The sequence below is a fragment of the Epinephelus lanceolatus genome, chromosome 3, assembly GCF_041903045.1.
Source record: "Epinephelus lanceolatus isolate andai-2023 chromosome 3, ASM4190304v1, whole genome shotgun sequence".
NCBI lineage: Eukaryota > Metazoa > Chordata > Actinopteri > Perciformes > Serranidae > Epinephelus > Epinephelus lanceolatus.
The window spans coordinates 29,889,263-30,033,441 of NC_135736.1; the positions used below are offsets into that span (position 1 = coordinate 29,889,263).

The following is a 144,179-nucleotide window of genomic DNA, read 5'->3' on the forward strand; positions in this document are numbered from 1 at the left end:
GTGAGGGAACACATATGCACATGGACAGGCATGCAGTGGGCACACATGTGGAATTCACGCTTATATGCACAAGTGGATTCATGCATGCACAAGAACACAGAGATACTCAGTGTTCAGCCTGCCTGACATAGAAATATGATGTAACTTATATTATGTAGCATAGTATCCAGTGATAACTCCCTAAAATTTCTCTAAAATTGAACTTTAAAGGTTCAGTGTGTAGGATTTTGCTCTTACATATTATGGGATCTTGTTCCAGATCTTGGATCTTGTAAGCTCTGTTTTATAGTTTTGCTATTGATTCAATGGTTTCCTTTGTGATGAGGGACCAAATGGGGACACAGTGGGATATTGTTGAGAGCATGATTTATTTTAGAGAGGAAGAGACCTCTGCAGATAATTTGTTTCCCACTAAAAACCTCTGATTTGAAGTTATCAGAGAAAAAAGGTGAGCATGTGGTGGGCCAGCTTCCTGCGTCCGAAATGCCAAACGGCATTGGAAAAAGACTGGTTTGTAAAGTGAAACTGCTTTATTCAATTCTTATGCTGGTTATAATCATTTGGTCCATTTATTTTAGAGAGGAAGAGACCTCTGCGGGTAATTCAGCTCCTGCTAAAAACCTCATGAGAAATGAACGTTGGATAAATTGTAACCAGGAGACATTTCAGCTGGTTGCAGTCTGCAGTCTTCCCCACTATATGCCACTAAATCCCTCTAAATCTTACACACTGTTTTTTTAAAGTTTTCACTGACACAAAATATAAACTATGTTGAGCTGAATTTTGGGAAATGTGTGTAAAATGATACAAAAAGACATCCAGAGCAGTGGTTCAGTCCAAAAGTCCATTCTGAATGGGCTGCAAGTGACTCACGAACATGTCAAGTTTGTCAAAAACACACTTTATTTTGAAGCACATTGAATTTCTGGCACAGAGCTTTTATTTTGAAGTGCTGTTTCTTGCTGCAAAGTGTGTAACTAACAGACAGCTACTTGAAAGAGACAGGAAACTAGCTTGACGACATGGTCAAACGCAAATATGATGCTAAACGTATAACTGTCAATTTCAATTTTATTTATAAAGCCCAATATCACAAATCACAATTTGCCTCACAGGGCTTTACAGCATACGACATCCCTCTGTCCTTAAGACCCTCACAGCGGATAAGGAAAAACTCCCCCAAAAAAAACCCTTTAACGGGGAAAAAAAAACGGTAGAAACCTCAGGAAGAGCAACTGAGGAGGGATCCCTCTTCCAGGACGGACAGACGTGCAATAGATGTCGTACAGAACAGATCAGCATAATAAATTAACAGTAATCCATATGACACAATGAGACAGAGAGAGAGAGAGAGAGAGAGAGAGAGAGAGAGAGAGAGAGAGATGCAGGTAATGACAGTAGCTTACAACAACATTAATGAAAGTAATAATATTATAGTTATAGTTCCGGCTACTGTGGTACAATATGTTGAAAGTATGTATTAATATCTGACAGTATACTTGTGTGACAATAGTCATATGTGTATAATAACAGTAGAAGTATGACTAATGACTAATGATGGCAGCAGCAGCAGGAGGCATCTGGCAGGACCACGGCAGCAGCACAACCACACACGTCACACTGTCCAGGCACCGCTGCGGTATGAGTTATTCTGAGAGACAGTGGAGCACAAAGGCTCCGGAGAAGAAGCCGAGTTAGTGACATCCAGAATGGCCGAGTTAGCAAGATGCAGTAATAGGATGAGAGTGAGAGAGAGAGAGAGAGAGAGAGAGAGAGGGAGCCCGGTGTATTATAGGGGGTCCTCCGGCAGACTAGGCCTAAGTCAGCCTAACTAGGGGCTGGTACAGGGCAAGCCTGAGCCAGCCCTAACTATAAGCTTTATCAAAGAGGAAAGTCTTAAGTCTAGTCTTAAATGTGGAGACGGTGTCTGCCTCCCGGACCGTAACAGGAAGATGATTCCACAGGAGAGGAGCCTGATAGCTGAAGGCTCTGGCTCCTGATCTGCTTTTGGAGACTTTAGGGACCACGAGTAACCCTGCGTTCTCAGAGCGCAGTGTTCTGGTGGGATAATATGGCACTATGAGCTCTCTAAGATATGACGGAGCTTGACCATTTAGAGCTTTATAAGTTAACAGTAGGATTTTAAATTCAATTCTGGATTTTACAGGGAGCCAGTGCAGAGAAGCTAAAACAGGAGAAATATGATCTCGTTTCTTAGTTCCTGTTAGTACACGAGCTGCTGCATTCTGAATTAGCTGGAGAGTTTTTAAGGACTTACTAGAGCTACCTGATAATAGAGAGTTACAGTAATCCAGCCTTGAGGTAACAAAAGCGTGGACCAATTTTTCTGCATCTTTTCGGGTCAGGATAGGCCTAATTTTCGCAATATTACGCAGATGAAAAAATGCAGTCCGTGAGGTTTGCTTTAAATGAGAATTAAAAGACAAATCTTGATCAAATATTACTCCGAGGTTTCTTACGGTAGTGCTAGAGGCCAGAGCAATGCCATCTGGAGAAACTATGTCATCAGATAAAGAGTCTCTGAGTTGTTTGGGGCCAAGAACAATAACTTCAGTTTTGTCTGAATTTAACATCAGGAAATTGGTGCTCATCCAATTTTTTATGTCTTTAAGGCAGTTATGGAGTTTAGTTAATTGATTACTTTCTTCTGGCTTCATCGATAAATACAACTGTGTATCATCCGCATAACAATGGAAATTTATAGAGTGATTTCTAATGATGTTACCTAAAGGAAGCATATATAGAGTAAATAGGATTGGTCCGAGCACAGAACCTTGCGGAACTCCAAAACAAACTTTGGTACGTAAGGATGATTCATTATGAACGTCAACAAATTGAAAACGATCAGATAAATAAGATTTAAACCAGCTTAGTGCTGAACCTTTTAGGCCAATTAAGTGATCCAGTCTCTGCAGTAGAATTTGATGGTCAATTGTGTCAAACGCCGCACTAAGATCTAATAAAACAAGAACAGAGACGAGTCCTTTGTCTGAAGCAATCAGAAGGTCATTTGTAATTTTAACTAGAGCTGTCTCAGTGCTATGATGCACTCTAAATCCTGACTGAAATTCCTCAAATAAATTATTATCCTGGAGAAAATCACACAGCTGGTCTGCGACTACTTTCTCAAGGATCTTTGACATAAAGGGAAGATTAGATATTAGATTAGATTAGATATTGGTCTATAACTGTGTGGACCTTGAGCTAATGACAAAGGAGAAATCTGGACCCTGTGGCTGGACCAGTTGGGAACCACTAATCTAGAATATTTCCACTTGACAGAACGGTGCAGCTCTCTAAAAACATGGACACTTGAGTTTGAATATTTCACTCCGCAAAACCATCATACAGCTTCAGTGCAGAGTTGTAACAGGCTGATTATGTAGACTATAAGATACTGTCAGGCAGCAACTAAGATGATTGTAACTTCCCTAAAGCTACTCAAGTGGAAATAAAAGCCACTGCTATCACCCATCACTACATTATCAAATATATCTTCAGCCATCGTGAGGTGAACCAATAAAATGTCCACCAAAGCGGGCTGAATTTAACAAGGAGTGACCATTTCCGTTGGTCCAGTTCTCTGCTCTGTGCTCTGGAGCAGCCGCTGTCAGAGAATGATTATAGTTTAAGTAGGTCACGTCTGGAAAAGCAGTTACAGAGAGAAGGTATGGACACAGAGGAGGGATTTTATTTTTATTAACCCTTGCTACATCTGTGCTTTCTACATAAACTCAGGTCCATCAGTTCAGTCAAACCTTGTGATAAATCTTCTTAATGGAGGTTCACACCCCCTAACCCTGACACCTTTACAGACGCAGTTTCAGAATCCTAAAAACTGGAGGTATTCTTGCCTCTCCTACGTTTACTGACTTCCTTTCATCATCACCTTCCTTGAGTTTTCTTTCAGCCTTTAAAAAATCTTCATCATGCTTTCTGTGTATGCTGACTAGACTTACCGAGCCTTTAAGTTGCTGTCTCCAGGATGTGTTTTCAATAGCTGACCATGCTGCAGGCTCAGCCCACTCTTATCAGTCTTTGTGGTGTTATTCAGCCCTGACTGTCATACTGTAGATTGATGAGTACCAGAGTCATGGTCAGCATCATGTGAAGGCCACTCACTGGGCTCTGAGCTCTAATCTTTATTGTCTTCATCATCTCGTTGAGGGAGTTTCTATCACCTGACCGCCATAACAACAACATGTCCACTAATGCCTCAAGCGCTCTGCAGCTGTTATACAGTCACCCTACTTGATAACAGTTATTTTTATATTAATCTTTTAAAATGTTTTGATTAGTACTTATTTCATTTTTAAAGGTCCAGTGTGTAGGATTTATGGGGATTACCTTAGAAATGAGCTGTTATATCCACATAGGGAGCGGGTCCCTTTACACGGAGTCAGCCATTTTGTTCTACAGTAGCCCAGAATGGTCAAACACCGACTGTAGATAGGGACATTCCCATTTTTGCGTTTTCTCGTCACCCGCCATAATTCTCCTACATCATGCATGTCCAAAGTCTGGCCCACAGACCAATTTTAATCGGCCCTCGGCTTGACTTTCAAAATATACAATATGTGGTCCTTTACACAATAATGGTTAATCGAGTAAGATCACTTCGCATTCTTACCCTTCACCTTACAATGATAGCACTATCATACACTACATTGTAGACAGGCACGATACGAACGATAAAAATGTTTGCCTTTGTCTCACTTTAAAATGAAAAAAAAAAAAAAACATTTAGATGCGAGAATCAGTTGGCCCTCAGGTATTTTCACGTTGTTTTATCTGGCCCCCATTCAGAAAAGTTTGAACACCCCTGTCCTACATGCTTGGCACACAGGAGAAGTTTCAGTACTGCAAACGCACCACTAGGTGGCACTAAATCCTGCACACTAGACCTTTAAAACCTCAGAGAATAATGAAAGATAGAAGAATTGCTTCCCTTGTCTGACCAGCAGCCCAAAATACGCAGTTTACTGTCACAGAAGACAAAAAACCCAGATAATATAATATATAATATTCACATTTAGGAACCTGAGGCCTGTGAAATTATGTGAAACTAATTTTCTGATAATCATCTAACCCACAATCTAAGTGTGTCAGTATTATACCAACAAGATACAATCCAACCCCACAATGAATTATGTCATAATTACGTTTCATTATCAAGGGTTATACAATCATAAACAAAGACTTTGTTTTCAACTAATGCCCCACTTTACTAAACAATACATTAAGCGCTTACAGCTAAGCCACTTGATCTGCATGCAGTAAATCAAGGATTATGTTTTTTTAAGTCCAATGCATTAACCAAAAGGAGTTGTGTGTAGGATTTAGGGGCATCTAGCATTGAAGTTGCAGATTGCAACCAACTGAATACCCCTTCGCTCATCCTTCCCTTTGCGAGCGTGGAAGAGAACCTATGGTGGCCTCCAGGTAACGTATGAATGTGAAATGCCTTCTCTAAGCCCAGTTTTTGGTTTGTCCATTCTTGGCTACTGTAGAAACATGCAACATGGTGGGCTCTGCAGAAGAGGACCTGCTCTGTAGATATGAAGGACTCATTCTGATGATTATACACTAATGAAAATATGATTATAATATTCCATGTCTGCCAATAGATCCCCCGAAATCCTACACACTGGTCCTTTAAGGTAAACACAGGCCAGATTGATACTGTTAATGTTTTGACTTGAATTATGTTAATACATTACAGATGTTACTTTCTAGGTAATGGTTTGTTATCACCTCTGATGTGTCTGGCAATCTGGTGTTTACATCAACACATCACAGCCATCATGTCGCATCTTATTAGCGAAGCAACAAGTCTACTTTTTCCTTCTTCTCCTAATAAGGTGCTGCTCTCATAGCTGCTGGGAGCATTTCTTCCTAATGTGCAGTAATTTGTGCTGCCTGTGGTGTTTCTCCATCATGCTGCAGTTCACCGTTTGAAACAACCAACTACTGACCTGACCTCCCCGATCTGAGCTCAACTGGTTTCTTTCTCACACTTCTCTGCTTTCTCTACCTCCTTCCTCATTCTCCTTCCTCCTGACTCCCCTGCTTTAGGTGTACGAGCTGACTCAAGAGTTCTTCCAGAATGGGAAGCCAGTTTGCGCCGAGAGCCAGAACAGCGTCGGCGTCTTCACGCGGGACGTGGTGCGCAAGAAGATTATGTTGGATCCTGATGATTCTGAGAGCACCAAGAAGCTCAAACTGTCTATGCTTCAACAGTACCTCAAGGTGTGTGTGTGTGCACAATGTGTGTGTCATGTCAGAAATGTGGAAACTAAGTGTGAAAACGTAGTGTGTTTTCAAACCTACATCTCCTTAGGAACAAGATAGCAGATATGGGTCAAATCTGTATGCCTGCTGGCACTAATAACAAGGGTTATCTGTTCTCAGCATTCACCTTGAAATGGAAAAAGGGGCTGATGTGGGTCTAGAGGAGCTGAGGGAGTTGGAGGGTTTTAGATGCTTTGACTATTTGCCTCTATGTAATCCAGTGATTTCTTGATATGCCATGATTCTGTTTTTTTATTGTTCATAACTGTTATATAATGTATGTCTGCCACTCTGCCTGTCTTAGCCAGGACACTCTTGTAAACAAGATTGTAATTCTCAATGAGGCTTTAGCTGGTTAAATAAATAATGAGCTTTTATACACTTCCCCCTAACCTATAATCCACTTAGATATCTAATGACAACAGTATGATTGGGGGTTTGTCATTCCAAGTCGAGCTCTTTATTTCCTGCCACAGAGTTGAGACTTTACTCAGATATCTTTTCTTTTATAACTGCTTTTACTCCGAGAACCTGAATACAATATAAAAACTATAAGAGCTTGCAATGGCAGAAAAAACAGGCTGGCTTGATGCAGTTTTAGAAAGGAGACATCTTGATAAGCACTCAGTGATGATAGGGACGCAGCTAATCATGATTTACATGATCAGTTTCTTTATTAATCATTTTAAAATGTCATCACTGGTTTGTTCAACCACCAGAGATAAACTAAAACAGAGAAAAGAAAGAAAATCATCACATTAAGAAGATGTGATTAGGTAATCTTTGACATGTTTGCTTGATAAACAACTGATAATATCAAGTAATAGAAAGCTACAGCCAGAAGCCTATGAGATTAGCTTATCTTAGCACAAAGGCTGGAGCCGGGGAAACAGCAAGTCTGCCTTTCAGCCTCATTTAGTAGCTGTTATTTCTAGTTTATTTAATCTGAACAAAAAGAATTGGAAAAACAACTATTTGCCATTTTTAGTTAGGTTTATATGTCAGACTATTTCTTGGGCAGGAGGGGTTATTTCCTGGAGTCTTTGCTGATTACCTGGCAACTGCTCAGAGCCTGAAAGCGAATAATTGTAATTCCCAAAGTGTCAAAGTAGAACTTTTAATGATTAATCATCCAATCGATGTGGCACTAAATGATAAACTCGCTGCATGCAAGGGAAGTGAAGCATTTTTTTTTCTTTCTGGCGGATGTCATAAAAACATTTGAGAGCCCCTCATGATTATTGTCTGCATGAATAGACCTTAATTGAAACTTTGTCTCCATTAATATAATCATCTGAGCGCTCTCTACATGCTCCCGCCCACACACAAAGACATAGGAAACAGAGCATGTTGTATACTGCAGCAGAGAGGAGACCACTGCCATGCTAGCTCACTATTCAATGATTCAGAAGCAGTGATGTAATTTTGCCTTTTAACAACACACCACCTGTATGTGTCCTCTGAATAAAACATGTGTTCCCAGTGTGTTAAAACCAGTTTAATGATGCTGATTTGTTCAGCCGCAATACGAATTCAACAGGTGTAGAGGTTCAAAATGCCAGTAGTGTGTTTGTAAAGTGATCAAGATGTTGTCCTTGGGTGTAACAGTTAATTTGAGGTTTTTTGCAGCAGTAATGTGGTGGAAATATAACTGATTCGATCCTCTGTGTTCTCCTGTTCCAGGTGGAGAGTTGTGAAAGCAGCTCTCCCAGTATGGATGAAGTGTCTCTGAGTGAGTTCGGCGAGTGGACAGAGATCCCTGGTGCACATTATGTCATTCCTGAAGGTTTCATGAAGGTCGTGGAGCTCCTGGCCCAGGACATCCCTTCCAGCACTGTCTGCCTTAGCAAACCAGTCCGCTGCATCCACTGGAACTACTCAGCCCAGCATCGGGAGGTGATCGGCAAGAACAGCGACGCCCATCAGGACAACAACCACAACGAAAACAACCACGGCTGCCAGTCTCGAATGGACCCTCAGCTCCTGGGTCACCCCATTTACGTGGAGTGTGAGGACGAGGAGTGGATCGCAGCCGACCACATAATCGTGACAGCCTCTCTGGGCGTCCTGAAGCAGAACCACGAGGTCATGTTCTCCCCCTCTCTGCCCGAGGACAAAGTGTTTGCCATCGAGAAACTGGGCATCAGCACCACTGATAAGATATTCTTAGAGTTTGAAGAGCCCTTCTGGAGCCCCGAGTGCAACAGCATCCAGTTTGTGTGGGAGGATGAGGCTCAGCTAGAACAGCTGGCCTACCCCGAGGAGCTGTGGTACAAGAAGATCTGCAGCTTCGACGTCCTCTACCCGCCCGAGCGCTACGGCTACATGCTGAGCGGCTGGATCTGCGGGCAGGAGGCGCTGTACATGGAGCGTTGCGATGATGAAACAGTGGCCGAGACCTGCACTGAGCTGCTGAGGCGCTTCACAGGTCAGGACACACACACAGGAAACAGAGCTGTGTATTGTGGGCAGATGTTACCCATCATGCATCCTGTTTACATCACAGAAGCTTCTGTGGGTTTTCTAGGTTGATATTCACACAAGAATCATTTCTTTGTGTCTCAGTTCCCACACTGTCTCTTTTAGTTAATCAAAATCTGTGTGTTTTCTTTAGCCTATAATCACCTGAAAATAAAAATAGTTTTGTTTTTGTCACCTTAGAATGAGACATTTATATCTACATAGGGAGTAAGCGCTCATCTATGGGGATCCAGTAGTGCAAAACAGACAAACCAAACACTAGCTCTAGAGAGGGCCATTCCCTTTTCACATCGGCCTCTAAAGTTAGCAGCAACTCTGGTGCATGAGCGTCAGATAACAGTGATTTTATAACTTAAAACTGCTTTATTTAGTATGTAAATTAAAGTGACAGTTTGTTTTGGAGAGGAGGAGACCTCTGCGGATAATTTGGCTCCAGGTTAAAACCTCCTGAATGTCCTTCTGTATCTAAAGTTATCAGAGAAAAAAGGTGAGCACACATTAGCCAGTGCTGGGCTAGTTGCTTGTCTCCTACATGCCAAACATCGTCAGAGAAACACTGATTTGTGACGACAAAGTGCTTTATTTAATGTTATTACCAGTAAAACCCTCCTGAACAATGAACACTGAAGGAATTCTAACCGGGAGTTTCAGCTGGTTGCAATCCGCAATCCTCACCACTAGATGCCACTAAATCTCCCTAAATCTAACACAATGAACCTTTAAAGACAAAATATTCTTCATTAAAGATACAGCTGCTTTAAATACATCTGATTTGTGTAGCTTTTTATGACGGGAAACAGGTCAACTTCTGTCTACCAGCTGTAGTGTAGTAAAGCTTTCACTAAGAATCAGTGATCTACAGCTAACACAATTGCACTGGCAGGGTGAAGTTCAGCTCGGTGACTCACACCAACAATAACTCAGTTGTGTCATTGAGTCCCGCATAAAGGAAATGATATAAGCCTCAGCTGTGACGTGCGTATGTTTTTTTCATGATAATAGGTGTAGAGATAACACAGCTGAATGACTCAGGTGTCTGTTTTTGTGTGGAGCGAACAGCAGCTAACTGGTCTGGTGTCACCACCACAAAAGCAACACTGAGCAGAAGGACTGATCATATGTTGAGATAGGGTGAAGAGGAGGCCCTGACATTTGATCAGTCCTTCCTTTTTGTGACACAGATACATACAAATGTCATGGGTGTTATATGTTGTCTAAGGCTTATCCAGTGTTGCAACCACTAGTAACCTAAACGCATCATCATCTTGTGCAACTGATTTTTCTTTTTCTTAGAACAAGGAGGCACAGCGGGTGCAAAGTGATTGCAGCAAGAAATGTAAATGTTTCACTGTATGACTATAGGCTGACTCACAGTTTTGGAATAGATTAGGAATGTGCACTTGCTTCACTGTAGGAATGACTCAGATTAAAGTGACTGCCTCAGAAATAGGTCACAGTGTAAGTGCAGAAACAGCCACTGTCACTTTATGGGGAGGTCAGTGGACTTCCTATAGATTGCCGACTGTAAATCACATGCACGCATTCCTCATCGAGGTCAGTGTGGTGTAATCCCCTCAGCTGTTGCTTAATTACATATAGACTCGCTGGTGCCGTTCTGCTCACAGAGGGTCACCAGTTGATTAGAGCTGGCAGATTGGACGTCCCAGTAAACTCACAGCCGCCACGTTCTTAGTTTGAACTGGTTTGTGTGGCCACCAGACTGTCCATGATCGCCATTAACTCCCTCTCTTCTGTCTGTCTGTCTGTCTGCAGGGAACCCCGACATTCCTAAACCCTTTCGTGTGCTGCGCTCCTCGTGGGGCAGCAACCCCTTCATCCGAGGCTCCTACTCCTTCACCAGGGTGGGATCCAGCGGTGGGGACTGTGAGAGGCTGGCCATGCCGCTGCCTTACGCCAACAGCACCAAGGCTCCGGTAAGACAACCACAAGACAACACAGGGGGCGGACAATATAAAAAAAACACTGCTACCATTTAATGTATTTCAAAATGGTAGCCTGTGTTAAGTTTATAATAAAGTGTGTGTACGTAGTTTGTGACGCTATATTTTACAGTCCTGTAATTTCCTAATAATTTGACAAGGAGGTTTTCTGGAAAGAAATACATCATTTGTTACTAATTTTAGGGGAAATGAAAGCAAAGGTCTGAGAAAGTTTAGCCAGTTCTGGTGAGTGTATGTCTTAACTATTCTCAGAGGAATATCCTTGGATGAAGTTCTCTGTTAAAACTAGGGCCGCCCATGAGGGGGTTAAAAGGGGAAAGCTCTTGGGGCCCAGCCACTGGGGTGGGGGTGGGGTTGGGGTGGGGGGGGGGGTGGGGGTGGGGGTGGGGGTGGGGGGGGGGGGCACATGGAGGCCTGCAATAATCATGTTCATCTAAAATATAAGCAGTGATAACCAAAGTTAATTTTGAACCAAATTATTCACCATTAAGAATTAAAACAACAAAACATCATATTTATTGTTACTTTTGTTAAATGTACCCTGTTTCATAATGTTGCAGCTAATTCTGTGGAGGGCAGATTATGACGTAATTCACCCCTGGGCGCAGACATGCAAAAGGCCCCACAACCTCTCATACACAGTTGCAAGACAAACTAAGTGGCAGTTTTGCATCTCTTTGTAGGCATATTTTGTGGTTTTGTGTTTCACTGTAATTATTTTTTGTCTCTTTGAGGTCATTATTTTTGTCTCTGAGGTCATTTTGTGTCTTTCTGAGGTAATTTTTTTTGTCCTGTTGTGTGTCTTTGTGGTTGTTTTGTGTCTCATCACAGTCATTATGTGTCTCATTTTTGTATTATTTATTTCAGGTAGGGCTGTCCCAATAAAGTACATTAAAGTTAATAATTCAATCAAATGTACATACTTGACAATTGACAAGCTCTGCAATGCATTAAGAAAAAATAAAATAAATAAATAAATAAATAAATAGGTAATTTAAAAAAAACATCCCTTTAATCTTTTAGGCCTTGTGGCTGTCTCTGTCCCTTTAAGAAAGTAGTCTCCAGTGTTTGTTGCTTCGGTGCAGCCTTTACATAAGTTAGCTGAATGAACAGCATTTTATTTAATTTCTATTTTTGTCGTCTGTGCATCATTTGTGCAGATTAGGCTTCATTAATATACCACTTTTATTGCACTGTGCAGTGACATGATGAGGGCCGATGTCATCAGTTCTGCTGTCTGTCTCTCCTCCGCCTGTGGATCAACACCATGCGCCATAAACGCACTGGACATTGACACTGAGCTGAAATTAAACGGCCGCTCCTAATTTTTGTAAGAACAAAAATAAACAGTCTCATACTGCATTTTTGCTTTCGTTTATGGCGTGTTGTGTTTCGGGCTCAGCCCCTGCTGTCACACACACACAGGAAGGAGAGTGGAGAGTTGGAAATGGCTGCACTCCACATGTTTCTCCAAAAACATGTGTGTGACAGCTGATTATAAACAAAGGATCAGATCCTTTATGTAGCTCAAAATAGCCGATCCTGATTAGTTAAAAAAAACCTGCCTCAATCGGCCCTGATCCCGATCTTTGTGACTGGATCGAAACATCCCTATTCCCATTCCTATTCTCAGGTAGTTTTGTGTTGTCTTTGGTCATTTTGTGTCTCTTTGCCATTCCTGTGTGTCTCTTATTTTGTGTCTCTTCGTGGTCAGTGCGTGGTTATTTCGAGTTACATTTTGCAGGCGAAGGGGCCCAGGGTGCCCCTGACACTTTGGGCCCTGGGCCTTTGCCCAATAGGCCAGTTCAGTAATCCATCCATGGTGGGCCGGCCTGATTTAATCCCATTTAAAGCTGATTTATTATAGGGAAACCTCATTACTCCCACATTTTGAATTGTTCGCTTGTTGTATGTTCAGCTGACCTGCTATGCACTGATTAAGAGTCTGTATGCTACAGTTAAATGGAATTAAACAAATGGAAATTGAGTCCCTATAATCAACACCAAATTACAGAGATTGTCGTGGAAAACTTCCCTTGAATTTACAGTTACATATCAGGGCCTTTGCAGGAAATTTTAGGAAACTAAGGGGCCTGTAAAATAGTGTATATTTATTAAGCTAATTCCTAATTTCCCCACTCTGACTGTTGTAGAGACATCGAGCTGTAACAACCTTTACAGCAGTGTTTTCACTGTTGTTTACACTCCCTGCACGCCCTCTGAGAGCATCTGGCTAATGCGGCGGTGTCATCACTACCATGTCACATCGCAGCACATGCAGAGCAAATACAGCTGGTGTCGGGGGGTCAGAAGGCTGTTTCCTGGCCAGCAGTCTAGACCATGAAACCTGATGCGTTCTGGGTGAAGGGGAGAAGGGGAGAAGGGGGCTGGAGGCGGGGGGTTTGTGTGTTCACTTGACACCGTTGAAGGAATAGCATGACCCCTCCACTGAAGTCCTTCAACCCTGTCAAACTGAAATCTTAAGCCCTAAAGGAAAGTTACTGCAGCCTCCTACATGTGGAGCGCTAAGAGGGGAATCAGAGATGGAAATAGAAAAAGCTGCTGCGCGAGAGGCCAAAAATATGTCAACATGACATTGAAGGCTGTTGTTTTGAATCTGGTTTTCTTCTCTCAAAATCTTTTTCTCCTTTCCCTCCCCTCCTCCTTCCTTAGCCTCTACAGGTCCTGTTCGCTGGAGAGGCCACCCACAGAAAATACTATTCCACTACCCATGGTGCTTTGCTGTCAGGACAGAGAGAGGCCACACGGCTAATAGAGATGTACCAGGACTTGCACAGAGCGGAAACCACAAAGCCTAATATGTAAAATAAAACAAACCTCTGACTAGTGAAAAAAAAAACCTGTTGAATTTTAAGCTTTTTATCTCGATGCTTAAGTTATACTTAAAAGCATAGCTCGGGCATTATTACATTGATAACAAATGAGTATTGTTTCTGTTGTACTGTAGATTCGAATCATGCTAAATTTTATTTGAGATGTACTGTTAAAAATTTGCCAATGGTGCTGTCATTTCTCGTCTTTATCATTCTGTCGTTATGTTTTTTTTAATCATTTATTAATATAATGTTGATAATAACAGCATCTGTAATTTAACTTGTTTTTGTAAGTGCCTTCTGTACGTATTGTTATGTTATTTCAAAAATAATGAAAATGATGCATAAAAATTGAGAAAGTTTTAACAAAATAAAAGTTCTATCATCATCTAACACGACCAGTCTTCTTAATTTATGTAAATATTAAACGCACTAGTGTAGCCGTCGGGTATCTGCTCTCCCTTCACCTCCTGTCCTCATGAATATTTTCCAGGAAAGTACAACCACAGGCAGGAGCTGTTTCCATACTATCACCCTTTTAAATCTATGAGAGCGAGGCAGAGAGTGAGTGCACATGGAAAGAAAAAGAAAAGGCGCCAAAGCCATAATGCTGAGCCAAAGGGACAGATGGTGTTAGAACAGACCTCAACCCAGTCTTCACTTCTGTTGGACAACAGTGTTAATCCTCTTCTTCGGTGACACGATCAGAGGCTGAGAAGAGCCGGGAAAGTTTTATTTGGCAACAGAAAACAGAAAAATTAGTTTTAAAATGCTCTATTTCATTTCTACTTATTAGCAAGAGGCATGACAAATCACTTCATGTCATGAGACTGATGACAGAGGCACTCGAGCGTTTTGTAATAGCACTCCCATCAAGATGGAAAAACATAAAATAAAATCTTATCTTAAATGAATATATTTGTAGTTTTTAACCACTTCATTGAAGCTAATAGAGATGCCATTCTTTGTAGACTTGGATGAACAAAGGCTCTGTTTAGATCTAGTATTAACATGCATTTTGGTCGATCCAATCACAAGTGGACAGCGCCAAATAACAACCACCAAGCTGCATTGTGATCCCATCACTCAAACCATTTGCCAAGGTGGTCTGGGACACATTTGACTACATATCTTTGGTAATGTAAATACTAACGCATCCTGATGTGTCCCCGCCAAAGACTACGACATCAATGCAGGACGTGGTGATTGTTGGTGACAGCGGGCTGATGCTCTCTAGCATACCCATTTTATGTCAAGTTGGGTGAAATGTTGCGAAACCGTCGTTCGTTTTGCCCTATGGAGGGAGACGTGTTGAATTCTGCTAACAGCAACATCTCCAGCTGTACTGACCGTCTGCTAACGTGACGAGTGGGCATACTGCAGAGCAGCTAGCAGAAGTGTGGACTTGATAACTGTGCACCAGGCAGTAACATAATCTGAGCACAAGCGGTCAGCTTGAGACACGTGATAGGTACAGGTGTGAACAATGATGTGTCTTGGCTGTCTACTTGTGATCACCCAAACGTATGTTAATACCATGTCTGAAGAGGGCCACAGCTACAGAAATCGAGCTCTGTGACACACTATGTGCCAAGGACAGAGCTAATACATTTCCTGGACGTCAACTTGTTGCCAGCCATAAATATCAAGGAGCATCAGATGGTAACTTGGTGGAAGAGAAGGAACAGAAAGACCAAAGTTCCAGTGTGAGAACATGACAGACATCCAAAAATTTAACAAGCCAATATTTAGAGATGGTGCCAACACAGTTTGTCTACTGATAAACAGCCACCCAGAGCTTTGAAACTGGCTCTCCGATTTGTATATATATACACACACACACACACACACACACACAGGTGTTTTCACTTTCTGGCCTGATTAGACCTCTCCTGTCAGGACTGTGTGGGTGTGTGCAAACTGTGCCTGATTGAGATCTCTGTCGTTCTCCTGTTACTAATTGCGGCTGTTAGAATTAAAGGCAATCTAATGTGCAGCCACATCAGTCAAACAGAAAGAGTCGCGCACTCAGCACAGACAAAAGATCACTCGCTGTGTCAGAAATCTTTACTGCGCACTGTTATAAGCAGGTGTTGAGTATGCAGTGTGTTCACAGTAGAAAGGTCACAAAATGGAGTATACTCAAACCGCACAGCGTGCATACTAAGTGAGGTCGATTTCTGAGTGGGCTGTCGATTCATGCTATTCTCCCATAATGCAATGCACAAATTACATGAAGGAGCTGCTCACAGCTGGAAAACAAACGTCTTTAATTGTAGGAAAAAAAGATTTTGCTGTGTATTTTAGACGTTTAATTGGCAGCTCAGTAACAAAGACCTCACCAATAAGGTAGGGATTTGAATGGTTTATTGCATATGGTGGATTAAGTATGAAGGGATGAGGATGAAGGGATTAGAGAATGAAAAAATAAGGATGAAGGGATGAGGGTCGAGGAATAAGTGGATAAGGGTCAGAGATACAGGACAAAGGGATAAGAGTCAATGGATGAAGGGCGCAGGACAAAAGGATGAAGGTGGAGGGATGAGAGGGTGAAGGGTGAAGGATGAATGGATGAGGGTCGATGGTTGAATGGATGAGGGATGAAGGGATGAGAGTTGAAGGGTTGAGGGATGAAGTGATGTAGGTCGAAGGGTTGCGGGATGAAGGTTGAGGGACAAATTGATGAAGGGCTGGGGATGACAGGTTGAGGATGAAGGAATGAAGGGTGATGAATGAAGGGTTGAAGGGAGGAGGGATGGAGGGATGAGGGTCAAGTAGATGAGGGATGAATGAAGGGTCAAATGGATGAGGGATGAAGGGTCAAGGAATAAGGGGATAAGGGTTGGAGATGAAGGACAAAGGGATAAGGGTCAAGGGATGAAGGGTGCAGGATGAAAGGATGAGGATGGGGAGATGAGGCGGTGAAGGATGAATGGATGAGGGTCAAGGGTCAAATGGATGAGGGATGAAGAGATGAGGGTCAAAGGTTGAGAGATGAAGAGATGAGGATCAATGGGTTGAGAGTCAAACAAATGAGGGATGAAGAGACAAGGGTCGAAGGGTTAAGGGATGAAGGGATGAGGGTCAAAGGGATGAGGAATGAAGGGATGAGAGTCCCAGGTTGAGAGATGAAGTGATGAGGGGATAAGGGTCGATGGACAAATGGTTGGGGATGACACGCTGAGGATCAAGGAATGAAGAGTGATGAATGAAGGGTCGAAGGGAGGAGGGATGAAGGGATGGGAGTCAAATGGATAAGGGATGAAGAGATGAGGGTTGTAGGGTGAGGGATGAAGAGATGAGGGTCAAATGGATGAGGGATTAAGGGATGAAGGGATTAGGGTAGAAGGTTGAGGGTTGAGGGATAAAGAGATGAGGGTTGAAGGGAGAAGGGATGAAGGGATGAGGGTCAGATGAATGAGGGATGAGGGTCGAAGGGATAAAGGGTTGAGGGTCAAATGGATGAGGGGTGAAGGGATAAGGGTCTAAGATTGAGGGATGAAGGGATGAAGGGATGGGGGTTGAATGGTTGAGGGATGAGGAGATGTGCGTCACAACATATACCTAATATATTGCAGATTCAGTATAGACAATAATGTTATCTAATACTGCTGAGTTAGGACTTGCACTTCTAGATATACTTTGGCCTACGTGACTAAGAAGCCTCACAGACAGAGGTTAAATTAAAATAATAATAATAATTTAAACTGACAAATAAATTAATCAATATGGTTATTAAAAAGACTTTAGTTCTCCCTTTATTTAAGGGCTCTCAGGGGCCTTGTTGTTGCAAAACTTTAGTAATCCACTGTAAGATGTAATAAGAGCTTCATCTTCTTCTGACACCTCAAGGGCACAGACATGGTTGAGCCGGCCAACACTTTCACCTCACAGCCAATCAGAGCTCATGTTACATTTCATGGCAGAGCTTAGCCACAGCATGGTCATGCAGAGTTTGATTTAGGAAAATGTTCTTCTGGTGAAATAAACTTCAGGAAAAACACACAGAGCTGATACATTACTTCCTCATAAAGTTGTTATGGTTAACATATAAACATACAATCATTCATGAGTATTGATTCTGGGTCATGTTTTAATCTCCACATGACGAATGTACATCCAAAAATATCTGGGTCCTATAGTTTGTCTTCTTTCCCAGGTAGCTGCCTAACTTGGTCTTCCATTTGGTGTTGGTTGGCATGATCAGCAGAGTATTGCCACAACTTTAAATGCGTTAAGAATGTCTGCAGAAAAAGGCTTTGTGTAGTATGTGTGTGCTATGAAACCAAAACAAGCTACATGAGGTTAAAATCCACACAGAGCTGCAGCCTTTCTGTCATATCATTTTCAAATCACACCTCAACCTTTGAGTCATTGCTGATCTACTGATTTATTAGTAGAGCTGTAGAAAAAAAACACCTCCTATCTCTGAGAAACGTTATAAAATCAGCTGGTGTGGGTTTGCACTGATGTTGTGCACTGTGATTGTGTGAAGGCTTTAAAAGTGAAACCTTGTTTTCTGTGGGAAGTGTACTCCCCCTCCTCCTTCATTCAGGCAGTTGGAAAGCAAGAGAGGGAAACACGGGGACAAAGTTCTGGCAGGAGTCCCGGGTCCAGCAGTGGAACACGTGAGGCCGCAGAGAACTTAACCATTCAATCGCCGGAGGGTAAACTTATCTCGGGTTTTGGTGAAACAGATCAATTAAGTATACAGGAATAGTTGTTTTAAGGGCTTAATGGAGCTTTGTGGTGCTCAAAATACACACAGACATTAATGACAAGTGGTGTGCTGGATAATCCACAGACCTCACTTTGATCTTGTGTCAGTGAAAAGTAGCTCAAGAAATTAATTTGCAGCCGTGATAGTAGTCCGGTGTCATGACGGTGCAGTGGTTAGGATTGTGGCCTCACAGCAATAGGGGTCATGGTTCAAACCCAGGGTGGGGGAGCCCCTCTGTGTGGAGTTTGCATGTTCTCCCCATGTCAGCGTGGGCCTTCAATGGGTACTCCGGCTTCCTCCCACAGTCCTCTAAATTACTCTAAATTACCTGTAGGTGTGAATGTGAGTGTGAATTGTTTCTATGTGTCTCTATGTGTCAGCCCTATGATAGCCTGGCGACCTGTCCAGGGTGGTCCAGCGCCCCCACGATCCCCAACACGATAAGCAGCCACAGAAAATGAATGTATAGTAATCTACAATTCCTTCAGACATTAATTCATAAAGCAGCTCAGAGCGTGACCAAATACAATTTAAAGCAATTTTATTGATGACAACAAATGAGTGAAAATGAGTAGTAAAACATTTCCATCTATTGCAGTCATCGCAGAAGGCTGATCATCTTTTGGGAAAGTTTATTTAAGCGACAGAATCCATTTTGTTTGTCGTAGCAACATGGATGAAGTTCATGGGTCGTACCTGTCGATGGCAGTCAAAACTGACACAAAAGAAAAAAAAATTACAAAGACAAACTGCACACTTAATTGCCCAGATAAGTGTTGAGGTAATGTGTAAAATACTATTCAGATGAACGGGCAGAGTACAATCATTCATACATAAAATATGTACAGAGAGGTACATGGACACTCAGACACTGTTTGTTTTTAAATGCACAGAGAGAAGGAATAAATCTTTTAAATATGAAATAAACATGAGAATGAGGAAGCACCTTGGTTCATAAGTGATGCTTCAGTTTCTGAATCAGAAATAAATAAATTAGACATGATTCTGCTTTATATTTGGAGAGGCAGAGAGTGGAGATGTAAGCCAAAAAAGGATTCTGGCCGTACTTGGCACCTCTAATCTGCAGTTTCAGAGCACACAAGCTCTGTTACATCTTCAGCAGGTCCATTTTCACAATAAAGCAAATGGTAAGTATCAGTATGAGCGTGAGATCTACAGTACAATGCAAAACTAAATTAAAAGACAGGAACAAAGACGAAGGAGAGCATAAGGTCATATTGGCAATGAACCTAAAAAGCACTTGAATGTCGTTCAATCGGTTTCAATCTTCAACTTCCCAACTGATGAGACATGAGAGATGGTGTAAGAGAAAAGAGGCTAACTGTACGTGTGTTCAGTCACACAAGTTCATATGTAATCGCTGTATTTCCAGAATCTTCCTCCCATGAAACCAAACGTGTAAGTGGACATTCAGTTTCACACCACGACTAAAAACGCCGCCGAGTATCCCGCTGACAGAAACCATCGTCGTTTTTTGACTAAACCAACGACCAACGGGCCGATAAAAGTGTTCAGGAAAAAAAGTGCATCATATTTTGTCAAATACTGAGAAATAGCTGAACATTAAAAACAACACTCTTATAATAAACATCTGAAATATCTTTTTTTTTTTTTTCTCACTAGTGCAACAACAGACTGGATCAAATAAAGAGAAACGTTATTAACCTGCAGGCAATCAAAGCTCTTTAAACATCTAATAATTTTTCTCGTCACAGTAGCAGAACAGTTAAGAAGGCAACTTAATGATTGATGCTCGAACACAAACATGCTAACATTATACACATTACTCGTTTTTTTATAGAAATAAATAGCTGAATTATCATCTTTATCCTCTTCTTAAATAATTTCCATCTCTATATGACTCTGATGCACATTTAATATAAAGTATCTAATACACAACTGCAATTTCAACACTACTGTTATACATAATATAATTCTCTATGTTTATCTTTCATTCAACTTTGGAGAGAAAATGCTTACAGAATGAAGACCTGTAAACTTCAACTTTTTCCACTCATAAGTATGACCTTAATATTATATAACATCAAATACTGGTCCTTTTTTTTCTTGTTTTTTGTTGTTTTTCTTTTGTTTTTTACAAACACTATGTACAGAGTAGCTGATAGCGAAGGCAGGATTGTCTAAAACTTAAAATCGACAAGTGCTTTGTGTTTTCTCTATTGTGTCAGCAAAGTTTTACACCTTCCCCACGAACCGACTTCCCTCAAATGAATCAGTACCAGTGTAGGATAATAATATGCAGCACTGGAAGAACATGAATAACTGGACACCCACAACTGTTCTCACACACTCACCTGGAATACCATCACTACGATATGCAGCTACACAAGTCCTCATAAACACGATTTTGACAATAAAGCAGAGACCCCCCCGGAAAAACATCCTCATCAGTGACTTTTTGAGATTTCAGAGCACCCGTGACGTGCCCCAACACTTGCTTGGCCCTCCTGCTCTGTTGCACACTCCGCCCACGAACGTGTGTTGTGGAGACAAACAAGATGTGCAATGTAAAATGAACAACTTGTTAAGCAAGGGGGGGCGTGATGTTCTGCCTGATGTGTGAATCACTTTTTCAACCTGTTTCAAACCTGTGTGCAAGATTTTTTTTAAAGCAAAGTGATTTTAAGTGTCAAATAGGAACGGCAGTCATTTACTATTGCACTTTCATTATGTTCAAGGACTCCCAAGAGACTGAATTAAAAAAAAAAAAAAATCAATGCAGCAAAGGCAGAAAAATCCTGACTTTTGGTCCCTAGTATGGGTCAAGCCACATTTTTTCAAACGACATGCCCTCCAGCTTGTAATGCAGCTTTCTGTGCTATTAATTTGTACTTTCCAAGCCAATATAACACTGCAAGGGTTATTTTCTCAGACTTGGCAACATTGTCGGCGTTATACAACTTTTTCCAAAGGCCGAGTTTTAATTCTTGTGAATAATAAACCAGTGGATGTGCAAAATTGTTGGAACCCCCCTTACATTATCTGCACAGAGGAGCATTCACCCACAGTAAGTATTGCTACTCATACTTCTTGAGAATCTCTGCAACATAGGCTAAACTCAATTGTAGCCGCGAATTGCGCCTCATTTGAAGGTGATACCGATGACCTGATTCCTTGGTTCTGACTGCTGCAAAACAGTAACGGTGATACTTGTTCCTTGCTGCAAAGAGTACAAAGTGTCACATAACACCAGCTGTCCGATGGCTGTGTAATTGCCTGGAAACAACCAGCAGATGGAGCCAGAGGACGTCAGCTGAAAAATACAACCAAGGATTGATCAGGGCCTCAGCCATGACGAGCACTATTAATAGGAATGGCACTGTTTAGTATGGTAAAGTATGAAAGTCACATGATATATAAACACTGTAACACTTGTATACACCTGGAGACCATGTTCCGTATGAAACACAACACCCTTATGCTCAGTGAGAGCTGCTTACACTCAAATCAATCTGCTATAAGTGATGATTTGACGAGATTAAACACCTGCTTTACTGTACATGGTCCCTCTTCCCTCATTAATGGCACATTGGAGAAAACGCTCACTGGAATGAGGACAGACACTGTTACAAATGGCACCAGTTTTTGAGAGAAATGCATTATGGATCATCCTTCCGGCCTGAGCAGCATCAGATACTGCGTCCTGTTCTCTCACAGATACTACAACTGTCCAAAAACACTTGAGTCCAGGTTAGTGACACGACGCCGTTCACATGGGGAAGCAGAGAGGATGGTAGAAGAGGGTAAATGCATCGCTGCCATGCAATTGGCTAAGAAGACTGTCAAGATTTGTGTTTTACAAGGGAGGCTGTCCTTGCTCTCTCCACTGTGCCTGGAGCTGGTGCAGCCTGTCTCTCTCCCGGGTGGAAGCAGTACGTGTTGAAAGTTGTTCAACACACAGCAGAGTGTAGGGCGGGCAGGATGGGAAAAACCACTTATTCAATCCTCGGATCACGCGCGCAAACATAAAGCTCCCGTCTCGAGACTCTTTACTTTGATAGCTCAAGATCTCTCGAGGGAATCAATTTCTCTATAATTTCTTACTCCTGCCACCATTTTATGTACTTCTGCGGAAAGTATGCACGCTTCATTATGTGCTCCTGCCTGCAAGCTGTTGGTGTTGAAGGTAGTTTATGTCAAGCATTGCGTAGATGCAGACAGTTAAATACAGCGCTTTTTTTCCCACCATTTTCACGGTGAACGCAGAAGACAACTGAGAACAAGAAATCTGACAGTTTTGTTGTGTTATTTGAGTCTGTAAGGTTTAAGACAGGCCCTTTATGTGATATATGGTGCCACTGCTTGTCCAAATAAGTCTCCTGACTGTTTGTTCAGTCATAACCAACATGAAGGAGATATTGATTTCCCCGTACCGGAGTGGTGAATGAGTTTTGTTTTTTTTTTTTTCTGTTTGAAGTTTGTACTTGTGGAGTATGCACATTGAGCCTCGGTCCTGGTTCATCATGGCGGTCTTCTGTTGTTTCTGTCGGTGCTGCAGACGTATTCAACCCTGTGGAGGGGGCTCAAAACAGCTGGGTCTTTTTGATCGACTGGAGCCAAGATGGCACCTCTCCAAGACTTGAAGAATCTGCACAAAAGATGTTAGCAGAGACTGTCTGCTTTCACGTGGAGGATTTTGGAGAAGCCCGGTCTCTTCTTCAGAGCCTGGATGAAAAAGGGAGAAAGTGATATCAGAATTTCATTTTCTCAAAAGAAACTGTCCGTGATTTATTTTTTTCTAAATATCCGACGGTCAACAGTGCTTCATTTCAAACCCAATTGTCAGGAAAAAAATGTTGGCATTGTACGTGTCTGCAAACCCCTGATACAAAACATTTACATATTCTGTATTGGATACGCAGGAACTTCATGTTTCAACAAAGTGGGGTGAGGTTTAGTCACAGTTAACACTTGTTTATGGCTAGAAAAAGAAGGGCACAACAGGTAGCTGTGGCTCAGGAGGTAGAGTGGGTCGTCCACTTATCAAGAGATCAGCTGTTCAATCCGAGTATCCTTGGACAAGATACTGAATGTATGAATGTTTACTGTAACTGAGTAGCAGGTGGCACCTTGTATGGTAGCCTTGGCCACCAGTGTATAAATGTGTGTATGAATGTGACAAGAAGTGTTAAAGCGCTTTAAGAGGTCAGAAGACTAGAAGGGCACTACAAAAGTGCAAGTCTATTTACCATCCCTTTCGTACAATCCCGGCTGGGAAAGCTAGCCTGGAAATCCAGACCCAAATCTAGAAAGATTTAGGGTCTGGCTATGAGTAATGAAAATGGCCCAACTCGAGGGGCGGCACCAAGCATGCATTTGTAAATATCACTGCATGCAATTGGATAACACTACGACCAATCAGAACTATACACGGGGTGACGTATACACTTAGCTACCAGCAGAGCTAACTGGTAGATTAGACTCTTGCCGTATCCGGTCAGCAAAACAGCAAAAACGTCCTTCTTGCAAAGGAAAGATTCAAGCGCCGTCTTCTGTTCCTCTTTTAGAGAAAAAACCAAGTCTAACTCGTTCATTGTAGTTACCAAAGCTGTTTCAAACAACTGGTGTTCATCCGTAGCCATCTTGCAATGTTTACTGACTGATTCCGGACTTTGTTGTCGCAGCGCTGTCGTCATCTGTTTAGCTCGCCTCTGGCCCGCCTATATCAGATACACCGATGTGATTGGTGTAGCTCGGTTTCATGGGCATAGGTAATGAGCATCATTACTGATTGCCAAAGTGACTCGCTGAGCAAACTCAAATTGTGCTCTCGCGAGAACTCTGGATTTCCAGGGTATGGGAAAGCGGCAATGTCTCTGTGAAAAAAAACTTGCTCTTGTGCCACTATCTCTGCTGATAGCTTGCTAAAAAAAAACCACCCATGTTTGAAGCCCAAAAATCCGATAAAAACAAAGCAATGACTTGTAAAACAGAACTGCTTTTGCTGTTTGTTGGTCTCGAAAAGTGGTCTACAGCTTGGCAGGTGTCTCGCCTGAGTGTCATGCCATCTACCTTCCCCTCCGCCTCCCTGTGTCAAAGTCAGTATAGAAATGTTGATGTGATATGTAATGTATTTGTGGTTTGCGACATTTTCTTCTCAGGACTCAGCTGCCGTTTCCCTCTGTTCTCTTCATACCTTTATGTTTTTTTCCGTTAGCAGGAAGTGTGTACAGTAGCTGGTGTATGACAGAAAGCTATAAAAAACTGTAAAGCACTGAGGTGCAGCGGGTTAAGGATGACGGCGTTGCTTCATAAGCTTCACCTCTCCAGAACTCCTTTCAAAAAAAAAAACAGCATGATTAAACACGAGAGGAGAACTTTGTCTCCCTCTTCACAGCAAACTTAAAGAGGGAGGGATAAAAATAAATCACAGCCATTTGGAGAGGTTACCTAACTGCTGTGAGCAACCCCACCATCTTGAGTGTGATATCTGAGAGGAACACACTGTAAAACTGAGTCATAAAAACAAAGCATAAATAAAACCAGGGATTTCACAGCTTTTATATCTCTGTTTGTGTGTGGTCAGCTATAAGGGTGACCCGAGCCTCTCACAGTGAGCCTCTGCTCGAGTGAGTTAGCAGCCGCACATCCACAACCAACCATCACTGGGACTTCAAGGATTGAGTCATGGTTTAAACTGTGTGTGTAGTTGTGATAAATATAGATGCATCTTATCCTCTAAAGAAGTACGGGCCAAGCTGTTAGTCATGTGCATACAGTGGTGCAAAACTCCAAGTACCTCCCTGTTAGCCATTACCCTGACAAAGTCAACACCACATTGATGGAGAGAGTAGTTACACAGTAATTGAATAAGTGTGTGGGAAAACCCAAAACATTGCTTCTTTCTGTTGGAAGCTTTAATCAGCACATAAAATATTATTTATGTGCTTACTTACGGAAACTTCAGCCAGATTATGTCGTTAGAGGAAAGGTCATGAGTTTCAACAGATTTCTTGAACATGGAGACTTGTATGTGCTCATGTATGAGTGGTGGCTGATGGCGTGTGTTCCCTGTCCTGTGATGTGTGACACAGAGGTGCTGTTACCTGCAGCTTGTTAACCATCTCATCAAACAACTTCCTGGCTTCAGGGCTGTTGGGGTCCTCAAAGTAGTCTTCTATACCAATCTGGACCACGATGGACTTCAGGTTACGGCACACACCTACGTGAGTGGAGGGAGGATTTGAGCAGCATTTGTTATTTGGTGGATTATTATTCTTATTATTATCTTTTAACCATAAAGCTGGGTTAGGCAGTTTAATCTTGACATTATTGGGCAAAGATCCCATAATAAACTTTAGTCAATCACAGGTCATATCAGAGAGAGGGTGCTCCTATGGGCTGTTCTACAAATACAAATTCAATGGCCAAGAATCCTGCAGAGAGAGTTGCTATTCAAGCACTGGCAACGACTCCCCACACTGCAAAGCAACCCCAAAAAAAGAGAGACGGACTTATCAAAAAGAGAGTCTAAAAGAGTGTCTGACAAAGTGTTTCAAAGACGGAGAGAAAATGTTGCTAACAGTTTCGCCTTCTGCTAACCGGAGGTAAAGACTCATGACTGCAGCTTCAAGTTCACGTTTATGTAACTAATGCTAGCTAAAGCCTTGAATCACAGTGTGTCCTCCGCCTTACTCACCGCCGCTACAGACTACCTCACCAAAAGGAGAGTGGGCAGCAGCTCCGGAGATGAACCCCTAGTCAGCGGCTGCAGCAACCCAAATCTAGTCAATGCAAGACAGCCTTGACTCCCTGCCAGATCAGCCAACTTTCTGTGGCTGCTGTTACAGAGGTTAGCACACCAGCCCACTGTGACACCCAGCACTCAGGGGTTTGTGCTGGCCGAATTTGAGCTGCTACATCCGCTGACAGAAGCTTGGTCTCCAGAGTTAGTGGCCACTTGTCTCCCGGGAAGCAGTCCGCAGAGGCGGGGAGCAAGGCGGAGGGACTGTGGGGTGAGCCAATAACTAGCTAGCTAATTCTCGACAGATCACTGATCTGATAAACAAAGAAAGAGAGCAGGGGTGAGCGAATCTGCAGTATGGAACCATACACTGAAATAAGATTAAATAAATCAGTGTATGGGAAACACTGGGTTGCTAGATGAAGTGTGCGCATATGTTGTCTGTTGGGGGCGGGTTAGGACAGAGAGGGGGAGCTGCAGGAGGAGGGTGTGTTGTCAAATTCTGCCATTTTTGTTTGTTTTGCATTTTTAGATTTCTGCCTGCTCCAGCTTTAAACAGTACCCAAAATATTTTTGGTTCCTGATGTTAACAATTTCTTTGTATCACAGAAATACTGCATGAGATAACACTGTTCAGTACATTATTAAAGGCCCATTTGCAGCTCAGTGTTGTGTAAAAAGTATTAAGTGCTAAAATCAGAGTTAACTGATAAATGTTGTCTATTCACGAGGCAGGATTTTTAGACAATTAATCAGTGCAGCAGTTTTCATACTCACTGTTGAAATGAAGCAGAGCCTTGGGGGTGACTGGTGTAGACGTGAGCACCAGCATTTCCAGACCTTTCAAGCCCTCTCTGCAAACCTCTGCTGCCACCTCCTGGTTGATCTCACTCACATGATCCAGCTCCAGCACCTGCAGACGCATGCAGTTCCTCGCTGAGGGTGAATGGAGGCAAGGGAATGCAGAGATGGGGAAGATAAGGAGGAGAGTGTCAAGATAAGAACAGTGGGTTACACTAGTACATAAAGGCCTGTGTAAGGTCACAACCAGTAGTGCTTTTTTAAAATTAAGATACTGATTACATGCAGTATCTGTGCTGTCCTAGTTTGTCCTGATATGACAGTGATATTGTTTAAAGGGAACATATGATGCTTTTTCGAGTACTGTGTCTTCTATATACTGTTACAATGAAGGACGCTCATATCAAACGTTGCCAACGTTTCAGATAATGAGGTAAGGGTATGTAAAAGTAACCCCTGTGAGCAAAATACTCAATGTTTTAACTGTTTTTGTCTACTCTGGCTACACTATGACATCAAATATGGTGTGCTGGATTTCTTTGTATGGTCATCTGCTCCAGGCACGCTACTGTGGAATGAAGCTACATGCTATAGTCAGGGAAACATGTAAACTTGGTTGCCAATATTGTAAATTTCTCCCTGATTTTGGATCATATTCCTGCTGGAGCATGTGCAGCGGTGTTAAGAAGCTATTACTGGTGATTTTTCATGGTAGAAAGGGCTGCTTCTCCATCACAGTCATCCCCAGGATGCAATGATGGTGCAGAGATGCCATGATATGGAAAAGCTGGAAACGCTGACCAATCAGAGCAGAATGGGCTCATTTGGGAAGAGACGGGTGCTGAACGGAGCCTCTCAGACAAAGGGTGAATACAGGAGTCCCAGCAGAGACAGGATGAGGAGAATAAAATGGGGTTTTTTTTCCATTTAAGCATGTAAACATGTTTAAGTATACACCTTAAATACAAGTATGGACATGAAAATGAGCATAGTAGGTTCCCTTTAATCATCTAACCACAAATGTTACCTCTGTCCTCTCCTTTATTCTGCACATGTGATTTGAATACTTCATAAATAAAAAATGTATTTTACATTTTGTAGCTAAGGGTGCTTTCACACCTGCCATTTGGTTCGGTTCAATCGAACTCAAGTTCATTTGCCTCCTAAGTGCGGTTTGTTTGGGCAGGTGTGAACACAGCAATTGCACTCGGGTGAGCACCAAAACAACCAGACCGAGACCTTCTTTAAGAGGTGGTCTCGGTTCAGATACAAACGAACTCTGGTGCGATTTGTTTGTGGTGACTTCGATCTACAACAACGTTAATTTTTCCCGCATGGAAATTCTGTCCAATCAAGAGCAGCTTTCTTGTGCAAGGCATTTGATCTGGTCCGCTTATAAATGCTGCCATGAGAACGTGAACCAACTCTAGGCAATTATGCAACTTTGCAATAAAATTAGTCCCTGATTCAGACCAAAGCAAGACAACTCTAGGTCTGAAAGCCCCCTTAGATCACTGAAAGGATTTAAACAAAAAATTGAATAGTTGTATTACAAGCCACATTTACCTAGAGAGGCCAGCCCCTGAATGCCACATCCAGCCCCTCCCACACCAAGAGCGCGGAGGTGTGGCCAACATCTTCCAATCGTCTGCAAGCATCGGTTACTGAAACGAGCAGGTTGTTGGCTACAAGACACAAAATACACTTAATGTTAATTCATTTTATTACAACTGGTATCATAACAGATTAAGTGTTCATCAAAAGTACAGAGTGTATTCCTCTGTCTGTTACCATGGATGTAGTGGCGCCACCTGTAGAGAGATGATGTCTCTACAACCTGCTCCGAGGGCCCAGATCACCTCCTGGCCGACTGGATCTGTGGCACTTCTGGTAACAAGTGTAAACAATTTGTGTTTATACTGCACACATGTGACACTGTACATGTACAGCACAAAACTGATTGCAGTCTTACAGACACATGAAAGCAAAGTCACCGGGGTGAAACTGTAATATGTGTGCAGATAGAGATGGGACCTCTGTGAACTGGTCTACCTGTAGGTTACAGCCTGCAGAGCTCTGCAGTAGCAGCTGGCCAGCCAGAGGGAGCGATCGGTCAGCAGGTTGGGGCAGTGTGAAATCTTCAGTATCAGCAGGTTACTTCCTGTGGCCTTTAACAACGCCTCCAGACCTTCCTCCAGACAGCCACTTAGATGGAAAGGTAAGGGAAGGTCAACAGAAAAAGACAGACAGAGACAGAGCAGAGGAAGTAATTGTCCTGTCCTTCAAAACAGCACTTCTTCCAGTTATAACACATAACAAAATGTTCCTCCGGTGTCTGCAGCGATATATGCAGGAAGCAGCGCGTCTATGCATTGTTAGAGCAGATTCGAGCTGTCTCGTTTACACAAAACATTTAGACGCAAACAACTTCACTTTTTCCTTTCACATAAATCTCTGACTTTTCTTCTTTCGGGAAAGGGCGACTGATAATTTACATGCTGATCTTACTCAAACAGCGCAAAAGCATCAGCATTCAATTACTCATGTTCCTCCTGTTGTCTTCCTCTCACCAATCACTGAAGAGTCATTTAGAACCTCACCACGTTCAATAGTTTGTAAAGCAATGTGCTATTCAATGCCAGAATAAAACACAGTGCAGTAAATAAAAGAATAGGTATTTTTTTGGTTAACTGTGTGCAGATGTATTGTGCAGCTGTATATCTGTCTCACCGTGTGCTTTTAAGGTATTCCTCCTTGGTTTCCTTCTTGCCCCGCTGTCTTGGTTTGAGGTTTTGCAGGATGAGTGAGTGCGTCTGAGTGCACCATTGAGACAATGTGCTCAGGAACTAAGAGAAAGACATGGAGATCTGTTATAAATCTTCAAGGCACACAGAAAAGATGATATAGCTAAATGCGCAACATGCTACAGCTTTGATAATGCCACTGGCTTTTAAAGCGCATATGGTGTCTAAATGTTCGCTATGCACCTTGGAAGAAATGCGGGCGTTCTCCAGCAGCACTCTGGTCCACACAGCTGGGTGACGAGCCACAAACTTCCAGTCACGGCAGACCTCAGCAGTTCTCAGCAGGGTTTTAGTATCCAGGTAGGTGAAGATACAGAAGAGAGCCGCGCGCATCTTCAGGATCTCTGGACTGATCACCTCGTTGGATTTGGATGGGCTCTTTTCGTGGCGGCATGGCTTGTTGTAGACCCCATCAGATCGACCTGTGGGGAGAAAATCGGATACTTCTGTACTTATACTTGCTATTTTGAGCGCAGAACGTTGGACACTTCTCACCCTCAATAGTTGCCATGTTGACTACGTAGCGAAAAGGGGCAGGGCCACAAACACATTTAAAAACATGTGAAATGTCAACTGTGGACACCAAGTACCTTTCATGACCACTGCCCTGTTATCAGGTATAAGCCATCAGTTTATTTACTGGGTAAATTCTATACTAATTTTGGTACCACAAACAATACCATAATTGCTAAAGTAAGCTTGCTAGCTCACCAACAGCAGCACATTTTATCATCAGACACTGACATCATGTGGCGTAAGCTATACGATCTTTGACGTTACATTTAGTGTTTATGCATGTTATCACCTTCACTGTGGAAGATTTAAGTGTTCGGTTTGTGATGAGATGCTTAACAAGTTGGAAATATTTGCAAAACGTGGCAGCTATCATTGACTTGGTAGTTTAGCTGGTGACTGAGCCAGCCAGTATCAGCCACAGACATTCATTGCGTTAATTTGTAACACAATAAATAAGTAAGTAAATACAGAAAAAGTTAGCGAGCAAACAAGCAGATATAGCAAGCAAATATTTTGGCGAACGATATTAGTTTGTCAAATGTTGACGATAAACACACAGTTGCAATTTGCCGAGCAGAACAAGAACAGCTGCAAGATCTTGCGATCATCATTTCCGGTAAGTGCAAAATGGCCGTGTTTGATTCGAGACAACAGTACCCTGTTGAAATTCGCACACTGTCCAAGTAAGTACATAGTGTACACAGTGTACGACATGTAAGCGTAGACACAGCACGAGTCTTTCAACCATTCACTCATTCATTTATTTTCCGTAAAAATATAGAGTCACCAATTAACCTGCATGTCTTTGGACTGTGGGAGGAAGCCGGAGTACCCGGAGAAAACCCACGTTGATATGGGGACAACAAGTAAACTTGCTGTGAGATGGCAATTCTAACCACTGCACCACCAGTCTTTCAACCCCTTTAACATAATGTGAGGGAGTTCTGTCCAATGTAAAACAAAGCAAGTATTTTGGATCATTAGACCGCTCCAATGAATTTGGACTTTAAAGTTTCCAAGGACTTACAATTTCAGAATACTGTCCTTCCTCAATCATGAATTTCACGTTAGCAAAGTCATCATCAGTTTTCCAGATGCCAGATCCATCACACACGCTTTCATTTCATCACCTTTGGACTCCTGCAACAGTCAATTCAATGAAATAAATCCGAAAACTATTTGCACGGCTCTAAATTGTGCAGAATGCAGCAGCTCCTCAGACTCTTGATGAAACTAAAAGAGAACATACTGCATTACTTCTCTTTAAATAACTCAACGCTGGATGCCAGAATGTTTTAGAATTCATTACTGTTAGCACTTCATGGCCTGACCTCAGATTACTTCTCTCTGCTGCTTTCTATTTATCAGCCTGCATGCTGTCCAATGTTCTCAGACAGGGACTTGTTGGCGCTTTCCACAGCTAGTTGTAGATAGATAGATAGATAGATAGATAGATCCCAAGTTGGGAAATTCTTACATTTAAAAAGAGATGAAATTAATTTACCTCTATAGAGAGATGCTCTTGTGGACCTAAAGAACTATTACGAGTAAGTGCCACATAAACAATGTTTAAGAGATATGCTGTCACATGGTGGCGCCAACCTTCAACGAGACACCAAATGAGATTACATAATTTTTTTTTTCCTCCTTCCATCTTTTCATTCTCTCTATTGCTATCTATTGGCTGATACCGTGTGTCCAATCCAAGCTCGTCTTATTCCTCCCAGCCAGATTGCTCCTAGATGACTCATTTCATCTTTGGCCTTGGAAGGCGTCTGCTCGAAACCATCAGGGCTATGAACCATTACTTACACTCTCGCTCTCTCTTCCTCTTTCTCTCTTTCTTTCTCTCTCTCTCACACACACACCACCTACGCTCTAAACTGCCAAATGCACTAAAAAAGCCGAGCTGTGTGTTACATGCTGAGAAAAAACTGTGCTTGTAGATACATACCATCTGATAAAACCTGGCAGGGACTCTCCCAATAAGGAGATCTACGTCAGAGCCGAGGAATGCCAGTAACATGTTGAGTGTTACGTGAGAAAAACCTTTGAGTTCACAGGGCAGTTCGTACCAATTTGTTAAGGGGCTGTGGCCCAGTTTCCCAGACTGCCTCAGTCCACCTGGTATTTAGAAGAAACCCGACAGCAGGTGAAGAAAAATGGAGGGCAGCAGCAGTGAGTTTAAGGATTCTGGCAGCGCAGGAAGTTAACAGAGAGATGCCCAATCTGTGGTGGATCTGAAGAAATGTGCGGGCATGATTGGCAGTCTGACTTGGCTCGCTCGAAGAGGCAAAGCTTAGTATGAGAGGAGGAACAGCATTCTGGCAAATACAAATATGTTCTACCAAAGACACACAAAGAAAGTGTATCAACAACAGCAATGTATGACTTGGTTTACTCATCGTCTATAACAGACATGCTGGTGGTAAACAAAATAGTGTAAACAACTTGTGGAAAAAGGACTTGGGCTGGTAAAATCACGCTGTAAGCTCTGAAACCAAGATGGATCATATTCGGTTGCATGCCAGTTAGCAGGATTTATGCACCCTGAGCTAGGACTTGACAGCGTTAAAAACTTACCATACCAGTAGCAATACCAGTACCCTTAAAGTGATGCCAACACTAATAGAGTACTTCACTGGATACCATCATATGAATAGAGTGGCGTGTAGCATAGCCCATACTTCTGAAAGTTTTGGTGGCACCTTGGTACGCTTAACTGCCATCTCTGTCAATACGCTGCGCTTGATCTCACCACACCACAAACTGTGTGGGTGTGGGTCAATCAGGAAGACTTTCTCTGTGCCACACCACAGTGCTGTTGTTGCGGGTGTGAGCTCTGCATCTGGGACAGAGTCCACCAACACACACACAGTGACAGGGCTAACTGTTAGCAACGCATGGCTATCTAATAATAGCAGCCCCGATGCACAGACAGCAGGAGGAGAGGCTGCTGCAGCACAATAATAACTTAAACCAAATCATAAACAAGTAGGCTAACAGTTACAGATAACAGAACTGGTAACGTCGGAGCTTCTCAATACTACGGTTGTTAATAACATAGCGCTGTGGCTCGTTTACTATTGGCGAGATTAGCAGGGTTAAAGTTTCACACAGCCGTGGGAAAAAGATGGATCTCGGATTTCACGAATCAATACCGGTCATTCAAATGAAGATCGGCTATTTTAACCCAGCCTAAGGACAGGGTTGGGTATTGTTTGGGTTTTTGTCGATACTGGTGCTACAATGATACTTTTATAATGGCATACGTGCTTTAACTGTGCCTTAACGATCATTTAAAAAAATAAAGCACAAACACAACAGTCAGTGACGTTACAGAACAGCTTTTTTATACTGCAAAGGCAGATTTGAACTTAAACTTGAACAATATAGTATTAACTTTAAACAGTTTAAGTATACTTTAATATTTTAATATTATTAAATACAAAACACTGTTAACAAATCCACATAGCTACAATAATTTAACACTAAATTACAGTTACAGTACTAGTAACACCAACATAAATTTTGAATTGGGATCAATTACTGTCTTCCCAACTCAGGAGCAGCCAGGCATTTCTCTATTATTTGTTTAGGAGCGACTGAGACCCATATACCGAGGGAGGCCCTGGTGAAGTTTTAGAGTGCTCACATCCCTTGCAGAGATCGGCGGGCGGAGCGGATAGCACACCTAATGGCAGATGGCGCCCCAGACTAACGTCCATTAACACAAAATTGAATCCACAAAGTATCTCCATACTGCTCATCCGTAGTGATCCAAGTGTGCTGCAGCCCCGACATAAAAAGTTGTTTCGAAAAACGTCATATGAACTCTGTTTTTAGCCTCACTGTAGCCTGTAGCTGTTTCTCTGTGCTCCGCATTCACGTGTGTGCGCCTGCGCGAGACCAGCAAAAGCATGAGCTTTGCTCACCCGTGTTTACATCATGTGACACAGGCACCGCAGGGAGAGACAACGGTAGCCACAGTCGCTAAAAGATAATTTGCACTACGGTCTTTTAGCAAAGGACAGCCCAACATGTCTGAAGACTTTGAAACTGAGGAGGAACAGCATTTCTTTGTTGAGCCGTATTTGTTTGAGCCTGAGTATACGGACGGAACTCAGGCTACTGGACGAAGCAGCCGCCGCAGCTCATGAGCCTCAGCCAGCCGCAGAATACCGGAGTCAAGCACTGGAAACCTGATGGTGTAGTTGTTTCAAATGCAAAGCAATGCCAACGGATGAGGAAAGTCTTTGCTGCTCAGACTGGGAATTGGCGATGCCTGCACTTGAGAATCTGGACATCAGTACTGACGAGACTGCTGCTCTTCAGAGACCGTGCATCACCGATCACCCTGAGCACGCACATGTGAGCGCAGAGCACAGAGAAGCAGTCAGAGCTACAGGCTACGGTGAGGCTAAAAACAGAGTTCATATGACGTTTTTCGAAACAACTTTTTATGTCGCGGCTGCAGCACACTTGGATCACTACAGATCAACAGTATGGAGATACTTTGTGGATTCAATTTTGTGTTCTTGGACGTTAGTCTGGGGCGCCATCAGCCATTAGGTGTGCTGCCCGTTCCCCCCGTCGATCTCCGCAAGGGATGTGAGGACTCTAAAACTTCACCAGAGCCTCTGTCGGCATATAGGTGAGTAGATAATTGCTGAATTTTCATTTTTGGGTGCACTATCCCTTTAACTTTTTTTCAGGTTATTGACTGTTGCATCTGCAATTTGTAGACATGCAGTATCAATTTGGTGATCTGTGTCATGATAATTTAAGAATCACAAAAATACAGAAATGACTGAAATGCCGCTAAGTGGCATTTTAAGTTCATTTATAAAGACCAACATCATAAGGCTGTAAAGCATACTGCACTCTCTATCCTTTGGCTCGTAACTTAGATAAGAAAAACCTCCCAAGAACATTTGTGGCAGTGTTTAAGTCATTTTTCATCAAGTGTTTACATTGTTGTGTCCACACGCTTCAGCAGATACGAGGCCCCTTTCCTCCATGTTTACCATATATGCTCATGGCTAATCCACACTCAGTTTGTAGAACGAGCTTTGGTCAGTGACACAGCTCCAGCAGCATTACAGCGACTGCAACTCCACCTGACCTAGATCCACATCAGTGACTGCTCCTATGGGAGTCATTTTAAAGGCCTTTATTCTGTGAATCCTGGCTCCCATGTGTGCGGATGTTAGATTGGAGAGAGTGTGTGACTGTGTGCACCTTTCTAAGAATAACAGGTCTGAAGAACTTCCCAGAGAGCTGTTACCTGTGTTAGGGCGATATCCTGCCCGGCTGTGGTGAGGATAGGGAGGGGCAGACTGCTGGACTTCAGCCACAGCTCTCCTCTCTTGTTCCCACATCTCCACCTCAGACTCAGTTGTCCGGGAGCCCACGTCTGACACGTCTCCTTCCTCGCCTTCGGTGCTGTTCCTGTAAGGTCGCCGCTGCCAGTTCTGGATAGCCTGTTTACGAAGACCCCAATTCCTCGACCCGCCGCCGCCGCATCCAGGGGAGCGCTCGTAACCCCCCTCACCCAGCCGGCACTGCATGTGATAATACTGAGCCTCAGGACAGTCCTCCATCGGGTGCATCTCCACGCTGTCACTGTCGTAACCTCCAGAGCCCTGTGAGACGGATTTGATCCGCCCTGATGCTCTGCAGCCAAAGAGAAGGAAATGAACTATTAATAATGATTGAATTATGAGGATACTCAAACACACAGATTGTCCATCCCACATCCAATAACACCCCATACTGTATTCTGAATAATCACAATAATGAGAATCAATAAGTCCAGAAGTTAGCGTCGCCCTGGTTCCCTCGATAGAAAGTTAATGCGCTCTTTCCACTGGATTTTGAATTGCTGTAGAAAATTAAATAAAAGTTTATAATTCTTTGTACAGCAAGACAATCTCCACAAATAAACATCACTTTCATGACTTTTGAAGCTTAAATGCAATCGCCAGGAGTAAAAGTTAACATTAGACTATAAATGCAAAGCAGAGTTTTGTGTGATGATGTTCAGTCTCATTTAACCACTTGTTAGCAACCACCTTTTTTAAGACGCTGAGAAGCTTCAGAATTCAAGAGTGTGGTTTTCACTGACGTATTTTATGGTGTAGAACCTAAAACATGGAAGTCTCTCAGGCTCCGTGTCCACCAAAGCATTTTTTCTGGCTAAAAACGGCAAGCACTCCTTAGAAAACCCACAGCTGGAAGCATTTGAGAGCGATTTGGAGGTGCAGTGTTTTTCAGGTTATCAGACAGTTAAGTTGAATACTTTTTAAGACCCTTTCAGATCACCTTTTAACCAAATTTATGACAGATTTTTGGACAAGTCATGTCTTACTAATCTAAGCATCGCAGGTAAATATTGCAGGTAGTAGTGTATATATGGTCTTGTGCAGAGGTAGGTGTCGTGAAGGAATACGGTTATTAGAGTGAGTTAATTTATTCCACATTTTGCCAACAGGTAAATGTAAGCATGAAATAAAATGATAGTATTATAGTTTTTTAAAGATTGGTAACATTAGAAATGTGGACTTTTGCATAGAAAGGCTTGACTCATCTTCACAAAAAGAAATTAAAAGATGTATAAATTATATTAGATAAAATGTATATAGTAGTTAAGACCTCACAAGTTCAAGTTTATGTCTATCTAATGACTTCTAAGGCCTTATAGTTGCTGAGATGATTTGCGTAAACATGTAGTAAACATGTCGGCACAAGCTGAGTACTTGCTTTGGATGAGGAGAAGGGTGAAGCATGCAGGGAGAGAGGACGGACCCGCTGGCCTGTGTGGATTCATGAGATGAAACACAACATATATGCAGTATATCAACCGATTTTTCCTCAATTGTTGTTGTTCAGCACTTGTACATGTGAGATGTGACGGGCTGTCTTAGTGGTACATGTCCTTCCTCCACTGTTACTGAGGAGCTGGAGTGACAGTGACGAAAGTTGAACCAAAAGTTGAACATTTTTAAACACCTGGCGCTCAGAAATTCTTGTCCACAACTTACTGTTGGCAAGAAAGCAAATATGTGTGTCTCACAAAATGTTGAAGCATTCCTTTAATCCGTTCACGATGCACAATCAGCTCTGCTTTTTATAAACAAATATCATAATCAAGCCAAAAGGTGGGTGTTTGAAAAGAGGTCTATTAGGACAAATTTTAATTTAGAAAAAGCAAACAAATCACAAATATCAAAAAGGCAGGCAATAGACCTGCTCTAAATCCTTTGGTGACCTGTTCATTTCTGTAGAGACTTCACTCCCCTCGGCACAGTAACATTCTTAAAGGGTCCACTGAGGAAAACAACAGTATTGGTATTTCATTTGACTGATGCACTTCTGAAACCAAAATGAACCACAAGTTGATAGAGCATGACTGAAAAGGAACAGCTGTATTTCAGGGGATTTATAGTAGAACGAGGGCAGCTCTTGCACGTAAGTACTGCTGCTACAGTACTTAAAATAACCTCCGAATACAAGTAATGAGCAGTTACAAATATCAGCCTCTCGAAAAGTAGGCCATTTTTCTTTCTTTGCTTCATTTCTGTCGTCTCAGTGCTCCCTCCTTTTTCTCTCAGCATAATAAGAAGCTTCTGCATGCATCATTTTAGGAATAAAAATGAAAGAGAACCGCAGATGATACTGCAGGTAGCACTTATCAGCACTTACATGGGAAAAGGAGGCACAGAAGATGAGATGCATGTCATGCCACAAGTATAAATTTAGATTATGTAAAAGCAAAACACAGCAGTATGTTTATGGTTTTAACAATCGGAACTGGGTCAATGACAAAACTGTGATTCATTACAGTCTAATGAGCTTGTTGTGAAGCGGTAACCTGATGAAAACTGTCTGAATGTTTTGTCAACATTGAATCAAAAGCATGATGTAATGATCTGGATTGATCCCAATCACGGGAAGCTGGTGATTAGCAGTTGCTAATTAATGATTTCAAAGTGTGTATCCAGAATGCAAAGTAGTATCAGAGTAAATTAAAAAACAACTCAATAATCAGTGGAAGAAATAAACTTCCCCTGTGTCACCTCTTGTTTAATATACAAATCAAAATAAGCTTTACACTTAAATAAATAGTAAAATTTAATGTCCTGATTCTGATGGAGATGAATTACATTTAAATTAGAAGCTCTGAGACAAAACTCTGCTGCCTTGAATGAAGCACAGGAGCCTAAAAAAAACTGATTTAGACATTTTAAGAGGGAGATCCTATCATATATTTTAATGAGATCCACACATATTAAAACTGTTTCTATTACTATAATTACTATACACTCATTAGCCACTTTATTAGGTACACCTGTTCACCTGCGCGTTAACACAAGTAGCTCATCAGCCAATCACGGGGCAGCAACTCGATACATTTAGGCATGTAGACATGATCAAGACAACCTGCTGAAGTTCAAACTGAGCATCGGAACGGGGAAAAGAAGGTGATTTAAGTGACTTTGAATGTGGCATGGTTGTTTGTACCAGACGGGCTGGTGTGAGTATTTCAGAAACTGCTGATCTACTGGGATTTTCACACACAACCATCTCTAGGGTTTACAAAGGATGGTCCGAAAAAGAGACAGTGAGCGCCAGTTCTCTGGGCGAAAACACCTTGTTGATGCCAGAGGTCTGGTACAAGATGATAGAAAGGCAACAGTAACTCAAATACCCACTCATTACAACCAAGATATACACGTCAAACCTTGAAGCAGATGGGCTACAGCAGCAGAAGACCACACCAGGTGCCACTCCTGTCAGCTAAGAGCAGGAAACTGAGGCTACAGTTCACACAGGCTCACCAAAATATGATGACAGAAGATTGGAAAAATGTTGCCTGGTCTCATGAGTCTGGATTTCTGCTGCCACATTCAGATGGTAGGGTCAGAATTTGGTGTAAACAACATGAAAGCATGGATCCATCCTGCCTTGTATCAACGGTTCAGGCTGGTGGTGGTGTAATGGTGTGGGGGATATTTTCTTGGCACACTTTGAGCCCCTTAGTACCAACTGAGCATCATTTAAACACCACAACCTACCTGAGTATTGTTGCTGACAAATCTGCAGGAACTGTGTGATGCTATCATGTCAATATGGACCAAAATCTCTGAGAAATGTTTCCAGCACCTTGTTGAATCCATGCCGCAAAGAACTCAAGCAGTTCTGAAGGCAAAAGGGGGTCAAACCCGGTACAAGCAAGGTGTACTTAATAAAGTGGCGAGTGAGTGTATATGAAATATATAATACAGAAATTAGTCTCAGGGGTCCATGGCTCTCTGCCATCAAACAATGGATCACCCACTCTGATGTTGGGAGTGAACTTCTCAAAAGCGAAACAATTTAAGTATCTAGGGGTCTTGTTCACGAGTGAGGGTAAAATGGAGCCTGACATGGACAGGCTGTTTTGAGCAGCATCAGCAGTGATGCAGGCGTTGGGCTAGTGAAGAGGGAGTGAAGTTTGAAGGTGGTGGTGGAGCTGGTAAATGTTTCTAAGGGAAGGGATGTCTGGCAATGCCTGTTGCCCCCACGACACAGCCCCAAATAAGTAGATGAAAATGGACAGATGGACGGACGGATGGATGGATAATATAAAAAATTTTGGGTCATTAAAGAAACACAAACTGTAAAAAGAGCAAACTCTCTGAGGTACTTTGGTGTTGACACACACAGACTCATGACTGCATGATCATCTGGTGAGGTCAGTATCGATAAATCACTAAAACCATTGCACACTTGAGATTCTGACCTTCATCCCTGATGAAGACCTATTAATAACCAAAAGACAGAAGGCTTCGGGAGTTGTTATTGTGCCACCGTGTGTGCGTCGCGCCATCAATGATTCAATGGGGAAAGCCAGACAGGTTCTGCGTGACGTCACGTTAGGAAACACATTTACGTACCAACCGGGAGTGACAGTTGTGTTAGTCAGAGTGCTATGGCGCAGCCATGTGTCTGAAATCTCCAGCAGGAACACAGAAATACTTCAGTCACACCTCATGCAGAGAGACGTCCAACCTGCACCCCACTGCTCTGCCGCATGAGAGTCCGACTAAAAATGGGATCTACTCCATGTCAGAGAGTTCAATATGAGCGGAAACCTACGGAGCTGAAAAATGAAGGCAACGTGGAAGTGCCAAAACTGCAGTTCCTTGTGCCGGAAGCGAGTCGATCCCCACTGAACCTCCATATTAAAATGCCCAACTTTATAGCAGAAATAAACATGTTCACAGCTTGGTACAAAAAACAGTTTTAGTCTCTATAGCTAATTCACCACTTCATGACTGTATGGGGGTGAACATTTAAATAACTCACCCATTTACTTTTTATTAAGGCTTAAAGTTACACATATTTAAGGGTGGGGAAGCTTTAGTGTCATGCTGTGGAGTCCACTCCTCACTTCTCCACAGCTCCACCCTCTCATCCATATACAGTCACCTCTGGCTCCAAAAAATTCAAGATGGTGACTGTCTAAATGCCAAACTTGAGTCCATGAACCAGTGGATGACAACACGGTAGCTACATCCATTATTTTACACAGTATATGCTTCTATACAAAAGTACAATATGTTAATGTCAATGTCTGAGTGTGAAACAACAAGCAAGAGGATGATACACTTCATTTTCAGTATTAAACAAACTGCATGCAGTAAATCTGTTATGGTGTAAGTATCGCAGGGCTACAACTAACGATTATTTTCACGTCAATGAATCTAAAATTATCACAAAATGCCCATCACAAGTCCTCAGAGCCCAAGGCAACACCTTCAGTTTGTTTGTTTTGTCCACTCTATAACCAAAAATAATTCAATTTACAATGATAAAAAAACAAATTCTTAAATTTGAGAGGCTGGAACCAGCAATATCTAGCTTCTTTCTGGATCAATAACTTAAGCAACTATCATCAATAAGTTTTGAAAATAGACTATTTTTCTGTCAATCCAAATATAGATTCATCTAGAAATCTAATTATTATTTTAGCATAAAGAACTATAGTGTGAACCTGCCTTTCAAGCATACTCACTAGTGTATGACTGTTACAGAAACCTAATCTTGTATTTTATGTACATTATTATGTTTTATTTTTAATTTCAACAGATGTGTGAAAGACAAAATGATATAATATAAAGTTAAACAGGCTGTAACCACTTGTAAGTACTTCCACTGTTTTCATTGTTTTTCTGACTTACTCTAACCACAGCTGCCGTGCTTGCAAACATCTATACACAGGACTGACAAGTTGTACCCCAAAGGCCAGAGGCAGCGAGCACAGTAGATGGTGGTTAAAAGCTCTGCGGCTCCAGGGGTTCTGTTATATTTCCACACAACTGACAAACTGTGTTTCAGCAACATCAGCTCTCACGAAGCAGTAAAGAGGAGGTGCACCAAACGCAATTGTGAGCCAAGAGCCACAAAATCTCCAGCTGGACCAAAAAAAAACAAAAAAAACAAAACAAAACAAAAAAACAGAGAACCGGCCTTCTTTCCAAATAAATAAACAGACAGATGGACAGACAGACAGAACGCCTTCCTGAGAAACAAAATTATTCCTAACTAAAGCACATGCACAGTGGCAGTTATGAGCTCATCCTCTCTTTACTTCTGGGTGGGTAAGTGTACCAGTAAGTGAGGGTCTACGTGGTGGTGGTCTGAACGCAGTATATTTCAGAGGTGTGAAATCATGTGTAAAAGTGGAATGTGAGCAGTGTACCGACTTACCCTGTGCTGGGGGACGAACGTCGGTCTGACACTTGGTACATGCCTCTTGTGCTCCCAGAGAGGCTGGAGTTTCTCTGGAGAGACACAAACATGCAGAAATAAAAGTGTTAGTAGTGCAACTACTTAGTCCCCCTAAACTTCCGCTTCTATAAGCATCCTCTGGGCTAAAATATTATTTGGTTGTGTGAGGTTTCAGTATTACTTAATACTCTGGCTGTACCTTTAATTTGTTCAACAATCTGCATGAGACTTTCAGAAATGATCTATGTTCAGTATAAACCTGAAGGAGATGATGAATTTTTAGTCTAGTGTGTGTGAGTACTTGAATATGTGTGTGTGTGTGTGCGTGTGTGTATCTGTCTGGCCGCAGCTAATCTCACAAACTACTGGACCAATTAGCCTAATATTTTGTGTGCACATTCATGACGATGCTCAAGGATCTCTTGTGGCTGCAGTGATTCATAATTGTTGAAAAATGGGTTTTATTGACTGTTTTACATCGTCACTGACTGTTGACTCCTCACTCCTCTCAACTGGGTGGTAGGGGCCACATGTTTTCCAAGTTTCCAGGCCTTCGTTGTGGCTCAAAAATGGAAAAGTTTGGTCTTATTTTGAACAGGAGCATCTGCAGATTAATTCCACACCCATAATCTACTAAAGTTAGGAACAATATGAGATGAATTAGTCTCTGTTTTAATTATCTCTGCTGCCATCTTGGAAGCTGGAAGGGACAATTCCAACAGGCGCAGCTGCGACCCGGCTTTGTTGCATCTGCTACACGGTGTCATACCATAACAGGAGTGTTGCCTTATATTGTAGACTTGCAGATTTTGTTCATTTGATCATATTTCCTTGACATTTTTGTGCTTCTACCATGAGTAAATAAGCAGTCTATGTGGTTAAATGGTTTCCTGTTTTGTCTGTTTTAGTTGTGTTTATTGTTATTTCCTGCCTTGTTATGGATCAGAGGTTTCTGGCTGTGTTTTAGTCATTAAAAATACATTCATCCTCATAATTACATTTTATTTATATTTAATATACAGTGCCTGTTAGCAGGAAAACTTGATCTGCTCTGTGCAACGCGATGCAGCTTTGTTGAAAATAGTCGAGGTGTGTGTTTTCATTAGCTTCTGGGACACTTCTGAAACGTGCTGCAGCATGTCTGCTGAAATTATCAGAATTGCCAGGAGTGGCCAAGGTCAACTTGGACAGTCGCCTGGCAGAGATCTGCACTCTACTGAGGCACTTTTCTAGTTGTGATTGTGAACACATACATCCCCTAAAACATTATGAAAACAATATACTCAAGACTAAAGCACGAGCCATGCATCATATAATTTAAAAGCAGTTAGTGCGGCTATAAAAATTTAAATGGGTACAGAGGGCTGCTTAATAAATTCCCACTGAAAAGACAATAACAGTAAATCAAAAGGTAACCTATATTGCTGCTGTCATGGGAGGCTTCTCTGTGTGTGTTTCCCAAAAAGCTGTGACGGCTCATATGTTCGTCAAATAATCCAAACTGAAATGAACAACTCAAGCGATCTTCAAATTAAAGTGTTTCTGTGTGGTTTGATCTCACATGTACATTATGACTGGTGACAGCATCAGGCATAAATCAAGGACATCAATGGAGAAATTCCTTCCCAACACAATAGGAATAAAAGATGATCAGTCCCATATGACAAGTTGAGCAAGATGAAGCTTGTGAGGATTAATGTGATCATTTTCCCCCTGAGGGTGGCACAAAATAAAAGTGGGAGCGTTAAAGCTGTACTTAGTAACGTTAATGAAAATAACTTTGTCATATTTGCTGAAACCGTCACTATTTCCCTGCAGCAGTACATGAGACAGATAGTCTGTTCCTCCTGGTAGTGCTTCTAATGGCATTTGCTAGAATCAAACTGTGGCTGTTGGAAAACACAGCTGCCAATCATGTCAATCATGGCTGGTAAACTTTGGTAAAACTGTCAAACTAAGCTGCGCTGCTCAAATATGAATCAAGATTCTGTTACTGCATTGCCTTTCTCACCTCAAATGTTTTCAGAAACATATTTTAGTGTACGGTTTAGCTGTGAGAATGAGAAATGTTTGCTCCGGCCAATAGGCAGTGTTTCGTTTAGGCTCGACTGGTTCCAACATGGTGGCCGTGTTACAAATTTTCTCATTTTACAGCTAAACAGTAAACTAAAATATGTTTCTGAAAACATTTTTATGGTGAGAAATAGGCAGTAACAGAATCTTGATTCATACTTGATCAGTGATGCCTAGTTTAACAACAGTTTACGAGCAGTGATTCACATGATTGACAGCTGCGTTAGAGAATCCTCAGCTCTGACAGGTTGTTCACTCACATGTAGTGGATTCTTGCAAATGCCTTTAGAAGAACTAAGAGGAGGCAGAGGAACATGATTTTGATGATCCACATAACCACATTTTACTGTGTGGATATAGTGACAGTTATTCTTATAAATGTTACTACAGCTTTAATGTACTGAGAAAATGTCACCTCCATTTCACTGTATATTTTTTGTATTAAAACAATAAAACTCTTGATACTACAAGAAAGAACATTTCATATTAGTTCAGTGACTGTTGTTTAACATTCCATAAACTACAATGTTGTTCAACAGTGACATTTTGATCTGGTGCAGGACTGATATCATTATAAATCATAATCTGTGGCCATGAATAGCCAGAACAAATTTCATTTAAATCCTGTCATTGTACATAAATATCTTGTGTCCAAAACTGATGATTTGTCCTGAGGGTGGCAGTACAGAAAGGGCTGTGGACGGTCTCAAATGTAAAAGGGTTCACCCTCTGTGGAGTAAGAATATGCTCAATAAAAGTTCTGTACCCAACTCAGAATTATGTCAATCAAATCAAATTTGGCTGCTCAATACTAACTGTATGGTCCATTTTTGCCATATAAAGTTTGAGCCTGAACATTAAGGGTGACAGTGCTGTTCACATAATATAGTAAACATGCTTAATTAGCCCTCCATGCTAATGCATGCTAACTACGCTAAAGAAAGATTGTTAGCAACAACATGTTTTGTCGACACCAGAGATAAAACAAAAGAGGTAAAGTTATCTCAGAGCAAAGCCTCTCTTCCTCTGGGCAGTTGTCTCCATCTCACTCAGACTCACCCTGGGTCTGGGTCTGCAGCTGCCTTAATTGGAGATCAATGTGAAAGTGAGGAGCGCTCACTCTGCTGCTACAACTGTGGACTGAAACGTCCACAAAAGTACACAGACCGACAAAAAAACAACAGCAAAAGACTGACTGCTCGAATAAAAGAATGGCAGTCGACTGAGAGGACTGCAACTGATGATTGTAATCTTCGACTTTCAGGGGACACATGTACTTTATACAAGTGAAAGCTTTTCCCTAATAGTGATGCTACAGGAGGCCACCAAAGTCATTAGTAATAATCCATTGGGGATCATGAATATCCGTGACTAACTTCCTGCCAATCTGGTCAGCAGTAGTCCAGATATCTTGCGCCTTTAGCATCTTTCCTACAACCTAAAATATTTGGTTGTAGCTGTGAAAACACGTGAGAATTCTCTAAGTGTATTTGATGGTGGGTGTGCAGCTTGACTCTTACCTTCTCTACTTGCCTGAGAGCGAAATCCTCCTAGTCACTCTTTCATACACCTCTCAAAGCTGCCCGTGCATTGAAGTATGCTGTGTGTAGTGTTTGTACGTGTGTGTATCTACGCGCGTGTGAAGTAGTGCCAGGTGGAACTCAGTGTACCAGACTGGCGACGTGCCACAGAGGGAAAATGTGCACAAACACAGACACTGTCAGTCCCTCCCTCTCTCCCTCTCTTTCCTTTTCTCTGCTTCTACTCACACAGCTTGTTTCTGGCCTAGTGCCAGTGAAAATGGACCATGGAGGAAACAGGCGAACACCATCCATGGCTCTCATTCCTGGCCAGCCTGCAGTGAAGGCAGAACAGGGACAAATCTCCTAGAAATGGATGGAACAAAACGCCTTCAGCAGAGGGGAAAACTCCAATCTGGTGACTGAAGTTTGGTTTTAAACTCGAGTTTTTCCCTCTTCTCATCCCTCCATTAAAAGGCCAAAAGTTTATGGCACACTCCACTTGAATTTAAGTTACATTCACCTTGCACTTCCTGTGAAGAAAGGCATTAGATTCAGTCTGAGTTGAACTAGAAAGTCAGCAGGAAACAAGCCATCCATCCCTTCTCTTGCTGCCAGTCCTAAAATACCTCTGTGGCTCTTAAACCTGTCTCCTAGGAGATAAGGGCGACCTCGCTGATGTCGTGACAGAGAGACGGAGAGTGAGGTTGTGAGGGTGTGGGGTCGTTTGGGTGACATCTCCGGGCTTTCCTTGACAGTGTAACAAGGTGCCAACCAGTCTGTGACTCCACACTTGTACTTGTCATGTTGATTATTCACAGTCCTACGTGAAACTGACTGATGTTGAAATCTAAAGAGAGGATGTCTAAATTTAGGCGGCAGTGTTTTGGGTCAATCACAGGTCAACAAAAAAATTCATTTCAAATGTATTTGACTAACACAAAAAATATGCCGTTGAACAATTTCAGATGTCTTTGCAACAGTTTAATTACAGCATAACAAAGAGGTATCACTTACATAACTCACTGTACTGCATGACTTTATTAAGTGACGTCGATAATATCTCTGCACTCAAGGATAGTGATCTGAGGAGAGGATTTTTTTTTACTGAGATTCTCTCAAATAATGAGCCAAAAATGAAAGAGCTTGTTCCTCTCAGGCAGATCTGTACCACATTACATCTGATTCAAAATCACGCTGGAACCTCGAGCAAGAGCAATCGCTGGTTTCCATGGCAGCACGCGGATTTGTGCAATGAAACAGGTCACCCCTCTTTTGAGAGGTGTTGGATGATAATTTGAATAAGTGACATTTTTAAGGACAGAAATTGTCTGCTTTTAGAGTGTTATCATCGTGTAATAAGGCAAAAGAAGAGGAGGGGGGGATGCCACAATGGAAGCTGTGGAAAGCCTGGAGGCAAAGGGCCCATCTCCAGCTTCCGGAGCATGAGGAAGCTTTTTGTGCCAGTATGCTCTCTGGTCAGGATGTTGTCTGCTGCAGAGCTTCACTATTCATGCTGAATGCAAAGCAGACAGGCTTCGAGCCTCTACTGTAGTTTCACTTTATGATTCTGTTGCAGATGAGCATCACATACAATAGAAAATGCTGTAGATACAAACATATACTATATGGCAAAAAATCTGTAGACATCCATGTCTACATATTTTTTATGTAATTTTGGTCCACGGCTGTTTTTATGGTTTGAGTTCAGCACCTTAGTTCAAGTTAAAGACGGATTTCACTGCTGGGATGATGGTCTCTTCATAAAACTGTCCTGTCTATGCAATAGAAAGACATGAATGCTTTTGAAATTGGTTCTACATGACCATAGAAATCAGTGAAAATGGGATGTGTCATTCACTTTTGCTCAAGAGGTAGAAAACCTACAACTACCAGAATGCACTGCACCACACCACACCAATACACGCTCCAGCTGGCAGGTGGCATGATGCCAGCTTGGCCGTTTTTTCATCAGAAAACCATACGGCAGCCGGCTGGTGACAACCAATCTCAAATTACAGCTAAACAGTACACTAAAATACGTTTCTGAAAACATTTGCAAGAAATAGACAACGCAGAAACAGAAGCCCCTTTTACACCGCCAGATTTTCTGCAAATGTTGGGCCGTTTTGGCGGCAAGCTGCGAGCGTTTAGACACACAGAGCCGGATTGGCAAGTTGATCCGAGGTGCCCAATTTTCCGCCTCATAGGGTAGTCATATTGGCGGAAACTTTTTGGTTTAAACAGAACGAGGCGGCCTTCCGCCATGGGAGGGGCTGTTGAAGCCTTGTGGGAGGAGCTGTTGATGATGCCGCATGTGCGAGCCACTGGCGGTGGATTAACAGGAAACAGCTGATAGCAGGAATGAGCAGCCAGTAGCAAGAGGGAAACGCAAACCTGACAGACACTGTAAAGATGAGCAATTGGGGAGACAAGGAATTTCGTGCCCTCCTTGCCCTCGCAAATGAAGAGGCCATTAACCGTCCAATAACAGGAACGGTGAAGGACGGGCCAACTTACGAGAGAATTGCCGAAGGACTGACCAGCTGCAGCTTCCCTCCCACGTCACTGTTTACGTCACACGCTGTGCTACACATTTTGTTTCTTGCTCACGCCCCCCATTGCCCCAAAAAAGGCGCATTCTATATAAACAAAAGTAGGTAGGCGGCATTTTGCTGCATTCCCCGATTTTGTTTTTATACTGCCAATGCTGAAAAAGACTGATTGGGCTGCACAGTTCCTGTTTAAAAAGGGCTATAATCTTGGTTCTTATTTGATCAGCACCTAGCTCTATCATTTGACCTGAGTTTGGTCTGGCTTTAAGAGAGAAGGGCACTTCTGTCTCTCTATTTGCTCTCTACTCTTTGTGTCTGTGCTGGCGGACAAAATTTAGTTTAGTTTTTCTTTTATTTAACCGGTATTTAACCCCACAGTCCCTTGATATAGAAATCTCTTTCTCAAGGTCAGAACTGGCCAAGACAGCACACCAGCTACAGCTGAAATAGAATGGGAATAAAAAGACAGACAGCAGACAGGAAAATAGAATCATCAAACACTCACAGAAAAGACTAAAACCAGCTTGAAAAGAGCAGCTGCATTTCTCAGTTACCTGGACTTTTAACATGCTTTTAAATTCTTCTAAGGGAACCAAAATATCATGATGTAATTTGCAGGTAACTCAGAGTTTAGGGAGCAAAGTAGAAGGCTTTTTCCCCAGCTCAGTGCAAATACTGATAAAATAAATACCTGGTTAAAAAAAAGCTAACTAGTGAGAATGCTTGGTGCTGTTGGAGGTCTGCATCAGGAGATTACACATATATGGGGAAAGTTTACCTATCAAGGCCTTGTTTACAAAGATATACAAACGAAGCTGTCTACAAAAACCTAATGACGGCCAGTCTACAAAGCATAATAGTGATGGCTGGATTGTGTTTAAGTGAGCCGAGTTCATATGCTCAACGCCAGGTCCATAAAGAGATGGAGTCCACATTTTGGGTAACTTGACTGACCTGCACAGAGCACTGACTTTAACCCTATCCACAACTTTGGGATGAAACGGAAACAGCAAGCCAGATCTCATCAAACAACATCAACGCACCAACCTCACTGAGGTCTTGTGACTGAATGGGAGCAAACTCCTGCCATCAGGTGTCAAAATCTGTGAGCAGAGGCTGTTTGAGCATTGTATTAATGTCCATGTTTTTGCAAAGAGATGTTTAACATCACATATAAAAACGTCGTGTTTTGGTGTCCACATTCTTTTGGCCAGGTTGTGTATTAAGCCAACTTGTAATTGGGACATTGAAAATCTGATGGACTAAAGAAAAGAAACCAAGATCATCTGTCAGGGTAAGTCACACAAAACCTAAATGTTTTAGAAAAATAAAATCCCATGTACAACTAGAGCACTTGGAAACTCAGAGAGATTTTATTATTTTATCCACTTCGCTTCAACCGATCACCACCAAAATTTTATCATCTGTTCCTTGTCCAATTAAACCCTTCCTGAAAATTTCATCAAAATCTGTTCCAAACTTTTCGAGTTATTTTGCAGACAAACAGACAAACAGACCAACGCCGGCGAAAACACAACCTCCTTGGCGGAGGTAATAATTTAAAGGGTAACTTTTTTTAACGTGGACCCTTGACTAAAAGCAAAGAACAGTTTTTGAAATTAGTCCGATATTGAGTGACAGCGCTACACCCCACCCTGCAGCAGTGAAAAAGGTTGCAATGTAATGTGAAAGGGCAATTGTGCACCATTAATTCACATCCACTAAAATGCCACTGACATGTTTAGACTGATTTTCTTTTCATTCTTTTTTTTAAAGATACTTTTTCGGGATTTTTGCCTTTCATTGACAGCACAGTATTAGCGTGAAACAGGGAGAGAGAGGGGGGATGATATGCAGCGCAGGGCTGTGGGTTGGAATCAAACCCCTGGCTGCTGTGGCAAGACAGAGCCTTTGTACATGGGGCGCCTGTTCTACCAGATGAGCTACTGGGTACCCCTAGATTGATTTTCTAAGTGTTTGACAACAGGATCCCTACAGAGATAAACCTGTTTGTCAGAGTAAGAATATTTTAGTTTATCCAGAAACAGCCCAGAAATTGCTACTGTATAACCAACCAGACTCCATTCAAATAAACATTAACTTTAGCACTGTAAAACAAACTTCATTCAAAGTTAAGAGAAACAAAATAAAACCAACAAAAGCCATCTTCGTCCTTCCACTGTTTCAACAATCATTGCCTGTGCTTTGCTTGAAAGAAACCCTTAATTCACCCAGTTAGATGTGAAAATATGATAGCTCTATATACGTTAAAATTAATGTTTACTGAATGGAGTCTGGTGGGTTTATCAATAGCAATTTTGGGGTTATTTTGGGTTTAAAAAAAAGGATCTTACTCTTTGACAAAAATGTCTGTCTCTGTAGGGATCCTTTCCATAATGTTGTCATACTTTCAGAATAATAATCTGAACATAACAGTGGCAAAACAAACGCTTTTACTGGATGTACACTGCTGGTGCGATGCAAGCATGACCCGAGTGGTTACACTGCAGCCTGTTTCTCACTAAATACTGGACCAGTTTTGAATACTGTTGTCTCCATTCGTCTCTTGGGCCTAAAAGCAGGCAAAGTATGGTTGAAATAAGGTTGAAAAATACCACATGTACCCTTTAAGCACCCATTTCATATCCATACCTTGTGATTTTAGGTCATTTGTTATTTCAGGTAACAAAAATCATCTGTGCAAGGTTTAACTTAAGTCAAGCTAATGTAGTCAACAGAAAGCTAATGACTGACTGATTCCTGGAACAGAAGAAACAACTAATGAGCTAAATGACTCAAAAGACCTCACGCACACGTTCAGACCACATTTACATCCACACAGTCACGATCTTCTGTTCTACTAACAAACACCGAGCCTGTAGGTTGAATTTAGCACAGTATCATCTTGTCTTGCATGTGTGCAGATTTTGCGGTGAATCTCATTTACTGGATTTCACCTGCTGGTGTGTGAAAACACGGGAATGTTCTGGACAGTTACCGCACTTCGGCTCTATAAAGAAGAGCAGACTTGTTGTCTCGGGCATCTTCAAGTCTATTATGGGCTCGACATTACTCAATAAAATCAATGCTTATGCACTATTCAAAAGCAAAAAGCTGCTCTGTCAAGGACTGTCGGAAAGCTGGAAGCAGCATACTGAGGAGTGATGGATGGTGAAACAAGAATTCATAGTTTATTATAACATTTAAAATATGTCACAAAATCAGACCTGAGACATTTTTTTTATACTGCTGTCTGTATTATGATGCAGTTAAATGTGATCAGTGTTAATTTGTGTATTATATTTTGTATATTTGTATATTATTTTGTTGCACAGAACAGGAAATGTCAAGATAGTCAAGATATCCTCACCTGGCGTCCGTTGCCCTTTGAGGCCTGGAGGCTGCAGCGACCCAGGCTGCCATTTGGCGTGGTGCCACAGCTGCTGATGATCTGCAGCTGTTTTTCAGCGCGGTCCGCACGGTCCAGCAGCTCCTCGATGAACTGCTGCAGCCGCACCTTGGCATTGGCTTCACGTGCTGCCGTCTCCTGAAGGAACTGGTCAATCTGGGCGACTTCCCTGAGGGCAGAGAGGGGAACGGAGATATTTATAGGACTTTCTTTAGGCTCAGCTGTGAGCTCTATTAAAACCTTTTTTGTCAATCTGTTTCATTTGGGGGCAAATTACAGATCTGCTGAACCTCGCTTGTGGCAAAAATGTACTTTGCTGCAGTACATTTTTTTTTACAATCTCTCACATTCACATTCGCTGCCGTCCTGCCCGTTTTGTATGGGGACTACGTACACTGAGGTTGGTGACAGAGATAAATACACAATACCAACACAAAGGGAGGGAGAGGGAGAAGAGGAATAGAGGGTGAGAGAGCAGCTGGGTATTTATACCGCCGCAGGCACAGAAGGGCCAAGTTCCCGTCATTTTAAGGGACAGTGTGTTACACATACAGAGGCAAACAAACCAGGAACTCAGACCGCATTTGTAGTTGTCTGCAGCCTGAACAGCACACTGTATAATTCTGGCATTCCCTGCGGTGATTTTGTTCAATGTCACCTGAAAAAAATCTGTGTATGGTTTGGTGTTAAGCATTCCTACATGTTCAGATGTGATTAGTTACATCATATTAACTCGGTAAGTTAAAGTTCTGATTATGAATAATATAAGCAGTCCTTAATGTCCTGATGATGAGCAGCTTAGTCACATAGAACAAGTTTAAACAAAAACTGTCAATCATAAATGGTATTCTTGGTAACCTTTGTAACTGTAATCATTTTTTTGGCCACTTGGAGGCAGCAGAAACAAGTCGTGAAAACAACATTGTCATGTAATCACCTTTTACGTTAACGTGTCAGCAAACAGTTGCTTATTTACACACTCAGCAGTGATCTAGGACCATTATCATTTATGTAGAGTTGTGTTTGTGTTCACCTGTTACATAAGTCCCACAACCACTCTCTTTTTGCTTTGTTTTTGGTCTCTACCAACTCCTAAGGGAAATATCTGACTCTTTAGCTACTAAATGCTCCACTATGTTCACTAGCTAGTTGCTAACTGTGTCTGTTTGCTGTTTGGTGCTGAACAGGTAGTGTGCAGGGGTTCACTGGAGCTGAAACTCACACCATCAGAGCAGTCAGAGTGAAGTCGGACAAACAATGAGCTAAAACTCGCTATAAAGCTCCATAAAGCTGAGGAGAGCTGCAGATTTGGGTGACAATGTAACACGTAAATAACAATAGTGATAAAAATTTAATTTCAGGGATTGATAAAGTATGTCTTCTTCTTGATAATTCTCTATAGGTTCTCTGTGTGACTGATTATCACTTTGTTTTCACATTTGATACATTATTATAACAAAAAAAAAAGACTGTGTTTTTTTATTATTATGTTTTGAGGTACTCTGCTTTTCATGAGGGCTGAAACCAGTAATTTAGTCAAGACCATTTAAACTGAGAACAAGTCATTACTAGGGCTGAATCATCAGTCGGAGACCCCTCAGTCGACTGAGATTGCTTCAAGTCCAGCAGTCTTTTTGTTTTGTTTTTGCTAGTCAGTGTGCTGTGCAATGTACCTCTGGGGACATTTTGGTCACCAGATTTTGCTGCAGAGTGAGCTACTCTTCGGTACAGACAGCTGCAGACGTGATGCAGCAGCATGGAGGAGGAGAAACTTTCCACCGTAATCCACCAAGATATCATTATATTCTCTCTTCTGCTTGGAAGTGATGGATTTACAGCTAACTGATACTTAATACAACACAGTCTCCGGCTTTCGCTTGATATGTAGTGTCGGCAAAAAATGATGCACATTTCTGATTCATCGTTAGCATCGCTAGCTTGTTTACTATATTACATAAATGCTGCCATCACTCTGAAGGAGTCGTTGAATATTTGTATTACACATCTAAATTTGATTAGACTGACACAATTCTGAATCAGGTACAGCCCTCATCATGACCAAGGCCAGACCAGTGCGAGTCCCACACTGCATGACACATTTACGATAAAATGAAGAACACAAAAACAATAAGTGCTTCTCAAATTGATCTGAGAGACGCATTTATGATTCCTCTCCAGTGACCGCTTTAATGACATATGAGTGACCCATAAGAAATGTCTTGATAATATAATCAACAGGTAATCATGTGTGGGACTGTTCCTTTGTTCTTTTTATGAGCAAACAAATAGGAACACTAAGGAGCTGAAATAAAACTTCACCACCTATATTCAGCACTCCTTTTTGCACAGGCAATTTAATGATATCCCCACAGTAATGGTCTTGAAATAAAATCCCAAGTCCTCTTTGCCTGAGACGGAGACAAGACCGAATAAAACTGCTGTCAAGTCCAAGACGAGACCAAGAACCTTCAAAAAGCATTCTTGAGACCAAGACTGATCCGGACTCTAAGCTGAAACTGATTATAATTTTCATCATGGATGAGTTTTTTTGTTTTGGATTAATCCATGAATTATTTAGTCAGTTAAATGTCCTTGAAAAATGCCCATCACTATCTTGGAGCCCAAGATGATGTCTTCAGTTGCTTGTCCAGTCTGTCCGAAACCCAAAGACATTTTATCAAGATGATATACAACAAGAGAAAGCACCCAATCCTTACATCTGAGAAGCTGGAACAAGCTTGATACAGACAAGTAATCGATTACCATAATTATTGTTTATCATTGTCTGTATGTCTACCAATAACAATTGTTCCAGCACTACTTTCCACATCCAGACAAACCTTCTCATATCTGAATATCACCCAACCCAACATCCTACATCCCACTTCTACCGAACGTCCCTGTGTCTTTTCATGCATCCTAATGTGGAACTGCCTCGATATGGGACTTCTACAATTCCCAGTGGCTTTCTTTATGTATTTCCCTTTGTGTCCTTATAAACAGCCTAAGCCTTTAAAGCAATGCAGTCAGAGATCTTAACAGGACAATCCAGACATCTGACCTTGACAACGCTGAAGGAGCCATTAAAAAAATTGCACACGAGGAATGGGGACATAAAAATCTGTGTCCCTTCAGTTCAAATAGCTTCATGCCCATAAATAAGTCAAGACGCTCATCAGGATGGATGCTTTTACATCCAACTACACTACTACTAACCATTATATAACCCAGGATCCAACCACACAACAGTTGCGGCACTCACAGTGAATTTTCTTGAAATGGGGGCACTCTGCGATAAAAATAGTTTGCCATCTGGCACAGTTAACTTTTCTTATCCTCAGGCAAAGATTATAAAAATATGACTCCAAAATTAGTTGAGGTGTTTGACTGCAGGTGGTAAAGACAGCACATGTGCTATCCAATTTGTGAGTAAACAATCGGTACATCAGTACATGATATCAAAATTAAGTGGCCATAGCTTCTCTTTCTCTCCTCTACAATCGATCCTGTTTAGAGTTCGTCTCTTGGTAATTGCTCTTAATATGAGATAACATGATTTTTATCTACTCTGGGCTCACTGGGCTCTTTGTAACTGGGTGTGAAGTGATAGAAAGAGGCCATTTACTGTATGCTGGAGATGATACTATACAGGGAAAAGAATGAAGAATGCCAGTGTTTGTGTGTGAGACATAGAGTGTCTCAACTCCAAGCTCTCCCAATCATCTCATCCTCGTCGAACTATAAACTATCCTCTCTAATTCTGGAAAAGCAAAGGGGGATTTCCACATCCAGCCAAAACATGAGAAACGTCCTATCAACAGGGATCTCAGGGATGAACTGAAGATATAGACAGAAGGCATGGTCTGGTTTCAGCCACATGAAGAGATGACAGGCTTTATCAGTTGAGGGTTTTAAAGCTACAACAAACTTTTCTCAGTTTTACTCCAGCCTTGGCCTAAATCCTGGTTAATAATGGTTTGTTCCCTACTCACTGTGACTGATTGAGACATTACCACCATATTAAGTTAATATGACAAACTTGTATTATACTATTTGTATAGCACATTTCATACACAAGGGCATTTCAAAGTGCTTTACAGAGCAATAAAATATAAAACATAAATTTCAAGGCAAAGGGTTCTGACGAATATGTTTGGTGTTTTGATATCTGCTTGCAAGAAAGCCCTCACAAGGTGCTGGTTGCTTCCTGAACCCCAACATTAGGGCAGTGGATAGATATTGTAAATGATATTTATGTTATGGAAAACATTACTTTCTCTCTTCATTTTCAGAAAAATGTGTTCATTAACTTCTGGGTGAAGTGGGTGAAATACACAAGACCCTTATGACCCGATGTTTAGTCAAGCAAACTTCATTGACTGCTTTTATTTTGTCTCTTTAATCTCTCCCAAAATGTTCTACAAAGTTTTTAAACTGGAAAAAATTTGAACAGCAGGAGAAATTACTTTGTTCATCATATTTTATGTTTTGCTTTGTAAACTGCTGTCGAAAAAATAAAAATAATAAAAAAAATATATAAAACATAATAAAGGATACAGAAAAGAATAAAGATAAATAAGATATAAAAGGTAAAATTAATTTCGAAATGATGTACAATAAAAAAAACACCATTAAAATAGCAAAAGTGCAGACAAGAGGTGCAAAAATATATTTAAAATGATTTAAAATTGAGTTTAAAAATAAGTTTGCAGTCATTACAGGGTGGAGTAGGCAGTGTAAAAAATTACATTTTTAACTTTGACTTAAAAGTGATCAGAGTCAGGGCTTGTCTAACATCATCTGGGAGGTTAGTCCTTGTTTGTGCTGCATGATAACAAAACGCTGCTTCACCATGTTTTGTTCTGACTCTTGAGACAGTCAGTAGTCCGGCCCCAGACGTCCTCAGGGTCCTGAAGGTTCATATGTCACAAACATGTCAGAGATATATTTCGACACTTGGCCACAGTGCAAATTAAACACAAGCAGCAAGATTCTGAAATCAATTCTCTGAGTGACAGGTAGCCAATGTAAGGATGTTAGGACTGCAGTAATGTGGTCACATTTCCTAGTTTTAGTCAGGACTCCAGCAGCAGCATGCTGAATAAGCTGAGGTTGGCGAGCAGCTTGTTTTTTTAGTCCTACAAACAGACCACTGCAGTGATCTAATCTACTGGAAATGAAGGTGTGGATGAGCCTTTCAAGGTCTTGTTCTGACGTTATTCCTCCAACTCTAGCAATGTTTTTTAAATGGTGAAACGCAGATGACTTTACGGATTTGATGTGGCTGAGGAAATCTGAGTGCAGGATAACACCAATGCTTCTTGCTTGACTCTTAACTAGGTCCAATATTCACTTTCCTTTATGCTCCACTATTTTCACCAGCCACAGACATATTTCCTGCTGCACCTCAATGGCAGCTCTGCCTTAATGTTGTTGCTATGCTGTTGCTTTGTCGCTCGTAGTGTGAACACAGCATGGGCTAACATTATGTGGGTAATTACAGCGTCAGATGTATGCTAGTATGTTGCCACAACAACGCAGTGAGGAGTCAGGTGATGATTCTCTGTGGGTTCATCACTGTGAGCACTCCCTTTCACGTTACACAGTCATTCAATCCATTGTTAATAAAATGGCAATGTATGAGTGCAGCTGTAAGCACTTGACATTATCTGCTTTACACTTTCATCTGCACCTCCCTGCATCTGTCTTGTATATTTGATAAGTTTTCTATCCTTGCAATTTGTGTTTTAGTGTTTATGTGCTGTATTTCTTGTTTATTTCTCGTGCAATATGTGAAGCACTTTGAATTTCCTTTGTGTAAGAAATGTGCTAAACAAATAATCGTGCCTAGCCTAGAGGAAAGGAAAGAATGAAGGATGGTTAAACTGGGCACTGATAAGAATATTATATGCTTTGTGCAATATAGACACAAGATTAGCTCTCATAAATAATCAGATCCACCTGGAGAAGTCGCTCGCAACTCAAAATCACTATCAAAACTGACGGGATTGCAGAGATTTAAAATATGAACCTCCCACTATCTAATCACGCAACAATTTTTTGGCACTTATAAGTCAATTGCTGTAGTGATGATGATGATGATGATGATGGGGCTTGTAAGAGTGTTATGCACATCAAAAAAAACACACTGAATATGACGGAAGGCAGACGCTGGGAGTAGAAGTGCTCATGTCAAAATAACATGCATTAGCAGACTGTCTCAGCAGATTATATCATTGATTCATTCGACTGTATATGATGCATCTCATCATGGCGCACACAATTAATGAGTCCAAGTATCATTTATTTTAATTCAATGATTGCAGCTGTACCTAATGTGGTGCATGATTAAGCAGCCTGAAGCAAAAAGTTGTGCTCTCATTACTGAAGTTAATAAACGGACGGCAACAATGACTGAGCACTGTTTTTAGTTCAGCCTCCAGTATAATGACATATAGTTATCTCACAACTGCTATTAATAGAGTAGCTGTGGTCGGTCTGTATGCACCGTAGATTGTGTTTTGGCATCCAAAATTGTAATGCATTTGTAATTAGTCTTCGTTAATTATTCAACAGTATCAGATTTCTGCTGTTGCTGGAGACAGATGCACCGATCCCATGAGGAGGAACGTGTTGGAGGCAGCACAGTAAAGCCGTTCCCTCTCATTTTTCCGTGTGAGGAAGAAATGCACGGATGCACTACACCGCCTGGCAGCTTAACCACTCAGCTGAAGGAACCACACTCAGCGAGGAAATCCTTATGGAGAAGAGGCGAGAGATTCAGGAATGTGATCGAAGACAGAGAGAGAGATGTTGGAGGGTGGGGGGGGGGGGGGGTGGGGGGGGCGGGGGGAGAAGGAAAAAAAACACATCTCTGCTGGATCCCAGAAGACGTGCAAGAAGAAAGGGGGTAAGACCAGAAATAAAGAGGAGAGGAAAAACAGAGCTGATAAAAACCCAATGAAGAAGGGGGAATGGGCACAAAGGCTGTGAGGGAAAAAACACTGCAGAGGCTAAAGTAACAGACAGCAAACAGAAATCTGCAGTCATGTGGAAGCTGAAAGCACGGGAGGGTTGACAGAGGAGGGGAGAGAAATGGGATGTGGCTGCTTCCTGTTGTCAATCCTAATTTCAACACACACACTCAGACGTACACGCGCGAGCACACCTCGCCCTAACAAGCATGACTCACTCCAGCACCTCGGAAAGAAAGCCTCAAGGTGACAAACATGCACGCGTGTTTACCCGGACGCTGGGGGACCTGGAAAGGAAGGCCGCCATCTTTTCCGGGCGATGAACATGCAGGTTGTTAAGTCTGGGGCGTGATTCAGAGACAATGACTCGGCAGTGGCTTCACACGTCCTCATAACACCGATTCACTCGTGGGTGAGGGGTAACCGCATATTTGTGACCCTGGCGTTCACAGTTTGCTGACGGTGCCGCAGAGTTTTGTCTCCTCTCTATCTTTGTTTCCATCTCACCCACACACCCACACACACAGCATCCAGCTACTGACTTTATGACACGCTCTTTGCTGGGATGTTGTTCAGAACACCACACAGAGTTAGATGAAAAGACCACTCTCATAATTGTGTGGTAAATGTGTAAGTGGAGTGAGCAGCTAATTAGCTTAGCATAATGACTGGAAACAGGGGGAAACAGCTAGCAGGTAACCAAATCCACCTACCAACATCTCCAAAGTAATTAAAAGGCTGCATCTCATTTGTTTAATCCAGTGGTTCCCAACTGGTGGGTCGTGGTCCAAAAGTGGGTCGCAGGTCCATCCTGAATGGACCACAAGTGACTCACAAATGTGTCGAGTTTATAAAAAACACACTTTATTCTGAAGTACACTGAATTTTCTTTGAAGTACAGTGCCATTTCCTGTTGTAGAGTGAGTGAATAACAGACAGCTCCTTGACAGAGACAGCAAACTAGCTCTACCACATGGCCAAACTCAAGTATGACACTGAATATATTAAACTTTGTGGACCTTAAACTAAAGAACTAAAGAGAAATCTGGACCCTGTGGCTGGACCAGTTGTGAACCACTGGTTTGATCTGTACAATTAAGTGTTAAATGAAAATTCACAGATTAATGCTGAGCTGTGTGGTGCACAGAATAAACTACAGAGGAATAATTAATATGGCATTATTAATTAATATGGAAGCATAATGCTGCCAAGCCAGAAAAAGACAAGTACCATGCTGTAAAGTGAAAAGTTTAGTTATAACCAAAGATATATTTTCATATTTTCAGAACATACAAACTTATCACATAATAACAAGAAACTTTTCGTGTTATAACAATATACCATCTATCTTATTATAACATAAAAAAAAATTACGCTATAATGTGATAACTTTATAACAAATTTTTACAATGTAAAAGTCATGTTTGAATGAGGAAACAATAATGATAAATAGTATACTGTTGTAACAAGAAAAGTTTCTTATATAACATGACAACATGATAAGTTTGTATGTCACAATGTGAAAAACATCTTGTCACAACAATAAACTTTTCACATTATAACGTGATACACTCATTGTTTATCTTTATAACAGGATATGGCAGGTCATCAAATATTAATGTCATATAGTTCTATTTACAGTATAATAAAAATTGATCCTTCAAGTCCTGCCCCCGGACGCAGACTGGCCAATCATAATCAGGCCAGCTCAGACCAGGGTCCAACAACAACTCAGCTGTGCTCCATTGACTCTAATGCAGTTGTTTCAGATTTCCTTCATTTTCAGGCTGGTTTTGTGGATTTGGAGCTAAATGTTGTGCCTGGGGCACGTCGTGTATTAATGATACTCGTTACCTGGAGAGGTTGGAAAAAGATATACGTTTCTTCCCTGTTCCAAAACCAAAATCAGACCCTGGAAAGTGTAGGGTTAGCTAGCTAGCTACTGAAGATATAGCCTACTGAATGTACACATATGCTGCTTTTGCTTTTTAATGATTATAACAATGAAAAAAAGACCGACCCTGCTGTACAGGAACCAGTGAAGGGAAGCAGGGAAACTTTGCTGATTTGAACCAGCTGTGTGTCATCGCATTGTGCACAGATGAACACTGTTTGACTTCCCCCAGAGGTCCCTGCCCAGCTGCAGAGGTCTGAGCACTGGCAGCTGCATGGAGGGGAAGCCAAACACCGTTCATCTGCACACACTGTGATGCCACACAGCTGGTTCAATATCAGCAGAGTTTTCCTTTATATTCATTGTCTTGTGTGGCGATCAGCAGTGATGTGGTGGTTCACTTTTACACTGTGATCTGTAGCCTATAGTTCGTCTTTAGCTTCTAACTATCTTTGTCTTTTTAACCTGTTGTTGCTGCTGAGTCAGTTTGACATCCTGGATATATCCTTCAAACACAGACTGTAGACCCCTCTGTCTGCTTCTCTCTGGAATCACTGTTTCAGTTTTCCAAAAATATGATAATATTAATTCAGGGAGTGCAGTTAGTTAGAGTATGGGCTCCATGCCTACTCTAACAGCTTGCCGGACCATCACAAAGGGGTGGGGCTTAGTGAAAGGCTAATTGCACCACTGATCTTACCACATGCCTCCTTGTATTACGATTAAGGGGTCAAATAAATTTAATTGTGCAAAGAAAACTCATGAGATCAAGACCAAATATGTCATAGTGAGTTTCTTCAAACTTTACAGGCCATAGTTTCATATTTTACTGGCTAGAAACTGCATATCTGTTATGTACAGTACATACAGTAATCAAATGCTGCACAACCCATCATCACTGTACCTCTGAGATGTGCAGAAGTTTCAATCATCTACCTGCTGGCTTTACTCCACCACGCGTTTATACTCTGGGGGATCCTGTCCTATCTCCTACCTTCATACTGTTACACACTTCCGATTGATCTGTCCGTATTGAATTAAACATTATATACAACAGCTAAGCTCCGCTGCAAACAATGTGCCTCACTAAATCCTAACAGGAACACTAACGCACAGCGGTTGAGATACAATCAATACCACTGATTAGAAAGTATAAGGTCATAGTGCTACATTTTAGTTTTACCGCACATTCCCCCTCAGCGCCCAGACAACAAACACTGGTTTTGCTCTCTGCTGCTTTTCCTCCCCCGAGACCAGAGTAAGCGGCTTGTTTGCCTCATATTCATTCAAACTCTGATGCCTCCTTGTCCCTTTAAGCTCTTGGAAATAGAAAAAGCTCCAGTCTTGTTAAATTTAGGCCTTGAGAGCCTGCTAACAAAACTCCAAGCTACAGTTTTTTATCAAACGAATGAAAATAGGCTTTGAAGACCTCAAATGTCCTTTTGCTACTGCATATGCTCAGGGAAATAATGAATAGCTAGGCCAACAATGTTTCATTTCCCTGCCACTTAAAAGCCATAACAAATATAGTCTGGTATAGCAGAGACATCCAGCTGTAACAGGCATGATTAATAAGGCATGATCTTCTGAAGGATTCTGTTTAAATGTTAATTATAATCACTGGTCAGCCTCCTTTCACAGTTGTCATCATCTCTGGCCATTAATTCAAAATTATGCCTCATTAATATTAAAGCGCGGAGATGATTGACTGAAAGGCCCGCATGAGGAAGACGTGGCTGTAGCATGAATACGAGCTTTCTCCGCTCCAACAAAGGACAGCTGCTCGTGTGTCGTTCTGTTTTGACACTTGGATCGAATGGTGAGGTTTTTTTTGGGGGGTGAGACAGATTCAGTGGGCTACATTGTGTTATCATGTCATAATGTCACACATTTGTATGCATTACACACAAACACACAAAGAGAAAGGCAGCGCGAGGAGATGTGTGGAGAGTATGGCTACACGAGAAGGAGATGTGGAACGGACGAGGATGAAAGGGTGAGAGAAAAGGGATGATGAAAGAGAAAATGCACTGTTTTAAAAGTCTCTCAGGGGGAAAAAAAAATACACGACTGGTTTCCCAAGAAACCACTAATCCAGTTCTGAGCCCCGATCAATCAGGGGAGAGTAAATATTTTATTGTGGCTGGAGCAGTCCTCGCAAAAACTAGATTCCTGTTACAAACCACACGACTGAGTCACCCAGAGACACAACGGCAAGGTGATGATGTGGAGCATTTCATCATGCATGATAGAAATTGATTCATTATGGAGGAAAAGGCCACCTGATATTCAGCTGTCAGACTCTGAAACAGAGAATGAATCTGTCCTTGAATGCTTACTTGCAATGATGACAGTGACGATACTTGTCGATGCAATCGTCATCTGAAAAACAGAGGTGCAGCTGGAACAAAACGGGGTAAAAATAACAGATTTATTGCGTATGGAAATGTGCAGAGTAGGGCTGCACATTTAGGATATCTCAGCTGACATTGGGCGAGAGGCAGGGTACACCCTGGACACACTGCCAGACTATCACAGGACTAACACATAGAGACAGACAACCATTCACACTCACATTCACACCTACGGGCAATTTTAGAGTCACCAATTAACCTGCATGTCTTTGGACTGTGGGAGGAAGCTGGAGTACCTGGAGAAAACCCACGCTGACACGGGGACAACATGCAAACTCCGCACAGAAGGACTCCCCCAACCCAGGAACCCTCTTGCTGTGAGGTGACAATGCTAACCACTGCACCACCTAAGCAAGTTAATAAATGTACTGTTATAATAAAGTTAAATAAAGTGCTATCGTAATAAGGTTAAATTGAGTAGAAATATAATGAAAATAAGTAAAGTACTGTGATAATAAAGTTAAAGTGTTGTTATCACTAGCAGCACTGCTATAAGAAAGTTAAATTATGTATTGTTCTAATAAGGTTAAATTAAGTACTGTTATAATACAGTGACATAAATTACTGTTATAATAAAGTTAAATACAGTACTGTCATATTAAAACTAAATTAAGTATTGTTATAAAAAGGTTAAATTCAGTACAGTTATAATAAAATGACAAATTACTGTTATAATAAAGTTAAATAAAGCACAGTCACATTCAAGTAAAATTAAGTATTGTTATACTGATATAATAAAGTTTAAGTGCTGTTATCATAAAGTTAAAGTACTGCTATAATAAAGCTAAATAAAACATTGTTATAATAAGGTTAAATTAGGAACTGTTTTAATAAAAAATAAATACAGTGCTGATATAATAAAGTTCAGTTGAGTATTGTTATAATTGGGTTAAATTATGAACAGTTACATTAAAGTTTAATAAAGTACTGTTATAGTAAGGTTAAATAAAGTACTGGTAAAATAAAATGCGTTTATGCTGAAGCACCTGGCTCGCCTCGGGCCGGATGTGTCGATGTTTTTGCGGTAAACTTGAAGCATCTGGTCAACAGTCCGCTGTTACAGTAGCAGTAGAAAGTTAAACCGTTACAGGGGCGCTGTTAAACACGAGGATTTATTCACTGTGAGAGGGAAACAAACTAACTGCTCTCCAGGCATATATTAATAATGTTTGCAAATCCCACCGGTGCTCCATGGTTGCAAAATGCCTGCTTATACTGTATACGACTGGCCTGGAGAGAGTGGACAGGATGGGCAGTGGGGTGCGTGTGACATATCATGACACATTATCTTTTCTCTTTTTGTGTCTGTGAGAGGGAGAGATGATGAGCCGAAACGGATAAGTGAGTTTTAAGGTGGTGGCTTAAAAAAAACAAAAAGACGTAACAATTTTTATTTTATTTTTATTCAATGGTTTGAAATACGTCATTTTATAAAACCCATGTGGAACGAGATGTAATACATTGAATATAATCGATACGTTACCCACCCCTGATTGGATGCAGGTCATGTTTGGCATTTTGTTTAAAAAATGTCTTAAATCATTCATCAATTTATATAATTTATTTTTTCACCATCAACTGATAGATGCATCAGCTAAATGTATCAGCTCGAGTGTAGACTTCTGCAAATCATACAAGCATTTTAATCTATACACACCAGCAGCACTCTGATCTATGACAGCCTGACAGCTCAAAAGACAGAGAAAAAAATCATGACAGCATTGTCTTAATATCAACTTTCCATTGAGGAACCACACACATACTGACACTGAACCCCAGTACATCCTCCAAGCATCTTACAGTCCATCTGCGAACAGTGTAACAAGCACTGGTTACTTCAACCTTTCATGTCAGTCTTAACTAAATGAGAAAGAAGACAGACGTGTCCACTGAAAGACTCGTTACACCATCCTTCCTGTTTCCTGTTTCCTTCATGTTCAAAGCCTTTCATCCAGCCTTAAGGACACACACGTCAGTTTCTTCCATCTAATGACAGACATGAATAGCCCTCCGCTCATAAATCCTGCTCTATCTGAGGGCTAACATTCACTGGATCATTCAATTTGGGTTATCTAATACCATGCAGAAGCCTTTTATTGTTAAACACCACTTCATATAACTGCCGGAAAACCGAATGCAGTGTCTACATGCGTACCTTTGGTTTGCACAGAGCATAATTCTGTCTGTACAATAAAGTCTTAAAATATCCAACTGCAGACATCAACTGAGCTTTGTGAGTATAACAATGAAGAAAGTACATGTCAAGTACTAATTATATAGAGTTACAGCATATTTCAAGTTAATGAAGTATTTCACTGCTGGGAAGATTGTCTTTTCATAAAACTGGGCTGTCAATGCAGTAGAAAGGTGCAAATATTTGGTGCTGAAATTGGTGGTACATGACCAGAGAGGAACAGAGGAAAAGGGCAGCGGGCATTCGCTTTTGCTCAAGAGGCGGAAACCTTAAAACAAACAGCTCAATCAACTGATGGAGCAGCTGATTGATGGAAGGGAGTCAGCTGATAGATAACATGATTCCCTCTATGCAACCAAATGTCATTCAGGGCACCGTATTTTAACTGCTCTGGTCTGCCTACTGTTGCTGCTTCCTCTGCAAGCTGCTCTGCAACCTGCCTCTACCCCAGCTCCTCCTTTTTATGTTGTGTCTGACTTATCAATGTCATTTCTGTTTTCACTGATGCTGCTCTGTTCCGTTCCCGGGGGGTCTTTGCTGCTGCTCTCCCTGCCTCAGGCTTTCCATATGGGCACATATAAGGGCAGAGAGGTTTGCTCTCTCTGCCTCAGGCTTTCCTCATTTGCGAGTGGAAGGGCAGAAAGGTGTGCTCTCTCTGCCTTAGGCTTCCATGTAGGTGCATGGAAGGGCAGGGAGGGGTGCTCTCTCAGCTTTAGGCTTTCCATGTAGGTGCGTGGAAGAGGCTTGCTGGGTAGGCCCGAGGAAAAGCAGAGAGGCCCCAGAACAGCGCCATACCACCAAATATAATACTGCAAATGGAAATAAAGTATTCTGTGGCTACAGTGGTCCTGACCAACTAGAATATGTTTCTGAAAACATATTAGGCAAGAAATAGGCAATAGAGCAACAGAGCCTTGGTATACACTTGATCAGCACTGTCGAGTTTTACCATTTGAGTTGAGTTTAATCTGAGTTTGAGAGAGAGCTGGATCTCTTTCTCAATCCGCTTCTATACTCTTGTCAGTGGAAGCCACGGGCAAACAAAAAGAGGAAATACGATCTGTTGTTCAAGCAGCAGCCCTAGAGCCAGCAAAAATCTGCTGAATGATGCAAATGAGATCTGGGTGCTGGTAAGATAGAAGTGAGTTTACTACAGTTCATTTACACATACTACCCTCATCATTATACACAAGGCTGGTTGAAAATGGATGAAGTATTCCTTTAATAAACATCTTCAACATAAAAAATGATGTACAACCATTCTGTGCATGCATTTTGTGTTTGGTGTCAGCGCTGCAGTGTTTTTCTGTAATCCAAACAATTTACTGGTTTACACAGCATCTGTTCCTGCAGGGTTCGAACAAATACTACTCCACTGTCTTGTGCTCTGACATATTTTAAAACACACTGAACTTCAACATCTGTATTAAAACAAAGACCCTTGATTACATTTATCTCTATGTGAGGTGTCAAACTAAGTGCAAACCCTCCACATTCTTAGCTGTGCTGCAGATCACGTTCTTACACTGATTGCTTTTCATTAGAGAGCCTTCAGAAGTTTTGCCTTGCTAATACTGCACGCTCCTCTCCTTCAGACACTGCCGTTAATGAGGCAAGTTCTCTCTCCCTGCCCTGACAGCTTCACTTTGCATTCCAGATTGTTGCTCGAGCTTGTGTTTTGAGACACGGTGACAGCAAATAGCCAGACTCCTCCATGTTCTGTGGAGCTTCATAGAGCCTTCGGCTTTCTTCTGCTGCACAGGGCGCACTTGCTTTATCATTGCTGGTTGTAGGAATAAATCACGCCTCAGGGTTGAGGCCTACTGCAGCAACTCTGTGTGTGTGTGTGTGTGTGTGTGTGTGTGTGTGTGTGTGTGTGTGTGTGATGAATATGATATGAAAACCTGACAGGAGTTTTCTGTGTACTGCTCTCCTCCCTCTTCAGTACAGAGATCATGAACACCTGCACAATCCCATACAAACAACTGCAACACTGCAACATTTAGTCCGTCCCTTGTTTTTTTTTACCACATGAGGTGGCACAACACAAATCATTCAACACAATTTGAGACAACAATTCCAAAACGTACATCTACAAAAATTACCATAATAATAACCTTTCAAACACAAAGGAACGCTATTAGCTTCACAAAGCAAGTATTTGTTGTTGGGCTGCAACTAGCAATTATTTATATTGTCTATTACTTTGCCAATTATATTCTGACTTAATTAGTCTGGTTTGGTCCAGCTGCTTTCTTTTCTTTTGTTGCTCTGCACATTTCTAAATGATCTCAATGACTTTGTAATTTTAATCTTCTTTCTTTTCTTTTTCTCGGGCAATGTAACATCTGCCCAGGGACAACAGATGAAAAATAGCCGCTTGTCAAACAGTGGCATATTTACAGCCATGTTCTTTAATGTGCATTGGTCCTGTTAAAGGAGCAGTGTGGATGATGGGGGATTTAGTGGCATCTAGTGGTGAGGATTGTAGATTGCAACCAGCTGAAACTTGCCCCCTGTTAGAAACCCTTTAGTGTTGATTGTTTAGGAGGTTTTCACTGGGTTCTTGTAAAGATAAAAGTTATTCACAAAGCATCCTAGACCTTACAAGAGCTCCTAAGGTGAAAAACCTTTAACGTTTTAGCCTTTTAAGAGGCTTAAGAGTTTCTTACGCAGAGGAGAAAACAGTGGAAACACAAAGAGGTCGGAGAATTATTCTCGAAACGCTGGATGAGAGTGAGTAAATGAAATGCCACAGATTAGATCTTGTGGGGATGATATGTGTGGTTACTGTCATTAGGGATACACACATATTTCTCACTTAACGCTATAATGCCAGAAATTAAATGATCAAAACACTAAGATATTTGGAAAACTGGAAACATGCAACAGTGATGACTTGGGTCTGCAGTTCATTTCATTTCCACTGGGTGTCCACACCTTGCAGGCTCACAAAGAGGTGTGTCTGTGACAACCAATCACATCTGTTTCAGATGTTTCACAGACACACAAGTTTCTGTCCCTTCCTTGCTCACAGTTGCTCTGAGAACTTTCCTAAATAACTCCTAAGCTAGGACTCCTAACTACACATTTTTAGGCTAAGTCAGGAGCTCACTGAGAGTGTTCTCAGAATGTTTGTTAATACGGCCCCTGGTGCTCAGGGGGCTTTTACTGGGAGCAGAATTATCCACAGAGGTCTCCTCCTCTCCAAAACAAATGGACCTGCTCATTTAAACCGGTAAAAATACTGAGTAAATTAGTTTCATGTTAATTTTTTGTTTGTTTGTTTTTAAATCAGTGTTTTTGTGATGCTACTCATTGTGGAGTGGCCGCTAATTACAGTGGCTGATGCAGAAACATGAAAACATAAATGGCCCTGTGCAGAGCCAGTGTTTGGTTTGTCCGTTTTGGGTTACTGTAGAAACATGGCAGGGCAACATGATTCTTATTTTCAGGTGATTATACACTAAAGAAAAGATACTTACTATATCACAATCCACTCCTCTTTAAAGATGGTTTCAATGTGCTTGATTTCTCTGACTGAGTCCAAAACTACAAAGACATTGAGTTTATTATCAAACAGAAAGAATAGCAGCAATCCATCACAAGTGAGAAGCTGGAACACAGGGACATTTGAAAAACGACTTAAACAATTAATAATTAAAATGGTTGCAGCATATATATTTTTGTCGATTGACTAATTGTTAAATCTACAAATCGCTTCAGCTCTGACTCACTCCAGAGCTGCAGTATTGGATTGCAAACTCTGCACAGGTCTAAATGATGCCTGTCATACAAACTTTTCCCACGAGAAGAGAAACAATTAAGTATTAAAAGCAGAGCGGCTGATAATCCTGCAGCCACTGGAGCATACAGTATTATGTCTTCCTGCAGGAGGACTCAGTGAGGCCAGCCATCACTTTCATGTACGCAACGGATCACAAACTGAGGATCAAGATCAAAGTTAATTAGAAAAAGCTCTTTAAAATTATCTGCTGGAATAATAATGAGACAATTGGCACATCAGCGACTGTAATAATTTCATAGCAACTAAATAAACCTCATCGTTTGTCATCGAGCAATCGTTAATGTCTGGAAAGATTACAACAGTCTTCCGCATATTTCTGTGACAGACACAAAATGAGGCAGTTTTTCCACTTTGAGCGAGTCTGTAGCACGCTGAAATGATGGAGATAACCGTCCCACCATTTTTCATTTCTCCTCCGGCTCCAGTTTCTGCTGATTACAGCTGTTCTCATTTATTCCAGCTGCTATCAAACCACTTAACAGCCGTGCTCGAGGGGCTCTGTTATTCATTCAGTTATGACTGCTTCAGCGTAGCATGTTTATCATTATGTGTTTTCAGTGACTGCTACAGTACGAGCATGCAGTGTGTTTTTGTGTGTTTTTGTTGTTTATGAATGAATTTTGCTGCAAACTAACTGCACACAGAGATTATAATAAGACCAAGCTGAATCGAACCGCTGCACCTGAGGCATTTTGTATGCTTTTCATTATTATTTACAGTGTTTGTGAGTGCAGAATAATTTATTAGGCCGTGTCATACTTTTATGCATGGCACTGCCAAGCAGCAGTTCGTGGGAGTTTCCTCTGGTTGCATAGCAACTCGCAGTAAGGTGAGTCACACTTTAGCATTTGACACCACTGATGTACAACACGATGCATATTTCCTTGAAGGAGTTCCACAGACTCTCCGAAGTCACTGGAGAACATTAGAGGGTTTTAAAAGGATCAGCTGTGTGGATGAGGCTGTTGGGCGGCCATGTTTGAGCCAATAAGCTGCTCTGTGTCTGTCGACTTCTGCTTAGTCATCAACTCTGCCGAACATTCACCGACTGTGATGCTCTTTTTCCACCTCAGACCTACTCTGTATTTTAGAGGCTGAATGAGCTTTCTGTTTCACTGCCAGCTTCTCCTCAGAGAGACAGAGACAGAAAAGTGTGTGTGCGTGCGTGTGTGAGAGAAAGAGAGCAATGGAGACAGAGACTGGGCTGCTGGCATAACTATGAGGCAGTCACACAGCCCAGGCAGGGATTTTAAGAGTATGACCTTCCCGGTCTGTTGCTGCCAGGTTTGGGATGCATGACCACAGCTACTGTAACCTTTACAACAGTAAGGCGGGGCTAAAAAAGAAGAAAAGCACGATTGTCTTCGGCTCATTCAACCCGATGAAGCGCTGTTTTGTATCTTATTATCACAAGATCAGCCATGTCAACTTCTCTTAAGAGTTTAACTGCCTCTGTCATGAGACTGTGGGGCAGGAAAAACATGATAATGTTGTTATGTTGACACAAAGACACAGTTGTGTGAGTTAGCTGTGACCTGCAGGGACCAAGATGATGTGCTGCATGTGTGTATTTATTGCATTGCTAAATTCAGATCATAACAAGAGCTCTAAAACACAATAGGCGACTCTGTGCTTAAACGATTTCGATACTCTTCAAGACATTTATATGAACATTTTTACTCCATAAAAGCTGTTTTCTTTTTCTCTGTTCTGAGATTCTTTTCGTAGGTCCCAAGCCTTTGTGGTACCAGATTCACGTTTTGTTGACTCTGTCAGTTAAACCTTGTGAGCATGCCAAGTCTTTGCCTTTGATTTCAGATGCTGATCTCAACTTCCAGAAGTGCAAATCTAATATCTCCGAGGCTGCATTTTATCATCTAAGACGTGTATCTGAGGCTTGATGCTTCTTGTCACAATCAGATACTGAAGAGCTGGTTCATGAATTTATTTCCAGTAGACCGAATTACTGTAATGCACTTTTTGCTGCACTGACAAAGTTAAATAAACTCCAGCTTGTTGAGAATGCTGCAGCCAGAGTATCAGCTCAAACCAAAGGCAAACAACTGATTGGAAAAATATTTCTAATTTATGAAAACCTATAAATGGTTTAGTTCCTTCCTATATGTTTGAGATGCTCACTGAATACACACAGATAGATTATCGGGTGATTGTCTACTCACTAAACCAACAACAAATTCTAAATCAGCTGATGGTGCCTTCAGTCATAACAATACTACTCTCTGGAATTTTCTGCCACAAGGTCTGCTACAAAACTGTTTTCTTTTAAAAGCAGACTAAAGGTGTCTTTTTTGTCACTCTTTAGTTAGGTTTACAGTGCATGGTAAAAGGACTAGTGTGTAGAATTTAGTGGCATCTAGCAGTGAGGTTGCATAACTGAAACTTCTCCTGTGTGCCAAGTGTGTAGGAGAACTACGATGGCCAACACGAAAACACAATTCATGCTATCTAGAGCTGGTGTTGGTGTTGGGGCTGGTGTGAAACAATATGGTGGACTCTGTGGAGGAGGACCTGTTTGTTATGTAGATATAAAAGGCTCATTTAAGGTGACAAAAACACAGCGATTCTTATTTTCTGTTAGGGTTTCGGCTTTGTCTCTCCCTCGTGTTTCCTGTCTCTGTGTGTGTTGCTGGGCATGGCCTCCTGGTTCCCTCCTCCCGAGTTTGCTGAACCTTCACACCTGAACCTCATCAACAATCAAGTATAAAAGCTGGGCTCAGAAGTCCAGACTCTGCCAGATTGTTCAGTCTCCTCTGCGGTTCAGAGGTCAACGCCAACTTCTAAGTTTTGTGGTGAGGTTCACCACACCAGCTTCAACAATACTCAGCCACGTCCAGCCTTGTTCTCATCTTCTGCCTCCGGATTTGAACTGCTCTGTCTTTAGCCCCTCAGCCTGCTCTGCTTCGCCATTCCCAGCCCACCTCAGCCATCATTACACTCAAGCCTTCAGCCACCCACCATCTTCTAACTACAATAAACTGCCTTTAACCATTCCTAGTTTATATATACTATTTCTGCCAATTTGTCTCCCTAAATCCTACACATGCTCCCCAGCAGAGTGAAAGTAAAAGCCAACCCCAGATTCACTTGTTTGGCGTTTCACCTCACTATCTTTGTTTTTTCGGCATATCTTGGACGCCTGCTGCTTACACTCTGGCACCTGGTTGCTACCTTTATATAAGGTCCAGACCGCACCTGAGCGCTGTGGAGGTACACACCCATAAACGTCACTAACATGAAAAATAATAAGTAAATACAGGCAGAGGGCAGAGTCTCTGCACATAAATACATTGTCATACACTTCTAATGGGTCATAAGTTCTGATCGAGAGGGATTACTTTTGTATGAGTCTATACATTGTATTTTAAGGAAATCCTGCATAGTATAAGCCTCTCTGTGGTTAATGAGTAAAACTTTTATTATTATTCCCTTTTTAATATTAAGCAGAAGGAGGAGAAAGTATTCTCATCTTATTACATTTTCATTTTGTTATCTTGTGTTTCTTATATGTTTCATACTGTATATGTAATGCTACCTTCCTTTATGTTCTGATCTTGTTTTTTTTCCCCCCAAGTTTGATCTTTGCCAGTTTTTTCCCTATTGTATTTTGAAGCACATTGACCTAATGCCTGTCGTATGAAATGTGCTTTTTAAATTAACTTGACTCTTTCCTCTTTCTCCTCTTTTTTTATGTAATTGGAAATTGAAAAACTAAGGTTGTAGAGTTTTGATCAGACAGAACAAGCACTTTATGGTAAGGAACACCACATCTGTGAGGCAACAAGGAGCCCAGACAAGAGACTAAATGAACACTGGACACAGACAGCATGAACTTTCTGTGAGCACCAGACCAGAACCAAACCCCAGCTGAGAAAGATTCAAAGCCATCGTCCTGACGTCAGCGTACAAAGATGGAAGAGGACATTCACATCAACTGCCAAGGACATTCTTGAACAGACACAGGGGTTACGATCTTCCCCTATATACCATACGACCACTTGTTTTCACATGACTGAAGCTCCATACTCACATCACATGGCAACAACTAAACCATCTGCTTGACATCTGAGCAACTTCATCCACTGATGAAGGCCGTGACATAGGGCTGATGAGAATTTTTTTATTTAGGTTTCCGGAAATTATGATTGGTATTTTTATCATTATCTGACATTTTGAAGATGAAACTATTAATTGAAAATAATCAGCAGATGTCCGTGACACATAACAATTACTCACAAAGGCCTTTAAATTGATATGTACATTACCTTTGTGCCATTCTGACTCATTTTACAAAGAATCAGAGAACGGCACATTCACACACATGCATACATATGTAAATACGGTGCAGTGACATGTCCTGTTGTGTGTTTGCTATGAGATAAGATGCCTTGGAAAGCGCCTTTCTGTCTCTGACCTACTGTTGACATTCAGACCAGATAAAAAAACCGAGGAAGTGATAAAAACCCAGAGGAAGATAGAGGGACGAGGCTGGCTGTCCTGTCAGATAAAGACGCAGCGCAGATACCAGACGACATTAATATGAGCCTTGAACGACACTTGTCAATACTTGTTGATCAATTTAACAAAGAAAACAGGTACGAACAAGAAAACTACTTTTTAAAAAACCTATTTTAAAACCTTAAGATATCACATTTCAGTTTTTCCAGAGCCTTCTTTTCCCATCAGGTTGTTATTGTGCCTCCTGACTCCCTTTTGTACACACTTGCCATTAATAATAAATAAGAAACTGAATGAGATTTTGACGTTGGTACAATATTATGGAAATTCAATGTCATGCATCTTTAAAAACTTAATTAGTGAGAGTGGAAAACATTTTGTAAAGTATAATAGAGGATTCATTATTTTCATTTATTACCTTCCATTTTAACATAGGCTTAGTGAACACAATATATTTTACGCATTGCTTCTAGCCTGTCAAACTAAAAATAGCATCAATGTTTGGAGTGCACAATAAATTACTGCGGGATTAATTTCCTGCAGTAATTTATTATTGATTTAAAAGCTCGGAAAATCAGGAAAAAATAAAGCCCGGTCCTACTCACTCTTTGTGCCATGCTGTGGGAGAGCTCCAAGTCATGTTCATCAGATTCAGAGCCAGCAACAACTTGCCTCACCACACTGTGATTTATATCCAAGAGCTCCTTCTATTTACAGCAGCCGTACTTTTAACTAGTTCACCAAGCAGCGTGGCAGCTTTATGGAGAGACTGGCCTGAGAGAGAGGTAGGCGGGGGGACATCTCTGCCGCCGACCCAGCTGCTCCTGTCCAACTCTCCATTCAGCATGAGCAGCTACCCAGCCCTGGAGGGCACAGGGGTATGGAGACAGCGGCGGGACAGATGCTGGCCACATCTGGCGGGTGGATGCGACTGAGAATTACAGCATCAACAGTGAGGTAGAGGTGAAGGACAGGAGGGGAGTGTGCGTGACGGTTTGTATGTATGACGATGTGTTTTATAAAAGGACGAGCGAGGAGTAGTGAAGAGCCATCTGTATTGAGGTCAAGGGTGGAGGTATTAGTATGCAAGGGTGTTCACGTTTTACTTATTTCCTGCTACTACGTTTCATTCCACCACAGACCATGTGGACTTTTACAACCCAGACTCACTCCTGACTTATAATACAGACACTTGGTGAGTGGCTCTTGGCATCAGATTGCAATGTGATAAGGTGCCCTTTTTTAGTGGTATGAGACACAGTGGGCAGTGGCATTTTTTGATGTGCTGAACAACTGCCACAGTACGAGGGGCATGGATCAAAGAAAGTCTGGACTTTTGTGTTCATTTCCTGTATAATGTTACATTATGTTAGTAACAAAAGTCTTTATTCTACGCCAAACCATGATGTTTTTTCGGAACCACATGCATTTGTTGTCTAAGCCTAAGGAAATAAAGCTAAAAAATGTTTTTTACCTACGTTCTAAGTTTATTTTGAGAAGAGACTGTATGCATTTAACAACCAGGAAATTTATTTTGACATGGCAAAAATGCATGTCCATCCATCTGTCTCTTTTCTACCACTTATCCAAAGGCGGGTCGTGGGGGCAGCACCACCCAGGAGGTGTCCTGATCAGATGCCCAACCACCTCAACTGATCCCTTTTCGACACAAAGAAGCAGCGGCTCTGCTCCGAGCTCCCTCTAGATGTCCGAGCTCCTTTCCCTATCTTTAAGGCTGAGCCTAGCCACCTTTCCGAGGAAACTAATTTCGGCCGTGAGAGTGTGTCATTGGACACACAATGAAAATTAGGGCTGTAACAAAGAATAACTGTCATCATTGATTAAGGTCACACGTTCAAATATCTTGAATTGTCCAACCATTATTGGACAAAACCCTTAAGTATTCCATATAGCGTTACAGCAGACAAACAAAAACCAGCAATTAATCTCATTTTAGAAGCCACAACCAGTGAACTGAACGACTTAAAGGGACAGATCACCCCAAAATCAAAAATACATGTTTTTCCACTTCCTTGAAGTGCTATTTATTAGTCTAGACTGTTTTAGTGTGAGTCACCAAGTGCTGGAGACAAAGAGATGTCTGCCTTCTCTCAAGTATGATGGGACTAGATGGCACTCAGCTTATGGTGCTTAAAGTGCCAAAAAAATTTAATTTGAAAAAGTCGACAGCAATGTCTCTTTCCAGAAATCATGCTCCAGTGTCTCAAGATGATCCACAGATCTTGTTAAGAGCAGTTTCAGGAAGGACCGAACTATACCCCCCAACTGTATCACGGCACAGAAGGAGTGTGCATCTATTCATGGACAAGAGGCTTGTGCTTTTGGCACCAGCGATATGGTTGACAGGTGTAGTTCCTACATTTAACTGCTCACAACAAGGTCTGTGGATTATCTTGAGTAACCAGGTCATGATTTATGGAAAGACACATTGCTGTTGAGGTTTTCAAATATATTTTTTTGGCACTTCAAGCACCACAAGCCGAGTGCCATCTAGTTCCATTATATTCAAGAAAAGGCAAACCATCTCTATGGTCGAGATCTCCAACACCCTGCAACTCACACAAAAACAATTAAGTTTGATAAATATCACTACAGATATGAGAGAAAATATGCATTTTAGATTTGGGTGATAACTGCCCCTTTAAACAATTATATGTCAATTATTGATTTCAGCTCATTTCTTGATTGACGGCACGCCATCAGGGCCGGCTGCAGCTCTAAGCCTACACTGAGTCTAAAGAATGGAAACATCACTTACTGTTGTTTGTGACTGAGCTCCTGCTCCTTGTTCACCAGGTCCTGTTTGAGGTTGGCTAGCATTTCCACAGAGACGTCCACCTGCCGAGAGAGCTCAGAGGCCTTGTCCTCCAGGTCCTGTTTCTCCTGGCTCAGCCGATCGCTCTCCTGCTTGGCCCGCTCCAGCTCAGAGCTCTTCCTCTCCAGCTCCGCCTGAAGACGACCTACGCGGGCCGCTATTTTCTGCTCCACCTACAAGACAAGAGGCACTTGAGCTGCCTAATGTCCCGCCATAATCACCACATTGTGTGAAACAGAACTGGTGATGCAAATATGGTCATTAGCTAAGCAATTAACACGTTCATTAACAAAGATTTCCGTCAGCAAAAAGTGTTCAAATATCCACATTCAGCCTACACATCTTGCAGCGTTATTAATTTAAAGAAAATTATTTTTCCTAAATTAGATGCAGAATTAGATAGAAGAGTTCTCACAGCCCTGATGAAATTATCATAATGAAAACTTAATTGAACTTCTTGAGTTCTCTATTGTCTACTGCCGACAGTCACACAAGGACAGACACAATTATGACATCATACTGACTGGAAAAAAATTTGCAAATGAATTCAGCCAAATCGGAAATTGTTATGCTGTCCTTGACCTGTACTAAAAGTGCTTGAATAAAATAGCTTTTTTTAAGTCCAAAAATGTGACTCAGTGACTTCTGTGTATGAGAATCTTCTTTGACAAATGTTTGAGTGTGAAAAAGCATGATGAATCAGTGACACATGCCACTTCTCACCAACAGAAACTGTAAAGATTAAGGTTTCCTTTCAGCTAAAAACATGGACACTGTTAATTAAATCTTAACTTCTTGATTCCTTGATTAATGTTATATATTATAATTTGGTCCGTAACGATCTTCCTGATTACAATTAAGCAGCTTGTTACAGGCAACATGCTATTCCATAAGATCGTTAATTTTCTTTCTGCTGCTGAGCTCAAGGTTCCCAAAGCAAAGTGAGCACTGAAACTAGTTTAGCGTAAAGACAGAGTATTTTGAAATGTGAAAATCTGAGGCATTGCAGGTGATTTCCATAGTTCATCATGAGCTTTACATCTACGTTACATTACGCTGCAATACAGCCTCCAGCCATTGGTGGCAGGACTGAGCACTATGCTGCTCAACAGCACAGCGAGAAAGAAATGATGTAACATTTTGTATTTTCAATCCCCAGGGGTCTCATTTATAAAACATTGAGTAGGATCCATACTAAAAATGTGCATACATACAAAAGCCAAAAATGATGTGCGCCAAAAAATATTCGACAGTTTCCAAAGTCAGACTTCCACCTCACCATCTGCATCGCCAATTTCCAAAATGTTCGTAAGCATGGGTCAAAGTTTCTCCCATCAAGTCTGTTTTTATAGATCACAACTTTTGCATGGGAAGTGGCATACGCCTTTTTTTAGGCCTTGATTTGTGTGTACGCAATGCTTATAATTGAGAGCCCTGTGCTTTACTGGAGTAAGGAATGCACTTGAACTGTTTCTCCTACGTCAAGGAATTTGTATTTTCTACATTCTTCTCTTCAAGGTCCAGAGTGTAGGATTTAGGGGCATCTATTGGCAATAATGGAATAAAATACTCTTAACTATGTTTTCTTTCATTTATAATCACCTTGAACTAAGAAGTGTTGTGTTTTTGTTACCTCACAATGAGCCGTTTGTATCTATGGGTCCTCATTCACAGAGTTCGCCATTTTGTTTCTACAGTAGCCTAGAACGTATGAATCAAACAATGACTCTAGAAACACGTTTTAGTGTCGGCCACCGTAGTTATTGGCAACCGGGAGAAGTGTCAGCTCACTAACTTCACCACTACATGCCACTAAATCCTACACACTAGACCCTTAAAGCAACCATGTGTGTATTTTGATGTGATTACAGCATTTTTCAAATCCATCTTAAGAATTGGCATGTACTGTTTGATACAACCACTAGGGGGGACTAAAGCGAGAAACGTTCTAATTCCACACAACAAGGTGAAGCTTTCTCCAGTAAAATTATTTTCAACGTAACAATCTGACCACTAACTACACAGTTTGCGTCCAGCTCTTGGCTGTACATGATAGCTATATGTTTAAGTTTGCTTATGTTTGTTTAGCCTGTTAGCTTTATTTAGCATCTGTGTCTGTATCATGCAATTTTGTTCCCATTGCAAGTATTTTGAGAGCTGCTGAGAACCAGAGTGATTTGAATGTGTCATCACACTTGGCTATTAAAGTTATTCTGAAAATGATAATGACCTCTTCAGACAGCTTCTCCAGCCTTTCATCCAGCTCCAGCCGTTCAAACGCCCGAGCCTTCAGCCTGGCCAGGCCCTCCTCATAGGCCGCTTCCACTGCGCTAGCTGCTACATTAGCTGCCACTGCTACAGCTGTGCTGGGGTTCCCATGGGGACCAGGGTCTGCGGATGTCATGGCTTTCTTCATGAATATCTCCCCCAGAGGAAACTCCACATTGGGAATATACCGAGCTGCTGTGTTGGAGTTAGCTGGGGTCAAACTAAGGTCGTCTGCACAGGGAAGCTCACGACAAGGGAAGCGCCGCTCCTTTAAAGCTGAAGGCCGCAGCGGCTCAAAAGGGTCGTTGTTGTTGGCAGGCGCGAGGAGAGCTCCCTCAGCTACTAGCGGCAGCAGAGCAGCAGCGTCACACACACTGTTGGATTTGGACAGTACGTAGAGGGTCTCGTACGTGTGGTTGTACTCCAGATGGGCACGTAAGGACGACAGGCTTCGGAAGCGCTTGTGCTCCCCGCAGCGAGGACAGCGGTATGGCAGGTCCAGAGAGGCCATTCCGTGCAGTAACTGCCGGAGGAGAGAAGGCGCTCACGCGGCACAACAGTCGTGCCAGTATGAGGGCACAGAGGTCAAGCACCCGACAGATTCTCTCATGGTGAAAACAGGGCAACAGAGCAACAACGGCGAGTCAGTCAGATGAAGAAAGATCCCATGTGCTATGCAGGAGCCCAGCTCAGTCACATGACCACACATAGTGGCAACATTCAACTGGTCTTTTCACTTCATCTGTCATGGTTCCCCTTCCTGAGGTCCTAGAAACAGAGCAAGAAAATACAAACAAGTTTAAGTGCTTTATACTGAGAATTTTGGACCAACATCAGATCAGAGAAAAGAATCAACAGGAACACATGGAACACAATCAGGTTAAATAAATATCTGTCAGAAAGTTGATGACAAAGGCTGATCCTAGCCAACAATCTCCCTTGGAATAAATAAAGTTTTATCTTATCTAAGTGCAACGTCAAAACAACATACTGGGGAAAACTTGTGTGCTCCAGAGCCTTTTGTGACAAATGTATCCTGCATTTTCCTGCAACAATCGCAGGTTAATGCTGTTACTTTAACTCCTATGGACTCCCACAGCTGTTAATTAAAACGTTTTGCTTTTCTTCTTTCATTTGAGCAGAAAAAGTAAAAGGTTGACATACAGTGAAGCATTAGCTAGCTGTAAATAGAGTTGTTCTAATACTGATACCAGTACGGGAAATGCCTCCGACACTGTTGGCAGTGCTGGAACAGGTATCAGCAAGTACGCAAGTCTGTGCAGCAGTCAGACACTATGTAATTTATGTAACTTAAAGTAGTTTCACAGTCACATAAAATGTCAGTTTTTCACCCATCCATCCATCCATTTTCATCTGCTTATCCAGGGCTGGATCATGGGGCCAGCAGGCCAAGCAAAGCACCCCAGACATCTCTCTCCCCAGCAACACTTTCCAGCTCCTCCTGGGGGACTCAAGGCAGTCCCAGGCCAGATGGGATATACAGTCCCTCCAGCATGTTCTGGCTCTGCCCTGGGGCCTCCTACCAGTGGGATGTGTCCGGAACACCTCTAGCAGGAGGCTCCCAGTAGCCATCCTGATCAGATGCCCGATCCACCCCAACTGACCCGTATCGACGCAAAGAAGCAGTGGCTCTACTCTACATCCATTCGGATGTCCGAGCTCCTTACCCTATCTCTAATACTGACCCCAGCCACCACATTCAAGAAGACCTTGATGAAATTGCGAAATCGGACCTTGAGGACCTCGTCTGGTATGTGGACAATGCCACCCCCACAAAGGGTTTGACTTGAACCATGCCATACAACAACGATAGCAATGGTATCGGAACAGTAATCGGTTTCGGACATTATGCAAGTTCAGGTATAGGGATCAGTATCAAAACAGGAAAAAATGGTACCAGAACATCTCAGGAATTAATGGGAACAGAATGAGAGTGATGAGCTCCTCTCTGTATGAGTCCATCTCTCCATATTTACCACTCCACCAGCCTGCTGTGTCTGAACTCTCCAAGTAGAAACATTGATCGATAAGATTAGTGGTCGAGAAACATGAAACCTGTATTTCACTGAAGGGTTAAAAAGCAAACTCCTGCACTTGTACCCTGAAATACTTAAAGGAAGACTGAGGGAAGAGTGGGGAAGAGTAAATGGCTCCATTAGTGAGAGTGCTTGTTAGCGCCAACATCATCTTCTGGTCAGAAGTCTACGAGGTCAGCAGGACAATACTCTAAGTCCTTTATGAGGGGAACCAGTAACTCACACTATCCAGCCTGTGTCTCTGCAGCTCCTTGTCAGCCTTACATGCTGCTTCATATTTTCAATATATACCCCAGCAGACAGTGAAGAAAACACAAGTCAATTAAGTGCACACTTAAAATATTCAACTTTCTACTTGGACTAATTTCTGAATTACAATGCACCTTTCATTTATGACCGGAGTCAGGCAAAAATATTCTTAAAAACTTTTAATCACTTAAATCATCATGTTATTATCATTTCCATCTGCTCCTTAGATGCTCAGCAGAGTTGAGCCGCTTCAAGAACATTGTATCACGGTGTTTATCCAATTACTCAGCACTTGATGCACCTGTTTCAAATGGTGCAGTGGTTAGCGTTTCCGCCTCACAGCAAGAGGGTTCCCGGTTCAAACCTGGGGTGGGGGGGGCCCTTCAGTGTGGAGTTTGCATGTGTCAGCGTGGGTTTTTCTCTGTTACTCCAGCTTCCTCCCTAAAGACATGCAGGTTAATAGGTGACTCTAAATTGGCCATACATAGGTGTGAATGTGAGTGTGAATGGTTGTCTGTCTCTAAGATAGCCTGGCTTCCTGTCCATGTTTCTTTTCCTAAACCTAACCTACGTAGGTTTACTTTCCCAAAACTAACTTACATAACTTTATGTTTAGTGCGTAACGTGATGACAACCAACCATGATTCTTTTCCTGAACTTAACTGCAATAACTTTACTACCTTTCCATGAACCTAAGCTACGTAACTGTTCATTAAAGACATCATTTTGATCTAATGTGATGACATCCAACCACATTTTTCTCCTTAACCACCCAGTAGGGGTGCTAATTCGTGGGATGGGTATTCCTTAGATATCATAGTCATTCATTAGTTGTATAAGGATTCATTGCAATGCAATATTTTTTATCACATTATATTGGGCTGTAGCGTAGCATTCTATTCAAATTTAAAATTATCATCATTATTATTAAGATAAGAACAATTTTGAATGGGCTGCTGTAATGTGATATAATGTAAAAAGCAATATCATGTCATGTTGACCATTTCTAGCATTAACAGTTTGTCCATAGAACCTTAAAGCTCTGCTGAACTCCTACTTCCTGTTTAGTACTCAGCCCAATAAAACCAAGATCCTGAACATCAAGTACCGCTGAATACTGAACATACCTCATCCAAGAACTTAAATCATTACTGTAATTTGTCTTTTTTTTTTTTTTTTAAATCAAATTAAATTAAAAACAGCAACCCAGTGGGTGCTGGTTCGACAACCAAGAATATTGAAGCCCTGAACTTGGAATGGCGTACATTTCTGTTTCAGCCAAACAATCTAAGTCCACATGGTCTGCATATCAAGTACAGCGGATGTCGCAGAGTGGGCACAGTCTGTATTTCAACGTGCACCATTTGGACAGCTGAGTAAAATCGAAGTTGTACACCAATCCAAGACTCACAACTTTCTACAGCAGCTATTACTCAGAGAGGCAGTAGGCACAGACATTGGCGGTGTAATCACAAATCACAGATGCAGACTGTTCCTTAGCAGAGGGCTTATAGACTGGAAATCCCCAGAAGTCACTGAGACTGTTATTAGAAGTCTGGTGAGGCTGGGACGGGGAGTGTACTGGCAAGCCGTGCCCACTTATTAAAGGAGGAGGATTTCACAGATGCAGTCACTACACTGCAGACAGCAGGCATTCCCATCTGCTTAAAATTATAAAGCGAGGTATTTAACCAGGCAGGAAATGGAAGGAAGTGAGGCTGTTTGGTAGCCACATGTCACATCCTGCCAATGGAGCTCAGCTGAGACGTCCCAGAGAGGACTGCATTTAATTCTGTATTGTGATTATTGAATGGTGACCGTGACACATTTGACACATGAATAGCCACGGCATTCAGCTTCCCTCGTTTCTACCAGCACCAAAGATCGACAGCAGATTTCATGCACAAACACACAGGATGTAAAGTATCTACAACGTCTGCTGCATCTACAGTATTAACAATTCATCATTTTGGAGTTCATATTTTCTGTATTTATTGTGAATATTTTCAAAGATCCACGTTACAAAAATTTTCGGTGTAACCACTGGTAACTGGTTTTACACTGACAGATGTGTTTTTCCCATATCGTCTGTTTACTTTCTATTATAGGAAACATATTCTGTGTGGTCCTCACCATCAAACGACCCAGTAAACTGCAGTAGACTGCGTTCTCCTGTAGCAAGAAACAACAGTTCTTTGATGCATATTAGGAACACACAAGGAGATATCCTGGGATTAGTCCAATGTGACATCTTCAAATGTCTTGTTTTGTCCAACCAAACAACCAAAAGTTAAAGAGAGGCAGCAAATCCTTCCAGTCGAGAAGCTGGAACCTGAGAGTGTGGGAAAATTGCCCACTTAATTTTTCAGCTTGAACAATAACTCAAACATCATTATCATTTTTCTGTCCAACGACTGATCGATCAATCAATTTGCTATGAACCAACAAGATTGTTATGCTTGAGTGGTAGGCTGCAATAACCAATCAAAAGGTAAGGAAATGCAAACATCTGAGATAATTACAGCATCAACAATAAAAAAAAAAAATCCATGAAATATGACAAACCATATGTATAAATGTTAGAAGACAAATCAGGGCTCAACAATAAGGATTGCCTGATTGCCCGGGGCAAGTAAAACTCACGGTCGGGCATGTAAACTAACAACTCACTTGCCCAATCGGGCAAGTTGCTAAAAATAGTAAAAGTTAATAACTAATTGATAAAATAAATGTATTTTAAAACGTGCTCTTCAGCTCTGATGCAGCGGTCTCTCTGCCTGAAGTCACAGGCACAGCTGTGTAACAATGTCCTGCCCACAGCCCCCATTGATATTATTTTGCACGACGGACGCTTCATATAATAACATAACAATATACTATTTATGGTGTTATGCCATCGTGTCATTTCTGGCTCTACATGGTCACACGTTAACAATTCTCCTCTGCTCTCTGTATCGCGCACGGCGGAGTTCCGCCACACACACAGGTGATCACGCTAGAGCGGCTCGGGCCGTATTTTCCTGACCAAACCTGACCCCGAGCCCGGTGCAGTTTGTCAGCTGACAAAGTTATTGAAATGGACAGTGTGTAAATAACCATCAACAGACTGCTGTTATGCACAGACAAACAGCAGCTCAACATGGCACTCATGCTGAGCTTGTGTTGCATTCAGGCGTTGTCACGTAAATAACAACTTCCAACACTTAAATAGGTCATAGCACAAAACAGCAGCATGTCAAGTGACTTTTTATTTTATTATATTCAATAAAATCGTATGTTCCTAAATCTTGAGACACCTCATATGTAAGCTAGACAGACATTTCACCTGCTCATTACTGTGCACACATGTACTGTATGTACTTAGTCCTAAAGAGCCCTTCTGGTGCCAGTAGATACATAGAAACATCCCAGCAGGCTGTGCTTTGCAAGCATACAAAAAGTTTCACGCATGTGAAAATTATTTTTCATGCGTGTGCTTCACCTCCGTTGCTACAACTCCATCCTAGGGGAAACACTGCTATGTGCGTTTTGTGCAACAGGTGGATGTGGTAGTCTACCGGTAGAGTAGAGAGAGAGCTAAGTAGCGCTGAAGTACAGTAGAGCAGGGCAGAGAGATGGAAGCAAAATATATTAAACCCGGTGTTAATACAGCAGAACTGGAGAGAGGGGTGAAAAATAAATAGAGGTGGGCATGGCTCAAGTAGGGCGCAAAATTATAGACGGAGAACGATTGACAAATTTTTCACTTTAAGCCCTGACACTGTCATTTTTGTGTAGGAATTAAGCTACAATACATGACATATGTTGTTTTAATTAATAAATACAGTGTGAATAAAGATTACATAACATAAAAATAACTGCAGTCTTTGTTAATTGATAGCCGCTTAAATTAAACAATTTTTATAGGGCAAGTAAAAACTGACTTCGGGCAAGTAGATCTCTGACCAACTTGCCCGACCGGGCAAGTGAAAAAAAACCTTAGCGTTGAACCCTGCAAATATTAGACAATACTTGGTTTGATATGTGGGGACAAAAAATGTGACTGACACTTTTTCGAACTAGTGTTGGGCCAGATATCGACATTGCAACGATTTTGTAGGGTTGACTATTGAAGCTTTCACAAAAAATTTACAAAATTAGATTGTTGATGAATAATCATCAGTAGTATGGATACAGAGACTAAGCGGGTTAAGGTAAAAATAGAATAGCTAGAACACTCTGGTAAGTAGGGCTGCATGACTAAGGCCAATATGATAATCATGATTATTTTAAACGACCTCAAGATCACAATTATTTATTCAGATAAGTGAGCTACTGGGTGCCTAAATTTCCCTTGGGATTAATAAAGTATCTATCTATCTATCTATCTATCTATCTATCTATCTATCTATCCAACTACCTACTACCTACCTACCTACAGTAAGAACTTCAATTAGTAGCCTGGGACATCAGGCCTATATTTGGGACAGGCACCTATATAGGGCAGGTCTTTAATTCCTTTCACACAAAAGTGTTGCTCAGCAAAGATCGGGAAAATACAATCAAATTATTTATTTAAACCAGTATGAATATTACTTGTATAATATGAGGCTCAATTATGAATCATTTATTTGATCTAGCTCTGACAGCCAGGGCATCCAAAGAATTTCTACCAAAAAAAATGAACTGCTCGGCCATGAGACCAGGTGTCTAATTGAGACAGGTGTTTATTTGTCAAAATGTGTAGCCACATCAGGCCAGTAAAAGGGACTGGGGGTTTAACTGGGGCTTGGCTTTCAACTGAAGTTTAAGGGTATCTATCTAATGCAGCCTTTTAAATTAGGAAAAGACAGCACTCACTTTATTATAACATCCAAAATCTAGGATGATATTTTGTCTCACATCATGACAGATAGAATACTACTGTATTGCCCAGCCCCATTTCAAACCAATCTACTATTCTTTGTATAAAAAAAAAATCTGTAACAACCGAACACCATCAGTCGTACCAAACCAGCTGTCCCATCTGCATCCAAAATAAAGTGGTCTCTACCTTCCAACTGCCAACGGACAAGCTGTGTGATCAGATATACAAGAGGTCCTTTTAGTAAAGGCAGTGGGGTTTGAAACAGGAAACTCTCAGTGCTTCTTTGTCGCTCATGCACTGATCAGACGCACATCTGCCACAATCCCAAGGCCACATTTTGTGTTGTGGCACTATTTTGGGATACAAACATGCACAGAACGGCTCTGTAATGATGATTGTACAGAGCAGCCACCTGGTGCTATGGTAAAATATGACAGAGAGTGGCACTAAGAAGCATTAAGAAGCATAGCATTCAACTTTTAAAAACACAAGCATTAAGAAAATACTGTAGTGCTGCTATCTTTCTTTCTAACTTGTATGCACTGTTAGGCACTTTAAATGTTCACTGTCTGTGTTTAGTTGTCTCTGGCTTATGTCTGAGGGGAATGAAGTCATTTAGTAAAGATCTGGATACTGTTACTGCTACAGACCATATTCTTGACTGATATGACAGGCCATCAAAAACATCACCCTAATTGTTTGTTTGATTTCTGTTTGAGTCTTGAGTAACCCTAATGTACAGACTTTTAATGGAAAGCTACTTTTTAAAAGCTGTTTGCTGGGAAACAGTAACAATCTCATTATCAATGTCTGTCAATGCAAGCTTTCAGACGGTCAAACAAGCCATTAAAGTCGGTCTAATCAAAGCATAAATAGACCAACAAGAATCAGAGCATGGGCTTCAATTTGACCATGGTTCTTTACAACAAGGTCATGACTAAAAGGTTCTTTATATATTGCTGTTTACATCTGGGCAGCCGAGGGGTGTTTAAAAATGGAGGCCGAACCACAAAGGTTGCAAACTCCCACGGTCCATTTCTGAAGGTAAAGCCGGGAGGGAGTCACAGGTGGATCTTCTCAAATAGACAGAGAGAATAAAGATATAGAAAGGTGATGACAAAGAGCGAGAAAGGAGCAGAGGTGTGGGCGAGAGGAAGCTGCAAGAATGAGACAGACAGAGACTGTGAAAGTGTTTCACAGTGATGGGGAGAGGCACAGATACTGCAAGAGCTTTAGAAATTGTAAAGAAGTAATCGATTGCTGAGAGAAGATAGCCACTGTAAAATAAGTTTGAAATTGTGTGAGCTGACCAGCTGTTCAAGAGTAGGACTGGGCAATAATACGATGCTATTACTTTAGTGGAGGTACCCTGTGGAGTTTTCCACCACTAGAAGTACTGTGGAGCAATGGTTTTATAAATGGGTCTCAGTTTTGTTAGTATCTTGTGCATGTGCACGAGGCTGCACATGGTGTCACACTTTTCCATTCTTCCTCAGTTGGTGAAATTCGCTGCGCCTGCCTAAATAATTACGCTAGCAACCTATGATAAAATATATGGACATAATCTTAATCCTTTTGCGGACTGTCTTAGTAATTGTGGCTCAGAGGTAGAGTAGGTCATCCACTAATTGGAAGATCTGTGGTTCAATCCTCGGCTCTTCCGGTCCACATGTCAAAGTATCCCTGGGCATGATACTGAACCCCGCATTGCTCCCGATGGCTGTTCCATCGGTGTGTGAGAGCGTGTGAATGGTTACTGAGTAGCAGGTGGCACCATGTATGGCAGCTTCAGCCACCACTGTGTGCGCAAAAGCACTTTGAGTGGTTGGACGACTAGAAAAAGCGCTATACAAGTGAAGTCCATTTACCATTTACCCATTGTGTTCACATACACAAGACAATGTCATCAACATTTTAGTTAACACGATGCCAAAATAAACAGCAGGGTTTTCCCGACCATCCAACAAATCCACCGTCCAAAGAGTACAGCAGCCGAATAACTGCGAGTAACAGCGGTGTTCCCAGAGTTAACTTGTCTATTAGTTGCAAGAGGCATCACTTGGTTTTGTTGACCAAATTTTTTATTAAGTCTCAAACTGAGTAATTTTGGGCTACTCCTATAAAGGCACTAACATTTTATATGTACTTCTTTTATATAGTAGCAGGTGATCGTTGCTTTTGTTTTGGCCAGTTTGAACTCTTGAGCTCTGGGTGGCGCTATAGAGTCCCTCTGGCAACCAAGAACGTATTTAAGAAGTCCTTCAGCCAGAGTGCCATCAGTATCCTGAACTCAACCAAGTGATTAATGAGTTTTAAACCACAGACAGACAATGTGCTAATTTAATGTGTAAAGTGTTTCGCAATGACTCTATTTGCCTGTTTGTCTGCTTTTACAATGTTGTCTTTTGTGTTTGGTGAGCTGAAGACAAATTTATATTCTATTCTTTAAATGTTGTTTATTTCATATTCCAAATCCCACGTCTTAATATTCTTAAGAATTATAAGTTCATTGCACTTTAAAAGGGCGTAATTGCATTATTATGCTATTATATCACCGTTACAGCAGTGGCATAAAATGATCTCAAAATGACAATTATTCCTGGAACAATACATCATCCAACAAAAAGAGTTATCATGACAGGCCTAACAGCTGCAATGCATAAAAAATACAGAAGGAAAAAAAGAGGAGAACGACTACTAGCAAGCAAACATGAATGTAAACAATAAGGGCATCATATGAATGTGGTGATAGAGACATTTGACATAGAGACACTGTTTGAATGGTTGTTTTTTTACTGTGGATTTTTGTATTCCATGTTGTATTTGTTGCATTTTAATGTGATTTGATTGGCTGCTACCTCGGCCAGGTCTCTCTTGTAAAGGAGATGTTGAATTTCAATGAGACGTCCTGGTTAAATGAAGGTTAAATAAATGAATAAATAAAAATCATGGTTTAAAATTCTTCCAAAAATCACCACTGCAAATGTGTTATGAGGAAGGAAATGCAATCAACAAATTTATTTGGCCTCAAGGACAAAATGTGTTTTGGTGATTAACACTGAATGAACATAACTCAATCAATTTTATTACTCAGGTTTTTAATATGTGATTTTTTTTCTCCATATTTTGATATATTCATACTGTTAATGAAAAAGACACTGATCATCGATTGCTGCTAACAGCTAGGCCAGCAGCTTGCATGGCAGCTCCAACACCAGCAGTGTGTGTGTGGGTGAATGAGAGGCACATTGTAAAATGTAGAGTAAACATCTCTATATAACTGCAGTCCATTTGATTACATCTATCGCTCAGCCCTAATCAAGAATGAATAAGCACTCAACCATTGTTTTGAGACGTAAATAAATTTACCAGGCTTTCATATACTTAATGGTGTTACTAGTGTGCTTCATATGATTTTTGTGTTTATGTTCTACATCAGAGTCAGAGTGTTTCCACGCAGCTGGAAACATTGATGTCGAGCAGGTATGAACCGAGAGAATCGATGCGTTTTTTCTGAGAAATTATTAAAGCAACACATTTCTCCTCATTTCACCTTCTCGCTATATCACTGCATCTTTTAATTTTAATCACTACAGGGATGTGGTCACTAGCTAACAGTTTGTGTATACAGCAGTATCTAAGCAGTTTTAATTAGGAGGTATGGAGCGTTCGGTTGCAGCTCTGCATACAAACATCCTGATTGTACCCGCTGTGCCGCTCTGTCCAGCACAGCAGCATCTTATCTACGAAAGAGTAGAAGAGAGAGGCTAACACCAGTGACATTTGCTTCAACCCACAAGCTTTGCAGATCCATGCTGCTAGATATTTTAATATTTTACCCCAACACTCACTGCAAGCTCAACTGTCTCAGCGGGTGATCCCTCCCTGATTCAGCCTACTCAAGGTCACTCTCTTTTTAAGTCTCTTTCTACTTGTGTAGCCTTCTTAAAAGTTTTTATCACACCGCCCATGGTTATAAAGTGGAAAGTACTTGTAATCTACAGGCTTGAATACTGTCTATAATCGCCTTGCATTTTGTAATGCATTCTTGATTTATTAGATATATAGTAAGCAGTTTTTAAAGTCTCTATAACAAAATTAACTGTCATGCTAATTAGGGGTGGGCAGCATCTTATTTTTCATACCATCACACCTTCCTGAAATTTCAACGGGGTATACGGTAAATGACGAACAAGTGATATGATGAGTGCCCCTCCCCCCAAGCTGTCTTAAGCCAAGTCCACATTACATGATTTTCACCGCGATTTTGACGTCCCAGAGGATCTTGAGAGCCACCTTGGGTCGGAGGTGAGTCGGCAGATAGTCTGCCACGACAAGTCCTCATGTGTGAACAAGCCTATGAGCAAGTCGCCCCCTCGTCTGTGACTGGGACTGGATATTTGACATGCTAGAAAACGGAAGAAAGGAGGACGAAAGAAATGTGAGGATGGAAGAAATGTGAGGAGGACAAGCTGCAGGGTTGCCAGGTCTGCTTATTAGCCGTGACTTTGGGCTTGTTTCTAAAGTGGAGTTGCTTATTTGGGCTTGCTCTCTAAACGTCACCTTTCTCTATATATCTGTCTAATAAGGTATTTAAAAGCATGATAGTCACTTATTTTGGGCTTGTGTCCATAGCCCTGGTTGCTTGTTTCTCTCCCAAGATCTGGCAACACTGACAAGCCGGCAAGCAACAACAACAATGGCGGTGTCCACGGGATCACGGGGAGCGCATTGTGTTTGGACCCAGGCCCTGGAGGCAGATCTGATTCAACACTGGGAAGAATATCCATGCCTTTACCATGTGTCATCTCCAAGTTTGGTGATGTCACTGCGTTATCTGGGGCTCTGCCGGCGAGGGCTCGGTGGAGAAATCTTGTGGTGTGCACACACAGGTTGTAACGCAGTTGGCGAGACTCCCGCTGACAGAAACACACATCGCCAGGTATTAACACTCAAAGATTACGATAGTCTCCACAACGCAAAATCAGGGTGAAAATCGTGTAATGTGAACTAGGCTTTAGGTTTTTAAGTCTAACAAATAGACCAGATACACTCACAAATTGTCAAGATATTCTTACAGTTATTTCCTTATTAACCACAGAAATAAACCACACACCTTCTGAATTCCAGTTTCTTTCTTTCAGCAAACTAAGACTAGCTTAATTGCTTTCTTAATTCATTGTAAAACACACTGCATTCAAATTTGTCAGAACCGTAATAAAACTAACCAAACTCCTCCTGCTTTGGCCATGTCGTTAGTTAGTCCACTGTTCCAGCAATCACCAATTCTGGTTTGGTCAAAATAAGTCCTTAGTTCACTGAGTTAGATATGAAATTATGCTGTTTTACCCTGTGGTGTCTCTGATGTGGACTGTTTACAGTCCTGTAATGTTATCCTCACCGCTAGAAGAAACCATATTTTTCAGCTCTGCTGCCTGTTCCACCAGACTGACCTCTGTATGTGTGGTCTGAGACAGCTGTACGAACAAACTAAGGTAAGAAAATATTGATGAACCCTGGATCTAATAAAATGATTGAACGCATGGTTTAAGCACAGATTTATGCGTCCACACTATTTGTGAATGAGGACAATATGAGGTTAATAGAAAGATGAGTGTCTGTATTTTTGATGGTATTGAAAATCATACTGTCGAGATTTCAAAATACCCTGGCATACCGTAACACAGTGAAACTGCAAAAGCCTATTTGGCTGAGGTGAGATGAAAAGACTGAAAACTTGACAAAGTTTTCATCTGGTGACATAATTTACAGTTGAAAAAGGAAAATTTATTGCAATACATTTTATCACAATACTCAGCATATTGCAACATATTTCAAATCACAATAATATTGTACCATGACTTAAGTATTGTGATAATATTGTATAATGGAGCCTCTGGTGATTTCTACCCCTATAAGAGACCTAGCTACTGACATGACTCACTGAGGTCACGCCTGAATTAGCTGCCCCCGCTTTCTCCTTTTGTGCTATATTTTTGGTACTGCTGATAAGATTTAATGTCCATTTCTCTGTTTATCAAAGAGGAATCAGTTCTCCCAGCAGAATCCTGATAACTGCTTAGATTCTTTGAGAGCTCCTTTAGAGCGCTGAGCCTCTTCTGCCAAATCTGACTGTATAACCGTTTCCTATAAATGGTCAATTCCTTGACGTGGGTGTCTGACTACACTGTGGCTACATTTGAAAAACAAGGCTGTAGCAGCACCATGATAAACTGACATTACTGGAGGAATATCAGCACAATAACCCCAGTTATGATAATAAATTATTTAGCTCAAACTCCTTATACTATCTGTGTGAAGACACTGCGGCCTGCGCTGCAGTCATTGCACCTGAATTCTTAAACTCTGCACCATGTGCATAAAACATCAGCGGGCCCTCAGGCTACACTAATGACGTGACTGTTTAAAGATCTCCTCCAAAGGATGAACATCAACTGATCAACTTGGTCTGAAGTCATTCATAAATAATAAAAGTCACCGGTTAAAAGCAATATGTCACTCAGGTTCGGAGGCCAGGAGGCTCTGGGGCTCCATCTCACAGTCGGGTGAGATTTATGCCTGTGTGCCAGTGCTCTCTGATAAAGATTTGTTTTGCTCCGAGGTGTGGAGAGCAGAGTGAGTCAAGGTGTATCATAGCAGTCATGCCACTCCTCTGCAAAGCTTCACCCAGAGATGCTGCGGCACTGAACTCGAACTAGCAGTTTAGCAGTAAGCTACTGTATATAATACAGGAGGTGCCAAAGACTGTAAGAGGTGTGACACGAGTATCAGCCTACACTTCAACACTGGAGCTGTTTTTACTGCTGGTATTTGTCATGTGTATAATGTGCTCCACCCACTCCCACATTCTCACAGTCTATGCCATGATTAAACAGAATATCCAAGTAAATAAAGCAAAAATAATTCACATAGCCCAACCCTAGTCTGCTCTGCATAGCATACAGTGTGATAGCACCAATGTAAAATACACGCTAAAGCTTTCTGACAGCAGTCGACATGGACGAGAACTCAGAGCCTTGACATGTTCCCTGGACAGGCTGCATTATATGGACTCCCTTAGAAGCTGAATGGGAGGTTTAGTGAGGGCTCCTAATGCCTTCTAGGCTCCTACAGGAGCATGTCAAAGTGTTTTAGTCCTGAGAAAAGCCATGGGACTCCCATGACAGGACAATCTCACAACCTGGGGCTCCTCACCTGACAGCAAAGGGCAAACCTTGCCACTTATGTTGAACAGGACTCAGCAGACACTGGATTTATACAGCGAGCTACCCAAGACGACAAGACCAAAACATTTCACCTCGTGTGACAGTGTTACCACGACACTCCCCTTCTTTTGCAAAGCCTATTTGCATATTCATAGAGAAAAAAATCTCCTTGAAGACAGGCAGATCATATGTAACATTTGCATAGAATCCAAATCAACATAAAATAACCAACAAAAATTACCTTATCTTATCTTATTATATAATGACAAAAACTCTGTCTGTGGGTGTGTCTGTATGTCTGTTCCACATTTTTCTCCTCACTGACTTGGTCAATCCATGTGAAATTTGCAACAATGGTAGAGGGTCATGGGAGGATGCAAATGAAGCAATGTTAACATCAATTGGCCAAAGGGGGGCGCTATAGCAACCGACTGAAATTGCAAACTTTGAATGGGCATATCTCATGCCCCGTATGTCGTAGAGACATGAAACTTTGCACAGAGATGCCTCTCCTCATGAGGAACAAATTTGTTACAAAAGCCCATAACTTCCAGTTATATAGTTTTTCCGCCACTTTGAATTTTTTGAAAAACACTGAAAATCGATCTCTTCCTAGGAAGTTTGACCGATCTGCATGAAACTGGGTGAACATAATCTAGGGACCAACATCTAAAGTTCCCTCTTGGCAAAAGTTGGAAAACTTACGAAAACTGAGCTTCTATAAGGCAATGAATATTGTGGAGGGCGTGGCTCATCACATAAAGGTGTATAATATCTCAAGGGTTTCACCGATCACCACGCAACTTTGTAGGCATATGACCACACATAATCTGAGGGGACCCCTCCATTATTGACCCCATCAAACAAAACATACTGTTAAAAACTACAAAAAAGTTTATACATACAGTTCCTACATATATACAGTCCACACACAGAGCTGTCGCTATTCACAATCCCACACACTCAGTAACTACAATACATGTGCAGACTGCCATCAGCCAACAAACTACACCCTGCCCATACAACACATCTGTTTCGCATAGTCATCATTAAAATTACATATGTTGAAAAAATAAATAGACTGTATGGTTAAGCTACAGTTAGCTTCTCATTTAAGGCTTTAATGGACAAGGGGACAAAACAGTTTTGTCAGGTGCAGCCCTTAATCAAAAGCATGGTAACTTCAAGTGGCTTAATAATTTTCATAATAACAAGCAGCGACCTGCACGGCTAAAAAATGAAGCTAACGCAGAAGTGTTTCTCGAATGGCCACTTCAATCCCTGTAGACCCCCGTCTTAAAATGCCTAACTTTACAGCAGAAATAAACATGTTTACAAATTTTGAGTGCCCGGCCATCTACAGTTGGTGTCCTCAAGCTCTCAGTCACATTCACCCCTCACTCCGCCACAGCTCCACCCTCTCGTCCTCCTCTCATTGAGTTTAAGCAACTCATTGCGTTTCAGAAGCAGCTTTTTAGGCACCAAAAGTGGATGTTTTTCACTACGACATTGCTGCATCTCCAGGTGAGATTGTGTCACCAAAAGCAAGGTATTTTAAGCCAAAACAGGAACTTTTCCTAATGACAAGAAAGTGATTTTTGTGCTTCAACATACATGTTACCCTTCAAGTTTCAACCTACATACAAATGTAACGCATCTATTATTTGCAGAAGCGTACAATGCAAAAACATTCTTGTGACTGGGTTGCACTAAAACTGATCTTGATTACATAATTGCCTAATGCCACAGTATACCCCCCATCTTTCCAACATGGTCTCCAGAAAAAAAACATTTAAGGTTGTTGATGACTATTGTACAGTGCCTACAGTCATTTAGCCATTACTTCATTAATACACCCAGACAAAGGAAGACTGAAGCAGTATTAACATTCAGCTGACACATACGAGACTGAAAACAAAAAGACAGCTGAAGCTGCACAGCTCTCACCGCAGTGTGACACTGAAGGAATCGTTAGGGGAGCTCGGGTCAGGATGAGGCAGGCGAATGAGATGGACTGACTTTCACAAATGTGAGCCGATGGACAGACTCATTCCCGGGCTCACCGCCGTCTACTATTGATCCAAACGACTGTTTCACAGAAACAATTACCCTCCAGTATACATACATCAAGACTGCATGCCAGGAGGATGTTGTTAAACACACTAACAACACTGCTTCCTGCTTTGACCACTGTGTATGTCGGCACGCATGGAGACTTACAGTATTGGGCCACTGTTGAGAATGTATATGGAAAGCTCTGTTTATATTCAGCCACCTTATTTCCACAAACAAGGAGGGGAGATTAGATGGATATTAGCTTGTTAATGAAAGAGTGTAAAAAATACTGGATCTCACAGTTTCCTCAGCAGGTAATAAGACCCATTAATAAGTGATGCCGAGTGTTTACCTAGCATTTAGTGGCATTAATCTAAGCCACTGCTGGCGATGCAGCTTGCCCTCTCATATATGCTTACACATTTGTCACCACCAGCAAGGAGAGCTACAATACCTTATCCAGTCAGAGCTGGATAAGATACTCTGTATCTCATATCCTCTTAAAAGAACATAAGCAAACTTCTAATGTACGTACGTTAAGCTCCCTGTGCTAGCCTAAACAAGGCTGGGGACGTAGCTTCTGTAGAGGACGTGTGTGGGAAATGATGCAGAAAATGGCCTCTGTGATTTGTGGCTGCATTTCGTCTGTCTCTTAGGTCCTCTTATACTCATTAATCCTGAGCCTGTGTTGACAAGATATTCGAGTTGCTGGTAGACGAGTGAGAGAACCAGTGCAGATTAAATATTTCCTATTTCAACCAAACTCATATACAGAGCTCTGTCTAACAAGGACGGGAAACTTTAAATGAGAAAAAATGTGATAGCATGTCATTCATGAAGAATATATCGTTATTCAGTGGTTGTAAAACCTTTAAGACAATAAAGACGATTCAGTGAATATTGCATGAAAGCAATTTACACATTACTGTCAGTATTTTTCCAGATTCAGTCTTTGGCCGTCACGAGCTGTCAGAAAAAGTTTAAAAGCCCCAAGGCCAGAATCATGAGCCTGATCCTTGATCTCTAAGTGATGGTTGGATGAACACCATTTTGCAGGCAGCTGCAACAATAACAGAGCAGCCCAGAGATGCCTGAGCCAGCTGTGCATGGGCACAAACACAGTCTTGTTATAACAGGAGTGAATACTGAGATGTAGTGAGTCTCAAATTAATGATTAGCTGAAGGGAAAACTTGATCACAAGAGAAAGGACATTTAGGACATGAAGCTACGGTGAAATGATAAGTTTCAAATGAGGCACAAAACTGAAGACTAGTGCAGAGTTGTAAAAGGAGAGAGTGCTTTTGCTCTGAAGGATAAGCCTGGTGATATTCTAGGGCTGTCACCCTTTAGTCTGATGGTCAACTGGTTGGTCGATGTGCTCTCGTTCAACCAAATTCTCATTAGTCGAACAACTGCTGGTGTTAATTCATTAAGGCTGTGTGTCCACCAAAATGTTACTTTTACCAACTGAAAACTGCAGTTGTTGTTCAGCATGTGTATTGTCCTCTGTGATTGTTTGTCTTTGTGGTATTTGTCCCGCCCCTTCTCTACTGTGATTGGATAGCTGGTGACAGTGACAAGTGCAGTGTTGTACCCAAAGTTAAACATTTTTCAACTCTCATTATTTTATGTTTTTCTTTAGAGTTGAAATAATTAATCAAGTCTGTTTTCAAAGAACATTCTGTGGCTCTCTGATGTGAGGATTTGCTGCTTTTCTCTGCTTTACATAGAAATATCTTTGGATTTTGAACATTTAAAGGAATACTTTACTGATTTTCAACCAGCTTTGAGTCATGACAATGCAGGTAGTATGTGTAAATGAACTGTGGTAAACTTCCCTCCATCTTGCCAGCGCCAAGATCTCCCTGCTCATCTCCAAGCTTAAACCTTAAACCAGTGGATATTTGCTGGCTGTAGGGCTGTGGCTCAAACTACAGATAATCTTTCCGCATTTTTGTATGCCTGCCACCATTGACACAAAGAGTATAGAAGCGGATTGAGTGAGAGAGAGCCACCCCTCTCTCTCAAACTCAGACCAAATGCCAATCAAACGGTCAAATATGAACCCAGATTTTGTTACTGCGTGCGTTGCCTATTTCTCACCTATAATGACAAACATATTCTAGCTGTTTAACTGTAATTCAAGATCTTTTGTTAGCAGTTGCAATATTGTTTTCTGTGGAAAAACTGCCAAGCTTACACAACATCACCCACCAGCAGGAGCAATTAGTGGTCCAGTGCAGTGTAGTGCATTCTGGTAGTTCTAGCTTTTGTATCTCTTGATCAGAAGCAAACAACACACACCTCTGTTTCCTCTGGTCATGTAGCATCTATTTCAGAAGTATTTGTCTCTTTCTACTGCACAGACAGCCAAGTTTTACATAAAAATAAATAAATAAATAAATAAAAAAAACATCTTCCCAGTAGTGAGACAATTCTTTAAAGACATCGACTTGGGTATTAAGAAAGAGTGAAGGATTCCTGTCACTGTTTTCTTTTATCTACGATCCTACTGAAAAGTATTGGCTGTGTATCCACAGTCTGATTTAGTTTGGTCCTCTGTGCCACAGAACAACCATTTGAGGAAAATAACTAGAGCTTTTTAGTAAATGAAACTACACATTTGAGACCCTCTATCTTGGAGATTTACATATTCAGCAGTCGTGAATAAGCTTGAGGAAGGTAAGGAGGTCATAAAGTTTTCAGAGACAAACTAAAGCACTGTTAGTTTTGGTGTTTTCACAGAATCTGCAGACAATTATTCTTTAAATACGCAGTAAGTGTCTAACATCAGGACCTGCACTGAAAACCCTGTGGGATATGCGAATTTTAGTGCGAGCGCAGCTAGCTTGTACCCATGAACTGACTGACAGCATCCTGACAGGTGGATCTGCATCCCTGTCTGATCTATGAACCTCACATCCAGAGAGGTAACTGTCAATCAGGGTGAATCAGTCAGCTGGTGGGTGGATAGGTGGGTGAGCATGAGAAGGAGGCAGAGAGTGTATGATTCGGTGTGACTCAGAAAAAAGATAAACAAAAGTTTCCCTACTGTCCCAAAATGGCACAAATACAATACTGTAAACACACATTCGTAAGTTTTCTACCAATGGAGGATTTCTATCTGCCTGTGGGATTGTGGGTAATGAATACGAGACTCACTGTCACAGTTCTGAGAGTCCATGCATACATGCATACAGAATGAAAACACACACACCAGCACACACACCAGTAGGAATATTCAACGTTATGGACTGCACAACAGTCATTAAAATATTCTGTACCAGTGTGAATCCTCGCCTCACATGTGATCACTGGGAAACCATCTGTCTGCTGCCACATTTACATGACGGCTGAAAACTACATGTATGAAGACGCCATGAGGTCCGCACACACACACACACATAGCATGTGTGTGCGTGTTGTGTAGTGCTGCAGTGCAGATACAAAACACAATTCTCCCTGGCTCAGTTATCATCTGACAGTGAATCTCACCCTACAAAAAAAAAAAAATCCCATAAAACATGTTTATTTCCTGTTTTTACTCCTGTAGTTCTTCCTCCTCGTCTCAGCATGACTGCTCCCAACTTTTATGTCACATCTGATTTCTACAAACACAGCAGCATATAGGCCACAGCCCACTGACTCTGAGTCAGATTTCTCATGCACTGTAGTCACATGACAGTTTCCCAAACTCCAGCAGCCCTGGCTGTTTGTCACTTCAGCAGCAGTGTGCTGCTCAGGAGAGTTTCCAGGCGTCCCATGGGAATATTATTGTTGGAGAGTCATGATTTCAGTGGACTCTGTCTGTTTGGTGTTTGCTCAGAGGAATATTAAAAAGCTAGGATTTGCATGAAAACTAGTCAGTGAGCATGGCTGCAAAAAAAATATAAATGCATGTGTGTCATGCTGAGATAGTTTATGGAAATATTGCCGCATTCAAACAGCTGTGTGTGCACTACATAAGCAGACACATGCAACTTGCATTGGAGCTCACTTTAACATTTATAAATACAGCAATAGCAGGTACAATCCCCACACACCCAGGCCAACACAGGCCGGTCACAGTCTCCTGTCGATTGACAACCGCTTAACGACGTGACAGTAAACATTGGCACATCCTGCGCTGCAAAACACATTGATCCTCATATCTGCACTGCACATGGATCAATCACAAGCAGCGTATCATGTGGGTGTGGACGAGCGGCATCACCAAATGTCATCATGTTAGCAATGAACGCCACCGTAAATGACTTAAACGCACCAACAGGCCCTGGAGTCAGGTTAATGCACACCGATACTGATGGCAGCAGCTGTGCCCTCTCGGAGGGGAAGGGCGACAGGCTGGCATGTGCCCGATTTTCTGCTGTTTTCACAGCAGCACTGGCTCATCGCTGGACCGGACTCGTTGCGTAAATGTGTTGCACAGGAGCAGCGCCGTCAATGGAGCGATGATTGAAACATATACACAACGCAAAAACACACGCGCGGCGACACAAATGTGGCGGGGGGTCAAAAAAAATGAAAGAAATGTGCGTCTCACTCACCTCGCAATCTTCTCCCCATTTTTTTTTCCGCTTCAACCAAGGAACCGCTCCAGCCTTCACTGACGTCACGCAGCCCCTCTCTGCAGCAGAGAGCAGCAGGCCTGCAGAGGACGACCAGGGAGGAGAGGCAGAGAGAGGAGGGAGGAGAGAGGAGAGGAGGAGAGATAGAGACAGAGAGAGAATGCTCTAACAGATGCAAAAACATGAAGCATAAAAAATGCATCCCTCCCATTCTGATTAAGGAGTGGATACTGTACCTGTGAGGCTGTGGGTGTGGAGATAGCTGACACACACACAGACCGACACACACACAGACAACACATCACATTCTTCCAGCTCAGCATTGCAAGCTGTTAAAGACAATTTGCTCCTGCCAGCTGCTGCTTTGCTTTGTGAATCTACAGCAAGTAAAGTGGGGGATTGTGAAACATCATCTGTGTCATGCATCACTTTTACTGTTTAGCATCCTGTCAATCATCCACACAATATGTCTCTCAGACAGCCTTGATACACAAGGAGTCATGCAATCTATGGACCTCCTGCTGTTTCGCTCCTGGAGGTCTTCCTTTGCAAAACAGAAGGTGATTAAGAGGGTAAATGTCCCTCTTGGTGCTGTTTGATTCATGTAAAGTTTGTTTACAATGAAGACGGATTGGACACTTTAGAACAAGACTATTAAACTGAGGCCGCTGTGGCCATAAGTGATAATTATGTGGTGATTATAAAGGGTAAAATGTAGTGTAACAGTAGCTCAAGAAGTACCTTCAAGTCAGCAAACTGAGCCAGTAATGTCCTTTACTATCTAACATTACTAAACATTAGCCACCAGACCAAGAAAGGATGTAACAGCAAAACCCCTGAGCAGGGGCGTAAATATAGACAGTGCAGGCAGTGTGATTGCACTGGGGCCCATGGGACAGGGGAGAAAGTAGGCCCTCCAACAGCGTGTCGGCCAGAGAGCAGGTTATTGTAACTCATTCAGATTGCCGCCTCAGAAATACACCCATGTCCAAAGAGAAACCAATGTTAAATCAACTGCTATAAATGTCATCGCAAAGGCAAACCCATCTCAGTCATGGTTTCTTTTTTTTGTGTGTGAAAATGTCAACACCAAATCTATTCTACTATAAAATAATATGTCTACATAAACTATAAAATTACAAATAAACTGTAAAAACTTTCAATTCAACAATACAAACAGTACAATATTTAAAAAAATATATTAAGAGCTAAGGAAAATAATGTGCACAGAGGCAAAAATACAACAAAAGGAAATAAAACACAAAAGTTACAAATCACAAAAGTACAAATCAGGCATTTAAAAAGAAAAGCTTTCCTATAAAAATATATATTCCAGAGCTTCGGGGCCTTGATGGCACAAGCCCAGTCACCTCTAGTTACCAGCCTTGATCTAGGGACGACTTGTGAGGGTAGGCTTGAGCATCTCAGGTCATGACTTGGAGGTCATGACTTGGAGCACAGGTAGTCAGAAGCTCAGCTATATAACTCGGTGCTAAACCATGTTGAGCTTTAAAATTTCATCAATTCTTAAGTTAACTGGCAACCAATGGAGGGAGGTGAGAACTGGGGTGATACGTGACCTACGATTTGTCCTGATTAAAATACGAGCTGCAGCATTCTGCACTAACTGAAGCCAACCTACCAAAAATTTACTGGCATTTTTGTCATATACGGATTTGCACTGATGATTGCCTTGCCTTGACTATGTTGATGTTGTCCAGTGTCAAATCACTGCTAGTTTAGATGCAAAATCTTGTACTAAGGTGCATCGTAATAACATGTTCCGTGGCCCATCCTACATACCATACACCACTGCCCCTGAGTGTAGTAAAGTGATGGATGCCTATGAATTTAACTTTAAGTTTGTAAGAAAAATAATGTGTTATTTTGTTTTTGAAAATTATAAAGTCTTGCTTTAAAGGTCCAGTGTGTTGGATTTGGTGGTGTCTAGATGTAGTAGTGAGGCTGCAAAACTTAAACTTCTGTGTGCCAAGTGTTTAGCAGAACTACAGTGGCTGATGTGAAAGTGCAAATGGCCCTATCTAGAGCCAGTGTTTGGTTTGTCTGTTCTGGGCTACTGTAGAAAAAAACATGGTGGACTCCGTAGAGTTGGTCCCACTGTCATGATCCTGGGTTTTTGTTCATAGTATGTCATCTTGTGGACTTCGTTTTGGGCTTTTCTGTTTGTGTTCTTCCTTGTGTTATAGTATTCATTCATATTTAATCTGTTTCCTGTTTACTTTTGTAGCTTCTCTCTATGTGTCAGGTCTGGTTTAACTTCCTGTGCGTTTTCCCACCCGTTTTCTGTCACACCTGTCTTCCACCAGTCTCGTTAGTCCGTCCCAGTTCCCAGAGTCTTCCCTTCACACCTGTCTTGTATTAGTCTTATTTGCTCCACCCTTATGTTCCCCACCACACCCTTGTTGTTACCCCATTTCCCTCCTTTTGTCCGTGTCCTCCTACTCCAGCTGTGTCTCATTCTTGTGATTTGTTTTCTGTGTATATATACCTTTGTGTTCCCTATGTTCCTTGTCAGTTTGTCTGTGTTCATCCTGTGTTCTTGGTGTTGTTCCCTGATCTGTTTCCTGCCTGGTGTCTTGTGTTCTATTTGGATTCTTTACCTGAGTTCATCGAATTACCCCGTTTGGTTTTCAGTTTCGTTTTGCTTCTTCTTCCTTCCTGAACTGATTTACAACACCCGCTCCATATGTAGATATAAACTGCTCATTCTAAGGTAACAAAAACACAATATTTTTTTCAGGTGATATATATAAGTGCATAAAAACATAGTTATGAATATTCTATACCATATCTGCCAACAGATGCTACACAGTGCTCCTGAGCACCTGTATAAATATATTGTAGTCTAATAAGTACCATAATCAATAGCACCTTAGTGAAGCTTATAGTATTTTTTGTTGTCAGTAAAGCCCCAGTGTCCACTGTGTGGTAGCTGCTTTTTAATTATTTGCAGACTTGTTTGGGACTTAGCACCTCTAAAGAACAATATTAGCTGGGTCCTTCATCATTAAGTAGTCCTGTGATTCTGCTTTCTAGAGAGACCCTGTGTCAGAACCCATTTCTGTGACCTGTATTACTTTATATTATACTTAGTTTATATCACGTGGTGCATTTATGGAAGTATAATAAAGCTGCGTTTCATTATATAAACATAGATTAACTGGGGTTAGGCAGTATTCCACTGTAGGAGTGTTGGTTTGTGGGTAAATATGGAAAACTTTGCCCCAGGCCCCAATAACAGGCTTCCAGCTATGTTTTTTTTTTAATCAATGTCAGATTACTTTATTGTCTTTGTATAAACATACAACAAAATTCAGGTGCACTCAAGGACCGGGCTTATATATAAAAATAAGTGATAAATAGTAATAAAAATAAATAAATAAATGCCTCCATTGCACTCACATTCTACACACTTGTAGATACTCTTCACACACTCACTGCCAACATATGCAGTTAAAATGGGATGATAAAAAAAATGCTTTGCATATTATTGCATATAGAGTTCAGGATGATAACGGCCTTGGGCTAAAGACTGTGTGTGAATCTTGTGGTGCGTGTTTTGATGAAGTATTATATGCAACCGTTTTGGTCTGAAAAACATAAACTTAGATGGAAAAGCTTAGAAACAGGACCAAGACAGCCATTCACTGACATTAAAAAACAAAATTTGTAGCAAGTGTATTTCAACAGTTGAATTTAAGCTGTAGTCGGTAAGTTTAGAAAAATAACTTAATGTGAGATTTGCTGAAACTGTCGCACAGAAGGACACGAGACAGAAAGTCTGGGAGAAAAATCATGTCAATCAGCTGATGAACTGCGATCAAACTGTCAAACTAGGCAGCGCTGATCAAATATGAATCATGATTCTGTCACTGCATTGCCGATTTCTCACCTCAAGTGTTTAAAGAATCATTTTCAAGTGCACTGTTTGGCTGTTGAATGAGAAAGTTTGTGACCTGGTTGTCAACAGTTGAGCAAAAGCACCGCCCACTGGCCGGAGCAACTTTCTCATTTTACAGCTAAACAGTACAACAAAATATGTTTCAGGAAACACTTGAGATGAGAAATAGACAATGTAGTAACAGAATCTTGATTTCCTAGCTTTACATTGTGACCACAGTTCACCAGCAGTGATTGACATGATTGACAGCTGCCATAGAGACTCCTTGGCCCTAACTGGCTGTTTTCCATAAGACGTGGTAGATTCAAGCAAATGCCATTAGATGCACTTAGGGGAGGAAGAGGGACATGATCTTTCTTTTTCTAAAATCTGTCTCACGTACTACTATGTGTATGTAGTGACATTTTCAGAGCCTTCAGTCGTTCTGACCTTCGCCTCTGGAACTCTCCCCTGCGACATTCGGCATATTCCGTCTGATTTAATAGAGACACACATATGGTGACCTGCACTGATGATGACTTTATGATGATGTTTTTATACCCAAGATTTTTGTCTTGTCATTTTATTAACTTTTATTGTATATAACAGACTTGTTTGATTTTATGATCTATGGATACAGCGCTGCTTCTTTTTTTTTTTTTTTTTACTGTGTCTTGTAAGGTGTCCTTGAGTGCTTTGAAAGGTGCCTATAAATAAAATGCATTATTATTTATTATTATTAAAAAGTTATTTTTATAAAAGGTTTCTCTGAGGATTTCTGGGGACCCTTGACCTGATTTTTTTTTTTTTTTATCCTGGCTACGGCCCTGGAGTTGCTACTTTGTGGTGGTATTAGAATAGTTTAATTGGTTTACCTAAAATGGGCTATAAAGGACTATGGAGTACATCACCTTAAATGAAAGGGTTGGTTATTGTGTAGGATCATGTTAGAGTTTGCAGGTGCAGATTGATAATTTTTACTGTATATTTAATATATTTTGCAGTCAGTTTTCATACTGTATCTACAAGTACTCCAAAAAGTCAGATATGGTGTCAGCTGCACGCTGTTTATTTCTCTGAGGGTCCTTGACGTCACAAAGTTTGAGAACACTCCAGCCCTTTGTACGCAGGGTGTTAGTGCGGGGGTCATAACTCTTAGAACTAATCACACATTAAGTCTCTTTTCTGTCTACGCTGTGACAGAAAAGAGAAGAAAATGGAAAAAAAACTTCACAACTACAAATCTGCTCCCAGTGCTTCATTCTCCAGCTGATGTTTCGGTCCCATGCATCATGGCCTGAGGATGTTTTCTGTAGCAGTGGTTAAAAATAACTGTGTATTTACAGCAACTAGTATTTGCCTTTGTCATATCACTTTTTAAATTTAATTCCGGTGCTACTGCTGTATGATGCAAATGTAATCCTTGACTCTGACTGGTTGGTTCTCCTACAGGCCTAGATGTCGCTGAAGTGATGCTACAATTAGGATTAAGCATGTAAAGCAACCAACCTTCCAGTGGACAAAACCTTAATATGGGGTGTGTAGTGTGCCTGCAGAACATAGTCGTCATTGCAGTGATTTAATGGAATACATCAACCACAAAATGACTATTTGTATATCAGTTAGTCATGCTGTGTTACCTTGAATTCATGAAGAAGTTTGTTTTTCTCACATGCCGCCATGTAAAACAGCAACATATCGATTTATTGATTGATTGGGGACCATGCTGAACAGCAGCAAAACTATACCAAAACATCCATGCAGTATAATCTAAGTCTAATTAATCCAGTGGGATGATTAGTATTTTTCAAAGACATGCAGTTTCAACAAAAAAACCTTAGTGCTGGAGTGAAGTGGCTCTGAAGAGAACACATACATTTCTCTTTCATTTCAGTTTTAAATATCAAGGTTTCAGGGAAAATGCATGTGTTTGGGAAGTACTGAGCATACAGCTGGATAAATGGGACTTGGATTATACTGCAGGAGTTGTGTGAGAGTTTGTAAACAGATGTTTTGACATATTTTTTATGTTGTTGAACATGGTCCCCAATCAATCAATAATAATATGCTTGCCATTTTGCAGGAAGGCATGCCAGAATAACAAAGTTTCCTTCATGAGTTCAAAATTTGTGGGTGAAGTATTCCTTTAAATGGATGTGAACCAGCAAAAAATATTTTTATACAATGACACAGCTACAACAGAGAAGATTATTTTAAGGGTTGTGAAATCCTAAATCTCACTCAGATCTCAGTGTCTTTTTTTCAGAGTGCATTCCTGTCATTAAAAGCGTGATGTTAATTACTCCACGTGGGTGACACCATAAAGTAGGATGAGCATATCTTATTTGGGGAGCACATCAGGCGCAGGAGTGTAAACATTTGCAACTCTTTCTTATAATAGCTCATGAAGAGGGTGTGTTTTAATAGTGAACATTACACCTCAACTGCTGGAAGTAGTTTTTGTATTTTGTCATTTAGATTTAACAAGATGAAGCTGGAGACCTCAGAGTGATTGTACAGTGTAAGTTTTAATTTTGTTGTAGCTTAAAAAATCACTCAGCCACAACCAGATTGTGTGTGTGTGTGTGTGTGTGTGTGTGTGTGTGTGTGTGTGTGTGTGTGTGAAACAGAGAGGGAGAGAATTGCAGGTTCCCCAGAAATCCCATTTAGGAGCTCAAGCACCACTTACTGGTCAAAGACAGGAAGTACACCGTGTACAGACTGCCGTTCGAAAATACAGTGAATGTACATAATCATAATTTAACAACTGATATATATTAGTTAACACTTCCCACATTGTCTCCATAATGTTCTTGTTACATGTGATGAATTGCAATGAAATGAAGTATAATATACATATCATCAAATTTACCGTGCAGCACACAACTGTCTCTACTGGAGGAAATCTTGATTTATTTAGGATTCAGTGCTGGATTTTAAACACATAACTGTGAGTTAGAAAGCACTTTTTAAGATTCAGCATGTCATCAGTTTTGCTGTAAAAGACACAAAAGCCCTCATACTGAACAAACTCAAAGCTATCATCAGTCATGTCGTAAATTAGAATGAGTAAAACAAAACCTCTTTGCATCATTACCATTGCAGCACATAGCAGAATTATAATTTTAAACAAAGAGACAAAAATACAGTGACGAACAAGTTGTCACCTGCAGCGACAGACAACAACCCGTTTTGTGATGGCGTTCTACATCAGGATGCCAAATAAACTAATAAAATTCATCCAATAGACTGAGAGTTTTTCCTCCTCATTTCACAGTGATGTCTGAAATGTAAAAACCCTGGCTTAATTTTGAAATCGCAATTAAAAAGTCTAACCCTCTTTGCCTTCAGTACACAGAGCATTAAGGTGTCAAATGGTCCATAATTCATCATACTCCTGCACCTGACAAATTACTCATGCCAAATGTCAACATTTCCCTCACTAATTTTCTCAGTAAAACTCGCAGGAGATCAAAGCTACACCGTGTTCTTTATGGCCGGCGAGCATTCATTTTAAAGCTTTTCTCACTGTGGTAAATACAGTACTGTTGCCATGCTGGTAGCAGCATACTGATGTTATAGAGAGGGAATGTTTTTGCGCCAAAATAATCTTTTTTAAATGTCAATGTGTATGCACAGGAAACACACACATACACACACATATCTCATGTTGTTTTGTTGGTGCTGAATTAAAACTTTGGTATTTTGAAAGACCTCAGGTATGTTCAACCAACCTATGGATAGATAGATAGATAGATAGATAGATAGATAGATAGATAGAGAGATAGATAATCTTATTTATGTACGTGAATAACAAAGGAATTTGTCCATCTTGTCATTTGTAAAGTCATGTTAGGGCGAAGTGTTGAGTATCAGTTAAAGGTCCAGGGTGGAGGACTTACAGTAGGGGGCAGTGTTGCTAACAATCAAAGTAGCTAGCATTAGCTTCAAAAGTCGCTATAAGTTGCCAAATGACGTCATGTGCACATTTGTTTATTGGTGACATAATCACGCATTAATCACGCAAATTAGTTTCAATAGAAAAATCTTCACCAAAAACATCTGAATGGCATGAGAGCTACGGTGCTTAAACGATGCACTACTGTCTCGCTTCCAATCCAGACAGTGGGAGCATCAACGAAACCATAGAAACTCACTTCAACAAAACTCGAACAGTGAGCAGCGTCTCCCCACCTCCTATCTATCCATGTTTTTATTTGTTTATAATCACCTGAAACGAAAGAATGTTGTTTTCATTACCTTAGAATGAGCCGTTTATATCCACATATTCAGCCGGTCCTCTTCCATGGAGTCCACCATCTTGTTTCTACAGTAGCCCAGAATGAACAAATCAAACATAGCTCTAGATACGGCCATTTGTATTTTTGTGTCGGCCACTGTAGTTCTCCTTCACACTTGGCACAGGACAGATATTTCAGTTCTTCAACCTCACCACTAGATGCCACTAAATCCTACACACTGGACCTTTAAAAACCATTCAGCTAACATACAACATAAATACTGCACATGATAATACTAATTTTAATATAATTTCATTAACGATTAAGCATGCAAGGTTTGTTGAACATTTGTGTGCTTTTTTTTAATTGCACCTGCTGTTATCAAACCAATATCTGAGAACAGCATGAACCCATTCAGCTCAGCTTTTTCGTCATTTTCAAGCAGCTGGGGGGGATTTATTCCACCGTATGTTGTTCCTAACATTGTGTCTAAGCTGCTCTAACATGTATAGCGATGCATCCATTAAACAGCAAGGAGCTAGACACACAATCTAAAGAGGTGGAGGCTGATTCCATGACTAAATAAAGATTAACTGATGATTACGGTTTCCGATGAGAAAATAACCTTTAATATTGTTAATTTGCAATGTAAATGTAGCACACTGGTTGTGACGGAGCCTACTTTGGTGGCATTAAGAGTACTCTCCATAGATGCTAAGTGACGAACATGCAGCAGTGTAAGTGGTGCTTTTCATACATGCCATTAGTATTTAAATAAACTAGACGATAAAACAATCAGCTGTATATTTCTGTTTTGTGAATCCATAGTGTCTGCTGGATTCCTGACATTTCCCTGCATTTCACAGTTAACAGCTGACACCTTCAGGCTGTTTCTAAAAAAAATATCACCCCTTTCATAATTTAAAAAAAAAAAAAAGTAAAAACCCAAACCTGTTACATCAATCTCTACCCCTCTACGCCCTCTACATGCTGCACTCATCCAGTCATGACAGGGAAAGACTGACACACAAAAGCTTAAAAACTCTCTCCTTCAGGAGATTTTGATAGGATGAATATGATGCTAGGCCGTTTTCTCGTTCTCACGTCAAAAACCGTGGCAAATTTAGACCGAACACCTTTATCCATCCCTCCTTATTCATATTTATGAGAAGTGACTGACAAACTCATTGTCTGGTAATTACAGTGTGGTGAACCTTCATTGTTTTTAGATTGGTAGAGACTGAGACATGCTGTGCTTTGGCTTGCTGCACTAATGCAAACCTCTTCCATGTAGATATTATTAGTCACTGTTTGCTTAGCAACCACAACACATGTCTGACATTTTTGTACAATGAAAACGTTTTGCCCAGAGTTTATTTTATTTTGGCTGCGTGGATTTTTTAAAAAAAAAGGGTGGGGGGGGGGTTGAAAAGGAGAGGAAGATTGTAAGGACACAGAAAGAATCTCTTTTCATTACAGTTATGCATGACGCTCAGCATCTAACACTTCTGCTTCTAAGTGATGTCGACAGCAAATGTGACATAAATGGAGGGGACAAACATAAAGAAGCAATCGGGGTGATCACGTTTAACTCATCTTAAAGGGACACCTTCAGTTTAAACATTTTGGCACAATCCTCCCCCCTCCCAATGTAGTTTTGATGACATTCTTACAAGAAATTAGCCTGCTTATCTGGCCTTTAGACGGATTTAATTCATTGGGTCATGTTAGACTTAATAACCCACCCTTGAACACATCAATAAGCCATGGCTGCATGATGTAGCAACAACAATGTGAGAACAAAAAAAGGCACAGAAAGCAGTTAAAGGTTTGAACAGCAGGGGGCACCAGTAATATGCAAGGATTAACTGATGCACATTATGACAGTTAGTGAGAGATACAGTAGTGTACTTTTTAGTTATCAAAATAAAATCAAATATAAGAGATGTCTGTAATTGTTTGTACAGACATTGTGTCCTAACAGATGATTGTCACCTTTTTGTCCACCTGTATTTTCATTATCTCTAAAATCAGACTTAAAGAATGCTGATTATGATCAGCTGAGCAGTGTAACAACTATATATCTGACTGTCATTAAATCTTCTGAGGAGAAATCTCACAAAGATATACACTCACTGATCAGAGACCTCATACAACGCAGAATGACAGCCAGCCTGGCTTCCTCAAAGGGTGAGGAATTCTTGCTACATCAGTAAGTCAAATGGGCTTTTGCCGTCTGTTAACACTCGCAGTAACACAATAGAACAACATACAAGCCTGTGGGAGCTCGGCCAATATCAATATATCACCTCAAGTGCCAATTATACTCATTAAAGGTCTAAAATGTGATGAAACTGCAGGCTAACAGCTTGGAAATCATTATCACATTCACTGCACAACAATGCAACTCAACTGTAAGTGAACAGTTTATCATCAAGCAGTCCAGCTATGAGAATGAGCAAGAGGCCAAATTATTAATATAAAACATTTGGAAATCACTTTAAGAATCATTCAAGTGATATTGTCAAACGGCGCCGCTTAAATTTATCAGTATTCTGCAGGAACGTTATGAGTACAATGCCAGACGCTGATGATTTATTATCTAATTCCTCCACTGATGCAAATGTATATTTAAAAGCATTTTCAATGGTGTGGTTTGGTTCAAAGGCCGCTGGAAGTGTTACAGACAGTGCCAGTATTTTATTTTCACTAAAATATCAAATCAGATGTTTCAGTGTTTACTGTTTGAATTAATTTGTCAAATTAAAATGCAATACACAAGCAAATCAAACAGATCACAATGGGATTTGTTGCATAGTGGTGCTTCCTGAAATAGGAAATGCACTTTCAAACACTTATTTAGCGAAGCACCTGCATTTGAAAAATAAATGCATTGCATACATCTCCACTGACTGATAGGACTGCTGCAGAATATTCAGTAAATGTTATGTGTGTTTTGTCAGAAAAGCTGAACTCAATTTCATGTGTGTGTGATGTACAACTCATCTGTAAAGGAAGGAGCATATAAATCTTGAGAATGGAGATGAAATGATGGACAGAGGCTTTTGTGTTGCAGGCACCTCAGAGAATGTATAGCCATTGTTGAAATGATTTCTGAATGGAAACTGATCTTGCTGACTGTAAACACATTAATGTCCCAACATAGTAATACACAGGTCTTACAGCAACAAAAAAAGCCCATGTATCACAATGACAATGATTATCCAGATCTCTGCATTCTTTGCTTGAGCCATGGATGTTGCCATAGTAACACGAGTATGTCTTATCAAGTACGGCCCTTGTGATTTTTCACTGCAACTTATTTAGGCTGTTCACTGTAGGTATGACAACAGGCTATTGAGTTGTTGCATTCATTTCCATGTTAATAGAGTTAACAGCCATTGTGTGTTAGCTTAACCTTTGATCCTGCCTTGTCAAATTGTTGTCAGCTAATATTAAATTAGCCTCGTAATAGAGGCTTTTTATGTAAATGATGTAAAATGCTTTAAAACTATAAATAGGCATAATTCAGCTGAGAGCTGATATGATGGTCTCGCTGATATCAAAACATTTTTGCTGTGCTTTAATGATCAGATTGTGAAAAGCCATTTATGATAGAGGATATTCAGAGGTGCTGAATGTTAATCTTGTTCATCATAATCACTGTGTTTAATACTAAAATGGCTCAGTGTGCATAAAGCAGATATTTTTTGCAGTTTTGCTGCTGAAGAAGCTAAAATATTAGAGGTTCTGATTGCACAGAAATTCCACCATATTATATATAAATGTGAGAAACCAGTGACTTAAAGCCCAGTGTCACCAGTCTGGAGAAACATTTTAATCTGTACAGCATTTTGCTTGCATAGCATAACCATAAAGTGCAGATTTTATTTGAACTTGGTAGTCACTTTGTAGCTTCAACTCGTCACACATTTGCGCTTCCTCCCTCGATGAAAATAATGAGGCTGTTTGATGTGAGACCACTATGGGCCGTAATGAGAGGAGTAGACTGTTCAGGACACATGAAAGCTCTTCAGTCCATTTGGACCATGAGCGGCCATTACGGCGCAGGACCGAGACACCGTGGAGGTCTGCTGACTTTATGAAGGGGTACAGGATTTAATGATGGAGGCAACAGCTAAATCTGTCACCCTTTTAACTTCTCGTGAAAGGAGGGAGGAAATATTTCAGAGGTGTTAAACACAGGGAGACCTACAACATTCAAGGGCACAGTGAATGGGCCATATGAACAGACGCGCGGTCACATTAAAAATGACTCTGTACAGCACAGGTGCTGTAGGAGATCACAAATGAAGAGAATCTGCTACATAAATTAAAGCCCTTGATTGTACCAGCTCTGCGACTGTTTAAGTGATTGTTCAACTTCAATCATACTTCTGGATTCGTTCATAATGATAATTTCTTTGAGAGTTATTCTTTGTCAGAAAAAAAAAATACTGCTTTCACGACCAGCAAAGTGATGAGTCCATAAATTATCTTTTTTTTCTCATCCAGAGGCAGGAAGCAGCACATCTACCTCTCATCATATCAATCTCTTCCTCCTTCACAAGACGCCACTGTCAGTGGTGCCAGAAGAGACACAAACACAGAGAGTGGATGAGTAGGAGGAGGCAGGAGCTGATGGTGATGGAAGGATCAGCATCTCTTCATTTATCTGCAGGACGATAGAGGAAGAGCCCCAGCTGAGACGGGGTTAATATTTCTCCAGCCTAAGTTCTGGGGGACATTGTGATTTGTCACCTCGGTAGTAGGCCCGAGTGCCAAGACTCTAGTTAATGGTTAGACACAGCATCCTGCCACCAGGCACCATTTTGGCTCCATAACAAAGGAAGGCCTGCCTCAGCCACTGAGCGCTGAGGAGCATCGGGGGCCCTGTCACTATCTCTCTCCCCAAAGATGGCAGTTCCTGATTAGTTAATAGTTAACGGACATGCGGATGCATCAATCCTGAGGAGTGACAAGGAGTATAAATGCACAAATACACAGACGGTAGGAGCCCAATGCTGATGCTGTAAACATATCTTGTTAACAGGAAGCAGACCCTATGCCGCCACAGCATTGAGTGACAGGATCACAGATGACTAACAACAACAGAGCAGACTCCTTTTTCTCTCTTCTGTTTCCTCACTAAGCATTTTTGCTGCTAATTTTTCACAGCTGAATGTAGCATTAATTCCTTCATTTATCCTTTGCAGAAAATTTGATGTAGGAAAACGATGCAACCAAATTAAACGTCAGAATGTATGCTACAATGCCTGAGTCGGAGGATTGTGAAGTTACACATAATGTAACTTCATAAATGTAATTGTATGTCCTTATTTAATGTGCTACAGCATAAATAACAATTTTAAGTCCATCACTTTCTCCATTTCCAGCTATACATTGCCATCACACTCACCAAAGCTTCTGCAATTACAAAAACTACAACCTGAATCACAGTGTTAATTCACATGGTGATTGCTTACAACGCAAGACAAGAGACTTTGGGGCCTGCAGTGAGCCCAAAGTGTTTTGATTTTTAAATGTGTACTGCTGATCTGACTCATACATATGAAAGCCACCATTTCAAGCACCAAGAATCACAGGAGGGGAGCAAAACGCGTCTCTTTAGGTTTCCCAGCACTCTACAGGTTTGAGATCAGAGACAGCTTCTGTCTGATATACGGCCGGGCTTTTAGGCTTGGGAAACACGCGGTACTGTATACGCCCCTGTGTGACCCCAGCATGGCTCCTATACACTCAGACAGGGAGAGACGTCACACTCGGTGCACTCCCCCTGCTCGAAAGTGACAGTCCATCACCAGCTAAAAGCCACTGGGGGGGGGGGCAGAGCTGGCCATTATGCACTACTGTGGGGGAACAGTGAGGAATAAGGAGGGGAGGGGACTGTGTCACAGCTTTGCTTTGCTATGCTGCTGGGGGTAAAGCAGCAAGTACAAGCAAGCAGTGGTGGAGAAAGTATTCAGATCCTATACTTAGGTAAAAGTAGCCATACAACAAAGTAAAAATACTCCATAATGCCTTCAATTTTTAAATCTGCACCAATATAAAAACTGATGATATCTGAAAAGTAACTGTAGCTGTCAAATGAACGTAGAGGAGAAAACGTTCAGTATTTTCCTCTAAACTGTAGCAGAGTAAAAGTATGTAGTAGCAGAAAATGAAAATACTCAAGCAAAGCACAAGAGGCACTTAACTAGAGCATTTGAGTAAATGTACTTAGTTACATCCTACCACTGCATGTAGGGCTGAGTGAAGTGCTCAGGATATCCTCATTGACCTACATGGAAACCATTGTGGAAAGTGACATTCACTCAAGTAATGTACATGTATGTAAAACCCTGAAGTACTTGTACTTAACCTGAGTATTTCTACTTTATATTGCTTTATATTTTGAACTATACCGCAGTACATTTCAAAGGTAAATACTGTAATTTGACATACTCCATACACTGCAGATTTTACAAGTTAACACATAATGATAAATAAGATATGATGCAATGATAAATGAATCCACAATACTAATGCATTGGTATATCTGAAAGGATCCATTTGGCATAATCGACCCTCATGTGTTGTAATTAAAGGATTGGTTCACAATTTTTCAAATCTTTTTCAAACAATAGTTAGTTGCCCATATGAACACTGACACAAATTTTGATTCTTACAATAATTCCTGCTGGACATTAAAAGATTCCTTCCTAATGTATCTTCAATGTAAGTGATGGGAAACAGTCCTAAAATATATATTACAAAGTTCATCTAAGGTTAATGATGCTCGAACAGCCTGATGTAGATGAATAAAGTAAAACTTTGAACCACTTTAATTTATAATGGCGTATTTTAAGCAGTTTCATATTGCTACATTTGGTTCAGTAAATGATTTGACCTCTCCCGCCCACTGATTGTAATGACAGTGAACTGTGCAGTAACAGAAAATATCAGACTGTATATGATATGATTGTATAAATATTGCCACAGCAATAAAGCTGCTGAATGAAGAAGAAATACATTAAAATAAAAAAAAAGACTGGAGGCTGGTCGGCCTGTCAGTCCTGAGATGAACTTGACTAAAAACTTAAGAAAGATTTATACATTTACAGCAAAATGTAGTCAACTAAAACTCAAAGAACAGAAGAGGAGAGAAGAAAGATGGAAAAGATAAAGAACAGAACAGGATATAATAGAAAACAACACAATGGAGCAATATAGAATTGAATATAATGGAAAAGAACAAAACAGAACATAATGGAAAATAGCATGATAGTATGGAACAGAATAGAATAGAAAAGAACAACTAATTGGAACACAATTGAACTGAATAGAATGAGAAACAACACAGAGCCTAAGAACAGAATAGAAAATAACATAACACAACAGAATAGAACTGAAGAGAACAGAAACAACACATTATATTCATATTTATTTAACTGGCCATTCATTCTGCTGTGCACTTTAAATACCAGATGTCTCTTAGTCCAGGGCTCTGCTGGAACTGTCCTTACATTCTACATGTGTGCTTTTATTAATCTGTATATGTATATATGTACACATGTATACGTGCACATATGTGTGATGTGTATATATTTTATCTTTTTATCGTTATATTTTTACACTTGCATGTATATGATGGCACCTTGGGGTTGTAAGAGAGCGCTATTTCGTTCCCATGTACTGTGTGTGAGGAGATGACAATAAAGTTGAACGTGACTTGAACTTGACTTGACAACAGAGCCCAAGAGAACAGAACAGAAATAGAACAGAATAGAATATAACAGAACAGAACCCATGAGAACGAATAGAATAGAATAGAACACAAAAGAACAGAACAGAATTGAATTGGATAGAATGGAAAAGAACACAACAGAATGCAAGAGAACATAATAGAACAGAATAGAATAGAATAGAATAGAATAGAATAGAATAGAATAGAATAGAAAGGAAAAGGACCCAATAGAACAGAATAGAACAAAATATAAGATAACATAACCCAACAGAACACGACACAACAGAACCCATTAGAACAGAATAGAATAGAATAGTCGAGAATAGAATAATACAGAATAGAATAGAATAGAATAGATGAGAATAGAATAATACAGAATAGAATAGAATAGAATAGAATAGAATAGAATAGAAAAGGACCCAACAGAACAGAATAGAACAAAATAGAAGATAACATAACCCAACAGAACACGACACAACAGAAACCATTAGAACATAACAGAATAGAATAGACGAGAATAGAATAATACAGAATGGAATAGAATAGAATCCAACAGAACAGAATAGAACAAAATAGAAAATACCATAACACAACAGAACCCATGAGAACATAACAGAATAGAATAGAATAGAATAGAATAGAAAAGGACCCAATAGAACAGAATAGAACAAAATAGAAGATAACATAACCCAACAGAACACGACACAACAGAACCCATGAGAACATAACAGAATAGAATAGAATAGAATAGAATAGAATAGAATAGGACCCAATAGAACAGAATAGAACAAAATAGAAGATAACATAACCCAACAGAACACGACACAACAGAAACCATTAGAACATAACAGAATAGAATAGACGAGAATAGAATAATACAGAATGGAATAGAATAGAATCCAACAGAACAGAATAGAACAAAATAGAAAATACCATAACACAACAGAACCCATGAGAACATAACAGAATAGAATAGAATAGAATAGAATAGAAAAGGACCCAATAGAACAGAATAGAACAAAATAGAAGATAACATAACCCAACAGAACACGACACAACAGAACCCATGAGAACATAACAGAATAGAATAGAATAGAATAGAATAGAATAGGACCCAATAGAACAGAATAGAACAAAATAGAAGATAACATAACCCAACAGAACACGACACAACAGAAACCATTAGAACATAACAGAATAGAATAGACGAGAATAGAATAATACAGAATGGAATAGAATAGAATCCAACAGAACAGAATAGAACAAAATAGAAAATACTGTAACACAACAGAACCCATGAGAACATAACAGAATAGAATAGAATAGAATAGAATAGAATAGAATAGAAAAGGACCCAATAGAACAGAATAGAACAAAATAGAAGATAACATAACCCAACAGAACACGACACAACAGAACCCATGAGAACATAACAGAATAGAATAGAATAGAATAGAATAGAATAGAATAGAATAGGACCCAATAGAACAGAATAGAACAAAATAGAAGATAACATAACCCAACAGAACACGACACAACAGAACCCATTAGAACATAACAGAATAGAATAGACGAGAATAGAATAATACAGAATGGAATAGAATAGAATCCAACAGAACAGAATAGAACAAAATAGAAAATACTGTAACACAACAGAACCCATGAGAACATAACAGAATAGAATAGAATAGAATAGAACAGAAAGGAAAAAGACCCAATAGAACAGAATAGAACAAAACAGAAGATAACATAACCCAGCAGAACATGACACAACAGAACCCATGAGAACAGAATATAATAGAATAGAATAGAAAAGAAAAGAAAAGAAAAGAAAAGAAAAGAAAAGAAAAGAGCACAAAAGAACAGAATATAATTGAAATGAATAGAATGGAAAAGAACACAACAGAACCCAAGAGAACATAACAGAATAGAATAGAATAGACGAGAATAGAATAATACAGTATAGTATAGAATAGAATAGAATAGAATAGAATAGGACCCAACAGAACAGAATAGAACAAAATAGAAAATACCATAACACAACAGAACATGACACAACAGAACCCATGAGAACATAACAGAATAGAATAGAATAGAATAGAATAGAATAGAAAATAATATGATCAGTAACATGACCAATGACACAGATCAGAATAAAACAGAAAAAAAGTGTCCCAAATGATGTTAAACGTCTACAAACAGCCAGTGTCTAATTCCATTAGGTCACTCATGACCCTGACTTGAAAATAATGAGGCTCTGTGTTCTCTGTTATTCTTCACTAATGGCTCCAATTCACAAACTATCAGAACTCAGCCAGCGTTAAAACAACTGTTGCAGCAGAGGAAGCAAGCTGCCAATGCTGAAGTAGCTACATTTTGCATACATTTCACGGAGCTCCAAAGAGCGATGCTTGATTTTGATGGTTAATTTAGATGCAGAATACATACTGTAGTTGGCGTTGAGGCTGGTGTGCACATGCAAATCGCCGCCCTGCTTGACGGGAGGGTGCACTGTATGAGCTGAGCATGTTCAGCCCACTCATTTTTATACTACTAGTCTTTATGTCCCAGCCCAGCCTCCTCTCCCAGTCTCTGATTCCATCTTGGCAATGACAGACATGCATATACACACACACACACACACACAAACACACACACACTAATACACTTCACATACACTCTCAATCGGCCTCACTTCTTTCTCTCGGCGAAAACACACATGCGCACAGTTTCCTCAGACTTCGACACATTCTCTCTGCTTCTCTATGGGTGAGCCATCATTATCTAGAGAGAGTGCCAGTGTTTGGCCACAGTATGCCTTCTTCCCAGCGTTGAACTGAAAAGCCGAGACATAGGCTGCTGGTAGTGACACAGCTGTCACAGACATGCCTCATTACTGCTGTTGCAAATGTCAAAGCACTAAAGTAATCACTCACAGCTCTACTGGACACATGGTCATACGGTAATTTATTTTATGGGAAGAGGGGTTAACGGCTGTGTGTACATGGTGATGTTATATTGATGAGTGGATTTCTAAATTTCAGATACTTTGCGAGATGGCTGCATGCTAATGTGACAGCAGGTTTCTAGATATTTGCAACAAGTAATAGTTTTTTTACCCACAGGCACAAACTTCCTTCAGAGTCATTACTGTCAATCCGAGATGCACCCAGTGATGTTGATGATATACAAGCACCCAAAACTTATTTTCCTCCACAAACATCAAAGTATTGGCGCTGGTCATGTCATTGGTAACAGGTTAACTGTTCCACCAACGTGATGAGAGCATAGGTGGGTTTCTTTTTCGTGCACATCACCATCACCTCTGACATATATCATGACGGATTTGACTGATCATTCAGTGTTAGAGGAAGCTGTAGTAATCTGCCACCAGCTGATCAGGTTAATGGTTAACATTGCATCCTATTGTCACTACAAGCTGCTGTCACAGCCGTCCGAACCATCCTGAGCCACAGTTATGAGCTGCTCCACACAGCACAGAGTCTGGTGGTTATTCTCTGTGGGTTCGTCACTACGAGCATCCCCTTTCACTATACGCAGATACCCTTTTCCCATCAATATAAGCACGTTTTCAAACAGGGGAAAACCCACTAAAAATAGGCGATAGACTCCTTTTCCGTTGCCAGTTGACCAGAGCAAAAAACTTCTTCCCATAGATTTACATGGCGAAGGAGACGTCTGTAAATCAGTGGATAAAGGTTTCTGAGCGTCACACCCCGGCAAAATGACTCATTCCACCATTGGGATTTAATGTGGTCTGATAGCAACCGAAAAGTCTAGAAGAGCTGCACGTTTTAAATCTTTTCATCCCCATCTAAGTTAACAAAGTGCCAAACCAGAAATATCTGGCTCGGCCGGTGTAAGTCTCTAGTGTGCCTGCTCTATGGGCCACACAGTGTGGAAGCAGTGCCGATCATCTGGATAGCATTTGAACCAATTTTTGTCTTCATGCGCTACAGAGCCACTTTCATAAGAATGAACGGGGCAATGCCTCCAATTCTCTTTGTACATCCATGGTCCACCCAAGTGTCATACTTCCATTACTGCTGATCGGGCCAATTGGAGCTGGAGCCGATAAATACTTGTGACTATTTCAGAGTCATTTGTCCCAGGAGTGAATATCAATTGTGATCTTCCCCATTATAAATACAAAAGCTAGATGTTAGTGGGTGTTGCTGGGGGGGTTTGTGCAGTGGAAAAGAGGCTATAGTCATTTGATTTATTGTTAATATAAAATACTGATTACAGCAGCTTTAAGTCATTTATGATTTATGCTATAGGCTACTAAAGGGTGCCCTGTTCCTATACTAACCTGAAGCAGTAGCCTTTTAACACCCTGGGATTTCAGTCAGGCCAACAGGTTAAAAAGAAATGACCACATGGTCAGAGCCGTTTGTATCGACTGATTATTTCCATTGACGGTCCAGATTACTGGAGGTTGCCACAGTGTACACATCGGTACACGGCAGTGCTGCTGCAGTGTTGTGAGGGCTCGAACCTGGAATGTTCCAAGGGCAGCTGTAAATTTTCCTGAGTAACTGAATTGCTATGAAGTCATTCAGCTAGCTGGGGTATGTTCGCTGCTTCCCATTCACTTTAGATGCAGCATATACTGCAAGTCCTTTGAGGTAGTTACCATAGAGATGTCCAGGACAAAAGTGGTAGACTGGACTCCTTGACCCCCAGAACTGACATGTAGTTCATGAAGGAGCAAAGAAAAAGTTATTTTCTTAGTCTTGTGCTTCGCCTGATCAGTAATACAAATGGAGAATTTGGGAGCCGGAACAATGGAAAGAATTAGGCACTTTAAAATGTTTGCATAACGAGCTCCTTCTCGTCGCAATGGTTCTCTTCTTTTTAATCACCTGCACTCTCCAGACCACCTACACCCTTCTTCATGATCAGATACAGGACCGACGGGCTGATGTATGATCCGAAGAATTAATCTGCTAAGCCTGATTGCCATTACCGCCATGTGATTATGCACCTTGATTACTGAGCCCACCCCAAGGACCATGACGTGCCCCGGTGCACATTTTAAAGGTGCGCATAAAATTATGTGGTGATTTCCCCACAATAGATCAATCCACAAGGGAATGAGACTGTGTGGCCATATAGACCGTCTCAAGTAGGACTGTGATTATTAATAGGTACTTGAGGTGACTTGATACCTGAGGCTTGAACCGCCGAAACTGCCTCTGATCCTTCATATAAGCAAATAAATTCATTTTCATACATTCTGAAAGTCATTATTGGATTATTGTTGTAGAGGTAGAATTGTTTGGAGTTCAAGCATGGATAAAAGGGATGCTGGGCTCTTCAGAGACGACTGGGGCCGTACTTGTCCCTCTTCAGATAGACTTCAGATATGTGATGGCAGCACAGATGTGGATGGGCTTGACACTGAGGAGGATGTGCTCCAATTATGTGCTTATATTACGTAGATTTACTGGAGGTCAGTATTTGCTTGCGTATGATGCAAAAAAATAGAATATGCAGAAAAAACAACCCTTTGTGCCAGTCAGACGAAAGATAAGGCTTACAAGTAATGATCGTGTAAGTACATATCATTCTGCGATGACACTTATCCTCAGAATTTGGGCCCATCTAATCCTTCACTGTCATTTTTAAGGATTTTTTTTATTTAATCCTGAGCCAAAGTACTCATTTGGTACAGCAGATAAATAGTCCCATTGACTTAACCAGAAGCAATCCTACAGTAAGCGATTAATTGGATGAGACAATGAAGAAGTGAAATCAAATCTGTTCATGGTTTCCTCTATGATTTCATATGGAATATTTTAGTCACACACTGACACTACCTTGGATAAACCCCCCAGTGCAAGTGTCCTAATGTTAACATGTTTGCATTAGTAATATCCTGGCGAGGATTTAATGGACTTGATGTGCAACCATTCACAGCAGAGGTCCGTGTTCTGAGAAATCATGGTTCTCAGTGGCAGTCATGTGCCCTCCCTGCACAATTACTTAATGGCTTCAGCAATTACGCATATCTACGGGAGTAAAAAAAACACATAAATGTCAGTCAGTGGAAAAGAACTGATTTATGTCTTTAGTCTGTACAAAAGCACGGGTTTATGACATGGTAAACGTATTCAATAAAAGACAACGCGGCTGAAACCGTACGCACATGCTAGATCTATCAAGGACCATTTACAGTATGCAAATGTGAATTTGAGCTTCCAAATGCACAAATGCAGAAATTCCATCACTGGCCAGAGTTCAATAACTCTTCAGTCTTCAAGTGTCTGGATAATGGTCACTGTGACTGCACATCACTGCAATTCAAAACCTCAACTATCCATCACTGGACAATGTTTGCCACTAAAACAACATGGATAAGGGAGTGCGTGTTGATGCTGGTGGGGCCCTGTGCTATTGTAAATGATGATGAGTGATGGACAGGAGAGGATGGGTACATACTATTCACAGTGCTCCATGTGGCAGCTTGCATTTTCACACTGGTACAGTATGTTTGTCAGCTACAGACAACGCAGGCACTTACGCACTGCCGTGGGCAAGCAAAGTAGTGTTCTGCCAGCCGACTGCGTCATGGGCACATGCATGTCCTACGTACCACAGCGGAGTCCCTGGTAATACATGCCTGCATGGTTTGCAATGACAGATTGTAAGGTCTGAGCATCCTAAGCAGCTTGAAATCCCATTTTAAGTATAGACACAACCATCTTATCCCCCAAAATCTCTCTATATAAACAAGTTGCATCTGTTTACCTTAAACATTGCTTATGTTGTGCTCAAAGTGTCGGGAATTTTACTACGTTAAGTGAAAATTCAGCACCGTTTTGGTCCATTCTTTATTGTGACATACAAATTTTGCTGCTTTGAAAAAAATGTCCTTACTATCACAAAAAGAAGCAATGACTTGCACCACTATTTTTATTCTAGTAGAGAGGTTTCAAGGCACGGAGACCATTAACTGCATTTACAAGAATGCACAGGCAGTTTTGACAAGAGGAGACTTCAGTACCACCATTCTTTGAGAGGAAGAGAAAAAAAAACATGATAATAGACCATAATCGCATTCAGCAATTGAGTGGAAATTAATATCCTTTTATTGCAAAAATGGATGAGTGAATGAACAAAGGAATGAATGAACCGAGAGCATCAGATCATGTCATTGACATGGCAAGAAAATGTCCTGTTTAACAAGTTTCCTGTAGAGATTACCATGGCGCCCATGGTGTTCATCTCTACATTTAGAGCATGAGAAAAGTGATCTTTGAAGTCGAGGGGATTCAGAATCACAGCACTGAGTAATAGGGTATTCACTTTAATGTGTTGGAGTCAAAAGCCTTGTGAGTCACAGGGCCGCACTGTGATGTCTAATGTTAGGGCTACAGTGTGGTGCCACAGGTGGACTGTTGGGATGTATATTTTGGGACGAGATACACTCATCTGAACGCTCCCATGGGGGGGGGATGAAACAGATTGGGCAAAGTGAGAAAATTCTAAACCATGCACAAGAAACTGGCTGCTTCCAGAAAATGTTTATTTTGTTCATAAACTTTTCATAAAAATAACAACATCAATATTAATTTAAAGTATTGTAGAAACTGTGTATGTACAAAATCTTTACTTGAACAGTTAATATAACTTAAGGCGAGTTAAATTACTTTTTTTTTGCAGTACCCTGTTGGTGACAATTTCACCAAACTCTTGACATTTTTTCATTTTTTTCTTTGTATCTTTCTTTTTTTTTTGTATTTTTTGCTAAAGTGAACATTTCAGCATACAGTATCTCCAGCAAAAAAAGATACCAGGAGTCAAAACCCTTTCATGGTAAAAGTCCAAGGTAAAGTCCACAGAAACTCGCAGCAATGTGTGCTACCTGATTACTCAAAAGCAATGTTTATATGATTTGCTAGTCATCTCTAGCTTGATTAACATACTTCTGTACATACTGTAAAATTAGTTTTGTTGAAAAGCTGTACCACAACTAGTGTACATACTGGTCCCTTTTTAAATCTAGATCAGCAGTTCAATGAAATAACTCTTATCATACCAACAATGGGATGAAGTGCGAAAATGTTTCTGATATCAAATTGTAACATTTAAAATATTGTGTTACTAAACAATAGCCCTCGAAAAAACCAAGACATTATTAATGATTCAGAATACATTTCACCTCGATAAATGACGCTCAAATGTGATAAATGTAAAATATACAGTTAGCTATAAAAATACAAAGAAGTACAGTAATACAAATATATTTATTTCCCATTTATGATATATCTTTCACAATTGTAATAATCCAAACAATTGTAACACAACACAAAGACCAATGACAAAAAACACTGACAGCCAAATGATAAGAAGTTAAACAAACACTAAATCTGATAAAAGATGGACAGCTTTATGGTCAAAGCCATAAATATATTAGCCTACATTCATGTCAATAACCCTCACTGTGGAGCGAAGGAGTACCTTGACAGTGGTTGATTATTCCGCTTAAAGGAAAAAAATAAAATAAAACAAAATAAAAACACTGACATAAACATGCATTTTTAAGAAACATAGTCCAAACAATTGCTCTAAGAATGCTAAAAGCAGAAAATAAGAATCTTATATGGAGATATTAATAATCTGTAAGTGCAATCCATCCAGGCTCAGAGGCGATGGAGGTTGGAGCTGTCCAGATGAAGAGGTGCTGAACAGCAGTCATGCAATGCCGCAGCAGAGAGGTTTGGCTCTACTGACAGTAACAGCAACAAGTCACTGTTGATCTGTTTACCGACTTTTACAACTTATGCATCTTTGCATAAAGTCAGCAGCATCAGCAGCAGGCAATAAGGCCGAAGCAGACCTCTCTCTCCCCCTTTCTGCTCCTCAAAAAAACTGCAAAACCTCTTGTGCCAGGCATTGGCGTGCCAGTCAAACCAACTCAGACATCAACTTAGTAGTTAGCTGGCTTATTATCTTCCAAGACGGAAAGATCCTAATATAGTATGTGTGGACACATAGCCTTTGTCTTCAAATGCCCTCGGGAAGAGTGAAAGTCCATGCGCCGGTGGTCACCTGTGGCTTTATTTCCATTTTCTCCTTCTGTTTCAGGTGTACGCGTCCGTGCCGTTTCCTCTCGTCGCTCCGGGCGAACCGTTTGCCGCAGACGTCGCAGGAGAACGGCTTCTCCCCAGTGTGAGTCCTGGTGTGGGTGGTAAGGTGATCGCTACGGCTGAAACTGCGCAAACAGATGCGGCACTGAAAAGGTTTGTGGCCCGTGTGGATGCGGATGTGCCGGTTGAGCTCATCCGAGCGAGAGAAGCGTCGGTCGCAGCTCTCCATAGGGCAGGTGAAGGGTTTCTCTTTGGCTGGGCCGTGAGAGGCGGCCGGGCTCTTCCTGGCCCTTGGGGGCTTCGTCGCACGGGTGGTGTAACTTTGGGCGAAAGAATCTGGCAACAAGGAAGAGTACAGGATGGAGTCTATGGTGCTGGGTAAAGCTGGTGATGTGTATAAGGAATCACATTGATTAGATGGTTGTGGGGGCTCAGGGAAGGGTTTCAGGTTAGAGGAGAGGCCCATCGGAGGAGGTGGGAGGTAATTATTGTATAGGGGGCTGGAGTAGCTCTGAGAGCAGGTGTCAGAGAAACACGGTTCCTGTTTGATACCCCCCTCCACTTTAAACTCCATCTCTGGGTTGGGACAAATTGGGGGAAACGTGTCTAAAAGTTCCTTAACATCCATTTGCTGGTCAGGGGGGAAATCGCTCGACATCGGGAAGGTCTCTGTCTGGAAACTCGTCTCCAAACAGCCAGATTTGTTAAATGTCCCCCATTCATAGCAGCTGCTCTCAAACTCATTCTTGACCACGACAGGGAAAGAAGCGGCCTCTGACTTTGGTTCATCCTTCTTCTGGTTTGGAGCTCGGGGAGAGCCGAAGCTCAGCTGGGAAGTGGACGGGTCTTGGGTCTGGCTACCGGCCTGATCATCCGCGTACCTCGGGCACGTCTGGTCTGGAGAGTACACAGGGGGAGTGGGTCCGGAGCAGGTGTAGGATTGCCTTTTAACGCCGGGGTCTCCAAAATTGCCATTGCTGCTGTCCATCGGCGCAGGCGACGGATAAGTTCCCCGACTGTTGCCGCTGTGTTGCACTTCTGAAAGTGGCATTGTGGATATACCCACGATCTCAGTGATCATATTGAGAAGTGTTTCGGTGCTGCACGGCGCTCCCTGAGATGCCTCAACATAGAAACTGCCCGAGTAGGCGAGCGAGGAGGGGGTGTAGGTGTCTTTTGGGCACTCGCAGGGGTTAAAAGCAAATTCCGAGTTGGAAGCTTCGGTTTTGAGGGTTGCTGGGGCTCCTTCTGTTGAATTAGCAAGAGAGAAAACTTTGTCATCGCGAGTGTTTTATATTTAAGAATCAGTTTAATTAAACGATGAAAAAAAAAACAGCGTTACATAAACATTCATGCGTATTTTGGCACTGGGATAGCTTAAAAGATGCCTTGATTTATATATCTAAACACGACTGCACGGGAAGAGTTCTCTATTCCCTGTGGTGCTCATATTCAACACATTTAAATTCTCATGCATGCCCATTTTATCGACTGTGCAAAGATGCGAACTCACCGTGGCCAAACTGGGCAGGTACCCCCCGCTCTGCATCGACATACACCTCCTGGTTGTCTTTCCGCACGCTGTTTTCCATTCCCAGGGAAGAACTGTTGCAATTCTCAAACTGAGGGTAAAAAGAATCTTTCGCATTCAAATCCATATTGTTCAACATACTGATGCACTTAGAAGTCCGTCTCTCCCAGGGAAAAGGGTAAAAAGGGGAAGATGTAGAACAAATTATGCAGATGACTTTGCTTTCAAACCCCCTCTTTTTGATGGTTTTCAACAAATGATCCAAAGTGGTCTGTGTCAAAAGGTGTAAAAAGCAATTAAAGGTATTCCTTTTCGTCTCTGAGCTCCTCGGTAGGTATTTGCTTGCTGTGGATTTCACATCAGCGACTTCCCCTCTCTCTCCTTATATACACTTTGGCAGCTCCCTCGGCCCTCCTCCCCATTCATCAGCTCCAGTGAGAGGATTCCCCGCTGCGTGTAAACTTCATGCCCATACATGGACAGAGGATGTGACGGAGTCCCCCCCCCCTCCTCTAATCCTCCCTCCTCCCAGACCGGAGAGATGGAGTCTGACGTTGCAACAAGTGGCGACCAGTGCTGGGTGGTTAACGTTGAAATGATGGCATTTTATTTCCACATTAACGAATTATCATCTGAATTAAAAGAATATTGAAGTGAAGACAGGCTGGTTTGTCTTGGTACCACCGTCTATCTCTCAGAATGTGACGGTGAGGGTGAAATATCTCAAACGGTGTTGGTACCTTCACCATCCGCCGATGTAGTTTTGACCATAAGACATGGACACCAGCAGGACAGATAGTATAGTGTTTGGAGGTAGTTCAGACGGTGTAACGGGAAGGTAATGTAACGAGTAACGTGGCAGATGTACTCTCAGGGAGTCTACAGTGTTGAAATAAGAACCAGAAATTAAATATTTCTGAGCTATAAATTGGAAACTAAAAGACAATCTAATCATAGTATCATATTCCAGGATATAGGCTACTACTATATATAAATGATAATAAATATTTTGTGAATGGCACAGACTGCAGTATCAGGATATGCATCATAGGTCAAAGCCACTGTTTTGGAAAGATTTTTTATCACTATTATTTTATATAATGTATTATAAGCTATGAAAACAAAGCATTGAAATCAGTCTATCACATTCTACAGAGATATTGAGGCCTGTATTATTATCATTTTTTTTTTTAGCAAATTAAACTGTATGTCCAAAAAGGGAATATTAAAGTAACACAGATGAATATCATAAAAACTATGTGGGGAAGGTTACCTTTGGAATTTATTAGGTTACAGATTACTTACTTGTTAAAAATGTTATAAGTAATTTTAACTATTGTAATGACTTCATCAAAGTTATGCAACTACCCAGTGATGGCAGTGTTGGTAGCTGGAATAGGGCTAGCTGATTTAGCCCAATTCAGGGGCATCTTTCATGCTGAGTCTCAGCCTATGTCGGGCAACCAGACGCAGCCCAGCTAATTTCATCCGGCATGCCACGTTTGGGCCGATGCTGGGCCAGGTCATTTTTGATAACGGCCCATTGATGGCAGTGTCGGCAGCCAGACTCAGGTAGCTGATTTAGCCTGACTGTGAGGCGTCATGCATGTCAAGTCTCAGCCGAGTCAGGCAACCAGACGCAGCCCAGCTAATTTCATCCAGCATGCCAAGTTTGGGCCAATGCTGGGCCATCTTTGATAACACCCCATTGATGGTAGTTTGAGCAGCCAGAATTGGGTATCTGATTTGGCCTGATTCTGGGGCTTTATTCATGCCAAGTCTCAGCTGAGTCAGGCAACCAGTAGCGGCCCAGCTAATTTCATCCAGCATGCCAAGTTTAGGCCAATGCTGGGCCAAGTCATTTTGGCTACCTAGGCTATCAAATTTGATTACTTTTTCATTCATGTTTTAAACTGGGAAATAAAGCTTAAAAATGTCCAGATGTAGGAAATACAGAAATACACCCATGTTCAAAGAAGAGCTCATGTTAAATTAAACAAGTGAGTCCAACTAGGCCACCGTAAAGGCAAACCCATCTTCATCTTGGTCTCTCTTTTTTGTGTGTACCATAAAACTTCAATTAATAGCCCGGGCTATTATTTGCTTAAATCTCTGAACTCAACAGGCTTATATTTGGGACAGGCCTTTAATTCCTTTTACACAAAACAATTGCTCAGCAAATATGGGAAATACAATCAAGTTGTTTATTTAAACATTCAAATTAGGCTTCAGATAATATTTCAATTATGAATCATTTATATGATCTAGCTCCGACAGACAGCACATCACAGAAAGAGTTACAGCCCTCTGGGATTACGGCACCCTGCATACCAACAAAACACAACTTTATCCTGTTAAAAATAAAACCACAAATAAACTAATTGAATGAATACTTTCTTGTTTTATTTAGTATTTTTGTCATATACAGATCTGTGCTGATGAATCCTAGGTATTATGTATGTTGATGTTGACCAGTGTCAAGTCCTAGCTAGTTTAGATGCAAAATCTCGCACTAGGGGCCATCCTTACTGCCATATGTCACTAATGTAATTCCTTTGTAATCACCAGCATTTTGATTAATAACTGTGATTTGATTACATTGATTTTGTAATTTAATTACATATAACTAGTTCAGCAGTCAACAATTATCAGCATGTTGTTGTTGTTGTTGTTGTTGTTGGTTGAGTCCAATGTCCAGTTCAAGTTTAAAATCAACAAACTAAAGCAACACATGGCACATAGATGAAGAACTGTAATAGCTAAAGAGTTTTATATTTTGCCTGACAGGTACTGTAGAACTACCTGCTCTTAAACCTGACATGAAGCACTTTATATCTGTGCGGCTCAAGGCCATGTGATAGCTAAGTGAAGCTAATGTATGTGTACCAAATGTATTACAGTGAGACAAAAGAGTGGAAAAGCACCACCCTAATGAGTGATTAATTAAACGATTTGAGGCAAAACTCAGAGAAGCTGAACAGAGGAGATATTCTCTCAAGTCAGGTTGTCTTGAGGCAAACACTTGTTAATGAATTACTTGGTTTAAAAGGAGAAATACAAGAACAACCTGCAGTCCAGTTGAACTAATTTCTCCCCTGCCACCTCCCTCTCTATCCGCCTCATATCTGGGCCAGACTGCCTGGCCTACATGTTTTCTCGCAGTTGAACTGAACAACTCCTCCTGGCAGTCCACCGCTTTGATTTACTTTCACAAATTCTCTCTCTCTTGTGGTCGCTGGAAATTGTGGTCGCTTACACCATGAGGGCGAATAACTGCAAAGCCCAGTCTAAACGAACCCTTGGCCTTTAAAAGCATTGAAGGGAGTCGATAACACCCCTGAGGTGTTCAGTGGTTGAACCCAACTGTTCACATGACATTTCAACCCCCAAAGCATTTTTTTTTTCTGTTTCGCATCTGTTGCCGGGTGCACTCCGTGGTCACACTTCCTATTACAAAAAGTCGATACTCTTTCATAGGACGTTGCAGTCTGCTGCAGACCTCTGGCACTGGTTAGAGGTTCAGGACCATGGATAGCGACGCTGCAGCAGCATTCAGCCATGTAATCACACATGAACCAGCAGAACAAACACACACTCTTTACTTTTCACTTTACTCTCAGTGGCTCCTGTCGTTCTGCATTCATGTGAATGTGCATTAAATCAACCCAATCAGACTATTACACTGCTATCACAATGATTTTTGCATTAAACCCATGTCAACATGTGCAATATGCAACGGCATTACAAAATTAGAGCATTTATGGGGTGATTTTAGTCTTTTTGGCTAAACCAGGATGTTTTTGTCCTTTATTATAAACATGCAAACCTCACACAGCTAAAAAAAATTACTATTTTAATGAATTATTTCCATATTCCCCCTTTTTTTGCTATTTTATGCTGTGCTTAAAGGTCCAGCGTGTAGAATTCAGGGATATATATTTTGGCAGAAATGGAATATAATATAATAGGTATGTTTCTTTTTAGTCTATAATCACCTGAAAATAAGAATTATTGGGTTTTTGTGACCTTAGAATGAGCCGTTTATATTAACATAGGGAGTGGGTCCTCGTCCACGGAGTCCGCCCTGTTGTACTGCCATGTTCTACAGTAGCCCAGAATGGACAAACCAAACAGTGGCTCTAGATATGGCCATTTGTGTTTTCACATTTCTGCATCAGCCACTGTAATTAGCAGCCGCTACCCAACGGACAGCATTTTTTTTAAACTTTTTTTTTTTTTTTTTTTTTTACATGAAACTGCTTTATTCAGTGTCTTTACCGGTTTAAATAGCAGGTGCATTTGTTTATGAAAGGTGGAGACCTCTGTGGAGTATTCGGCTCCCGGTAAAAAAAACTGAATACCTAGATCTTAAGCTATAAGAGAAAAAAGGGCACACATAATCAGGTGGTGGGCAAGCATCCAATATGCGACAAGCCAAACATAATCTGAGAGACACTGATTTGTGGTGGAAACTGCTTTATTCAGCATTTTTACCAGTTTTAATCACCTGGTTTTTGCATTGGCCACACTGTAGTTAGCACCCCCTTAGCAATGAACGAAACAGCGTCAGAAAAACACTGATTTTTCACATGAAACTGTTTTATTAAGTGTTTTTACCAATTGAAATAATTATGTTGGTTTGTTTTGTAGAGGAGGAGACCTCTGCGGATAATGTGGCTACAGATAAAAACCTCCTAAACGCATCTGGATATTAAGTTATCAGAGAAAAAAGATGAGCACACATTAGCAGGTGCTGGGCTAGCAGCCTGTCTATGATGAGCCAAACAGCATAGGAGAAACACTGATTTGTACCATGTGCTTTATTCAATGTTTTCACCGGTTGATATCCCCCGTTCCATTTGTTTAGGAGAGGGGGAGACCTCTGAATAATTCGGTTCCAGGTGAAAAAGTACTAAACAATGAACAGTGAATTAATTCTAACTGGGAGAAGTTTCAGCTGGCTGCAATCTGTAATCCTCACCACTAGATGCCACTATATCCCCCTAAATCTTACACACTGTTCCTACCCAATTTCCGTGGGCAATATTTACTCCACTACATATACATATCTGACTTCTTTAGTTAATAGCTACTTTTTAGATTAAGATTTTATAAACAAAACATATGTTGAGCCTGTAAAATATGAAAACCCAGGAACCTGTATATAATGTTATTAAAACTAGCTCCATCTTGATAAAATACAACAATATAATACTGCTTAGATGTTAATTTATGAAAATCATAATCTAATAACATAACAGGAGCCTTTTTGTTGTTTTACTTTTGATACTTTGAGTACAATGTGTTGCTAATACTTCTGTATTTTTTCTTAAGTAGCATTTTGAATGCAGGATTTTACTTGAGATGGAGTGTGTTTGTTGTGGTGGTGTTGCTGCTTTCATTTGAGTTAATTATCTCAATGCTTTATCCACCTCAAGAGGTCACAAGGTTGTCAAGGTAAGACATTTTCAAGAGCATATGCGTGTATAAATATAAGGCATTTTAGACTTTACTGAAAGCAACCTGTGATAGGAGGTCAAGAGTGCACACAGCTGTACACAGGCAAGAGTGCGCACAGTGGATAGTAAAGATAAATAGACCAAAGCACTACCGTCACACCAACACAGACAGCATTTTACCAATAACTACAGGTTTTTTTTAACCGTATTAAAAGGGCTCCTGTGAGCTCAGAGTCTGTTTGAATAGTATCCGAGTGAGAGTTGTTATGACCAAGATTAGCTGAAGATAAGAAAGCTTGTCAGCTATATGGAATAATATATTGTGTCTACTGCGGCACAAATGCAAAAAGACTATTAGACATAATACACAGCCTGCTTATACTAGACTACTCAAATTTAATGTTATCTCCTTCGATACTTAGCAGTGGAAAATGTATCAAAGGATCTCTGAGCCGCTGCCCTGTCATCTTTTTAAGGTAGTGTATGATAATAGCATATAAGCTCTTTCATTGCAGCAGTGACATTCTCCTGAACAAATCGTTTTCACCTCAGATGTGCACTCTAATTCTAGGCCCAGAGATGTTTAGCTTTGAGGAACTGCCTCCAAGTAATCCAGAGTCTATTAAAACCAATCTGATCACACAGAGTTCAGATCACGGGATGCTGTTATGATAACTGCAGTGTGGCTCACCTCTCTCCTCCATAAAATGCCACAGCACAGGGACTAAGTAATGGATTTATGTAATGTTAGCACTTACTGACATTATAGCGCAGGGGTAACTCCATACCTGAGAAAGTTAAACGAAAAGCCTTTGTTTTATTCCTTTGCATCTGAGCACTGGGAGACAAAATGCTCCTGTTTCTTAGGGAACGGTGTGGTAGGTAGAGAAAGAATGTGGAGCAATACAAAGTTTCCTCTGTGTTTTAATAAGGATATTGACTTCAAAAGAGGTTCAAAGTACCAGCTAAGGAAAGAAGATGAAACATTGCTTTAATGAAAGGATATTTTGGCACTTCTACAGAATGGATCATTTCAGTAAAGCACAAGTTGAATGTGTTAATATAGTCCTGACCTAAAATAGGTTCAACTTTTCCTCTTTTTAATTTAGCCAGTGCATTAATTTATCTGTCTACATAATGTAGAAAAATATCTACAATATATGCAAACATATATATGCAAATATACAATGCATAATGCATTTTAAACAAGATCAAGAGTCTCTGAGGCTGTGCTTTGAGCTAAATGCTAACATCAGCATGCTAACATGCTCACTATGACAATGCTAACATGCTGATGGTTTGATGTTTCTACCATGTTCACCATCTTTGTTTAGCATGACGGGAATTAGTTTGGCATACTTAGCCATAAACTAAAGTATGTGGCAAATTTAAATTTTGACCTGATGATGGCGCTAGAGGACAAGCCAGAGAATCACCAAAGTCATTACACCGTATCCTGAGGGGAGCTTGAATGTGTGTAGCAAATCCATCCTACAGTTGTTGAGATATTTCACTCAAAAACCACAAACGTCAACCTCATGGTGGCGCTAGAAGAAAAGTCAAAGGATCGCAAAAGTCATTTGGGTCTATCATCTGGAAACCATGAATATCTGTACATAAGTTTGTGCTGAGTTTGTCCCGTAAATGTTGAGATATTTCACAGGATAAATAAAAACTTTGACTTGCTGGTGGCGCTAAAGGATCACCAAGTCAGTGTGCTTCATCCTCTGGGCACCACGAATAAAATTTCACGGCAATCCGTTCAATAGCTGTTAAAATATTTCAGTCTGAGCCAAAGTGTTGGAGCGACAGACTGACATTACCACCACCAGAGCTATTCCTGTTGCCTGGCTAAAAATGCTCCTGAACAGCAACAGCACAGCACAGCACATTTTTACAAAAGACAAATCCTGTTTTTCAAGGTTCTCTAGTTTAGTCTTTACTTAAAAATATCAATGCCCCCGACACTGACAGACCTTCACTGACTCCAATTTAAACAGTCAAACAGGAGGAATCTCAGTCTCTGCTAATTAAATAGTTGATTATATTACACCACCTTCATTGACTGTGTGTGTGTGTTTGATGGCTGATATTACTTTCATAACTGTAGAGAAAGCTTTGTGCCCCAGGGAAAGGTAAATGCTTTTCTTTATACTGCATATGTAACCCCCTGACCGTGTTATTTTCAGGTTCACTCCTGGACAAGGTGTGGGAGTTTTGCTTGCAGGTGGGTGCCTGACAGAGTTGAAGAGGCAGTGAGGAGTGACTGCCCTCTGAGAACACCGCCTGCAAGATGAAGGATAGGGTGGACAGTGTTGTCTGTATATCTTTTTATTTTGACTATTATTCCTGAGTGTGTATTAGTCTTGTAATAAAAAAAGAGCTGCTATGCCGACAACGCTAATCTAACCCAACAATACAGACATTTGTCTCTTGCTGTATTGAACTTTCCTGACACATTACCATAAACATATTATAATTAAAGCATACGACATCTACTGCACATCTGGCTATCATGGGAGAGGGGTCCCTACTCAGTTGCTCTTGCTGATGTTTACTCCATTTTTCCCTGCTTAAGAGTTTTTTGGGTGGAGTATTTCTCTAACTGCTGTGAGGGTCCAAGGACAGGCGGTGTCATACGTTGTGAAGCCCTCTGATGCGCATTGTGATTTGTGATATTGGGCTGTACAAGTAAAATTGAATTGAAAAGCATTGCCTTTTTACAAGAGACGACATTCTGCTCCAGACAAAGCTGATGCACAGGTAAGGACAAAATCTATGAGCTGTGACATGTTGTTGATTTTGCAAAACTGTGCAGCAGTCAAGCTATCGATGCAAACTAAAGGCGCATCAATGTATCGGATTACATCTAATTTGGGTTGTGTCCATGTTGGACTTTCAAGTCCAAATGAGAATGAAATGATGACCTCAAGTCTCAGCCAGATGTGACCAGATGCCGTTCAGTAGCAATGCTGGCAAAATCTCTGTTATCATTATTGTTCTGAAAAGCACATTGCAGTTCTGGTGTAAGCCGAATCAGATAAGTGGAGCACTCTCACCCGTTATTGAAAATCAGTAGCCAGTTTCTGTTCATCTATGTATTTGCAAACGGAGTGCTAAATTTAGTGTACAGTACACCTCCACTGTTTTCTATTTTCTCAGACCCTTTAAACCCAGACTAGCTCCTGTCTCAAGACCACAAGAACTGAAGCGTTAGCCGATTCTCACGTCCACATTACTACTCGACAGCATAAAAAAAACAACCATTTTGTGCTGATAATTCTCACTTCAAAATGAGATATATTTCTCTTGATGTACAGTAGCTCCTCAAAGTCTCAATGCCTTGGCAGTTTGTCAACCAACTATGCAGCCCACACGGTTTGAGAGTAAATAATAGAAGAACCTTATCCATACCAGGAAATCCACTGAGATGCAGAGGCTGCCATTTGCTGTTTGAAATAAAAAAGCACTTCAAACCTGCCATGATCTGGAGAGGTTATACAGGAAATACTGTACTGCATCTACAAGACAAATTCAGAAAACCTGAGATTTAAAAAAAAAAAAAAAGAAACAAACAAAAAACTTAGGCTTCAGCTTTGCCTGCATCCACGCAGTAATGAAATGCATATAGATCATACAGTACACACATTTAAATTCAGCCTCAAGTGCTGTGTTGTACTTTTGGCTAATGCCTTTTTAAGTTTGTGGATGCAAAGCAGATTTTTTTTTTTGAGCACTCCTTAGAAAGCCAGGGTTGCACAAGAGCCGGAGAAATCCATCTGCCTCCCCCAAATCACATTCTGACATGTCTCACAGTCAAATCTCCCCCCAAGGCGCTGGATGAGGGAACATCTTCAATCTAAACCTGGATACAATAGGGCCTGTAAGACACCGCAAAAATGGATTGGGAGTGCTAAAACCACAGAAACCTCTGCCGGAAACACGACTTTCTATAAATACAAGATACTCGCCTCAGCTGCCAAGTTCGTTATTTTCTCTCCCTCTCTCTCTCTCTCTGTCATGTTGGGCTCTGCATAGTTATATATACTACATCATCATTCAAACGCCGGGCAATTGAAAGAAAAATAGCACAAATAAGAAAAATAAAAGCGGCGGAAGCGTGGTTCTTCTTTTGAAGGAACATCTCTCTCCTGCTCTTCCTCTGAGAGTGGGAGTGGGTTAGGGAAGCCCGGTACCAGGCCCCGATGCTGCTGCTGCTGTTGGTGTGGCAGGTTTCCCGTGCGATCCAAAAATACTTTCGCACTCGCCCACTTTGGTCCCCAGCCGCCTGTACTCTTTGGTTCTACAACAGGGATGGGTGAGAATCATATTCAGCTCTCCAATCGTGATTGCGGAATGCCCCAGTGTTTCTTTAACCATGCCCCCAGACTCCTCCACACACATTGCACTCGCATGGCTCCCACCTTGCCCTCTTCTCTGCTAGATCCAAGCTCGCAGCACTCATATTCTTGGGCCTGATCCAGCTACTGTACCTGCTGTTACCTAACTGCTTGGAGAAATCCGTGAAATAGGACAGTGGATTTTCATATTTTTGCAAATATCTGATTCAAACTAAAGAATGCCTTCCAGCCCCGCAGATAGCTGATAGTTTCTTATAACATAGTGTAAAAAATGCAAATATCTAGGTTATGTGCTTTATGAGATGCAACACTCCTCTTAGACTGAGGCTCAATAGCATCCACTACACAAAATCATTATCACAGAGCATGGGACTAATTGCATGTACTTTTGACCAACAGAAGTTAACGTCTACATATTCTCGTCTCTGACTCATCTGCACCCACACTGATTTCTATTTGTTGCTCTTTCCCCCCTGTCCATTGACACCACAACACGTACGAAAAGATATGAATGTTAATAATCAGAAAGCATTGTTTCCATCACTGCTTTATCGATGCACGCACAGTCATTAGGGGGACATGCAATGCAAACAGATTCAAACAAATAGCTAACAGCAGACATGTGAGGAAACAGATGAAGAATGTTAAGAGCTTGCAGCTAACAAAAGTAACTATGGAAACGGCCAGCTCTACATTGCACTAGCTTCCACAGCTCTCTCCAGAAATAAAAACTGTTGGGCTAAGAGCGAATCAGGTAAAGACAAAAGATCCCGGGTGAACCTATTTATAGTGGGCCTTACATAACATACATAGACCTATGTTGGCTGAGGCAAGTTTGGTGCTCAACAGCAAGCTTCTGGGGGGCAAAGGCAGGGTACAGAGAGCTGGAGATGCTGGATCCTGGAGGGTATTTTACAGAAAGACATAAACAGCAATTAGGCCTGTGTGGATGATGATAGCAACTGAATTAAACAGAGGAAGGATGCCTTGCTGTTTTGATGTCAGGGAGAACAAATGCTGTTACACTGTCCTGGGAGGGCAGTGATGTCAAAGACGGAGTTCCGCGAACAACATTGACATTGTCAGCATAATGAAAATTAAAACATTAAACAGTTCGCAGCCACAAGGCTTGAGGGATACACAAAGACAGAAAAACGGATAAATGCAAACGTCACAAGGAGCACAAGTTCACAGCCAGTTTGCCCAGAGGCCTTGTTTGTTTGTATGGGAGGCAAAAAAGTTGTGTCAGAGGAGCACACACACACACACACACACACACACACACTCACATTATACTGTGGCCTCAGGACAGAACATCTGACATCTCCAGTGAGATGATATGAACATATAAGCCCACATACGCGCAGAAAACCTGTGTGAGAGCCACTGTAATGCAGGAGCAGTGATCATAGAAATACAGCCTGCCACCATATCTTAAATCCAAATTGAGCCATTAGCATAATTATCCACTTATACTGCTTTAATTCTAAGTAGCTCTCCATTGTAAGTAAAATGATAGCTAAGCTGTATTCAAAAAGCCTCTTTTCCACTCACAAATGCCTTATTAATTAGCTCCCTCTAGCATAAGTTCCCAGTAATTACATTCAATACAGCAGTCAGTGCTACAAGGGGGGTATTTCCAGCAACTATTAGACAACTTTATAATTGCTCTGCAGATGTATAATGATTTCCATCATAAAAAAATATTCTATTTCAACACAGAGCTGTGGCCATTTGGACACAGCCTTCTCTCCATGTTCCCTGCACTCGCCGGCCAATTCATTGGTAGTAGGCAATCACAAAAATATTCACTATATAGAAGCTCTGATAAGGTTGGGATGATATGCAAATGAATACTCCCTGACTCATCTGTTTATTATGCAGTCACATTAGTTAGCTCTGATGCTGTTTGGCTATTATCCCATCTCACTGTGAAAAAAGGGTCTTGGGTGAGGGGGATGGATTGCGCAGTGAGTGCTTTAGTCACACAGATTGTCCGCACTCTTCAAAGAAATAAATGCATTTTCGACTGTGGTTGCATTGAGGGGATGTGGAATCCATTTCCTCTGACAGAAACAGCGAACGGCAGAGGATATGGCTCATCTTTGTCCAAATCCCTTGATACCGTGCTTTGTGTTAACAGGTCACAGGGTCAAATGATGAGCTTGTGTCTCCCACGACTGAGCCCGAAGGCAATCATTGCACATTGATACATCACACGCTAGTTTTTTGAGATCTAAACACACGATTGAGTCAACAGAACGGTTCAAAATGTTGGAAAAAAATATTGCTAAAAGATGGATTTGAAACCTTTTCCAAGATGCATGCAGGCACTGTGTTTATTTCTGGTGCTGTTAATCTACACTATCTGCCGTGAATCATGAATAGAAAAACTGAGGGACATACTGTAGCTTCTTATAATTGTGCTGAAGCTACCGATCTGTGGCTTCACAGTGTATCTGCTGTTCTGCTAACTGATAGAGGCACTATTTTTAGCTATGCAACCTTAATGCACCATGCTAAGCCTTCGACTATACAACTACACATCTAGCCCATTCAAAGGATTCACAAAAGTGTAGAGGTTGGAAACCCAGTGGTCATGCACACAGACTGAGAGCCCATATCAGTGCTCCCAGTACCTGCGTTTTATATTTGGTGTCAAAGTATTAATAAGAACATTGCCACTGTATGCCCTGGTGTGTGAATGTATGCCAGCACAAGTCAAGGAGTAAAGAGAATTTGCCATCTATGTACTCTCCATGCCTTTTGATTTTAGCTAATTAGGCACCAAGCCCTCACAGCAACTGCGCTCCATGGAAACCATGTAAAAAAGCAGATTGACGTCAGCTAGAGGCCTTCGAATGTGCCATCTGACAAAAGGAAAAGGACAGGGCTGCTGTACTTAAGGTCACAGCGTGCTGCAGCTACTGTCTGCTCTGACTGACAGACGAGTGCTGACATCAGTGCTGAACATATGAGGATTCACTGACTGCAATCTGCATAAAAAAAGACACTGCAATTTCAATACTTTACATCACATGCAAAACAGGGAGAGTTTGTGTTCATAGCTGGAGCTGGAGGCAGGTGACAATTCTGGCTACTTAGTAATATTGCAAGCAAATCAATCAAATTCCTACTGTTAAAGCTGTATATTTGGTATAAAGGTAAAACACCCTGGCTCTCCACTGCATTATCAAACATTTATTAAATATTACAACTCTTTGATCTTGAGCTTATTCATATTTTTTGGGATAATATGCACCCCTAGGCATTTTTGGAAGTATTTAAAAGATTTGAAAAATACAAGAAAAAGGAGACATGGTGGGATTTTAACAGCAACTTCTCTATTTCAAGACTTCACCTACTATCCAAGACATAAAATGTGCTCACATTTAAAACCTACCTATGCTGGCCGCTGTGCATTTACTGTACATATATGTACTGTAACATGGAGAAACAAGCTGTGATAATTAATTGAATTTTTTTTTTGCAGTGATGGAAATATTCAGATTCTTTAAATTAAAGCAGCAAATTTAATGTTTAATGTGTTATTAGATTATTATCATTGAGGCATTAATGTGGTCATTAAATGTGGATCTTATTTCAACTACTTTACATACTGCTGGGTAATCTGTAATGATGCACCACAGATTAGTTGGTTTATATTTTGTACTAATAATATAAACATTAAAAGTCACTAGCAACTAAAGCTGTTAAATCAGTGCAATAATGTAAAAAGTGCATTATTTTCCTCTGAGATGCAGTGAAGCTGAAGTATAAAGTAGCATAAAAAGGAAGTACTCAAGTACAAGTACCTCGAAATTGTGCTTAGTATTTGAGTGAATGTACTTTGTTACATTCCACCACCGTTTTTATGTTTATTTTTGTGTTGTTCACAGCCATCTTTCTTAGCGAGTAAGTTGTAATATTGAATTTTAAATTAAATGCAATTCTAGTCTAGCTGTAACACATTAGGTTAATTAAGGACAAGGATTTTTCAGTTGTGTTTGCAAAGAAAGATTCTTTCATCCAAAGCAACTCACAAGTACTAATAGAATAATCATTAAATACAAGCGCCCTGTGCAAAGTGTCAGGGTCTGAGCTCTAACAACCAAGCTCATATTATAAGGAGGAACAAGGTCATTTCCTCATTGCATTTCAAGCAGAGACTGTAGCTATAGGCTTGGATTAAGAAATATATGTGTATATATATATATATATATATATATATATATATATATATATATATATATATATATATATATATATATATATATATGTGTGTGTATATATATGTATATATATATATATATATATATATATATATGTATATATACAGTACAGGCCAAAAGTTTGGACACACCTTCTCATTCAATGCGTTTTCTTTATTTTCATGACTATTTACATTGTAGATTCTCACTGAAGGCATCAAAACTATGAATGAACACGTGGAGTTATGTACTTAACAAAAAAAGGTGAAATAACTGAAAACATGTTTTATATTCTAGTTTCTTCAAAATAGCCACCCTTTGCTCTGATTACTGCTTTGCACACTCTTGGCATTCTCTCCATGAGCTTCAAGAGGTAGTCACCTGAAATGGTTTCCACTTCACAGGTGTGCCTTATCAGGGTTAATTAGTGGAATTTCTTGCTTTATCAATGGGGTTGGGACCATCAGTTGTGTTGTGCAGAAGTCAGGTTAATACACAGCTGACAGCCCTATTGGACAACTGTTAAAATTCATATTATGGCAAGAACCAATCAGCTAACTAAAGAAAAACGAGTGGCCATCATTACTTTAAGAAATGAAGGTCAGTCAGTCCGGAAAATTGCAAAAACTTTAAATGTGTCCCCAAGTGGAGTCGCAAAAACCATCAAGCGCTACAACGAAACTGGCACACATGAGGACCGACCCAGGAAAGGAAGACCAAGAGTCACCTCTGCTTCTGAGGATAAGTTCATCCGAGTCACCAGCCTCAGAAATCGCAAGTTAACAGCAGCTCAGATCAGAGACCAGATGAATGCCACACAGAGTTCTAGCAGCAGACCCATCTCTAGAACAACTGTTAAGAGGAGACTGCGCCAATCAGGCCTTCATGGTCAAATAGCTGCTAGGAAACCACTGCTAAGGAGAGGCAACAAGCAGAAGAGATTTGTTTGGGCCAAGAAACACAAGGAATGGACATTAGACCAGTGGAAATCTGTGCTTTGGTCTGATGAGTCCAAATTTGAGATCTTTGGTTCCAACCGCCGTGTCTTTGTGAGACGCAGAAAAGGTGAACGGATGGATTCCACATGCCTGGTTCCCACTGTGAAGCATGGAGGAGGAGGTGTGATGGTGTGGGGGTGTTTTGCTGGTGACACTGTTGGGGATTTATTCAAAATTGAAGGCACACTGAACTAGCATGGCTACCACAGCATCCTGCAGCGACATGCCATCCCATCCGGTTTGCGTTTAGTTGGACGACCATTTATTTTTCAACAGGACAATGACCCCAAACACACCTCCAGGCTGTGTAAGGGCTATTTGACCAAGAAGGAGAGTGATGGAGTGCTGCAGCAGATGACCTGGCCTCCACAGTCACCGGACCTGAACCCAATCAAGATGGTTTGGGGTGAGCTGGACCGCAGAGTGAAGGCAAAGGGGCCAACAAGTGCTAAACACCTCTGGGAACTCCTTCAAGACTGTTGGAAAACCATTTCAGGTGACTACCTCTTGAAGCTCATGGAGAGAATGCCAAGAGTGTGCAAAGCAGTAATCAGAGCAAAGGGTGGCTATTTTGAAGAAACTAGAATATAAAACATGTTTTCAGTTATTTCACCTTTTTTTGTTAAGTACATAACTCCACGTGTTCATTCATAGTTTTGATGCCTTCAGTGAGAATCTACAATGTAAATAGTCATGAAAATAAAGAAAACGCATTGAATGAGAAGGTGTGTCCAAACTTTTGGCCTGTACTGTATATATATATATATATATATATATATATGTATATATATATTCTGTGCGGAGTTTGCATGTTCTCCCCGTGTCAGCGTGGGTTCTCTCCGGGCACTCCGGCTTCCTCCCACAGTCCAAAGACATGCAGATTGGAGAGTAGGTTAATTGATAACTCTAAATTGTCCATAGGTGTGAATGTGAGCGTGAATGGTTGTTTGTCTCTATGTGTCAGCCCTGCGATAGTCTGGCGACCTGTCCAGGGTGTACCCTGCCTCTCACCCGATGTCAGCTGGGATAGGCTCCAGCCCCCCCCCCCGCGACCCTCAAGAGGATGAAGCGGTTAGAAGATGAATATATATATATATATATATATATATATATATATATATATATATATATATATATATATATATATATATATATATATATATATATATATAAATATATAAAAACACCAATATCATCAAAAAAGTCCAGTAAGACAAAAAAAAATATTTAAACCGTTTATTGTTTTTAACAAAACAAAACGTCACAGTCACTGTTGTATTCCCTGCCAGTCGAACCACAGGCTGTATACAAAATATGTCTGCTTTTAAAAGCAGTGATTTTAGAAATGTTGAGCAAGACTGTATAGATTTTTTTAAGACTGTGACCAAACAATTAAATATCAAAATGAGCAATCATAAAGACAGAGAACTGAGGACATATGATGAAAGAGAAATGGCACAAAAACAGAGAATGGCCTTCATTAGGTAAGTAAGAATGCAAAACTTGCTCATTTAAGCACTTATTTTCCCAGATAGAAACAAATCTGAAGAGTTGTTCATATATCACACATACCTTACAGTGTGGAAGCATGAACTCTCCCTCAGAGATGTGGACCAGCAGTTTCCTACATATTAAATACTAAAAATACTGTAATCACGTGTCTTGAATTCCCATATTAAAATGTCGCAATGTGAAGCGATGACGTTGTGTGTGTCTGAAGCTGTGAGGGATATGAGTTTGTTAAGTGTTTCCTGAATGCATCTTAAGTATATGACTGAAGCACTAGACAGTGCTCGGCTCCACATACAGCAAAGACAGGGTAGCTGCACTTATGCTTGTTTGAAATTGCCCTTCAGAGAATACCTGTGTGACACCTGTTATTTTAATTAAAGGTTAAATGTGGAAATGTGATCATAAATGCCTGTTCTTCAGCTGGATCTGGTAATTACAGTTTGTCGAGTTTAATCAACCAGACGAGTCCTATTACTGTATCTTAACACCTAACCGTGTCGTGTGTTTCAATCACATCCAGATGAATGAAGGCCGAAATCTTGTCTATAAAACATGAGGTGAAATCTACAGTATCACTACTGTTCAGCCATCATTAATACTGTCAGGGCTGACCAGCCAGTGAAGGGGTGGCTTCCTTGGCCCCTGCCGGTGCTGTCGTTGTACTGTTCCCAGATATACCCTGTTTCAACATACTGTTTATAAACATTATCAATGATGTTAGTCCTGAGTTCCTCATAAAGAGCAGTTGCCTTCTCTTGGTATGGCCCTTCTGTGTTGCTGTAATGGTGCAAGGCTCTGACTGCCAAGTAGTTGATATTAATCCATACAGGTCCCCTCCAGTAGGGGGCATCGTGTTCTGTGTTTCGTTTCATATACATTGGATCAGACCTGGAGATTGAACGCAGGCCGTAGGGCGTCCACAGCTTATTGTTGTCTCTCATGTCACGGAGGATATGTTCTAGTTTGGGTGAGTCCGGTGTAAGGATTTGCAGTAAGAAAGGGAACAAGCTAACATAACCCAAAGCGTTAACATACTGCAGCTTGGGGGCCCGGCGGACTGAGCGCACGAGGCGTGCCACAGGGAACTGATGACGAGGTTGTCCGGGAGGCACGTACACTTTCTCCTGCTGCAAGGATACAGACTGAGTGTGGTTGCCGAAGTCACTGAAAGCACGAAGTTGATCTGACCAGTGGTGCTCATTCAGCAGGTTGTTGTCACTGAGCACCTGGTGGGTGAGTTCATAGTCCTGGTGGGGCTCATCTAGAAGCCGGGCGATGCTTGCCATGATGCCTGAGGACAAGGCCATCCAGCAGTGTAAATCCACGTGCCGTTCATCTGCTGATGGGTGTGAGGCCCGAGGGTAGTCATCCAGCCCAGAAGTCAAGGTCTTGGGGTTGAGGAAAAGGTTGGTGTCTTTGTCACGTCCACGCCAGCGGTAAGAGTTTGGCAGGGGCCCTGTCTGTGTGGTGTTGTACCATTCAAACCAGGTTTTCAGTCTAGGGAAGAGTCGTCGGAGGAAAGGCAAGGTTGGCTGAGATGCTGGGTTCTCTGGACTTGAAGTGAGTTGTTCAATAAGTTCCTGAAGAGCTAAGAAGAGCGTAGGTGGGTTGGCATTCTCGTTACGCTGAACTACAAACTCGGCTGGGACTTTACTGCGAGCCTCGTCTCCCAGGATCTGTTCGCGGGGAATCCAGCCCTCCACATTCATCAGGTCTATCCAGTGGGCAATGGCCTCCCTTGTCACCTGG

At 41.1% G+C, this 144,179-nt stretch overlaps 4 protein-coding genes across 5 annotated transcripts in view; 1 reads left to right on the top strand and 3 right to left on the bottom strand.

Annotated features, from left to right (window-relative positions):
* The window catches only part of smox (spermine oxidase), a 23,318-nt gene extending 9,343 nt beyond the window's left edge, over positions 1–13,975 (top strand). The window contains exons 4-7 of the mRNA XM_033625237.2: positions 6,097–6,270; positions 7,996–8,740; positions 10,567–10,727; positions 13,428–13,975. Coding sequence (XP_033481128.1) covers positions 6,097–6,270; positions 7,996–8,740; positions 10,567–10,727; positions 13,428–13,580 — 1,233 coding nt within the window. The 3' untranslated portion in view covers positions 13,581–13,975. The remainder of the gene's footprint in view (positions 1–6,096; positions 6,271–7,995; positions 8,741–10,566; positions 10,728–13,427) is intronic.
* An 8,764-nt stretch (positions 13,976–22,739) lies between these two features.
* fbxo41 (F-box protein 41) lies at positions 22,740–99,463 on the bottom strand. Of its 2 annotated transcripts, none has more exons than XM_033624845.2 (14): positions 99,333–99,463; positions 78,314–79,119; positions 76,027–76,256; positions 51,449–51,656; positions 41,910–41,983; positions 35,443–35,831; positions 29,823–30,061; positions 29,566–29,681; positions 28,888–29,040; positions 28,627–28,719; positions 28,402–28,520; positions 26,812–26,970; positions 25,397–25,512; positions 22,740–23,015 (listed from the first exon to the last, which is right to left on the bottom strand). In XM_033624845.2, the coding sequence occupies exons 2-14, from the start codon at positions 78,860–78,862 to the stop codon at positions 22,953–22,955; spliced, it is 2,508 nt and encodes an 835-aa protein (XP_033480736.1). In that variant the 5' UTR covers positions 78,863–79,119; positions 99,333–99,463; the 3' UTR covers positions 22,740–22,952. The 2 variants fall into 2 exon arrangements, with proteins under 2 accessions (XP_033480736.1, XP_033480734.1); XM_033624843.2 differs by having other exon boundaries at positions 28,627–28,722.
* Positions 99,464–123,499: 24,036 nt separating this feature from the next.
* On the bottom strand, positions 123,500–126,239 carry LOC117255051 (uncharacterized). The gene is made up of 2 exons (XM_033623604.2): positions 125,872–126,239; positions 123,500–125,606 (listed from the first exon to the last, which is right to left on the bottom strand). The coding sequence occupies exons 1-2, from the start codon at positions 126,026–126,028 to the stop codon at positions 124,276–124,278; spliced, it is 1,488 nt and encodes a 495-aa protein (XP_033479495.1). The 5' UTR covers positions 126,029–126,239; the 3' UTR covers positions 123,500–124,275.
* Positions 126,240–142,140: 15,901 nt separating this feature from the next.
* Positions 142,141–144,179, bottom strand: part of mogs (mannosyl-oligosaccharide glucosidase) — a 9,690-nt gene continuing 7,651 nt past the window's right edge. Inside the window, exon 5 of the mRNA XM_033622930.2 lies at positions 142,141–144,179. This exon is cut by the window's right edge and continues 594 nt beyond it. Coding sequence (XP_033478821.1) covers positions 143,006–144,179 — 1,174 coding nt within the window. The 3' untranslated portion in view covers positions 142,141–143,005.

Excerpts from the sequence above, each read along its gene's own strand:
- fbxo41 (XM_033624843.2), bottom strand. The coding sequence starts at position 78,862 with ATGGCCTCTCTGGACCTGCCATACCGCTGTCCTCGCTGCGGGGAGCAC. Across the intron at positions 41,984-51,448 it reads CAAAGGGCAACGGACGCCAG|AGAAACTCCAGCCTCTCTGG; the intron begins GTGAGGATATCT and ends GTGTCTCTCCAG. Across the intron at positions 28,521-28,626 it reads GTGGCGCCACTACATCCATG|CCAACAACCTGCTCGTTTCA; the intron begins GTAACAGACAGA and ends TGTGTCTTGTAG.
- LOC117255051 (XM_033623604.2), bottom strand. The coding sequence starts at position 126,028 with ATGTTGAACAATATGGATTTGAATGCGAAAGATTCTTTTTACCCTCAG. Across the intron at positions 125,607-125,871 it reads ACCTGCCCAGTTTGGCCACG|AAGGAGCCCCAGCAACCCTC; the intron begins GTGAGTTCGCAT and ends CTAATTCAACAG.